Genomic DNA, 144,179 nt, shown 5'->3' with positions numbered 1-144,179 from the left:
GAAATCCAGCACCGACCAGACATTACCTACTACCCACCGGGTTACCATCATTAGATTTTTAAAACTGACAGATGGGCCCGGTCGTTCGTAGGTAAAGTGAAGGAAAATAGCTTAAATGTGTATGTAAAAATATTTTTTTCTTATCGTAAAATGTTCTCATTTTAACTTTGTAGTATTTACTTGCTTTTTACAATTAATTTTGTTCATTTAATTTCGTATAAATTACCCAAATAAAATTAATTTTTTAATGTTATTGTAGTAATGCGAATCCCAATTCCAATGAAGTTGTGTAAAACGTAAATAAAAAAAAAGAATACAATTGGCAAATCCTTTTCAACCTACAGTATATTCAGTTGATTGTGTTACAAAGATATTCAATGTTCAAACTCATCAATGTTATTTTATTTATTTTCAAATATTGCCTCATTTTGAATTTGATGCCAGCAACACTCAAAAAAGCTGGGACAGGTGCAATAAAACTGGGAATGTTGAGCAATGCTTTTTTAAATTAAATTAAATATACATGTAAAAAAAAAAAAATTAAAAAGGAAAGGAAAAAACGGTGCACAGGTGAACAAGTTAATTGAAAACAGTGAGTGTCATGATTGGGTACAAAAGAGCATCTCCTAAAGCAGACAGTCATATTCGCGAGCACGTGCGCTTCATTTATCTTTAATTGGTGGCTCGAGTGGCAAATTCGAGGCAGGACGATTTTAGCAGCTGCCTCTATTAAGTTAATTGCCTTCAATTAACTCTTTGTGTTTTCTCCTCAACAGCTGTGTATGGAGAATAAGGAGGGCATGGAGAGTGGAAGTAAAGATACACATGCCTGACCTATATAGACCCTTCTCACTGATGTCACTTTACCCAGAGTGCTTAGCAACCGGAGACCGCACAGAAGTTTACCATTGCATTTGTCGCGGATTTAGAAACTGTTTCAGCTATTTTTGACGTCTCGCTAACTGATTTCTCATTAACTCGCGTTAGCATGGGCGGCATACAAACGTGACGTCACACCGGAGTCCTGCAGGTTTTGGAGGTTTCTCACTTCCAACACAAGCTGATTCCAATCAACAGGATCGTAATCAGAGCTTGCTGATGAGCTGATCATATACTAGCTGTGTTGGAGAAGCGATACATCCAAAACCTGCAGGACCGAGTTTGCTCACCACTGGTCTTATAGTGTGCATTGTCCTTAATAAAAAATAAAAAATAAAACGTGTCAGTGCCAGCGTGACATTGACAACACGAGTACCTTGGGTCAGTTCTAAAAAGAGCTTACCATTGATGGAACACTGTGACTTGCTAAGAAGAATTTAAACATAAGAAGACTGTAAACATTTATTTATTTATTTAAAGTTGATGTACATGTTCATGAATGTAGCAAATATTGTATGTTAAAAAAAAATTTTTTAATCGATTTTGTTCAATGGGAAAAAAATTGTAATTTACCAAAATAGTTTTAAAAACAACATTTTAGAGCTGTAATTTTAATACCGTGACACAGCAATAGTTTTACCTTCAGAATATCGACACGTGCTTAGTGGCAACTTAGAACCCTATGAAAACACAGTCAACATTTTATTTTATGCTACATAAATATATAACAAACAAGATGCAAATACCCACATTGTTAGTGCCCATAGCCAATTCACATCTATGGGGTACCATTAATGCTGAAAGGTACACACAGATTTTGTTTGCTCCCATCCAAGCAACGACTTTTTCAGGGATGTCCCTGCCTATTTCAGCAAAACAATTACAACAGCAGTACAGTACAAATAGTAATAGTACAAAGCCATGTGCTAAAAAAACTGAGTTTTAGCCTAGCCTGCCAGCAGTCCAGACCTGTCTCCCATTGAAAATGTATGTGGCACATTATGAAGCGCAAAATGTGATAATGGAGCCCGCAGACTGTTGCGTAACAGAAATTGTACATGCTTATTAAATGTTTTTAAAGGGAAGGTTGATGCAACACAGAGGTAAACATGCCCCCGTTCCAGCTTTTTGGGAATGTGTTGCAAGCATCGAATTCATAATGAGTTGATATTTGCTCCTGACTCCTGTCAAATTAAAGAACCATATTTTGCCCACACATGATCTTCATTATGAGTCAAATGTTCAAATACAGTACTTAAGAGCCCATGAAAATGGAGGTATCAAATGTCTGCATTTTCAAAAAATGCTTGTGAAGCCCCTTACATGAATGATGGACATTTGCACTTTAATCACGTGTTCTTTGATTGTGACCGAATGCGACTTCTGGACCCTCAAGTGCTCCAAACAAAGTTGAGTTGAGTAAACTTGGCTAAATTCCTCCTCCATACTGAACTCTGGGTGGCAACAGAGAGTCACTTGTCTCAGCTTCAAATTCAAACACTTATTTCAAGATAACGTTAGCCTGAATTTAGCATCATTTTTCGAGTCATTTTTAACTTACTGTAACATTATCAATACATAAATATGTGCAACACAATGTGCTTGCTTCTCTTTTTATTATTATTATTATTTATTTATTTATTTTGCGTCTCAGTTACTCAATGTACCCATTTTTGGTAATTTTTTTGCGTTATTTTTTAGGTGGTAGGCTACTTGGTGTAAAAGATTTGAGAACCACTGTCTTTGAAAACCAGTTGACAGTATTGCTTTACATTCTCTTCTGTTTTATAATGTTGATATTTTTATGTATCATTATTATCAAAGAAGTTAATTCACAAATGTTCTTTACAACAATATGTTCTGATTAATATTGCCTTTGTGGAGTATGAATTGTAGCAGCAAAATCCAACCATTTTTAACAATCCCAGGGGGCGGCCATTTTGCCACTTGCTGTCAAGTGAAAATTACATCACAGTTGGTTCAGGTAACACCCAATCACAGCTTAGCTTGCATACGCCAAATTCAGAAAGCAGTTGAGTCGTGATTGGCCATTACCTGAGCTCTTAACAACCGTGATGTCATCTTCAGTTGACAGCAAGTGGCAAAATGGCCGCCCCCTGATGGATGGATGGATATATAGATAGATAGATAATTTTTGACTTGACATCCTCCTTAACTCATTCACTGCCATTGACGGCTATAGACGTCAAAAATTTATTTGCACTATTTCTATTACTTTAAAAATGTTCCCACTTTTGTTAACAAGAGTATGAATACCTATAATTTTTTAATTGTATTAGAACAGATATAAAATATGTGATTAATCGCAAGTTAACTCGTAAAGTCATGCGATTAATTCTGATTAAAAATTGTAATTGCCTGACGCCCTTAATTTTTAATAATATTTTCTTAAAAAAAAGATTATTAAAAAAATAAATAAGAAAAGTTTATTAAAAATTAGGGGCATCAGGTGATTAAAATTTGTGATCGTAATTAATCGCATGACTTCACTAGTTAACTCACGATTAATCACAAATTTTATATCTGTTCTAAATGTACAAAAAACATTCTAGGCTTTCATACTCTTGTTAACAAAAATGGGGATTTTTTTTTTAACTAATAGAAATCGTTCAAATTAATTTTTGACGTCTGGTGCTGTCAATGGCAGTGAATGAGTTAAAATCATATGAAACAAAAACTTTGTGTTTTATTTTATTTTTTTTGCGTGCTAGACGTTTGAAAATGTATTTGGGTAAATAAATCCTATTTAAGAGCTTGGTCCCTGAACCAATTCAACTGGTTGAATTCAAATGTCTCTGTATGCGCGTACTGGAGCGCAGTGATGATCATGTTTGTGGGAGATGGGAGGGAGTGGGGGGTGCTCGATAAATGCCGAAGAGTCGGCGCGCATATGAGAGCAGCTCATCCATGCATGAGCAGCCGATGGAGCCATGAGCGAAGACAGCAACCTCACCGTCTGGTCCAACAGCTCCAGTTTTATTCACCTGGACGACATCGATGTCTCCGCGGACGACAGCCCCGTCCTCAGGGTCCTCATCTGCTCGGTTTACTCCTTGGTGTGCGTCGTGGGTCTCGTGGGCAACCTTCTCGTCTTCTTCCTCCTGGGAGCCAAACACGAGCGCAAAACGTCCCGGATGAACTTTTTCGTGCTCAACTTGGCGCTGACGGACCTGCAGTTCGTGCTGACGCTGCCCTTTTGGGCCGTGGACACGGCTCTGGACTTCAGCTGGCCCTTCGGAGGCGCCATGTGCAAAGTGGTGCTGTCCGTCACGGTGATGAACATGTACGCCAGCGTCTTCTTCCTCACGGCCATGAGCGTCACCAGGTACTTGTCGCTCACGTCGGCTCTTAAGCGCACGGACGCGCAAAAACCCGCATCCGATAAGTGGACCTGCGCCGTCATTTGGATCCTCGCCACCGTGGCCACTTTACCCACGTCCATTTTCTCCACCGTCAGCCACGTGAGCGGAGAAAACTTGTGTTTGCTCAAGTTCCCCGGTGGCCAGGACTGGCTGGCGGTGTACCAGATCCATAAGATCCTCGTGGGCTTCGTGGTGCCCATTTGCGTGGTCTCCATCAGCTACATCAAGCTCCTGCGCGTCATCCACACCAGGAGCATGAAGACGAGCAACCCCAAGAGGACATCGCGTGTCACCAAATCCGTTACCATCGTCGTGCTCTCCTTCTTCATCTGCTGGATGCCCAACCACGCCGTCACCCTGTGGAGCGTTCTCGTCAAACTGAACGCGGCCAACTGGAACAGGAGCTATTACGTGGCGCACACGTATGTGTTCCCGCTCACTGTGTGTTTGGCCCACGCCAACAGCTGTCTCAACCCCGTCATCTACTGCCTCATGAGGCCCGACTTCAGGACCAAGCTGAGGCTTCTCATCCACAGGAGACACACGTCGCCGTCGGACGTTTAGCATTTTTTTCTCCTTCCTTTTTTTTGGTGTATTTACGCACGGCTTGGTCGCGTCTTTCGTTTTGGCGTGCTGTTGCGCTTATGTGAATTCAGTGACGTATTTTAGGCCCCATGTAAAAAAAAATAAAAAATGATAATAATAATAATAATGGGGAGCGTGTGAGCAATTAAACCCCCATTGGCTTTATCCATAAATGACTCCCTGCCACCGAAAGAGATAAAAGCTTCCCTCTCGTTTGCAGACGGACAAAGGGGCAAACTTTGCGCGAACTGCCACTTTGGATTTCATGTTCTTGTCTGGTGTGATGTTTGTCCACGCACTACTGACATGCGACCAGTCCAGGGTGTTACGATGGGGCTTGATCTGTCACGTCACTACTGAATGCATCATTGTGCGCACGCCAGCTCGTCAAGTTGCCCTATTCTTTTATGGCTTGTCATTGAATTTGTGTGCGTACGTGCGTGCGTGCGTGCATGTACAAAATGAAAACCGTGGCTGCAGTGGCCAAACTTAATCATTTATAAAGGTCTTTATAGTTATGATAAATGTTGTATCTCCTATTTTTGGCCATTCTTTGTATTGAATTACTATAGTGTGTTTCATTATTGACCTAATTATGTTGCCACACATGTTTGGGTTCCAGGCATGAAATAGGGTTAGTTTGACACATGGAGTGGATGACGCATACTGACAGATGCTTGCGACGAATATTGGATGTGGATGAATAAGGATGAACTCAATTACCAATCTAAGAAAGAAAAGAAATACATCTATCCCAATATAGCGATTTTCCTTAAAATTGCATCAAATTTATTTTGGAAAAAGTCATCTATTTTTCTAATTTCTAATCCCTGTTCATAAAACGATCACAAGAGGGCAGTCGATACTGATATCAGCCGCCGTTGATGCCATGAAATAAGGCCAGTGTCACCTGATACGACCAAGTAGCCCTGGATTGTTTGTTTTGAAATCAAGGATTTTAAGCATTGTAAACGGATGTATCAAACATACAAATCTAAAGTCATGTGGAAGTTGACCCCCCCCCCCCCCCCAAAAAAAAAAAGTTTAGATTTGTTTAAAATTCTAAATTTTCAAAGAATCTGAATTTTCTATCAATTATTTTATGGCTCAGGCTTTGTAGGGCTAAGCAAAAGGATGTCGCTCGCTGATACCTGTGGTTGGAATTATGCCTCGTCAAAATGACATTTTAGACGTCTTAAACTGGAGTTACGAGAGCTACGCCTCAATTGCAGATATGTTGAATTCATTAGCGGAAGTTCCTGATTTGTAGATGCAGTATGTGTAATGAGAAACACGCACAAACACACGTTTGTCTTATAGGTGAAATCAAGTTACAGATGTCTTGAATTCAATCTTGACTTTGTAAAACTGAGAAATAAATACCCATCCCTGTGTGACGTTTCCACTTCTGTACTGCACTTCAAAAATATCACCAATAAAAATTCCAACTGTTGAAAATGTGCAGTGATTGCCACTAATCAGAATGACTTTGTTGACAAAGTTCATTTGGGATCATCAAACCGTAGCTTTTCAATGTTAAATGTGTTTGCAATAGTTGTTTCCCTTCGTCTCAACCCAACCCACCGGATGAGGCAGACGTTCGCCCCACGTCGCCTGCGTTGTTCAACGTTTCTTTCTTGCTTGATTGCCAAGCGCTTGCTCGTGTGGCCGACTTGACTTGAAATTGCAGTAAACGTGCGTTGAGTTATGATATTGATTTTGTATGAAATTCATGGTTTTGTTGGCTTTGCTCTTTGAATGCAGTGATTTTGTGTGCAACAGTGATACATCGCTCATTTTTGCGCTACGGTAAAAAAAAAAAAAAGTAAACATTTTTTGGGAGGCTTTGGTGAATGCATGCATAAAACTGGGCGAGTTCATTTCCTCCAACAAGGTTAAGAACCACAGTAGCGGCTCATGAGAACAAACATGCCTGCATTCTATAAGGAGTCTCATTATGAGGCTTTATTACTGACTGTGATGGAAATGTGATTGGAATTAAATGGAACTGGCCTTTATTGTTATTGCACCTCATAAGGCATGTTCAAGATGCACAAGAATAGATGCAAGGGAACATCATGAGCTGACTATTATGTGCCAACGCTGTCTACCTTGGCCTTAAGTAGGTAATCATCCATGAAATTATGACATTTCATTCATTTATTTCCACTCATCTATTCTCTTAATTTCATGTATGTGGGTTTTAGATTATTTATTTTATTTATTTTTTTGGCATCTTTGGTGGATGATGTAATTTATTCCAATTGGTTTTTTTTTTTGTCATTTAAGATAAATATTGATTCTGTAATGCTCAATGTGTTGTGTGTGGCTCAATTGTGTGCTATAAAGTTGCATTTTTATATTTTATATGTATTGGTAGTTTTGTCACGAACACTTGTAGGCCCAGGTATCAAATGCACATGCAGCCCACATATTGATGGATTTGTATGTTCAGTTATGGGTCTCATGGTCAGTTTAAAATACAATAATAATAATAATAAGACAACAACTTCAAAGCTTTCACAAACATTAAGATTGTGATGTTTTGATTTGTAAAAAAAAATAATCAATATTCAAATATAATGTTTCATACACATTGTATATTTTGATATTATTATAAATATTTTGCATATTTTGCATACACAATATTAATATTCATAGATATAATAAATAAATAATAATTTAAAAAAAATACTTGAGTCCAGTCACGTTAGTGCTTCATATTCATAACCAATAGGGGGTGATAACATACTAGGAAGTGGGATGCACTTAATTGTTTGGGTTCAAAAAAAGAAAACTGAGAAATGCTGAAATTGATTGTCGTCAGTGGTGGTTTTGTGCAAGCAGCACCATTCATTTGCAATCTGGATACGATGGGCAGTATTTGTGATCGCTGGCTGGTCGTCTGCCACCTACACACGTCTCAGGTGCACAGAGTCATTGGAAGTGAAATTTAGAGGCTTGGTGTGAGTGCCACGAGTGAAAACGGAGTCCGTGCTGTCTTTTTTGGAGGCTCGAGCGTGCTTTCGCAATTTGTAGTCACTTGTGTAGATTTGTGGCTCTATGTCATCAATCAGGATGGAGATCAAGCAGAAGTGAACAATTCTGTTTACAAAATCAATTATTGTAATCAAGTCTCATTGTGTGTGGGAATTAATCAATACAAATGGATTCAACATATAATACATTCAACTTTGGAGAAGATACAGCATATCCAATATAAACGTGGGTGACTTATTTCTCAAAGTATGTCAAGAGATCAAAAACCTTCTCAGCTGACATCATTGGCCAAGTGTCTCTTTTCATTCAGCACCAGAGGGCGGCGCTGTCTTTGGTTAAAGTACAAGAAAGACAGAAGCTCACTGCCCTGACCTTCAAAACGTTCCTCTCAGAGTGTCGTCTTTTGATACTTTTACAAAAAGGTCGTTCCAGAATTGGAGACATTTTTACGTCCCACCCATCAAATTTTATATCATCCACATACAAAATACTCAAACATGCAGTGTCCTGAGATCAAGTCTAAAAAAGAAAAAAAGAAAAGAAAACACTAAACTAAGAGACAAGAATGTTTAAAAATAGTTTTAAAATACCAAATACGTCTTTTTTTTAAATTATTATTTGTTCCATCGCTGTCTCTTCTAACTGTGGGAACATTTGTTTTAATAAACATAATATTTCAAATAATAATAATTATTATTCACATGACAATATGCATGCAACGAAGAAGAAATCTGTGAATCAGATGATACGCTGGACTTGACATCATCAAACTGTTTTCAGAAGAATGGGTGGAGACATTTTTTTCCCCACAGTTAGCCATGATTGAATGTCTCACTCTAACTTAATCAACCCTGCTAGGCATCCTTTTGTTTTTAACTCATTCACTGCCATTGCGTCAAAAAAAATTCATTTGAACTATTAGTTTAACATTTTTCCACTTTTGTTAACAAGAGCATGAAAACCTAGAATTCTTTTTATTGTACATTTAGAACAGATATACAATTTGTGGTTAATAGTGAGTTAACTAGTGAAGTCATGCCATTAATTACGATTAAAAAATGTAATCGCCTGACGTTCCTCATTTTTAATAATCTTTTCTTTTTTCTTTTTTTTAAATCATGTCAGGCGATTTAAATTTTTGATGGTAATTAACTGCATGACTTAAATTGTTAACTCACGATTCATCACCAATTTTATATCTGTTGTAAATGAACAATAAAAAAAAATTCTAGGTTTTCATACTCTTGTTAACAAAAGTGGATTTTTTTTTTAAACTAATAGAAATAGTTCAAATGAATTTTTGACATCTATAGCCGTCAATGGCAGTGAATGAGTTAATTGTTATTATTTAATTATTTACATAAGTAAGTTTGTCCTCTTGGTCAGCATTAACAGCTCCTGAGAGAAAGCTAACATTAGTCCGGATTTGCAACCCTGTTGCTGTGATTAGAGTGACAGGATTGCACTACATTATTAACATGGTTGTAATAAAAATTCTGAGCTAATTGAGCCTTTGATAGCTTATTACATAATAGGGATGAATATGTAACAGACAATCAGAAAAATTAAGGTTTATTTTTCCGGAATTTTAAAGCCCAAATGTCTTCCAATTCAGGATTGTTCATGCCAACTATCATCATCCAGCACATAACCAGCCTCACAACAAAAATGTCAAATAATCAAAGCAAATGGAAGGAAAATATGAATAACTAACTTATTTTGTTTATACTTGTTGATCTACCACAATGCTGCAATCCAATGGCTTAAAAAACGGTCTACAATCTTGAATTATTATTTTGTTCTTATTTGTTTTCTTTTTCTTTTTTTTCACTCACACAAACATGCACACAGACAAACATGGTCTCCCAGGCAAACGGTAAATTTTGAAATATGTAAACTTGTCTGAAAATGACCAACACCCGGTCTAACATACTACCACACACTTCGCCTGATTTGTGCTGGTCACAAAAATAAATAAAAAGAGAACAGTTTTAAATCGTGGTAAAAAGCACAGGCCAAATCAGTCCTATTGTGTGTATATGCTAAAGTTGAAGGCAAAGTGTTTATTTCTTTTTTTCTGGTCTCAAATTGATTCTTTGGATAACAGCGGGGGTACAATCACTATTTCAGTAAGTGGCAGTGAAAAATATTTCAAGCCAGGATATAACAACTTTTATGGGCGAATAATCGTTCTCTCACATTCTACTGCTCTCCTCCGTAGTGGCCAAAGAACACCATGACCATAAAACTACATAACTATAAAACTCTGGTTGAGACAAAATACAGTAATTAACAGTTAAGCATTCATGCCTATTATCAGACAGGTTACATCATCTGAACCTGGATTCCTTAAGCCTGATCCTAACTGGTAAGACAATTTAGCACTCTCGTATGACTAGTGCACTCTAGTGCCACTTTCATAATGTTTGTAGTTTCGCCTCATTAGTACTTGTCTTGCTACTTGCTAGTGTACCAAAGTTCTACTACAAGTGTGCAGAAATGCCATACAATAGTGTGAAAGATAGTCTACATAAAGATAATTAAAAAAACAACAACTTTATTTTCTCTTATGTGTGGTCTAAATCCCACCCATCCAAGTTAGCAGTTTTACACAAGCCTTCAGTGTTATTGTGTCTGGGGACCTCAGTACCCCCAACCCCCCCCCCCCCCAAAAAAAAGATGTGCACCTTTCTGAATGGCCTTTTATTGTGATTGTGGGCGGCCTAAAGCACACCTACGCACTAATCCAGGTGTCTAATCAGCATCTTGATATGGCATGGATTATCTCGGCAAAGGAGAAATGCTCACTATCGCAGATTTAGACTAATTTGTGAACAATATTTGAGAGAAATTGTGATATTGTATATGTGGAAAAAGTTTTAGATCTTTGAGTTCATCTCATAAAAAACGTGAGCAAAAACGAAAGCGTTGCGTTGATATCTTTGTTGAGTGTATGTGTTGCATGTTTGCTTTTGCAGTGTGTCAAGATCAACATAAAGGAAAAGCAGATCAAGTACTTTATTCATTACAGCGGATGGAACAAAAAGTGAGCTTTCTGTGCGCAGGTCTTGCCATGGACCATTTTCAACATGGGCAGCATGACACATTACACTAACATCAGCCAACAGTCTTTTTAGTGTGTGTGCATATTACCACACTAAATAGTTTCAGATTATCAAGTCAGATTTTATATCTCACAAACACCACTAATATTGAAAAGAAAAAGTGTTCTAAATTAAAATTGTATTCATTTCAGGAAAGATTTGCTCTCCATCACTCCTCCAACATTACAAGTAAGTTGTCACATCGCGGTGAGGTTGTCTTGTCATTTCCTGTTTTATTTTGAAAATTCGGACTCCTTTCGTTTCAGGTCACTTGCTCTTCCTCATGTGGTGTCAGTGTCAAGCCTGATTCCTGATTGTGTCCACCTGTTTCCCATTACCCTCATGTGTTAAATGGTCTGCGTCTCCCCCTGTCTTGTGCCTACGTGTTTTCGTCAGAGCCACTCAGCCAGTCACAGTCCTCAGCCTTGTTGTCCTGTCTTTTGTTGTGCTGTCTTTTGTTGTGCTGTCTTTTGTTGTGCTGTCTTTTGTTGTGCTGTCTTTTGTTGTGCTGTCTTTTGTTGTGCTGTCTTTTGTTGTGCTGTCTTTTGTTGTGCTGTCTCTTGTTGTCCTGTCTCTTGTGTGAACTTTGGTTTGTAACTTTGTATAGCCACAGTATAGCTTTAGTTAAGGAGTGATATTGTTTTGTTTGTAGTTTAGACATCCTCCCTTTTGGAGTGCCTTTAGTTTAACATTTAATAGCCTTTGTTTTTTCCCTCTAAACGAAGAGTTTTTTTTTTGTTTAATAAATATCTGCTTTGGCCTCAAACTCCTATCTCTGCGTCTGAGTCCTAAATCTTCCACGTTGTGTCATAAGTAAGTCTTTAAGAAGAATGAAGTCAAGTTGACAGAAGATGAAAGTGTGGAAGAGTGTAACATTACAGTTTACAAAGATTATGACAAACTGAATATGTCTCACCGAATCACTGGGATCAACCATCATTGACACTGCATGCACACGTACTGTTTGTGGAGAGAAGTGTTGAATAATTAATGACATTAAAGACCTGAACCAAAGTCAAATTAGATTAATGTATCTTAATGATCCCATATTTAGTCTTTTATTTATTGTAAAGCGTTTATTCAACCTTGTGAACTGATTCAATATTGTAACCTATGTTTGAACTGTGTGAGTTGGAGTCGACTGCAGTCACAAGACAGGAAATGTGCCCTCATCACAAGACAAATGGCCGGAACATTTTTATGGTTGAGAAGCTTTTAATGTTAAAGAAAGTCTGCAATGTTGCCTGCATAAACGATTGTCACATTCCCCCCAAACCCCTCAGAGCAGTAATGTCCATGTGTTAGGTCAACCCAATAAAAGGAGGAGAAACGACAAAGTGTGTTGGAAAAGGCAGGAGCTTGTGATCTGTTCACAACTCTGCTTGTTTCTCCTGGCGAGTCTATATTTCTTGTCTTCCTTCCGTGTCTTTTTATTAAATGTTGTAAGTTGAATGAACCTAACACAAGTCAACACATTGCTGCAAACAGAATCTCCAAGCTGCAGGTCTTTTAGATTTAGAGATGGTCTCGTGGTGCACTCCAGCAGAAAACTAAAGCTTCTAGCCAAGATTGGACAAACAAAATGTCACATTGAAACTGTAGTTGTTTCTGCTGATATTCCTTTACTGCTAAGCAAAATGTCGTTAAAGGGAGCAGGAACTGTTTCAGACATGGAGAATGACAAAGTTGTCATGTTTAAGCAACAAGTGCCTCTTGAGTTCACAAGTTGTGTGGCTATTAGAGCTGGAAATACAAAAGTGGACCGCAAAGACGGCAAAGTTTTGCTGTCCCAACAGAGATGTTTTCTAAGGAAAAACGCAAAGTTCTCCTGAAGCTTCAAAATCAGTTTAGCCACGCCTCCGCAGACCGGCGGCAGCGGCTTATTCAAACCTCTGGCAATACTGATAAAGACTGTTTAGCCATTCTGCAAGAGATCATTCATGACTGTGAGATATGTCAGAAGTATCACAGGACCAAGCCTAAGCCTGTCGTTGGTTTGCCCTTAGCTTCTGAGTACAATGAGACAGTGGCAATGGATTTATATGAACTAGAACCTGGGATGTGGAACCTCCACATCATCGATCACTTCACAAGATTCAGCGTGAGAAACAAGAAACCCTCTGAGATTGTCAACTCATTCATTCACTTCTGGTTTGGTGCCCCCAAACGGATCTATCTACATGGGCAACAGTGGCGAGTTCAACAATGAGGAGATTAGAGACATGGCGGAAAAATTCAACATTGAGACGAAAACTACAGCGGGATACAGTCCATGGAGCAACGGACTCCTCGAAAGACACAAAATGACTCTTACGGAAATCGGAGATCCTTTTGAAGGTGAAAAAGGAAAATGGGTGTGGCTGGCAAACAACTCTTAACTGGGCACTTGTGGCCAAAAACAGTATGATCAATGTGCATGAGTATAGTCCACACCAACTTGTGTTTGGACAAAGTCCTAACCTTCCTTCTGTTTTGGTTGATAAACTACCTGCTCTGGAGAGTACTAATTTGAGTACTAGAGTAGGGGAGCATTTGGCAGTATTACTTTTCACAGAAGTTGAATGCTCAGAAAGAATAAGAAAGGCAATACGTAAACACCGAAAAACAGAGTGTGATATAACTAGTACTGTTTCTTCTACTGATGTAAAATTGAGAACAGGTCAAGTGGTCACATTTACAAACAAAGATGACGATGCTCGGCACACTGCCAGAGTTTCAGGCAGAGCAGGAAAAGCCCAAAACGGGTACAATTTGCAGTATCTTGAACCAAATGGGAGTGAAGGACAAAGAAAAGCGATGGACATGTCACAAGTTGCTAACCTTCAAACAGAATGGGAAAACATTGATGCTGATGCACTCATCACCAAAGACATCCCTTTTGATGCTGAAAAACAGCAAGAGATTGAAAACAATGATGTTTATGAAGAGATCACTAATGCATTTCTACTAGATGGGTCTGTACACTGAAAGAGACTTCTAATGGTATTGTTCCCAAAGTTCGCCTTGTGGCAAGAGGTTTTGAAGAAAATATTCCCGGGTTGCAAAAGGATTCTCCTACATGTGCATCTGAGTCACTCAGACCGCTGTTAGTTGTGATAAGTCAAAACAAACGGACAGTTCATTCTATGGATATTAAGTCTGCCTTTTTGCAGGGCATGAAACTCGAGAGAGACATTTACATTAGTCTCCCACCAGAAGCTGGCGTGGACGGTGTTCTGTGGAAACTGAAGAAATGTGTGTATGGACTGGCCGACGCTTCCCTTTATTGGTACAACAAAGTAAAACAACTCATGCTGAACACTGGAGGTAAAACGTCAAAAGTTGACCCCGCAGTATTCTATTGGCAGAATGAGCAGTCTGAGGTCATGTTGATGACTTTCTTTGGGCAGGGTCGGAGCACTTCATTTCTAACGTTATCGTTTTGTGGGTCGCCAAGCAAACAAGACCAGATATTATGTTTGACACGTGCGGCCTGTCGTCTAACATTAAAAACGCTACTGTGCAGTCCATACATGAAGTCAACAAGGTGATCTGTAAACGTAAGTCAGAGAAAGTTACACTTAAGTTTCGGTATTTGGGCAATAGTGATGATTTGAGCTTGGCTATCTTCAGTGATGCTTCTATGGGTAATCTTCCAGATGGAGGCACACAAGGAGGTGCTTTAATTACTCTCATGGGAAAAATGGGAACGTTCTCCCCTCTATTTTGGCAATCTAAAAAAAAAATCAACACTTTATTCTGAGCTCACCGCTGGAAAAGCTGATCTGAATACTCTTCCTCTCATCTGTGTAACTGACAACCATTCTCTATTTGATGCTCTTGAGTCCACAAAACAGGTCACAGAAAAGAGACTCAGGTTAGAAATAAGCAGCATTACAGAGCTCCTACAGACAAACAAAATCAAAGAGGTGCATTGGTCAGAGGCAAAATCACAACCTTGCTGACTGTTTAACTAAAAAAGGTGCTTAAGGAGGGTATATGGGTACAATGAAGTTATGTGCACTTATATTCATGTGTTCAAATGTGAATTTTTTGGTGGGTTATTAATACATTCCAATGATGTTCAGGGTCCATGTTTTTTTGTTTTAAAAAAAGAGGGAGATTGTTAACTTCCTTGTACTATAAGTATCGCGAGGTTTTACTGCACTATGTGGTGAAGTATCACGAGTTCCGGCGGAACTGGCGTAGAGAATTTTCTAGCAACGTGATGGAAATGGCAGAATAAAAGAAGCAGCCAGTTAAAACTTTTTTGCGTGGTGTCTTGGAATTTTCTCGTATAGCTGTACTTGTCACCATGGTAATCAACAAGCTATGACAATAGCTATAATTAGCAATGTTATGCCAGTAACTAGCATAATGGTATGCTAGTAACTAGCATAACGGTATGCTAGTAAGGTCAATAAACAATACCAGCATTTTTCTTTCAGCTCCATTGATCACATGCCAAATAAACTTTTCAATTTATTTGTATGTGATTAATATGAAAATGCAGCTCAGGTTTGAATTTTTTGTTAATACGCTGTAAACATTAGCTGAGAGGGGGAGAGCCTTGCACAATTGCACACGCATGCAACTTAAAGGGAACAAGGGCCCTCGTGAGTCTTGCCCTGCATTTTGGACATAGCAATTTGATGCTTAAGAGTGTTTGACGTAACATACGCTGGATACTTATGCACTTATTCCGCTCTATAATTGTCCTTGTACCTTTTGTAGTGTAGTCAATACCCGTGTATTCTCAGAAGACCCACGTCGTAGCATAAATTACATTTACATTTGGAAAATGGATGAATGGATGGATGGATGGATGGAGTGTTGTTGCACCTATACGTGATGCAATTATTATTATTATTATTATTATTATTGTTGTCATAAGAGATAACATTTGGATACAGCAGGAGTTATTTTTGTTGGAGAAAATGATAAATTTTAAAATATTTATTTAACAAATAGTTTATATATATATATATCACATTCACATCTTTATTCCAATAAATTACAGTATATTGAAAAAAGTACTCTTATCCTGCAACTCTATTTGATGTGACCTATAATGTATTTTTCTCACCATTCAGAGAATATGGCATAAACGAAGTTGTAGCTGGAGTTCGAGAGTACTTTAATGTGATGCTGACAACTCAGCTGCTCTACAAGTTCGAGAGGCCGCAGTACGCTGAGATGTTGGCCGAGCACCCAGACAAGATGATGTCCTAGGTCTATGCATCTCTTGTGCCTTTTTTTTCGTTGGGACACCACTCACACAGGAAAACACACACATGCACAACAGGCAGCGACGCCCAATAATTAAATCACTGTTTTAGACTACAGAGTAGAAATGAATTGTTTTGTGTCGAGCCTAAAGTACTCATTTGGACCTCTAATTCATATTTTCTTGTTAAGTGGTGAACTCATGGAACTTGTAAATGTGAAAATCTCCTTTTCGGAACCTGAAACTGTGAAGGTCTGAGAAACAAATGTGCATCTTGAGTACAAATCCATGTTGTTAAAACCTCAAGAGGTAGTGGCAGGGTTTTTATTATTTTTTCTTGGAGCAAGAAAAGCAATTTGGTCAAGGTCTGTCCTAAAATAGAAACAGGCCATACATGCCCCTGGAAACCTAGTGAAGTTTGAGGTGGAAAACAACATGATATGAAGTCAATGTATTTTGACTGCTTAGCTCTTTCCTCAGCCAAATGTATTGGCAAGATAGTGACATCTAAACATGCTGTACAATTCACTCCATTTAGTGATGTCAACACATTTTGAGTCGATTGCTGTATGAGGGGATGCAACTATCACACCTAACTGAGGATTCAACCTGATTATTGAAGTAATACACACATTAACTCATTAATCAGAAAAGCGCTTGTTTCTTTCTGCCTTGATTTTGACAAAATGCTGCAGCAACAAGTTATTTAACACCTGCAACACATTTGTTATCCTTCAAATTTAGTTTTACAAACAAACATAAAACATGAATAATATTAACATTTTGAGTGAGTTGATTGTTGCAGTTTTGTACTGTCCTTGAATGGCAATTTTTATTGCATTGGGGAAAAAAGCATGATATATAGTTATTTTTTTTGATTGTTCAAACCCATTGTTTTTGTTCAAGGATCAATCTTTTTATGTGTTGACAATTTAAATATATTAAGATTAGGGGTGTCAAAACTAGTGCGTTAATTTTGAGTTAATTTAAAGTTCCTTTAACGCCACAAATTTTTAAAAAATGCGCAGTTAATGACTGCCCCATACCTGGAAGTTCTGTACTGGGAAAAATTCCAGTCGCAACGCAGCAGGAACATCCACATCAAAATGTTGTAGTAATAAATGTAATAATAATGCATATATTTGTGGAGAGTGGGGTCAAGTTGTATTTTACAATTTTAAAAATGTGCAGAATTTCACAAGTTACTTCATGTTAAAGGTAAGATAGCTCTTAATATGAAAATAAAAATGCAATGAGCACAGCTGTCACCAATATCTTACAAAATGTAATTATGCCATCTAGTGGCAGAAAATGACCTCAACAAAAATCTATATCACACTCGTTTTTTACGGTACTGTACATCTTTCTAATTTCAACTCAATTTTATGAATTTTTATGAAATTTCTGTTTAAATGCTTAAAAGATGCAGACACGTTTCTATTAGTTTAAATTTTTTCCACTTTTATGTTAACAAGAGTGTGAAAACAAAAAATAATTTATTGTACATGCTATTGTACATTTAGAACAGATATAAAATTTGCGATTAATCGTGAGTTAACTATTGAAGTCATGCGGTTAAATCTGATTAAAAATTGTAATCGCCTGACACTCCTAATTAAGATTCTATGATGTACTGTACATCAGTTCAATACAGAACAGACATTACGGTATATTGTCCATATTTAAAATGACATTTTTGTTACACATTTGTTAAGGAAAAATGTTGGTCTTTGTAGCCCCTTAGCAGCGCTGATGAAAAATTGTGTCGCGTGCCATAATTTAAGTTGCTGCTCATCCCTCAGTTAACAGCTAAATATAACTGCAATGATTATTATGTGTCAGTTCAACCGTCGCTGATGTATTGAGTTCCATGTGGTGATGAAAAGTTTGTTCAATTAAGCATTATTACAACCTAGAGGGTTGGACATGAATCTTCACCAAGACAAAAATCATCATGATAAACTTGTGCATATTAAATAAATAAAAAACAAAGTGGCCAAAGGGGCCAGAAATATGACTGGATTCTGGAGGACAGAAAATGGGTCATGTGGTTTACTGAGTCCAGATTGATGCATAATAATGGTCATGTGCTAAAAAAAAAAAAAAAAAAAAAAAAAAAAGGTCAACTGAACAAAGCATTTTTCCCCCCCTCCTCGATGGCACAGATGATGATCAGATGGACTCAAATTGGGAAAGACCGATTGAGTGAGCACGATACATCGTTTTCACACATGAATTATCCAACACAGAGTCCAGACTTCATTGTGAATCTTCTTTCTTTGTATTTTCTCAGTCAAATGGTTTCCACACAGCTCTCATAATACAAGCTCAAAACTGTCACTGTGGCAAGTCACTGAGCAGCTTTCAAACTAGTCATGCTTGCATGATGTGTAGATCTTAAAATGTCATCTAAAATTGTCCCTCTGTGTCTTCCTTTGTCCCTGCTAGTTCGAATTGGAGCCATGCTGGCTTATACTCACTAGATGAGAAAAGTCTGGCTTTGCTGCTTGGTTACCTCACGGACTTCCTTAAGTAAGATTTGACACTCACTATACCAGCAGAGACTCTATTTAATGGTGGGGGGACTCTAAGCTGTCATGTTTCATTGTGATCCACATTGGTGCAGTCAGGCCTGTTTCACATTCTCCAAACATCAGGACTGATTTTGTGCAACACAATATTTATACAGTGTGCTGCTTAAACAGCACTTTAAAATATCGAATAATGTTTCCAGCAAATTTGACATGTTGAATCGTCGCCGGGGGCATTAAATCACTGTGATTGGCTGTTAGCTAGCGAATCAGCGCACGGGGCAAGAAGAGCAAGTGACAACGCGGATAAACAGTACTCAACTGAACTTTGTTTTTTCAGGACAGCACACGTGAATATTAAAGTCCTCCATAAAGAGGATATGATCATATTTCAGCATGATTTCGGCAAGAAGATTTGCATAGTCGTTTAAAAAGTCGCTATTGTATTTTGGAGGTCGGTGAATGACACAGCAAAGCACAGTGACAGTTTGGCCGAAAGAAGGTGGCTTCAAAGCTGTGACCGATGTGGTAAATAGACATCGTTGACATTTATTTATTTTTAAATAGTCGCCGTTCCTCCACCTCGGCCCGACGTCCTCGGAGCGTCCAAGTAAGCACAGCCAGGCGGTAGTAATTCAATCATAGCGGTGGACTCACCAGCGACAGTCCAGGTCTCCGTCAGGCAGAGGAAATCCCAAGTATAAATAAATCTAATCAAAATAAACGTTTTGTTTGTCAATGATCGCGCATTTAACAGCGCGATCCTTGTGGGAGCAGCAGGGGTGCATGGCCCTTCCGTCCGGCGGTCTCGAGGAAGCTCCTTTAGAAGCTGGAGGTCGGCACCGCGTCCAAAACGCGGAGGGCAATACGGCCGAAGCTTTTCGGCTGAACCAACGATCGGTAGCAGCCAGGAATCGACAGGGTCCAGGATACGCCACAACGGAGTGCCTCCATGCGTTCGGGAACAAGAAGGGGACGAAGCTTGTTCCAGCGTCCGATTTCGCTTCACTAGCTGGCTCGTTTACCCCGGCGCCACTGTCAACACCCGTATGAGTTGTTTACGTTTCTATTTTGTCCCTCCCGACCGCCAGGTGGCGATGCTGAAACAGCACGGGGGATCCCGCCCCCGTAAAGAGGTTGCCGGTTGCCTTTAGGAATAATGAACTAACGAATACACACACACTCGCATGCACGCACACACACACGCACGCACACACGCACATACACATTCTCACCCACATACAAAATAATAATAAAAATAAATAAATAAATAAAAAAGCAATGATGATGACATTACCGAATGAACAATATTGAGCTCTTAAAAATAAAAAATAAAATAAAATAAAAAGGAATAATGACTACCGCCGCCGATGGCACGGAGGGGAATTATTTCTCGCGCATGTGCTAAAGGTATGTAATAGTCTGTGTCGGTGGGGTGTGTATTTACGTCATTTTTCTACGCGACTTGCCAACGTCTGGGCCGACGCCACAGGGGGTAGGCGTCGGTCACATTTGGACGACGTCGGATTGGTGTAGCTAGGCCTTAACACATGCTTATTCAAGGTTAACCGAAACAGCATGTGAGTATGGCAAGCCCTTTGAGCATTTATTTCATATCCTTGATATCAGACAGTAGTGTTTCTCAACTAGTGCAGTCTTCATCAGAACTAGTTGTACATTCAGCCATACTAGTTCTGCGCTTTGTCGTACTACTTGTACAAATGTCACCCATTTTCTGAAATTTGTGCCACTTTAATCCAACTAGTGCTGACACAAGTCTAACTAGTAGGGCTGGGAATCTTTGACTGTCTCACGATTCGATTCCGATTTTTGGGCCTGCGATTCGATTCAGAATCGATTATTGATTCCGAATGATTTTAGATAAAAAATTATTTGATTGACAATGATTTCAGCTTCAATTTATAGATATGCAAAGAATTGTCATGATCTACTCCAGTCTGACTCGCTAATGCTAATTAGCGCGCTACTCGTGGCACTTTTATCACTCAAAAGAACAACTATTCATACAAAACGCTTCAGGAATGTATACAGAGAAGCATCTTAACATCTTACACTGCAAAAAAAAAACTACTTTTATTGGAATAACTTGATCATGACTTTTTGCTTCTATGTGGCTACAACTTAACAGTGTATCAGAACGTGCAGCACCACACTGCCCCTAAGTGGCCAAATCATGTACAACATGTACAGTGCTCCCAATAAAGGCACACACAAACAAGGGCAAGAAAGTATAAAATAAATGAAATAAAATCGATTTTGAATCATAATAAATGAGAATTGATTTTTTTGGCACACCCCTACTAACTAGTGACACATACAAGCATGCATGTAGTGCCAAACTCGCAGCTAGTCAGCTTTTCTATGCACTAGTTGCCCTTTGGAACAAACAAGTAATGTTCAAAGTCTTACTAGTTAACTAGTAAGGCACAAAAGCTCTAACATGTTTACGAGTTGACCGTGAATTATTCTAACATGTGAACTAGTTACATCTGATTTCCTGCACTAGCTAACTAGAGAGCTGAAATATCTACTTGTTAACTAATATATTTATTGCATTTTAAATTAGACTGGTAAAACGGGGGAAAAAATGGATGGATGGAAGTTTTACTTACATTTTAATCATATATTTTAGGGGTGTCAGGCGATTACAAATTTTAATCGTAATTAATCTCATAACTTCAATAGTTAACTCAATATTATTTGCAAATTTTACACCTGTTCTAAATGTAGAATAAAATATGAGTAAATAAGTTATAATATAAATATGGCTGCATCTTTTAGTTGTTGATACAGTAATTTTATAATCATTTATAAAATTGAGTTAAAATTAAAAAGATGATATTGATGTGATATTGATTTTGATGTGATATTGATTTGTGTTGGTCATTTTTCTACCACTAGATGGCATAATTGCATTGGTGACAGCTCAGTGCATTTTTCTTTTCATATTAAGAGCTATCTAATTTTTAACATGAAATAACTTCACATTTTTAAAATTGTAAAATATCACTTGACTCCAGTCTCAAAAAATATATGCATTATTATAAAATTTATAACTGCAAAATTTTGACATGGATGTGTTTGCTACACAGTAAGCAAGCACACTAACACAGGGTCAAACTATGGTGCAGACAGTCATACTAGTGCAAAAGTAAGTTATACAGTGTAAATAACAAAAGTCAAACAATGGTGCACCTTTTTTTCCCCCTGGCATTTCAATAATGTTGACACAAGTGGAAAAGATTTGTTCTCCCCGAGGCCTCTCATTTTGCTTTTGCCGCCTCCTCGCCACACAAACGGCAGTCACCCTAACAGGTTTCCTGCGGCTCCTTGAAAAGTCTTGGCAGTGAATCTTAGTCGGGGGGCTCTTATCAGATGCATGCCATTTATGTACTTAAGCAACTCTGGACAATGTGGGGCATTGAGAACATTGTGAAGTTTGATGAATCACATTGGATGTGTTTTCAGTATTTGTATCTACTTCTCCCAGAACACAAAATGAACTGCATGGCAATTTTGTCCATTTAGAAGCCGATAAGCTTCCACCTGTTTGCATAAGCAATGAAGTGTGTGCCCGTTATTGGATTTGCAACGTTTTAGTAAATCAGGGTCTGTGAAGGTGAGTTAAATAACTCAATTTGTAACATGCATAATTTAAAAAAAGTAAATGTCAATAGTCAAAATGTGTAACTAACACATAATGAGGCAGCAGTCCTAGCTACTGTTGCCACTTCCATCATATATTCTTCTTAACTAACACCCTTTGTTGATTCTTGTTCTTTGGGAAGAGGTTTTGCACAAAAAAAGCTAAAGTAAAAGCAAAACATGCGTGCAGAGAAATGATTCCTTTAGCCCATAACTCACTGAGCGGCGAAGGTTTGTGAAAGTTAATTTTCATCAGGGTTCGTTCTAGGTCGCAAACGGCCGTTTGCCCACAAATAGCCTTTATGGTGGCAAACAAATTTTCTTGTTGCAAGGAAATTTGAACGTGAAAAATTTCTTGGTGGAGAAAATGCCACTACTGAGAAATTACCAAGAGATGGACATCATTTTATAATTGAAAAGACAAGAGGAAAAGTGGTTAGGGATGCTTCCAGGAGGCCGATAGCAGCACTGAAGGTGGAACTAAGCAACATCATGCTAAGTCTATTCTTCTTCAGCTGGAACTGGGGCCTTAGTCAAGGTGGAGGGGCAGTATTAACTGTTCAAAATGAGTCTTTGTTGGCATTTTCCCTCTAAAATAATCTTCAACGAGTTGTACCGATTATGAGTCATAAATATTGAAAACAATTTTTTTTTTAATGATTTGACTTGGTTTCATATTTTATATCACAAATCCTGGCATTTGGACATGGGTGTGGAGATTTTTTATATACAATGTAGACTATATGACATGTCAAATCATTTCAGACAAATATTGCTTGGACAAGTGGAAAAGATTCTGTAGTGTTTGGGGATTCTGAAGTCTTTTTGACTTTTCAATAGGTTGTAGATAAGTAAGACTAAATGTTGAATTATGTATCTGATTTCCTCCCTGCAGGTTTCTTAAGAATGCATTCACACTCTGCATTGCAAGCGACCATGAGATGACGCCCCCAGATTTCCACCACAAGGATGTGTGAGTGCTTGCCGGACACATTCTCCCGTCTCCCAGGCCACCTACATTATTACCATTACCACCCTCCTGAGTGCACACTTGGATGACATTTTCTCTTGGACTAAGGCCTAAAGTGCTTTTCACAGTTAAGAGATACATTTTAAGGGGCCCTTTTGAAGCACACAAAAAATGATTTTACTGATTTTATAAGATGGCTTTAATGTAATGCACACTCTAAAAACAGAGTGGTCAAATTTACCCCATTGATTGGGCATACCGATACAAATTGAAGAATACAAATTCTGACCAAGATATTGGCTAATCTGTGTTAAAGGCTGACATTTTTTCAGGAATCCCGCGGGTAATAAATATAATTCCAAGTGATCTAGCTAGACTTACTTTTTATTGTAACCAATTTCATTGGTTATTTGACTAACCAATAAAACTGGTATGCCCGTAACCACCCGGAATAGTCAATGTCTGACCAATCTATTGGTTAATCAAGCCAATATGAGCTTAACCTACTAGATTGGTAGTTTTTTTTCCTATCCATTTTTATAGTTTAGTCACTCTCTGTTGTACAGTTTATGCAGTTGTGTGTATTTATTGTGTATGTATTTATTACATTGTCTTACTACTGTCCCATGAATGTGACCCATCAGCACTCCTTGTTAACAAACTGTAGTTTTAAGGAAAAAACCCAAAACATTTCTACAGGATGTTGTTTGATGTCTTAAGTATTGTTCAACTCATATATTTGCATCGCCATCAAGTCTGTAACACATACCGCCAGATTCACTTGTGTTTATTTTGTAATGTTACAGACATGACAACACTATATAGGCAATGTACACTAACACATTTCTGTAAAATTGACAGTAAAAAATTACAGCATTATCTTTTTATCTTTTATACTTTTTTGCCAGTTATTTACTGTAAATTCTGCAGTCAATTCATTACAGTGTAGATATAAGGGCTCTGGTCGGAACAACAATGTTGGGCTGATCAGTCTGTAATTTATTACGCAGTCCAAAAACGAGGGCCGTTTTACTCTGCATCCCTCTTGCTTCATTTCCATGGTAACACTAGCCTGTTGCCATGGAGTTCGCGACACATTGCAAAGCTGGCAAAATTTGGTGGCACATTGTTAAAGATCCACCACTGAGAGACGCCAATATGCATACAGTGCTTGCACATGATATTGGACATGCTTGTTTTTGTTCATTACTGTGCTTGGCAATATGTTTTTTTTGGGTCACAAAGGAGGGGGGGGGGGGTTGATTGGTTATGAAATGGAAAAAAAATACTTTGAATTGTTATTGCAGGGAATGTGTTAAAAGTCAGTTTTGAATTTATCGGAAGAGAGCACTCTGAAGGACCAGGGAGATGCACAAAAAGGGTTCATGTGACAATTTATTTTGGGCACTAGGTGGGCCAATAGCAACAATGAGGATAAAAAAATTACAATTTTGTCTTTTAAAACTAGCTAAAACCCAATAAAAATGAGCAGTTAAAATAGAAATAAAACCAAAAATAAAACAATTAAAACGTCTCAAAATGAGACGGGGTGGGAGTTAAAACCAATCTCTTCTTTTTAAAAGACGAGGGAGGGGTGACCTCCTCAGGGACGCGGCAATACAGTAGCGGTAGTACTTCTTGGCGGGGGCCCGGCCTGGATGAGTCACTTCGCAGCTCTTTGGGCGCTTCTGTGACCACGGCTAGGCAGAGCCTACAAAGAAAAAGATAACCGTCAGTACAAGGGCCAAGAATCTGTGTACTGCCGTTGTGGTCCTCGCTGGGCCACCATGTGTCATGAGAGATACTCACAGCCCAGGCCGGGCTCCTCACCGTGCCGCTGCGGTTGTGTAGCGCTGTGACACCTCCCGAGCCAGTCTCGTCCTCTCCCGTCCGCTCTGCATAAGCCTTTTTTTTTTGTTCATTCGGAAATGTCATCATCATTGCTCTTTATTTTTTTATTATTATTATTTTTAATATATATATATATATATATATATATATATATATATATATATATATATATATATATATATATATATATATATATATATATATATATATATACACATATATACATATATATATATATATATATATATATATACTTTATTTTTTTTGTATGTGGGTGAGTATGTGTATGTGCGTGCGTGCGTGCGTGCGTGCGTGCGTGTATTTGTTAGCTCACCAAAAACCTATTAGAAAAAATCCCATACCGTTCACCTAAACCGAACACCGCCGTCAGGAGACCCGAGGGGACCAAAGAAAACCAAGGAAGGTGAAATCCAGCACCGACCAGACACCACCCACCGGGCCACCCACCAAAATTCTTCCCCAACCCAAGAAACATCTAAATTCCAACAAATCCAAAAAAAATAAAAATAAATCAGGGAGACCTCAAGAGACCGAAGGAGAGACTGAGGAAAGGAAGGAAGGACAGACGAAGCAGAGTGAGAGCCACAGACACCAGCCTCCACCGATTCAATGACCTGAGGAGGAAGCAGATTGTGTCTGAGTTTCGATAGATGCTGGTGTGGTGGATCTGGCATGCATGAAAATCTCCACCAAAGAGGGGAGCCGTCGACCCCTGCCAGGACAGAGCAAGCGCAACACCTCAGGGCCCCCCAGGCCGCGGCAGCGCCAAAGGACGACCCCCGGGCCCCGTCAGGGCCACCGGCCGGAGAGCAAACCCAGGAGCAGGAGCGCCCCCCCACCCCAACACGGCCCGCGCCCCCGACCCAACGCAGCAGGACGGGGCACTGCAGGCCCGCCAGGCACCCCACCGGCCCACAACCCCCGCACCCCCCACGACCCCCCATCCACCCCCGCCATCCACCCCAACCCAGCCCCAGCCGCCCCCTGGTCCCCAACCCCCCAGACACCCCCCCGCAACCCCCCCCCCCCAACAAAGCTGCCCCGCCCCCGTTGACCCCACCCGACCAACCGGCAGCCCCCCAACCCCGACCCCCAGCCCTCGGGGACCCCCCGCACTCAGGCACCGGCGCCGAAGAGGGGCCGGACAGCGGAGCGGAGAGGGCAGCCGCGCCCACCCCACCCCCCGCCGCGTGGAGAGACGGAACACCGGGGGCAGAAGGGGAGATGGGGGCACCGGAGGACGGCCGACACCCCCGAACCCCAGGCCCAGCGGGGGAAGGCCCCGGTCGTCACCCCAGCGTTCTTTGTGAAAGTTAACCCCTGTTACTGAGTCCACCAGCTCGCCGACTGGCGAACTCTACCCCTAAACCGTGAATGTGACCCCACCCAGTGTATATACAAGTGTGTGTGTGTGTGTGGGGGGTGCATTAAAATTAGGAGCAGGTGCATAAGCCTGATAACGATCCTGTTGATTGGAATCAGCTTGTGTTTGAAGTGAGAAACCTCCAAAACCTGCAGGACTCCGGCCCTCGAGGACCGAGATTGCCCACCTCTGCCCTGGGTGCTCTCGATCCCTTCATCAGTTTCCCTGTCCGTTTCCTTCCTTCCTTTCTTTTCTTCCCTCTCCTCCCTTCGCTGATCCAATGCCAATTGACCTTTTGCACGTGACGTCACAGCCCTCATGGGAACGCCCCCTACGGGACGCTGGATGGCTAAAAAGCCACTTGCCTGTATTGCAACCATTGAATCTCGTACAGCGTAAAGTCCTTTATCTAATCGATTATCTTATAAAATGGTCATATGTTGCTGTGCCGTCGGTTGTACAGACAGACAAAGGAGTAAGACAAATGTTGCTTTTTATCGCATACCTACTAATGAAGACGAACAGCGTCGCTTGATAGCAGCAATCAACAGAAGGGACTGGCAGCCCACAAAGTATTCACGGATTTGCAGCTATCATTTTTTGCAAGATTAGTCGATAAATGTTCAAACATTTGACTAGTAAACGTACACTCTAACACAGATTGTAACAGAGGTGTCGAATTGCGTGTTTCAAATCACATTAACGAGCCAGATAGTTAGCGTCCACTCCAACTGCACGAACACACAGCTTACTTTTAAAATGCACCTTCTTCAAAACTATATTAATAATGGGGGATGTTGTCTTTGTGCTTTGCGTTTTTCACTCTGGAGCCGGAGTCATATTCATGAAATTACCGCATAGCTTGCCACGACGATAGTCATTTGTTCCATGCTAGTAAACATAGTAACATAACCTCATGACAGCGTTTTAATATAGAACGGACTATGTCAAAATAAGTCAGTTAGCATGATAAACAAGTTTTACCTTTGCATTACGAGGTATATTGTCCCCTGGTGTGAGCGTAGCATCTCGTCCCAGAGGCTCAAGCCAGCGACAAGCTTTTGAATCGGCCCCGGTGTAAGGAGAAGAGACGACATTGACTACATAATGATATAGGTCGTGCGATTTGATTAACTTGGTAAAAACAGCAGGCAACAGAAGGTAAGGGCTGTTTTCAAACTAGCGCTCTCCAACTAAAGTAAATATTGCGCTCTATGAGTCCTGACTAAATGTGCAACTTCGACTGACAGGCGAACTTCGGTTGAAGTAATAGATTCCATGGCTCAATGGGCAATAATAACTTTTAATTTGTAAAATAGCAGTCGCTAAGTCACTAAGTCGCGCCGGGTCACGTCCACTTCCATTCAACAATCATTTCCTTCCGCCGTCCGTCATAGGGCAGTCACGTGATCACGTGACGTCGGTGCAAATGGACAATACCAGTGCCGTTTGACTCCATTCGACCAATCAGACGGAGCCAGCAGGTAGTCACATGACCACAGGCAGTCTTTGTGCGGCCCCACAAAGAAGCAGTTATCAAAGTAACTTCTTTATGAAACATGGCAGAAATCTGTATTTACCTTACGGATGGTCTACACCAGAAAATGGATAGACAAGATCAACAACAGCTATGTCATGCACTCTCATCGGTGCCTAAAATATTGGCATTTCAGCCTACAAGAAGCCTACTTTGAACTTGAGATGCTGTCGCAGCCTCAGTTTGGAAAATGTAATGCTCCGTGGAATAACACCAGCAGGTCAACGATACAGCACTTGAATGTAAAATGCATTTATGCACAATCTAAAGGAGCGGTGCGAGAGAGGAATCTGCAATATATGCCCATCACTGAAGATAAAGATGTAAGTTGACACAACTTGGTGTTTTTGAGTAATCAACCATTAAGCAGATATCAGCATTGCATCATCTAATTATATAACAATCTGCCTGGTAAATATTGTGTTTCGCGTGAGTAAAATTTAATCCAGACCATTTATTATGGTTCAAATTGCCCTGGTTCATGTTATTAAAGCTGCTCAATGTAGAAATTTGCCCCAAAATATCTTTACACGACTCAAACATCTTCTAATTAGGATTCTAACACCTTTTCACAATGGGTACTCCTGCAAGCCTCTGGCCAATAGTTTTCAGACTGGATTCAGGTTCGAATATCCCGCTCTGTCTGCGGATGTGACGTCATGCACACATTGTGTATGTGAAGAAGGGAGTGTGCAGTTTCATTTTTTAACCATGCTTGGCAGTAGCGATTAAAAATTGAGCAGCTTTAAAGGGATACATGAGAAATTAATACCGTTAAAAACTCATTTTTCCACTTGCTGTGGACTCATTGGACGGAAGATGACATCAACTGTGCTGAGGAAATAGGTTTGCTGACCAAACCCAGAAAACAGGTAAGCCGTGATTGGTCGACTTGTTACTTTTTGAGTGTTAATTAGATACAAATGCGCTATATAAATCCGATGCATTATTATTATTATTATTACTTATGTCCTTCCTCAGCACAGATAATGTCATCTTCAGTCGACAGCAAGTGAAAAAAAATGTTTTTATAGGTATTAGTTGTTCATGAAAAATACCTTAATGAAGTTATGACATTAATTATAGACAAGATTTTATCTACTTACTGTTGGACTTAAAGTCGCATTGTTGAAATGTTTGAAATAGCATATTACCATTTTATGTTTTGTCTATTTGACATTCATGTACCAATAATAGAAGCTGCTCACCAGATACTAAATACTTGAGTAGTTTAGTCACTGAATACTTTGCCGAAGTAAGGTAGAAGACCTTTTTCTTTTTTTTTACATTCTAAATTAACAATAATAGTGAGGAAAATCTTGAGCTAATCTGCCCATCTCACACTTATCTGAGCTCACATGTCAGTTGTGACTACATACCAGCAGCAAAGTAAAAATTGTAATCATTAGTTTCACTTAGTGCTGAGATATCCGTATAAAACTTGTTTTTAAAAAGTTACGGTGTTTTTTTTCCATTTTATTCTGGTATTTAGGTTTCAGGTGGGTCTGACGTCACCCCGCATTGTCCCAAGATGTCTCCAACTTCTCCCATCAATACTACAAGGAAGTCCCGCCCTTTAACGCAACCGATTGGATGAAAAATAAACCAGCCCGCGAATACTCGCCTCTGATTGGCTGTAGGGGCTGCTCTCGACTGTGATCTGGCTTTGCGGGTTGGAGTCAGGTGGAACTCACGCCGTGGGAGAACAGGATAAAACTTTGTGTTGCCCTACGGGAAGTTGTTTTTTTATTTTCTTGTACTGCTGATGCTTTTATCAAAGAAAGGAGGAATTTGACAAGCCAGCAATTCGAAATGAAGAGTCTCAAGTACCGGCTGAAAAAGCATGAAGTTAACATCACTGTAAGTGGACTTTGTGTTGTTTCTGACGATTGCGACTCTTTTTTGTGATAGCTGATTTAGCTTTAGCTGTGTATTCGTGTGCGATGTTCCACCTTCTTGTGGTTTGCAGTGTAGTTTGACCTCTGCTCAGCCACACTTCGTCTCGTTCTCACTTTCCGAGGAGAATCAGCCTGTGGAGCACCTGCTGTTGTTTCAAGCCAGCCACTTGTTGTGTATGCTCAATATATACAACTAAACATGACTCGACCGGTGCGTTCTCTTCCTAAGTGGTTCCAAGCGCCTATTTAGTTTTCTTTTCACCGGGGACATGCTAGCCCGACTCGTATGGACGTTCTAAATTCTCATAATCTCATTGTTCTGACAGACAGAAAGGGTGCGTCTGTCTACTATATCAGAAATGACGAGATATGACTTGCATTACAAAATAGGGCCATACAAGTAGTACGCTGTGTGTTGATTGTTGAATGAATCCCTAACCTGACATTAAGGAACGTTGTTCGTGTATGTGGCCAAGATAACTTACTTTGTCTAAATCTTGTGATAATTCACGAGCATGTACACCAGGGGTGTCAAACTTGTTTTCATCATATGCCACGTTGGATTTATGCTCGCCCTCATCCTGCTGGTTATAATGGTGTTAACACGTGTATATAATAATCAGTTTGATACGTTGCTTTTAAAGTAATTTCACAGTGCTTACAGAGAACAAAATGCAAAACAAGCTGCTTATGTTTTTGCATACAGGAACTTTTTGCAAAAGCTTTTTGCTAGACTTTTATACTTTTTTACTTTGTAGCACTTTGAGATTGTTGAAATATAAAGTGCATCACAAATACAATGTATTATTATTATTATTATTATTACTACTAACAATTAAAATAAAACATCAATGTTTTCTTTTTAGGAAAGTGCAACAATACATCAATAACTTGGCTGCAAGGGTCAGCATCAATGGTGGTCTGAACAGCCAGTGAAAACTACTAGGGCCGACTTATTAACTCTTTGACTGCCATAAACGTTATAAAACGTTTAGCATAAACCTAGGGAAGGGCGCCGAGGACGTTAAAAGACGTCCCCTATGTTTTTTTTTTTTTTTTTCAAAAACGGGTGCAGGAAAGCCTTGGGCAGCTGTGCTGAAAGAATCAGGCTGATCTGATTAGTCAAAGACTCGTTTTGGCCCCTAGAGGGCAGCGATGACTCTCTTTGCACAAGGTTGGATGGGCCGCCCACCGTGGGCGTCAGTAGAAGACGTGAGGCGGAGCTAGAGTGTTGAGGAGACAATGGCTGATCCAAGCCACAATGGCTTGACCAAGCAACCGGTTACAAGCAGCTCAGCTTGAGCATTTTTTTCAAAGACGGAAAGCATCAATCAATACTAAAAAGCGCATTGATGTCAACGATGATGATGACAACGAGCTCTACGCCAAAGTTAGAAGCTTTGGCGTGACTGTTATGAACACGTAGTAAGCCTCACGGCTAAGCGCGGCTAGCGCGGCTAGCGCTGCTAAGGCCGGAAAACGCGCACAATAGCCGGCCGGGTACTTCTACACAATCGGACATTCGATCGGGCGATGGAGAGTTGGCATCGACCAATGCAGATTGATGATGATGATGAAGATGAAGCTCTACGCCAACGTGACTGTTATGAACACGTAGTAAGCCCCACCGGCAAAGCGCGGCTAGCGCGGCTAGCGCTGCTAAGGCCGGAAAACGCGCACAATAGCCGGCCGGGTACTTCTACACAATCGGACATTCGATCGGGCGATGGAGAGTTGGCATCGACCAATGCAGATTGATGATGATGATGAAGATGAAGCTCTACGCCAACGTGACTGTTATGAACACGTAGTAAGCCCCACCGGCAAAGCGCGGCTAGCGCGGCTAGCGCTGCTAAGGCCGGAAAACGCGGAGCTGCACAAGCGGACATTCGATCGGACAATGAAGAGTACCCCGAGTCCAATGCATATTCATCGGAGGAGCGGGTACAGTCTGATCACGGAGAAGACACTGTTTCTGGACTACGATGCCACCATGAATGGAGTGGATAAAATGGATCAGAACATCTCCTACCAACCCGGTATAGCAACTGAAGGACACGGGGAAGCGAGACGTAACACCACCGTAACGTAACCGTAGCATGATCCTGATATTAGACTTGATGACACACTGCAGTATATACTTGCTATTCCCTGGAAAAAAACGGCCGGCAAGAAAGTGGCGCACGCGAAGAGGCAATCTTGTGCAAATGCTGTTGCGTCTCCTTGCACGCAGGAGAGTGTTACAAAAAGAAAAACTGTCGTTGAAACATCCACATATTTGTAAATAGCACCACAGTTGCACACATTTGTAAATAGTTTGCCAAATTGTTGTCAAATTGTTACACTGTTGAATGTAAATAAACGTATTTTGCTATCAAAAAACACTTTTTCATTCTTGGTGGTAGTGTTTTATAGAAGTAAAGCACTATTTAGGTGTTTGTGGCATCATTCATGGACAAAAAGAAGTGTCAAATTCACTAGAATGCATGAAATAATATCGTTTCACTAAAAGCTTGATTTCTCCGTATTTTGGTCCAACACAGGCGAAATTGGGTCAAACTAACCATTTTCTATTGTTGATTACTAAAGAACGGAATAAGGTAGAAACAAACTCTTTTTTTCTGATGAAAGATGAAAGTCCAATCTTTCATTTGGTAGTACGTGTGTTTCCATAGTCCAAACAGAACATTTTCTGTGGACCTTGAAAATCAGTCAAAATGCTTAAATCGGCTGGCACTGGCGGCATCCCTTTTCTGAAAACGTCTGGCAGTCAAAGAGTTAATCAGCCAATTTGACAAATTTACTTAACTTCACACTTTCCAACTATTTACAGCAGCTGCTGCAGTCTGTAAATAGTTGCCAAAGTTGTTAATTAATAGCAATCAAATACAGCTATCAACACCGTTTATCAATTTATTTTGTTTATCAGTTAACAAACATAACCACATTTCTTCTCTTGGAATTAATGTGTAAAACTTCTACCTTGAATCAAATACTTCTGGAAATATAAATCTATGTGTTGATACAGTAGAAAAATAAAACTTTTTTTGTCGACATTGTTTTAAAAGCTAAACAGTGCCACTTGTGTCCCTCCAATATGACACAAATAAACGTCACATTTTGGCTTTAATGTAGGAACCGAGGTCTGAGCTTGTCATCCCCTCCAACTGTCTGCTGATTTTACAAGTACAAGTACTGTTGTGTAAATTGAGGTGGCTGTTTTGCCAAATTTCCTTTTAGCGTTATTTGATTGGCCAGTCCCCGGTGTAAGAAAATCGGCTATTTTACTGTGATTAGTCCGCTTCACAAAGTTCACCCTATCCTATAGATCTCCTTTCACTTTTCAATTAGTTTTGTCATTGAAAATAGGCTGTTATCAGCATTACCAGCCCACTATATACTACATTTCATAAGGATTTTATGTCGCAGACGACGCAGAGGCTGATAAGCGTCACGGACACGACGAGTGAAAGTAAGCTTGTCTTTCATACCGGTAAGTGCTTGCAAGGCGAGTCCGTCTTGGCGAAATAACGTACATGTTGCGACCTTAATGTGCACATTTGTGCTATTCACATAAGCTTGTAAATGTCTATAAGCAATCATGATAAAATATCCAATTACAGCAGGCTAAAGACGCAATATTGGAGCCGTTAAGAGCAAAACTATTGCTACCATTTGAGTTGCCAGTAATGGCAAAAATAACCACTGCCTAAACGAATGGCATGGGGCAACTTAAGCAATATACTTGCGGCTAGGTGGTATGGGTTGCCACATACTTTTTTTTTTTTTTTTTTTTTTTTTTCTTTTTTTTAACTCTTTGACTGCCAGACGTTTTCAGAAAAGGGATGCCGCCAGTGCCAGCCGATTTAAGCATTTTGACTGATTTTCAAGGTCCACAGAAAATGTTCTGTTTGGACTATGGAAACACACGTACTACCAAATGAAAGATTGGACTTTCATCTTTCATCAGAAAAAAAGAGTTTGTTTCTACCTTATTCCGTTCTTTAGTAATCAACAATAGAAAATGGTTAGTTGCATCCGATTTCGCTTGTTTTGAACTCAAATACGGAGAAATCAAGCTTTTAGTGAAACGATATTATTTCATGCATTCTAGTGAATTTGACACTTCTTTTTGTCCATGAATGATGCCACAAACACCTAAATAGTGCTTTACTTCTATAAAACACTACCACCAAGAATGAAAAAGTGTTTTTTGATAGCAAAATACGTTTATTTACATTCAACAGTGTAACAATTTGACAACAATTTGGCAAACTATTTACAAATGTGTGCAACTGTGGTGCTATTTACAAATATGTGGATGTTTCAACGACAGTTTTTCTTTGTGTAACACTCTCCTGCGTGCAAGAAGACGCAACAGCATTTGCATGATCCATTTTATCCAGTCCATTCATGGTGGCATCGTAGTCCAGAAACAGTGTCTTCTCCGTGATCAGACTGTACCCGCTCCTCCGATGAATATGCATTGGACTCGGGGTACTCTTCATTGTCCGATCGAATGTCCGCTTGTGCAGCTCCGCGTTTTCCGGCCTTAGCAGCGCTAGCCGCGCTAGCCGCGCGTAGCCGGTGAGGCTTACAACGTGATCGTAAACACGTCCAGGCTTCCAACTTTGGCGTCAAACTCGCAGTCATCATCATCATCATCATCAATCTGCATTGGTCGATGCCAACTCTCCATCGCCCGATCGAATGTCCGCTTGTGCAGAAGTACCCGGCCGGCTATTGTGCGCGTTTTCCGGCCTTAGCAGCGCTAGCCGCGCTAGCCGCGCTAGCCGCGCTAGCCGCGCTAGCCGCGCTAGCCGCGCTAGCCGCGCGTAGCCGGTGAGGCTTACAACGTGATCGTAAACACGTCCAGGCTTCCAACTTTGGCGTAGAGCTCGTTGTCATCATCATCGTTGACATCAATCTGCATTGGTCGATGCCAACTCTCCATCGCCCGATCGAATGTCCGCTTGTGCAGAAGTACCCGGCCGGCTATTGTGCGCGTTTTCCGGCCTTAGCAGCGCTAGCCGCGCGTAGCCGGTGAGGCTTACTACGTGATAGTAACAGGCCAAAGCTTCCAACTTTGGCGTAGAGCTCGTTGTCATCATCATCGTTGACATCAATGCGCTTTTTAGTATTGATTGATGCTTTCCGTCTTTGAAAAAAATGCTCAAGCTGAGCTGCTTGTAACCGGTTGCTTGGTCAAGCCATTGTGGCTTGGATCAGCCATTGTCTCCTCAACACTCTAGCTCCGCCTCACGTCTTCTACTGACGCCCACGGTGGGCGGCCCATCCAACCTTGTGCAAAGAGAGTCATCGCTGCCCTCTAGGGGCCAAAACGAGTCTTTGACTAATCAGATCAGCCTGATTCTTTCAGCACAGCTGCCCAAGGCTTTCCTGCACCCGTTTTTGAAAAAAAAAAAAAAAAACATAGGGGACGTCTTTTAACGTCCTCGGCGCCCTTCCCTAGGTTTATGCTAAACGTTTTATAACGTTTATGGCAGTCAAAGAGTTAAGAGCTCAGTATTGTTCATTCGGAAATGTCATCATCATTGCTCTTTTTTTTTTTATTTTTATTTTTATTTTTATTTTTTTTTTTAAATATATATATATATATATATATACATACATATATACATATATACATACACACATACATACATTTTTTTTTTTTGTGTGTGTGGGTGAGTATGTGTGTGTGCGTGCGTGCGTGCGTGCGTGCGTGCGTGTGTTTGTTAGCTCACCAGAAAACCTATTAGAAAAAAAAAAATCTCATACCGTTCACCTAAATCGAACACCAGGAGACCCGAGGTGACCGAAGAAAACCAAGGAAGGTGAAATCCAGCACCGACCAGACACCCCCCACCAGAACTCCTCCCCAGCCCAAGAAACATCCAGACCCCAACAAATCCAAAAAACATAAAATCAGGGAGGCCTCAAGAGACCAACGGAGAGACCGAGAAAAGGAAGGAAGGACAGACGAAGCCGCGTGAGATCCGAGACACCAGCCTCCACCGATTCAATAATCTGAGGAGGAAACAGATTGTGTCTGAGTTTCGGTAGATGCTGGTGTGGTGGATCTGGCATGCATGAAAATCTCCACCAAAGAGGGGAGCCGTCGACCCCCGCCGGAACAGAGCAAGCGCAACACCTCAGGGCCCCCCAGGCCGCGGCAGCGCCAAAGGACGACCCCCGGGCCCCACCAGGGCCACCGGCCGGAGAGCAAACCCAGGAGCAGGAGCGCCCCCCGCCCCAACACGGCCCGCGCCCCCGGCCCAACGCAGCAGGACGGGGCACTGCAGGCCCACCAGGCACCCCACCGGCCCCCAACCCCCGCCCCCCCCCGCCCCCCATCCACCCCCGCCACCCACCCCAACCCAGCCCCAGCCGCCCCCATGCCCCCAATCCCCCAGACACCCCCCACCCCCAGCACCCCCCACCCCGCAACCCCCGGGAACCACCAGGGAAAGCCCCGCAACGCAGCACCCCCCAAGAGACCCAGGGAACGGCCAAGACGCAGCCGCCACCCAGCAGCCAACAGAGGGGCAGACCCGCCCACTCCCCGCCAGGGGGGACAGCACCCACAGAATTAACCCACTGGCATGCCGTGAATCCGAATATCAACAATATCCGAATTGCCACATACCTGACTTCTCCCGTTTTCAGCAAGTGGTGAAATCGAGTCTTATTAGCGAGGTGCAACGTGTCCGCTTTCGTGATAGCTCTTATTATGCCCCTTTCTTGTCATACATGCTTCCTTGTGTTAATGACTCCTCCACGGTAACATGGTACACTGTTTTATTTTTTTTTGCAGGAGTTTGTTTGCTGTTGTTGAGTTCCTCCCATATGGAGTGTGTGAGGACACGATTAGCAAAGCTTACGCTACGGAAGCCCATGTGGGCGAAAGCCGCGGGTGCGGAACAACGAAAGGGGGAAAAAACCCTCGATATTATAATTGTTTTAATCGTCCACAACAAAACACTTGAATTAATTTAAACAATCGATTTATCGCCCAGCCCTCGCTGGACAATAATTCAATATAAGTATGTATGGTGATAGACATGCAGTGTTTCCCACACAATGTTAATAATAAAGTAAATTGGCCACCACCCAAGAAGTTTTCAAGAAAATGTATTAAATATATATTTACTTTACTTTTATTATTATACTTGTGGATTGTGAGGCTAAAGGAGATGAAGGAACAGGACTGAGACCCAACCCGCCTCCCATCCTCACCGCCGGAGTCCACCCACCCAAGTAGATTTCAAATCTGTGGGAAACACTGACATGTGGTCAATATCAGTATAAAATGCGTTGTGTAGGCAGAGGGTACAGTGTGGCGTTAGATTTGTGCCACAATTACAAACATGTAAGAGAACATTTTGTGCATGAAAGAAAGGTTCTTGAAAGTCTAGTTCACTGCCTGCTCGCCTACCGAGCCAAGGAAGTAGCCGTTGAGGCAAGTAAATCATTGACTATGGCAATAATGAGCCTGCTAAAATGATAAAGTAGTCCAAAGATGGTTGGTAAGATATGGTAGTCCAATGACGGTTGGTCAACTGTAATGCATGCACCCCAAGAGAGTATTTTTTTATTAGGTTTTTTGATATGCTACTTTAAAATTGAACATTGTGTAAAGGTTAATGTAACTGAATCAACAATTTTGCTTTGTGGTAGCGTCTTCTACCAATAAACAGGTGCACTGCTGGAGCAGTATTCATGTAAACATTACAATGTACACAAAAACTGTGTACATTCCTTGAACACATTTACTACCAGATACTTAAATTGGTATTTTCCACTTCATAGTTGTTTTATTTCATTAGATCCTTAATCATACATACAAACAGTAAGTTCTGGACTATAAGCCGCACCCTACTGTACCCGCAGGTGTTTTAATGTTATCGCACCGGGTTCCCGCGACTTTCTTTTTCATAATGAGGGCACAAATTGTCTTGCTCTCGTGCTGTCTCTCCTACTATATTTGGGCTCACTTGGTTTGTTTTGCTCTGTCTGTCGCTCCTGCGCTTCCTTTTAAAGTGTGCCCCCTTGTGATCTGATGGATAAGCCTCACCTTTATATTAGCCACAGGGTCGAATGCAAGTGAAAAAAGTAGCGGCTCATAGTCCAGAAATTACTGTAATTTAAATTTTATCTTTAGCTCGTTCACTGCTTTTGACGATTGTATTCTAAAGACAAAAAAGAAACGCCCACTGCCATTGACAAATACATTTGTCAAACCATTTTTTAACAGGGAATGCGTTGCTTACAGTCTCGGCTACTTATACTGTGACTTTCAAGTCGTCTGGATCTCTATACTGTGTATTGCAATTAATCCAGTCTTATAATTTCCCGCTCTGTGAATACAATTTAATCAAGCAATTGTATAGATGGACTACTGTCCATCTATACAATTGCATATTATAATTGCTTGGATTGGATTGATTTTGATTTTTATAGTAGGTCATTAGTAAGTAAAGGCTGAACAATACCCATTCTGGGCTAAATCCGTTCAACCATGTGTTTAGTCCATGCACTAATCATCAGTCACTACTCACAATTCTGGACAGTTCAAGATAGTGTGTTTTTCCTGCTTACTCCAATTACCATGACAAAAGGCACAAAGCTCTGTGTAGGAAGCTGGTCCTTATTTAAGGACCAAAAAAAAGAGAAGGAGGGAGGGAGTGGGGGAAGAGATGGGGAGAGAGGGGTGTGTGAGGGAGAGATTATTTGCACTGCCACTCTAAATCAGAGTACGCCTGCGCCTCTTTTTGCCAATGCATGTGCCGTCTGAAAGAGTCCTTTACTCCCGTTGACAATCTCTTCCAACCCGACACCCACGTTCTCTCCCAATTCTTTTCCTAATATTCCTGGTTCTCCTTCTTTTGTTCATCCGTTGACTTGAATTTCTTTTGTGGAGGCTCAGAAGTGACACTCCGATCGACCGCTTGAAAAACAAAAACTTACTGTGAATGGGAAAAGGGAAAGTATGGAAGGGTTCTCACGAGACTCGTCGCAAAGTCATGGTGCAGTGATAAAATGGTGTCACGAGTCTGTGTGCAGTGTATGGAATCACTTCCACTCGCGATCATTTTCAGGCCGCCATCCGGGCGAAAGGTACCATAAACTGAGTTCGCTCAACGTGATTTTTAGTGGCCGTTGGCAAACGTTAAAGCTCAACCCTGATCTGAGATGCTTAAGATGAGCAGCTAGGGCTGGACGATTATGGAAAAAATAATAATCACGATTAGTTTTGATTGAGATTGATTTCACAATTAATAAAATGATTATTCATTGATTTTAAAACTTAATATTGTTTCAAGTACAAAAAAAATGTGTATTGATTATCAATGGTTTTTGAAGAATTATTTGGGTTTATTATTATTTTTTTACCCAGCCAATGCATTTAAAGAGGCGTCAGTTACACATGGTTTTTCACTATTCACAGGCCCTCCTGGTCAAACTCAATCAATCAATCAAACTTTATTTATAAAGCACCTTTCATACATTAAAACTAGTGCTGTCAAAGTTAAAGCGTTAACGGATTAATGAATCACAAAAAAACATCGCATTAATCATGAATTAACGCAGATTAATCGCACTATTAATTTTGACCATAGATTATCCTTTAGCGTGACGAAGGATGGCTACGTTTAAGGTGTTTGAGCAATAAACATAATTACATGATCACCAGCTCAATGGCCTTGTGGGAGAGTGTCCGCCCTGAGATTGGGAGGTTGTGGGTTCAGTCCTCGGTCGGGTCATACCAAAGACTATTAAAGCTGCTTGTCATTCAGCATTAAGGGTTGGAATTGGGGGGTGAGATCACCAAGTGATTCCCAAGTGCGGCCCCTGCTGCTGCTCACCGCTCCCTAAGGGGATAGGTCAAATGCGGAGAACGAATTTCACCCCACTTAGTTGGGTGTGACAATCAGTGGTACTTTAACTTAAAGCATTTAATAAATGTTTGCATATTACATTTAGAATATTTATTCATGTCAATATATTGGGGTCATTTTTTTCCCATTTTCAATTATGCAAGTAAAAAAGTTGAAGATATCCTCATCACATTAAATGACAAAAATAATTAACACATAACCGGTGCTGTTCAAATTTGGCAGGAAAATGTTTTTGATTTAAAAAAAGGCTTTTTATCAAGCGATTAATCGTGATTAATCAAAATTCCAGGATGTGATTAATCTGATTTAAAAATGTAATCGTTTGACAGCTCTAATTAAAACGCAACTCAAGTGCTGAACAATAAAAATATCCATAGTACAATAAAAAGATAACCCACCCCTCCTGATTCGCTGGGTCGGCTGTATCATGATGTGTGTGTGTGTGTGTGTGTGTGTGTGTGTGTGTGCTGTTACAATGCAATTGAATTTTTTATAATGTTTGTGCAATATTTTTGTGCTATCCTTTTTTACCTTACGCCCTCTCAATAAATTATGTTTAAACGTGTTTGTATTGTGTGTTTAAAGAGCTTAAAAAAAAAACTTGCAGCGCCATAAGTGCTAGGAAAACACAATTGGGTGGGGATTACTGTAATTGAATATGCAGAGACAGCAAACTAATTAAACAAACAAACAGCTAACTTAATAATTGGAGGGTTTTACAGCTGATTTATGCAACAGCAAAAAATAAATAAAAAAACAGAATTCCACACCTGGTCTACAGTCCACTGTTGTTGCCTCAAGAAACTTGCACACTCAGCTGTTTTACTATTTTGTTGATTTTGAATTTTTTATGTTGAAGTTTGGTGACCAAACTCTGACTTGCCACTACATAAGCACTTCATGTGTTTGCTTCGTATTGTAACGATACAAAAATTCGGACTTCCATGTTATACCTGCATAAAGTACATCCATTGATACATCAGCAAATCCGGCCATGCTGTATCTCCCCCCAAAAAGGTGTGATCAAAACCTGTGTGGTGTGACCAACTGAAAAGTTGGTAGCACCAGGTTTTGGCCTTAATATGAAGTGCAGGTTGATTTAATGCCAAATGGGGTGTGGGGGTGGATAAATGCCTTAGTCCTTAAGTCCTATGAGTGTCTGAAGTAAGCTGGTAAAAGCCAACCAAATTAAATATGTACCACTGAGTGTGGCTCTATTTAATTTGAAGCAAGTGGTTTTATTTATTTATTTGCTTGCTTGCTTGCTTACTTTAAATAGTGATTTGTAACAAGTGTTCACCCTTGCTAGTTCATACTGGTCTTTACTTACATTTGATAAGATCGTAAACTCTCATAAAACATCCGGGCAACATCCGAGGTTTGGGATACTGTGTGCCTTGGGTATAGAATGCGTGTTAGGGTGACAGTCTGTGTTTTTAGGATTAATGTCTGGCTCCACAGGGGCTAACCATGAGGTCATCTCCGGTTTTACGCGTCTGTGTTCCCAAGTTGTGCAGGCTAGGAGTGGCATGTTTGCAGCTTTTCTACACCAACCTTTTACTGTACGTAGATGTGTGTTTTCAGATTCTACACATAATGTCACATGTGTGGATGTTTGTAAACAGTAATGAAGACTTGAGAATCCACCGCTATTATGGATTTTGGTACTGTATATGTGAGGGCTTAATGTTATTGACCCACTTTGGGTGGGCTGCGTATTATATCATCTTTGCCAGCACACACGCACGCACACTCTGATGCCCATATACTACATGTAGGCATGCTCAGCAGCAGGGATACACAGGTTCTGCTGATGAGCACCAAACTGTTGTGACTTGGCTCAGACTAAGCCTCATCAAGCTGCGCTCTGGGCGTTGTTGTTTTTCTGTCTTGATGGATTAAACACAGACAAGTGTTTGTTTTATCTTTCACCTCACATTTGTGACAAGTTTGGGCCGTGCTCATACTTGACATGGGCAAATCTGATGTGTTGCTCCGCGAAGGCAGTAGAACGATATTAAGTGGTGTATTGTAGACATTTTCTGAACAGTTTTTGTTCTATTAGTTGACAACGTGTTATTTGGTCTTGCATTTTATTTTAGATATATATATTTTTTATTTTTGCTAGGAGCGCAGTGTCCCCTAACCTAACATGTTAGGGGTGAAAGTAGATTTAGGGGCACACTGTAAATTAACTTGCAAAGTAAAATATTCATCCCACTCATTTTCACTATATAACTGATAAATGGGCTGCAGGATGGAGCAGAAGTATGACTGCAAAAAAAAAAATATATATAAAGAATATTAATAAAACATTCTGGGAACTTACTGGTTGCACTAGCGCGAATAGATGGACATTTTAGTTGCGCTTGTCTCAACATTGGCAAAATGACCCATTTAGAGGCAGTCTGGAGCCCTGTTATTGGTCAGTCCGCATGTGTGGGTGTTACTTTTTACAAATGACTGACCAATCTAACGTGTTGAAAATGGCTTGTTCTTTGATCATGCAATGTTAATAGTGCAATTTTAAACATGCAATTTTTGGGGTCTCCTAAAAGTGACTCTTTTGGAGGTAGGTAGCACCAGTGATATGTTGAACTCTGCATTAATGGGAGATAACAAACAGTGGTATCCCATGTGCAACATGAAACCTAGTTGCATTCTATTATGGCTTTTCAGGAAAAAAAAAGTGCACTAACTGTCGGAAAATTGAAACGTATAAATGGCAAATCTTACTTATCGTATCACTCATTTTCAATGACTGTTAAAATGAACCATTATTCCTTCAAACAGTTCAAGTTCCGACTGAACTTTGAACTTTGCAATTCTTGTGGGGTTCTTTTTATTGCCGGGATGTTTATTGCACCACATTGCTTCTCTAATAACTTGGCAGTGTGTATATCCTATTGCATTACGTAAAATAAGGTGGAGACTTCTCATAAATGTTATTTGTTAGTCACAGGTCCCTTGTTTTGAGTTAGGCAGGTTTGTACATGCTTGCTCTTAACTGATCTTCATCTGATGTCACAGGAATGTGGTAACATGACTTTGAGGGCTTTCCCACCTTATCTTGCATGTCTTTCCATGCAGTTTATTTTAAATGCTTAACCCCGGTATACAGGGCTTAACACTGCGACCATTTTAGCAGCAAATGTGGCCAACTTTACAGTGAGTGCTGGTAAAAACTTAATCCAGTCACACGGCGCAAGTATATGTCTTAATTAGTGGTGCAATAGCTCATCTTTGAGCCGTGATCAAATACCACGTTTCGTGTTGTACATAGTTCGCAGAGCACGTTGCAAAGGCCAACTTCAAAATAAAATCCTTCCAACTAATACTTTGACATCACTGTAATTGCCTTGGTAGACTTAGTATTTAAGTTGACACTGCGAGTGTCGTGGTGGCGTGGCAGCTCAAGGCGCCAAGCTTGACTCGTCCTCATTCAACTACCAAGATCAACACAGCGCCATCCCGAAATCATTTTCAGTCACTTATTAAAGATGCTAAGAAACCGCCAGTTTATTAGTCTGTCGTTGTATGATACAGCACAAGTCTCAAGTGGTGTTAGCAACTAGCCACTAATGGGAGTGTAAACACTGACGGCTTTTAGCGAGACGCGAGGAACATTCAAATGCAGTTGGACATTAAACGTTAATACAGTAATAGCAAATATCTAAACAATGTGGATGTTTATCAATTTATATAAGTTTGCATACATTACATTATTCTCTCTAGCATTTTTTTCAGCAGGGGGGCGAGGCCAGTCAGCCATACTTGCCAACTTTGTGTTGTGAAAAATTGGGACATTTTTTTTTACACGTCATGACCGGCGGTAGGTGCCGACGGACCTTAAGTCGTTGGGGGGAACAGACGGATCAGGGCTCTACGCTAACTTATGCACTGGTTATCACCTGTGCTATCAATTTTTTCAGTCGGTCGCACCACACATGATTTGGTCGTAACCTTTTTGGGCAGGTGTAGCATCAACATATTTGCTGATGTATAGTTGTCTGAATTTGCCTACCGAAGTTTCATATGACGCAAAGATTGACAATGACTTAAGATATTAGGGCTGGGACAAAATATCGTTTGGCAATTTATCGCGATACTTGTTCACACGATCCGCAGTATCGATCCATTAATTAATTAATCCCACTTAATTGATACCATACATTGCCGTGCAGCACGGCTGCATTAAAAGTAGCCAGCTATATGTTAATCTACCAATCCCAGAGGGGGAGCAGCATATACAGTGCTGCTCAAAAGTTTGGGAACCTCTTGAGCAATTTGTTTCAACCTGATTTTGTTGTTCAATCTGAACCATTACATTTTGTATAAAATAGCAGGTGTAGGTTTATCAAGTCAATGCAATTTTTTTTTAATCAATTGTGTAGTCAAAACTTAATTTGCAAAAGTAAGTGAACCCTGAGCTGCATTAGTAGGATCAGGTAGGACAAATTGTTAGCTTAGCTAACCACTGAAATGGAACAATGAAATGAGAGAGGTTTAGCAAAGAAATTGTGCATCACTCACTGAAACAGAGACAAAACCACGTCACTTTAGTCTTAACCAGGTGAACCCATACAGGTCAGTCATGCTGAGAGGAAGAGAAATGTCGGGATCTCAGGAAGTGGGTAGTGACAGCACATCTGTCTGGGGAAAGCTATAACGTCATCTAAAAAAAATTAGCTTCATCATTCCACTGTGAAGCAGAACACTGAAAATTACTACAATCCAGCTTAGAAGTGGATGACCTTCTAAAATATCAGCAAGAACCACAAGAAAAATGATAATTCAGGTGAAAGCCAACCTGTGCATCACATCGAGGGATTTGCAGACCTCTTTTGCTGCATCTGGGACATGTACGTGCATGCTTCAACAATCAGAAGAAAAGTCAATTGACAAGGCTTTCGTGGAAGGCTTGCTAGGTAGAAGCCTCTGCTCACAAAAAAGATCAAAGCTGCCCATCTCAACTTTGCCAGCGAGTACCTGGACAACACTGAAGCTTCTGTGGACAGATGAGCCCAAAATTTAACTGTTTTGTCACAACTAAAACATGTTTGGTGAAAAGTCAACACTGCATACCAGCAAAAGAACCTTCTCCCTACAGTGAAGCATGGGGGTGAGAATGTTAAATTCTGGGCTGGATTTTCATCCTCAGGACCTGGACAACTCCACATAATCCAGGGAATCATGAATTCAGAGGAATATTGTGAAATCCTGGAACATAACCTGAAGCCGTCCTTTGTTGGGGTGTGTTTAAAAAAATCGATGCGGCAGTACATCGTTGCGGGCCTCATTAGGAGGAGAGCCACAATGTAGGGCGAGTAGGAGAAGCCCACAGTAGACAAGGAAGTAGGTGGTAGCATGTGGAGGAGCATTAGTTTAGCGATAAGAAATTGGTCAAGACGTAGGAAGCCACCGGGTTATCGCGCATATCTTTGATTTACCCGTTCAACGGATGAAGCTTCGCGGGCAGAAGGCATCGAGCTAGCACACCACATTGATCAAAAGAAGCCCCCCGCCCCCAGTCAAGCCACCGGGTCATCGCGTATCTCCTTGACTTTCCCGTTACCCGGATGAAGCTCCGTGGGCAAACAGAAATCGAGGAAGTACGCCACGGACCCACGCAGTAAACCTTCGGGGGCAAGCTGCGTCGCCATCGAGGTGAGCACGAACTTGGTCCCATGCTAAATTTCATAACTTCAAGATGACCGCTTTCACTGTCCATCAGCCCATGTCATATGATGCCTATACTATATATTGCCTCGTTAATTATGTAAATGTGGAGTTATAGATAGCAATGCCTCTCTTCTACTGCTGATTACTCAAGAATGACAAATGCTAGAGACAAACTTTTTTTGTGATGAAAGATGAGGGTTTAAGCTTTTTCTCAGTAGGTCCCATGTTTATATACCCATAGAACACAATATTATGTAGGTCGTTAAAATCCTGTAAAATGGCTGGCACTGAGGGGATGGCAGCGCTGCATGACTGCCGATTAAATTGAAATTGCATACTAATATCACTTTCATGAATAAAAAACAAACAATGAGTTTGAGTGAAAAATGGGCCATCCTGGCAGGATGATCCCTTTAAAAAAAAAATAAAAAATACAAATAATTATATCTAATATAATTTATTATTTAAGCCCCCCCCCAAATGGCCAAAAATAAAACTGAAACAGAAGAAAAAAGTATCACAATACGTATCAGATCGCCACCAAGGTATCGGGATCCGGATTGGATCGTGACAGAAGTGCATCGTCCAAGCCCTAAAAGATATATTTGCAAAATATTTTACTAAGAACTGTCTGCATCAAGCAGTAACTAGCAAAACAAGTCAATCATTTTATATCACTTTAAAAGAAGACATTGGATAAAAAAGGCTTTTCTTTGATGTGAGCATTATTTTGTTCAACACAGAGGGTCTGCTGGCTCTTATAGTGACGGCGTCTGCAGGGCTCTACACTAACTTTTACACTAACTTTCTTTAGTTGGTCGCACCACACAGTATTTGCTCACACCCTTTTTGGGGGGAGGTGCAGCATGAACATATTGAACATATATCACGTTATCTGTTGAGTGTTACATGATCAGTTTTGATTAAAATAGACCCACCTGAAAATGTAATAATCTCCAATAATGTACTAATGATATTGCAATATCAACGAAGAATATTTTTTTTTTGCATTATTGGTTAAATTATTACATTATCGGGTTTTATTATATTTTTGAGTAAGTGCAAACTTTATTACATTTTAAGCGTTATTACATTATAACGTAATAACGCTGAGAGTTGAGCAAGCTCTGTTGGAAGTGTCGATTGATTGTCAATGTGTCTTGTAGTGTAATTAAATTGCATTAGTTCTTGCAACTAGTTTCTTCATTGGCGCATGAGCACTGAGCAGACAGATCCACTGCCAAGAGTTGAGTTAGGGCACTCACTACAGCATATATCACACAGGTCTATCTGAGAGAGTTTGTTTTGAGAGGAATTGCTAACTGATCAGTGCCCGTCTGCCTTTGCTACATGTCCAAGGAAACATGTTAATTTTAGGGGTAGCTGTGATTTTACTATTTACCACTAGAGGGTACATTAGTCTGACAAGCCAGCAGCAATGCTCTGACCAGTAAGTGGCCTTGCTAACCTCACTTTTGTGTGTACCACACTGTACTGAAAAATTTGAAGAAACTCAAAATGGAGTATGTCAAAAACTATATTAACCTCAAGCTTTGATTTATGCAGGAGATGCCCCTCCATTATTTTTTTCTAAACAGCTCGAGTTGAGGGGTAATGGGGAGCTGGAGCCTGTCCCATCTGACTTTGGGCACAAAGTAGACTACACATAGACTAGGTGCCCTAGTCTGAGCATAGTTGTTTATACGAAACTTATTTTGGGGTAAGTTTTGTGACGTTTTTATAACATTTCAGTGATATGATTCTATTTTTATATCTAGGTGACCAAGTACAGTTAAGACCCTGAATTTAGATAGTTTAACTTGCGAGCCCAAATAACTAGTATTGACCTTAAGAAAAACAAGTTTCAATTGTAAAACTTGCTGACAAACACTCTGGAATATAAATTGGTATCTCTTTTGTGTATGTTGCTGTTATAGTACATGATTTACAGCATACATACCTGGCCACCCTGGCAAACAACTACTATGACTTGCATAGTTTGTGGATGATGTAGTGACACGGTATACAGTTTTATAATGTTATTGTCAAGTCTCTGTTATAGCCAGGGATTTGAGCTCTCACCGCCTAAGTATATTGCACCAATAAATCAGCATGTCACATTGATTTTCAAGAGCATGCAGCTATGTTAATGCAATATATCATTGGTCCCAGTGATGATAGACTGTACCAACTGTTAATTAGGGTCTAATTTGGGTCTCATCACACACCAAATGGCATCATATGTGCTGAGTGGTGTAATGTGATACCTTACTGTGATACTGATACCCAAATTAGTAACTTAGTACCTATATGATTTGTTCTTTTTCTTAAATTTTCAATCCAATTTATTGTTTATTGAATGCATAATTTTTTTTTTTTAAATCATGAACAATTAGTTGTCTTCAATAAACACAAGGCAAAGACTACAATAAAGCAAAAATGTGTCTCTGTTAAAGGTGAAAACTTGTGGAATCATTTTGATAGCAAATTTACAAATGTGTGGTTCAATTATTACTAACTCAAAAGTGTATAATTAACCAAGTATAAAAATGTGACAAATTTTGTTGGCCTGACAAGGGAGATTTTTTTTTTTGCAAAACAAGTTTGTGTTTCTTTTTATGACTTGTCTTGAGATGAAAAATGTTTGATGTTGTGTTTGTGTGTTGTGGTTATTAATTATTATGTAATGTACAAAGGAAATGATAAGCTGTTGCTTCACCTTATGCCTTTTCGATTGGCTTGCTTGCTCAGAATTTTTTTTCTTCTGTTTTATCTGTATTTCTGTTGATTGAGGCTGATTGAATAAAATCAACCAACCAACCAGTAATATAGTGAAAATGAATGGGATGAATATTTACTGTATTAAATCAATTTACATTACAGTATGTGCCCCTAAATATTTAGCTCGTTCCCGTTTTAATGTGGAACCCTACAGTGTCCTGCCTACTGATATACTGCACTAAAATATTGTACTGTGATTCACTAAACATGGAGGATCTTAAAAGTCGGTGAAATGACAGAGTGGCCCTAAAAATAATAATCTGCAGATTAATTTTAAAAAAGTTGAATGCAAAAATAATGTTATTTTAAATAATTTCTTCATGCAGAGGTCAAATTCCATGTACATGTTTGTACATAACAAAAAAAGATGACATTCATTCTTCTCATCTGTCTGGTCCGTCCGTGGGCATGCTCCGTTAAAAAAAAATCAAACCAGAATCAAAGTGAAAATTGACCACTGGTTCACAAAACACAACGAAATTGCAGATGCTTTCATCTGACGTACTGCTGCGTGCTGCACTCCTCTCCCCCTCCCTTCCAGCCTTGAACAAGCGGCGGGTAAGGTTTAGGAGTGGTGTACCGCCGCTACATAAATGAATGTAGAGGAAATGCTGAATTTGTTTTCATAAATTCTTAAATCCTCCCACCAAAGTGAATGTAGTGTATTTGATTGTGATTGATTTAATATAAACAATATCTATTTGAAAAGGCATTAACAAGCTGCCTAGCTCTTTCCTATCATACTTTGACATTTCATACCGTAATGTCATCGATTATAAATAGATATATACGCTATGCATACTATGACCATTTTCAACACCATCGTCATAACCTTGTGAAACCACATCTGTAACATCAGTAGTTTGGCAGTGTCAGTTTACATATTAGCCTTCAGCTTTATGCTTGTGTCCTGGCAGGGGGCTGTTATTAGATGACTGTCTTTCTATTTGCTGCCAGTGATTTCATCCATCAGGACATGAGAGACCTGTTAGTCCAGCTCGGAGAGAGGCAGGAAACCAAAGTGTCAGGAAGAATTACAGCCTGCACTGGGGGGGGTTGATAGCATGAGTAAAGGATGACAGAGGCCTCACGCTGAAATATTTTCAGGCAAAAAAGAATGTGTGATTAGTTAAACACCTTGGATGTGTCAGGTGATGTTATGCTGCCAAGGTCACTGTGTTTAAATAGTTACTTGATATGGTGACATGCTACCTTTTGGATGCAAGGCATATATAATCTTTTCAACAAAACATGCAACAGTGTTACTTGTCCCTTCAAAAACAAAGAAGGTGAGCAGTATTTAACTATTTTGGTGATTGTTGGAAAATTAACTAAACTTTAAGTCTGAAACATCATAATATAAAAAGCTTTTCCTTCACAGTTGAGGAGGCAGTATCCTTTTATCGTGTTTTGCTCAAATGTTTTTACTCGGGATGGGCATAGCAATTGTTAAGAATTCGTATGATTGTGTCTTGTATCTTGAAGCAATACACATGTAACAGATGCAATCAACCTCTAAATTGAAATGTTTAATTGTTTGAACACATTTGAGTCTTGGTGACAGAAATTCTCAAAATGCATTATACGACTTGCACTGCTTGCACTTAAACAACCACCATAGAAAAACACATGGAATAACGTTTCTTAACTCATTCAAACCCAAAATCGTATACATATGTTTTTAATACTTTGTCCTGCACTCCCCAAAACGTAATTATACGTTTTTATGTTTTTTTTATTTATGTTAGAGCATACAGAAAGCTTTGATACAGCTTCTGACATGAAGAGATTGCTTACAGCTAATGGTAGTTATTACCAAAAAAACGGCCAACAGGTGGCAGCAGAGTATAAGAGATCAGCCAGGGCCATGGTGCAACAAGCTCTTTTCCCATTGTTTTCAACAGGTTTTTTAATAAAGATGAAACTATATGATGAAGCTATATTCTAATGCTTATTGCTGCAAAACGGAAACAGATACAAACATACTTTATTTTCCTGGTGAAATATGAGACTCGAATCTTTCTTTTGGTAGGTTCCATGTTTTTATAGCAATAGAACAGAATATTCTGTGGACCTTGCAAAATTAGTCAAAATCCAGTAAAACAACCGAGCGAAGGGGTTGCTTCAGTGAAAATGGCTGGGAGTTAATATGAGTTAACGTGTTGTTTCGCTAACCCCTCATCCGTCCCCAGTACGAGTACATTGGTTTACAAGGATGTGGGCGTGAGAAACTGCTTTGCCATCACTAGTTTGTGTGTCCATAATCCACAATGGACGGATATTATATGACAAGTTTTCGGAAAATGTGTGTTTTATTTGTCGATATTGCAGCTTAGCTCTCCTTGAAAGCAACTAGGTTATTTTTTTGCTTGCTAACAGTCCTATTATTAACTAGTACATAAACAGACTGACAAACAAATACACACACAATCAACTCGCGTGAGATATTTACGTCATATGCTCTACTGTATGTTGTGTGGCTAGGTGCCATTTTGGCACCTTTGTCTCCATGCGAGGGTGAGCAGCTTTCGTAAATTGACACCCACTTCTTCATATGTCATGTCATGAGGAGGAGGATTTTGTGCATGTTTGTGGATCTGATGGCCGCTCTGATTACACCACTTCTGAGCAGAGACCAGTAACGCGAGTCGGCTCTGACCTGAAAATTGTCAGTTAACTACCATCCTCATCTCTTTCACTCTTATTTTTACGTGACTTTTCACGTAATCAAGTGAACTCTGAACTCTGTCTGTGGTGTTATTAGTATGTAACTGAGCTGCAGTCTCAGTCAGACAGCTGGTTGTAAAAAGGTTGACTTTTAACCTTGCTACTGTGGAACTCTGATCGTGGGGCTTTGCAAAAGCACCTCTCTCTCTCGAAGGAGGGGTCAACAGCAGCCTTTGCCAACTAATGTGCTCTGAGTGTCCATGCCAGGACCCTTTTCAAATGTGCAAACCTTAATCCCCCTGTGGCATTATTTGCAGAAGAAAACAAGTAAGGGATACGGCGGGGGTTGTAATGTAAGCAGTGTCTTTTAGACGGCCTTCTTTCGTGCTGGGAGTGGAGACTCTATAGCCATTACTCACGGTGCAGTAATGTGCAGAATGTATTCTTGGCTCCTGTCTTCCAATCAGTCACTGTAGAAAGGTTTGCAAGTCAAAAAAAGAGGTAGCCAGTCTGCTTGCTGTCTGCACCACTGCTATTTACCAGGGAGGGGGTGATATTTTAAACTGGAGAGCCCACATATTTACCCCATTGAGCTTGACTGACCTTGCCATTTGCTGGGGGTTAAGGCGCATGAGACAACTGACAGTGAAAAGAAGCTGGGAACGAGAGAGGCTCTCTTAATAAGCAGCCTGCTTCCAGTGTCTGCAGGCAGTCTGAAAGCAGTCCAAAGAAGAGGAGGAAGACTGTCAAAAAGAAAACTGAGTAAGGCAACTCGTGTAAGATTTTGACAAGCGTGGCGGAAGACATTTGGTGGAGTTGAGAAGTAGCCAAGCTGAGCTGACTTTCCCCCCCGAGGAGGAGTTGCAGTTGCCGGCCAGGGCAGGTCCCAAGGCTGGCAGGGGCTGGCCCTACTGCTTCTCCACCTCCATTTCTTTTCTCCTCTCCCACTCTTCCTTATCCTCCCTTGACGAATCGACTGCTGTGCAGTGCAGAATTTACAGGTAGAGCCTGTAAGGAACCGAGGAATGCTTGAATATTCCTCAAACGAAGAACACTCCAGAGGATGAGCCTTTCATAAGAGGACCTCTGCTTCGAAGTTCTTTTTTTTTTTTTTTGCACTCACTGGTTGAGTGCATATAGGAGACTTTTATACTTTATTTTTTTTGCCCTCCATTTTTGTTTTTTTAAAACCGGAATGCTGGCAACCTTTTCGGTAACACGGTGCAAGGACCAGCTCCACTCACCCAAGATGAGCCGCTGGCTGAAATGCACCTCCATGCACTTTGTAGGTACTCCTTTCTAAAAACAACTAATAAAAGTTGCTTGTTTCATCCCTGTATAAAAAAATGCTGTGATTGACCTATTGGATGGTAAATGGCAAAATGATTCAAAATGTATGTTTTGGTGGCTTGGCAGTCAAATCTAACAATTCCGTTCTCACGCGCCGTAATTCACTTAATGTACAAAGAGTACCACAGTGTTTTATTTCACCTGGCTTTGTATGTGTTGGTCATTCCACAACATTGTTCATTTATATAAAACAACTACGCAATTACAAACAAAAAGGTTTGTAGCTCTTAAACACGGATTACGTTTGCGCTGTTAAACTATGTTCTGATCAATAATTGTCCAATACTACATCTCTGATAGTTTTGTGTTGTGTTTGTTGTTGTCAGAACACAGACTGGAACAAGTACGATGATCGGCTGATGAAGGCAGTGGAACGAGGTGAAGTGGACAAGGCGGCTGCTGTTCTAAACAAGAAGGGTATCATCCCAACCAAACTTGACGTGGAGGGACGTTCTGCGTAAGTAAACACACACGCACATTTCCATACTCAGACAAGCTCATGCCCAGTTACCGTCTGCTGACATACAGAAATAGTTCCTTTACAAAACACTTCCAATGTTCAATACCAAAACAGTAACAGCAACATGTTCTTGCTCCATCGCTTATATAGATTAGATTTTTTTTTAAACTGTTAGCTAAGCTCTGAACTGCTTACTCAGAAATAGCTTGATACCTTTGTTTATGACCTCAAGGCTTCATCTCCCTATTTGACCCCCTAAAAATTGCAATAAAATCCTCACGGTTATGTAGGTTTCACATTTCATATCTAAACCATATATATATATATATATATATATATATATATATACATATCTCCAACGTGTCCCTTTAAATGGCCATCTGCCACTGGAGGTCAGTGTTGGAGTTGGTCTAAAGAATGTTTGTGGCCTCTCGAGGCTTGACCACACTGGCCATGGGCTTTTTGGATAGTTCTCACAGGAAATGACAGCCCAAAAATTCATCTTAGATCTATTGTGGTGTTCACTACATCAAGCCAGACAGATGTTTTTGCTCAGATGAAATCTCTTACTGGAATCAGTTGACATCGCGAATGACCATATTTTACATGGTTACATTTTTGTCAGGGAGCCTCCCTGTTTTGTGCAAGCAAAGCTAGGAAAACTTAAACTCCATGTTTCATGAAATGAATGCAGTTTAACCCTCAATATATTGTGGCAATCTCTGGCCTCTTCGAGGTTCAGTGTGAAAAGACTTATAATAGAGTTATAATAATAACACTTTAGAAGCTCTGATCCTACAATCATTTCCAGTCATCTATGTAACTTGCTTTTTCGGCACTGTTGCACAAACTGGCAAAATATTAAGTGTGCTCTTCTTAAATTTCTCATAATAATGTGCTGGAATTTATCAGTACTGAGTGCTGTAACCTGGGTGCTGGATTAAAATATAAGAAAATAGATCATTATTCTGTTGCATAATCTGCCTAAAACAAAAATGAACCACAACTGCTACTCAGCAAGTCTACATTTAGTTCAGTGGACCACACAGACAAACATGTGTCTATGGCATTCTGGCTGCTGCAAAGGCCGTGAAAGAATGTTGAATGGAGACCAGTGGTTATTAAAGACTACTCTGGGGAAACTAATTACAAACTGCTAACCCATTGATTCTATTTTATTTGTGCTGGATTAGTATTGTGTAGAAGTAGTTCATTTCGGCGCCCAGCTGGGTAAACACAGTTAATGCCTGCCATGGCTTTAGTAGACTAATTCGCCACACCTGCATAAAAAGAGCAGATGTGATCGCATGCTAACAAGGAGTCAGTTGCGAAAATCAATTTGATAGCACTTGATGCCTGCTCATTCAACGCCATACCTACTTCCTTGTGCTTCTGTTTTTATTTAGGTTAGCAGTGTTTTTATTTCTTACTTTGGCAGCAATATGTGCTTGTGTCGTCAACAAGGTCAATGTTGAATTAAAGTCTTGGGGCCCCACTGTATTCTCCCATGTGTGTGTGTGTAAGTCCAGAAAATATGCTCTTCTTTTCTGGCTGAGCACATTCTCCCGTCCACTCAGGTCTGTCATTCATGCCATATTTGTAATCTGTCAAATCTGTGTAACTGTGCACATTCTCTGATGGGTTTGCGTACTTTTCCTCTCATGTGCTGTAAAGGCTAAATTGAGCTTTTTCCCGCTGGTTGGTCTATCACCATTAGCGCTCTGAAACAACTCTGCCAACCCCTCTCCTATTGTATGTCATAGCGACCCTGCTCGTGAATTGAACATTTTTTCAATTTGAGGCATGGCACTGTGTGACCGCACTCACTCACCTTGCACTTCGCCATTCGATTCGACACAGCATTTAATTGTCCTTTTTGCAGCACATACACAAATAGGTTTGCTAACAGTGTGCTGCCCTAGAAATTCCTGAGCCTGATATGTTCCATTAATATAACATTCTTCCATGCTTAAAGTGTGAACCCTAAAGCCCCTATCCCACTGAGTTGCGAGTGTTGCCGAACGTTGCGAAAATTGCGAGTTCGACAGGGTTCGGAATTGGTTGGAATATGTCGCATTTGTGTTATTCATAGTTGTCGCCATTATCGCAAGGAAATTTTGAACATGTTTCAAATTTCCTTGCAATAATGGCGACAACTACGAATCCATTGTTTCACCAACATGCACATTTGCTCGTAATTCATCGTAATTTGTCATAACTGTGTCGTCAAAGTTCTTTCCGAGGTCCCATTCATAAATTCACTCTGACGCCCATATACTACGGTGAGAGAGCGTTTGTTTTCAGGCTGAACGCGCTCTGTTTGGAGATGTGCGGCTGTGCCTGCAACTGCACACGCATTGAAATCACATTTCAGAAACGAAAAACAAAAAGCTAGTTTGGAGACATGTGTTAAACATATTTTCTAGTTTTTTTTTTTACAATTGCTCAATGTGCCCCAGCCCACCACAGGCAGCGCTGACAGTCAAGCAGGGTGATATTCCTCCAAAACGCATGCAGATTTTGCCGCGTGGGTATAGGCTATAGGCTCTATCAATGGCATCTGACTCCCTGAAAAAAGAAAAAAATGTTTAAGCCGATTAAGTGTCAAAATGATGACATACCATGTACGCTGTCATATTGGGACATTTTTGGTGCAGCGCGACATCGCTATAACGTGGTGCGTGCAGGGGAACAAAAAGCCCTGTTCGTTTTGGATTTGTTTCCTAGACTGTATTGTACTATAAAAATGCCAATGGTATCTTCAAGTATTGGCATAATTTAGATAGCTCTCATACCCACTCAGGTTTAATATATTGTTTCTTTGAGGAAAAAAAAAATTGTCACACACAGCAACCGGTCCGTTTTGGTGGCATTAAGTGAAATTAAATGAAAAGCGTGTCGCCAAAATGTATGCATACGTGTGCTAATGAAAATAAATATTATAACTAAATTTGCAGTGTTATTGTTATTGTTACTGTTATTGTTATTATTGTTCACGTCATGATGACTCCCAACCGCTATAGACACAAAACATTGCGTCAAAAAGAAAAGGAAAAAAAAAGCGACTGATTATTACCCAAAAATGTATGAGTAGGCCTACATGTGCAGACATTTGATAACCATAGTCTGAAAATATTAGAACGAAGAACTTGCAACATTTTTGATAATATTCAAAAACTTTTACTATTATTATTATTATTATTATTATTATATGAATGTACGGCAGCGCTTCCGTCCTAAACATTATCCAAATTATTGCTTCGTTCTAATATTTTTAGACAATGATTAACATATGTTTGCACATGTACTCTCATAAATTTGATGTACAATCAGTCATTGTTTTCATTCATAATACCACCGTAAGGGCTCGTTGCGCATGGCTGTGTCACATTTTACTGCAGTCGAGCCTACAAATGTCTTTTTCGCCCTTTTTATTCTCTAAGGAAGAGTATGAAAAACCTGACTGAGTGATATCTAAATTATGGCAATATACTTGACGACGCCATACTCATTTTTATAGCACAAAATTTAGACCAGGAAATAAGTCCAAAATTAACAGGGGTTGCTTGCACGCAAACACGTCACGGCGATGGCTGACTGGACAAAAATGTCCCATAATTACATCCTCTAATATAAAGGAAAAGAAAAATTATAATTTTAACCTGTTTTGTGGGTTAGTTTTACTCAAATTTGAGGTTAATTCGCACGTCTCAAATGTTGCTTTTACATCGCAAACACGTCCCACGGCGATAACGTAATATTTTTTAGCAATGTTCTCAATTCAGTGGGATAGGGCGTAACCCTAAATAAGACGTTTTGTTGAATATTTCAATACAAAATTGTTTAAACATCGATTCGGCCGCATATTAAATCGATACGAGAACCACGCGCTGTAATATCGATAGCGATATATTGCTGAATCGATTTTATTAAACACCCCTAATTGAAACCATTCCATGTTTAGAATGGCTCTGTTTCCATGTGGACATGGCTTCTATCAATAGTCTTCCACAAATTTCAGGGACGTTAATGAAAAATGTAAATAAAACCAGAATAGTCGTTTTCAACCGATACAAATCATATTTAATGTTTGAACGGATTATCACTCATTTGTTTTTGTTTTTGTTTTTGTTTTATTTTTGGGAGGGGTAGCACATATACTCTTATTCTGAGATTGCTCCCTGCAACACATTCCAAAATAGCCAGAACAGGGGTTAAGATTCCCCCCCCCAAACAAACAAACCAACAAAAACAAACTCCGTTTGGAACATTGCTCAGGTGAATCGGTTAACTGAAAACAGGTGAGTGTTATGACTCATGATTGGTTTTAAAAGGATGACCGCTGTTGTTCACAAAGTGGTGAATCTTGCCCCGTCCATGCTTGTGAACAACAGCGTTTCCCAACAGTTTAAGAACATTGTTTCTCATCATACAATTGCAAGGAATTTAGGGATCTCTTCATCTGCAGCCCTAAATATAAAAAAATTGATTATATAAAATAATAAAAGGTTCAGAAAATCGGGCGAACGTTTCAGAAAGTCAATGTTTTGAACGATAAAGTAAGGTATGTTTGAGGGGGACAATGAAGAAATTGAAATATTTCTTCATCAAAGAAGCGAACATTAGTCATTTGTTGAGTGCCAGCAGCAGAGTGTCTTGTGGCAGAGAGACGCTCTCATATGGCGTCATCTCATGGTGCATTCTCCTGCCAATATTGGCAATATGAATTATGAAGTGCAAAATATGAAAGTTTTTGGAATGTATTGCAGGCATCAAATCCATCTATCCATCCATCCATTTTCCTAACCGCTTATCCATATTGAGTGAATATTTATTGACAACTATATATTTGACAACTATAACAATCTGCCTGGTAGTGTTTGTGTGCAAGTCGCAGGCAAAAGCAATACACCTGTTTACACCTTTTAAAGGAAGCATTTGCATTGCGTTAGGCATTAGGAAAATATCAGAAATGACCAGATGTACGGAATTGTCAATTAGCTTTGGTGTCTTAAGAGAAAAAAGTGTCTTGATATTGCATACAGGAGAGCTGAAGGGTTATGTGAAGGAAATATGGGAGTTACCAAATCAAATTTAATACACAACTTTGAGACATTTTTTAAGTTAGTGTATCAGCATATGTACATATGTTATTGAAGGAGCCTCCCCATCCTCAAGAGAGGTTCAACTACAGTATTTACTCTAGTTTACCGATCTCTGTCCACAATCTAAAAATAGCCACCATATCCTGTAGACTGCTAACCATAAAACTGCCCAAATAGCATGTGGGACGACAACATGACATCACTGAATGTGCGGTCTTGAAGCCCAGAATTATGTTTAGCCTATTTACGAAGCAAGTTTGTTGGGTAGCAGCTTGCATCTATTTTAACTTTTATCTATCTTTTTATCTTCAGTTATTACATTCTTGGCAGCCATAAGGTGCCTTAGCATTCTTTGTGTGGAGTCAAATGACTTACGTCCCCCCTCAAACTAGTTTCTGCTTCTGAGGTGTTTACTTGGTGAGGTGGAGACCCTCCAGTGCTCCTCCAAGAATCAGTCTCTCTGGGCCATCATCGCTGCTTTTAATACTCATTTGGGTGTTGAGGTGACAGCCATGCTGTCGCCTTGGCAGATACCTTGGGGTGAGTGTATAAACAGATTCATGTGACTAGATGTGTTATGGACTGAGGTCAGTTTACACACCACAAATGCTTTACTGAGCAGCCAGTGGTCTCTCTTTACTGCTTTGGGTTAAGTCATTGCAGAGTCACAAATCTTTGCCGTCCAAGGTGGTCATTAAATGCATGTATGTAGGACTGACTGTTGTGCATTAGATCTCATTATCTTTTTGGAATCCTTACGACTGTATTCCTCCAGAATAATTTCATACCACAAAAAGTGAACAAATGAAAACAAATGGTAAGTTAAAATGCCTGATAACGTAAAGGAAATTATGCAAAGTGTACACACATTGAATGTGGCAGCTTTCAGGTAGTCTCCCTTGTTGCCATGGCTTCATCACGGATCATATCTTTCTGTATCTCCAAGGTTTCATCTGGCTGCAACACGAGGACACTTGGACTGTCTCAATCTCATCCTGTCACACAGTGCAGATGTCACTGCAACTGATGCCACTGGTGAGTCCCTGCACAGTGACACCGGTTTACTACTTCTGTGCAGTGTTTTACTTGACTTGCAGCTTTGAGATGTGCAGTATTTCACAGTCAAGTTCAAATGGCTCCTTATACAGTATATAACTAGACTAGGGCAATTATACCTGGTCACACCCGTAAGGGTTTTGTGGACCTTTGGCTGATGAGTATGTCAGCTTTCCAGAGGGTTAATGCGTTGAACTGTCTCCTTAATGGGTCTTTCATGACCTTAGCACATATGCAGTAGGGTTCTTTTCCACTCTCAACCTTGTCCATACATATCTGCTGCTGTAACAGAACAGTTAACAATATAACAAACAAGGAGCATAGCCTTGTTAAGTATTAAGTATAATATACACTATACAGTACTCTTACAGAGCTTCTTGTTCTTGTTTTCTTTTATATTACATATTATGCAGCCTCGAATTTATGAAGGGAACGTTTGCTCTTATTTAACATCTTAGTTTGCTTTTAAACACACAACTCCTCCAACTACTGTTCAGAAACTATTTTTTATAAATAAATAAAGGGTATTATTTTTTATCTATTCCTGACATTGGTTTAATATTTTAATTTTCTTTGTAGGTAAAAATGCTCTTCATCTGGCTTCAAGAAATGGCCATTCGCTGTGTGTGCAAAAACTCCTTCAGGTAGAGTGATTTGGTGTTATTTTAAGATTCTCATTTGTATTATGTGTTGGGAAGGTTATGGTTTTCGTCATTCCATTCCATTTCCAATTGATGTACACTCGATAGCTACTAGGGGGCCTAATGATACCAATTTTCATGATAAGAACCTCACAATACAATAATTATCACGCTCATAATTTTGTTAAAAAAAAGAAGAAAAAAAGCTAATTTAAAAAATAAAAACACAATATTGTGATTTTGTAAATAATAACAGCAGTGACAAAGAAATGTCATGTGTAAAGTATAATGGTCTATAGAATTCACACTACTGTATTCGGTCGGCTGAAGCGAGTGAGCAGTAATGTTTTTTGATGGAGATGTTGAAAAATATTTGCTGGTATGACAAAGGTTATGGGAGGGATTATAAGCATATGTCCGGTTAGAAAAATAGTTTTGTCCTTGTGAGGAATAATCAGACCAGGCTTTTTCTTTGGATTATTTAATTTGGTTGTGTGGGTGGGGTTTCTGTAAAACAAAAAAATACAAATGCAAACAAAAAATAAATATGAGCAATTGCGTGTTAATGCTAATTAGCTGAGGTCATAGTTCAAATAGTACAAATAACATTGACCTCAATGTACATACAGTAATTTTTGGACTACAAGGTGCACCTGACTAACCGGTGCTAGCTAAATTTGGGGAATACTACACATATAAGCTGCACCCGACTGTAAACCGCAGGTGTTTTTAATGTTACCGCACCTGGTTCCCGCTACTTTATTTTACTATTTTACTTTATTTACTTTACACACATTGCCTCCAGTGCCACTTACACTGGTGTATGAACGGTGCAAATGTTTGGTGGTGGTCGGAGGGACCGTAGTCATTAGTGTTGTTATTATGCATGCGATGTGTATTGTTGACTTTGAGGCCTTACCCTCAGACCATTTTTCCTTTCAACTCCTTTAAATAATTATTGCAAAAATAACTCTGGCAAGGTATGGGTACTGCCTACTGTATGCATTTACTTGTGTGTTTACAAAGAAGCTGTAATCTTGTTCCCTCATTTAAATGTACCCCCCTTCTCCTAAATATCCCTTTCCCACGTGGCAGTGATTTAACAGAGATCATGCCTGTAGATTTCCAAAGTGTTGACAAGCCTTACAGCCCTGCTGTCCATTCTGGGTGCCGTCACCGCTCCAGACATAGCAACACGATGCCAGTCTCAACCACCACAGTCTAACTTCATCATTGTCGTGTAGGATATCCCTCCTAGATGCTCAAACATCAGCTCCCCCCGCTAACCTGCTAACCCTATCTCTCCCTCCCCCATGGTCATTTGAGCATGATGCTCAATTTTGGCCCTTGTTACCAGAGAGAAGTGGATTTTTATAGTGCCTATGGGATAGGGGAGTGTCCGTGCTCACTGACAAACTACCCAGCAACATTAGGCCTCCTCCTGACCTAATAGCTGTCAAAGCAGGTCTTCTTCACCACAGTGAAACAGTATGTTTTGCGGTGATTAAATTTGTTGACTAAAATGTCTTATGCAATGTATCATAGCCCTACTTGCCCTTAGCTTGACATGCTAGCTGCCTCACATTTCACCGCTACCCCCCTAAAATAGTTACATTTGGCAAATTGTCTGCAGTAAAACTGGAACACGCTTTATTTACAATGTTAGTAGTAGGCTATATGAACTCTTAAATGTTTGTGAATGCGGGTGTATACACGCATGGTACATTTGGTTAAGAGAGACAGTCACAAGTGTTAATGGCATTATCAGTCTTTTCTGCAGTATCGTTTACGTCCCTACCATGGTGCTGTTGGAGATCAACAACTCATTTATTTAGTTTTTTCACAAATATATATATATATTTTTAATGTTTTGCCAGCACTTTATCGTGACAGGAAGATCAATTATATGGGCTGCCATTATAATGCAGAAGTTACAGTAATGCAGTCATACAGCGGAATAAGTAATGGCTAGAGGAGATCATCATTATTTCAGTATTCATACTTTGTGTGACATTTTATTTAGTTTGCTGGAGAGACGTGAGATTTTTTTTAAATGTAAAAAATGGTTTACAACCATTTCACATTTACATGTTTTAGTTAGTCTCTCACTGTTGAACAATCCCTGTTGTTCTTTGTTCGTTATTTAGCTGCTGTTTCAAAACACTGTAATGCATGGAGATAGAATGTGCCATATAATTTTTTTAATGCATTACTGCCACCTGTAGATATTGTTGGGAAATTAATACTAATACTTTATTTCTTCTTATAGTTAACAAATCAATTGTTATTTTTGTTTTATGGAATGTCATTATTTTTCATCTCTTAATTTTATGTACCAGTAAATCATTTTGTAGTGCGTTGTGTACAACCAAAAAATAGACAAGCAACATTGCACTTTCCTAAGAATGTTGTTGATCATTTTAATGGTCAATTTTTTACTAAAGCTGATCATTAATGTCACTTCACCAATGTTTTAAAGTGCACCATGAAGTGCTATTGTCGTAGTGTGTTATTATCCTTAGTAAGCTTGTGTTTTACTTTTTTAGCATAACAGTCCAGTCGGAAACGTAGACCTTCAAGGAAGAACAGCTCTACATGATGCTGGTAAGGTTATGTATGTATGTATGTATGTATGCTTTTTAGTAGCTAGTGTGTAGTTGACTGAGTGGATGGCAATTTTTTTTTCTCCACAGTCATGGCAGGTTGCTCATCCAGTGTGAAACTACTCTGCGACAGTGGCGGTTCTGTCAATGCCAGTGATTTTGTAAGAATTCCACCTCATTTGACACTATACACTGTAGGCTCAAGCCCAATTCTTCCCCTTAGCAGTTGTACCCTTTGTTTTACCCCTCCCTATTTGCGATTTGTTGGGGGGGGGGGGGGGCAAGATAAAGGGTTTAAAAATAATAATAATTGGAACACTTCAATAATTATGTCGTTGCTGACCACTTGCTGCTTGCTGGTTGTATAGTAGGCAGACACAACAATTGTTAACAATGTCGTTTTTTTGTCAAATCATTACTATTATTCATCCATCCATTATCTGAACCACTTATCATAAGGTCATTGCCTTTTTATTTAAATGTGTCTGGCAATTTAAGGGTAAAACATTTCCTAAAGGTTGAATGTTGTTTTGAATTTGTTTGTAATGAGTGTTTCCTACCACATGGTAAGGTGGCTACAGTTCTATTATTTCGTGGTGATCTAATCCAGGAACACTTTTGACAAACTGCCATTTATTGCCTAACATAGGCTAATAAAAAAACAACAACAACGGCAACAACCAGTACGACACACATAACTGAACATTTGTAAAAACGGGAAAGATCTCAAATATAGAAATGAAATTTAAAAAAACAAGCTGTTCTAACAATGTAGGAATTGTATAAAACATACTGTACATATGATGATGCGTATAACTTTAAGAACATAAACAAATAATTGCTTCTTCAAATGATCGTTGCTTGTTTATCCCCATTTCCAAATACTGCCACCAGCACAAAGCATTGCAAAAATGTACTCTTGAAATTGGGCCTTTTTTGTTTTCAAATGAAATACTGTATTTTTGCTGTCCATTTATGTAATGCTTGGTTGGGTGTGTGCGTCATGTCTATTTTTTAGGATGGCAGAACTCCTCTGGTGCTTGCAACCCAAATGTGTCATCCACGCATCTGTCAGCTACTTGTAGAGCGAGGGGCTGATATCTCTGTGCGGGACAAACAAAAAAAGTACGAGTCACAGTTGTCTGCATGAATAGACACTTTGTGTGAGAGCCTGAGCTCATACTGACATGCAAAATAATACTTGTTAAAATGTTAATGTTCTCTACTCATATTCTGTGTCAACAACACATTTCTAATGCTGATAGGAAAAAGGGTCTTGATTTGTGGGTCAGGCAACCACTTATTAACACAAACATCGTTGGTGACGTTGGGCCAAATACTTGTACCTCCAAAATCGTCACTTTTCAGGAGACCCTAAAAACCATTAACATTGCATCATCAAAGAGAGCAAACCCGTTTTCAGCACTTAAGATAGGTCAATCATTTGTTAAATGACACCCACACTGACCAATAGTCTAGATTTTTGAGAAATTATGTAATTTGCCAAATTGTGATTTATGAGGTTTTGGCCCGACACCAGCGATATTTAGGTTATTGTTACTGCCGATAGTCTATAATACAATAAGGCTGATCTATTTTGGCGGGGTTGATATGTCACTTCTCACTATAATTTGCTTGGTTTAATAGTCTACACATTTTGTAATGAAATTGTATGTGTGTTGCTTGTTTCCTTAAGGTAGTAATGGCTGAAGCTCTTTTTTTTTTCATCAACCTTAGAACAGCACTCATTCTGGGTTGCGAGTATGGCTGCAAAGATGCTGTGGAGGTGTTGTTAAAGAGTGGAGCTGATGTGAAGGACGTTGACAGCTTGGGTCATGATGCTTTCCATTACGCTCGGCTCAGCAAGAACCCAGAGCTTGTTTTGTTGGTCAAAGGCTACCTCGAGAAAGCCAGCAAAGGTGAGAATATGTGAGCGTCACTGGATGTATGCAAAAGCACAGCACAGGCGTCCATCAAGACATTCTTAGGATATTTACGGGGGAGGGGGGGGGGGGGTTGAGGATGACGAATTACGTGCCCCAATCAGGGTGTCGAAAAACATCCAGCAATTACTATTCATTGTTCATTGATAGTGGGAGTCAATGCACACAAGATCAAAATGATGTGGTTTTATAATGCTAGTATGTTTTACTGTCTAGCACTTAAATATTTTTTCTTTTTGGCTTAACAATGGTTAATTCTGAAATGTGTTTGACTCTTCACAGAAAAAGAGGCAGCAAGAGTAGAACAGTGGAGGAGACAGGTAATGTGGCGTGCAAGAATTGGCTTATAAAATCAAATACATTTCACTCATGATTCTTTTATACTACTGATAGGTACCTACCTATAATATATGTAGTGTTCACTACTGACACATTTCAAAGGCTCTTCAAGGCCTTTCTTTCCTTTTTTCCTGTCAGCCTACAAAACATTCTTTATATGATCACGCTCAATATTTTGTAATTGCTTTCTTGCAAAGCTATTCTGCTTGTATCCCTTACATCATTCTCATATTAACTCTCCCTTCATTTTTGTAGCTGTTACTTCTACATCAAAAACTGAATAATTGTTTTTTGATTTGTTGTTGTATAATTTTTTGCACATTTCTGCAATCATGTCACATTTCAAATCATCTTGAAGTGGACTTTTGAAACATTGTGTATACCTTTCCTGATTTAGTGAAGTTCGGTTTTGCTGATTAAATATAATAATAATATAATTTCCTTTCCTCAGTCGGTGGAGCACTCTGACAGTATGGAGGTCAACAGAAAAGATAATATAATATATGTAAGCACAATCTTTTCTCATTCATATTGCATTAACAGATGCAAATGAATATCTCATGTTAGTCTTGTCTATCACATTGTGGTAATTTCTCTTTATTCTTTGAACAACCAATATTTGGTTTGGTTTATGTTGTTGGAGGTGTTTATTATTTCTAGCTTTGCATTTCAGGACCTGGAGAGGCAGAACGAGTCCCTGCAGGAAACTCTCAGGAAGTACCATTTGGAGCAGAGGACGCTGTTAGATAAGGTCAATCTGTTACAACAGCAGCTCACACAGGTAAATGCTTGTCATAGGATGCACCTAAGTTTTGTAGGACAGAAAGTTCAAAACTAAATACAAAAACAAAACAAAATATGTGTATGAAATTATGAATGAATGTACAAACCTCAATTGCAGTAAAGAAATGGAATATAATGATTTGTAAATCCTTTTCAACCTATATTCAGTGGACTACACTACAAAGACAAGGTTTTTCATATGTAAATATTCACTTGTTTTGAATAACATATTCCAGAAAACTGGGGACTTTTTAAACACAGCATTCTGTGTTTGTGGAATATGATTTAAGCAGTAACATAAAAAATCATCACAGTTGCCCAAGGGCTCAGTGAATGTCACATGACCAAACCCAGAGATTAGGTGAGCCATAATTGGTCGTTGCAGGCATCAAGTTCAAAATGAGAGAATATTTACAATTAAAAAAACGACATGAATCAGTTTGAACAATAAATGTCTCAAGGTTTGAATTAATTTTTTTCTTTGCAGAGCAGTTATTTTAATGACTTAATTTGAGAAGAAAACTTCTAATTTAGAGGAGCATTTTTTGCAGGTTAATCCCATTCATTTATTAATCAATAAATATATGGCATTTAATTAATAAACAATTGTTTTTCTTTTTTATAATTAATTGTTTTGGTTTATTAAATTCACATCGAGTAGAGCAGCAAACTGTATGTTCTTGTGTAGAAACATTTTCCATGGGGCAATTTCAAACACAAATGTAAATTACAGTTTAAATTTAGTAGTTTCCATGGCTTGTATATTATTTTAGTAAAACTAAATTGATTTAACAAAAAACAAACAAAACAAAAAGTAAGATCTACTGTAATGTAATTTTGAGAATTTTTATTATGTGGGCCTCAAAAGTCTCAATCAAAACTCAGGCATTATTGAGAAAAACAAAAACAAATTACATAACTGATATTATAAATGTTTTTCAGGCTTTTTTTCCTTTCCTTTCCTTTTGTTTTTTATTTTATTTTGTCATCTGAAAAGTGAACTCGACCACCCAAATACGTGATTCTGGTCTTAAAGTGTGTGTTAATCTTAGGTTATCTTAGCAATTAGGATGACTTCTCGAATAAGAGGTGAAATGTCTTCTAAGACAAACAGAGCAGTCTTTAAAAATTATTTTTTTTTTTTACTCATTTCTTATTGCACTGTTGAAGGGAAATTGTCCACAATTTCGTTGTACATGTGTATAATGACAATAAAGGTATCCTATCCTATCCTATCCTATCCTGACCTCTTGCCAAAAGTGTTGAACTTTATTACATTCACAGTGGAAGAATGTCCCTTTTTCCTCTCCACACCTGAAACACCAGTCAGGGATGGAACTATTATACTTATTAAGCTTTTCTGGTGTCATATATGTCCTCATAAACCAATTATACTGAAGCAATTTAAGTATTGGTAGTCTTTATTTGTGCTTTAGCACATACCTTTTCCCAATCCTCTGAAGAAAAGTCCCCCTGTAAGTTTTCCCTCCAGGCATTTAGTTTCTGTACAGAGGACTTAAAAGATGCTGCTTCTAACATTCTATATAACTTGGAGATGATTCCCATTCCATAGCAATCCTTTTTCATTTCCATTTCTAAGGTGGACAACTTGGGAATCAACATGCATTGATTTTGAGCCGATGTGATAAAGTTTCTCACCTGAAGATACTTAAATAAATGATTGCAAGGAACATCATACTTGGCAATCAACTCCTTCTGGTCCCATGAGATCCCCTACTGTCTTCAAACCTTTTTCAGCCTAAATCCTGAACCCAGGATCAGCTCTGCCTGGGGGGAACAAAGAATTGCCCCATATCGGGCTAAAGCGTTATAAAGAGGACAATTCACCCATATATATTTTTTTTACCTGATACCAAATTATAATCATGTGTTTAAGTATAGGATTCTTTGTCTTAATACTCTTCAAGTGTCGAAATAGATTAGTAGGATGTGGCAACAGGATGTTTTCAAACAAAAATATAAGTTTAGGCATTATGTTTGTTTTGAGAACATTGATTCTTGTTATAAGTAATAAGGGCAAACAAATTCCGTCTAGTGAGGAAGTAATAGAATCAATCATGGGGGTATAGTTAACCATAGCTATCTCTTTTATGCATGGAACGATCTTAATGACCAAATATGAAAACCACTCTACCACTCTAAATGGGAAATAATTTTCAGCCCTCGTCCTTTCTTCTTTAAGTAACATTAGAGAATAGTTTTCTTTATTTACTTTATACCCTCATATCCTTCCAAACATGTTAATTAAATATAACAAGGCTGGGATGGATTTCTTCAGTTCCCTTAGAAAAAGAATAACATCATCAGCAAATAAAGACATTATATGTTCCTGTTGGCCTATACATAAACCAGTTAAAAATGTATGAGACCGCACTGCGATGGCAAGCGGTTCGATTGTTAAAACGAATAATAGGGGAGACAAAGGGCAACCTTGAGTTATCAACGCTCCTCTCAATAAAACAGGAAGAATTACCTTTTCATATGAATCAGAAAACATATCGAAAAGAGGGTTATGGAGTTTATTTTTAAATTTTGCATATATTTCCAACTAAATTCCGTCTGGGTCTAGAGCCTTGCCTACTTTCATATGGTCAAAATTGCTTATTTTGAACTTTTGTTTGTAGTATATTGTAGATATGAATATAGATGTGTGATAAAATGTTGTACAAACACGTTTTGCTGAGTAAGATATGGAGACGATATCTTTAAACTATTTTGAGACATTTTGATAGAGCAGTCCTTCATTTGGCTCTGACTAATTCTTTTTCTATCTCCAGGAAAAGAAGACCGTAGAAGACACCCACAAAGAGGTACAGTGTGAACAAAAATGAGCATTTGGGTATTTAGGCTTTTGTTAAACATGTTATGTTAGAATGAAATCTTAATAAGTTTCTTAAAGAGATACTTATTCATGTTTTTTTTCTTCTTTGTAGCACACTTTCATATTTTGTTTGTAATGACTTAAAAAATGTGGTTGATTTTCATTCACATTTAGTCATTTTAAAGGAGCATTGTGGACTTGGTCACTTTTTTACTTGCGATTGCCACAGGTGCAGTCTTTGTTAAAAAGTCAGGGTTTGTTGTACTCATCTGGGCATTAGAGGATGATGTAGAAAAAGCTTTAACATTAACATTTTCAACTCCACAATGCACCTTTTAAAGATAATTGTTCATTTTTTTAATTGTGCTGTGCACTCCCTTACATGTACTAATTAAGCATGTGATATGATAACCCGGATGGAGATGTCACGTGGGTGCAGCATGCCGTGTTTTCAGGCTTGAAATAAGTCGAAGTCAGGCCCCAGCAGCCACAATGATTGTTCGTACTTTGCATTACGGAAACTTGCCGCACACTTACTAACGGGCAACTTCCAAATAAAATCTTTATCAATGATGACATGGACGTCAATACTTTGTTAGGCTTTTATTTCAAAGTGTGCTCCACAGCGTGTTGGAGACATGTTGCTATAAATCTTAGTATGAACAGTTGTTGTAGTAACTGGCTTGACTTAAATCTTTTCAACTGGTATTGCTAGCTAAGACAAATAAATCAATAAATACAGTCCCAGAGTGTAACTGTGAATGTGGCCATACCATAACTTTCTTCACCTTCACCTTCATTTTCGTTAATCTTTTCTTGATTTAATTTGGTTGATTTTTGATGTAAGTAAAAAAACAAAAAAAACCTTTGCTTTTAAACTATTTTTTAAATTCAGCAAGTGACTGACATCTTTTCAGGTCAGTTCCAAAATCATTCCACAAATTAACACCTTTTACAGAGACACACCTTTGTTTAATATTTGTTCTTATTTAAAAAAATTTGTAGACACTTTTCTTATGTTATAAAGACTCTCTCTAATTTCAAACAGCTTCTGAGTACTGTGGCAGAGTAGATTGTTGTGTACTTTATACATTATTTGTGCTATTTTAAATTAAACTAAGTCGTAGAATTTCATTGTATTTGAGTTAATAAATAGAGAATGAGTTGGCTCTGTATATTTTAAACGATTTATAATTCTTATGGCTCTTTTTTGCAGTTTGAAAACAGGATCGTATTTGTTTTATATGCGTTTCCCCAGATTTCCACACATTAGTTCAGGTATGGTAAATAATAATGAACAATATAATGTGTATAATGATTTCTTATTCAGGACATCCTTAGTTTTAGAGAGTATCCCTATAATTTTTGACATTTTCCTTTTGACAATATCCATGTGTGACTTCCAACATAATTTTTTCCCCAAGAAATTTATTTTCATACACTCTTTCTATTACAATTGAATTTACCATAATTTGTACCTGTTGTGTGGCTTGTCTAGTACCAAAAACTATAAACTTGGTTTTGTTTACGTTTAATGATCATTTGTTTAAGTCCAATCAATTTTTTAATGTGTTCAATTCATTCTCCACAGTAGTCAGAAGCTGCTTCAGGTTCTCTCCTGAACAGTAGAGAGTTGTGTCATCAGCGAATACAATACTTTTGAATATTTTTGAGGCACAACAGATATCATTTATATACAATATAAATAATTTGGGGCCTAGCCACAGACCCTTGGGATTCCATGAGTAATCTTCAAGTGTTTTGATTTTATATTGTTAATCTGTAAGTGCTGATATCTATCCAAATAACTTTTCATCCATTTATATGCCAAACCTCTTATGCCATATCTTTCAAATGTATTCATTAGTATAGAATTGATAGTATCAAATGCTTTTTTTAAGTCTATAAAAATTCCAACTTTTTTTAATTATCTATGTTAGTAGATATTGCTTCTACGAGTTCCATGACTGCCATTGAGGTGGTCCGTTTTTCTCTAAACCCATATTGATTTTCACTTAAAAGCTTATGTTTTTCAATAAAATTATCAGTCTATATGAAAATAATTTTTCTAGATTTTTTGAGAACAGTGGCAGCAGTGATATTGGTCTATAATTAGTGAATATATGTCTTTCTCCATTAATAACTTTTGCTATTTTCATTTTTAATGGAAATATACCAGCTTTAAACGACAAATTACATATATATGTGAAAGATTGCACAACATATTCTATAACTTTGATGCGTGTGTGTATTTGATAAAAAGCTGATAATAACTGTTTGAAATGGACAGGCACCTAAAAGAAGATTAAGAAATGGAGTTGCACAAACATCCTGTCTGTCACCTCCATCACAGTCCACTCAGATCAACTATCAGGAATCAAACATATGCCTAAAATGACAGTTTCTTGTTCCAAGCCAGATGGGAAAGAATATGGATATTATTCCTATCAAGTTACATTCTTTGCTCTTCTTTTAATTATGACATGTCTGTTCTGATAAAAATGCAGTCAGTTCTATGGGGTTATTGTATCTTGCAGAGTCAGCATTTTTTAAGTTTAATTAATTTGCATTAACCCATGCACTGAGTTTAATTATTTTTGCATTAACCCATGCAAAAGTCAGTGCTAATCTGAAAATGGTCGCTGCTAAACTTATTTTTTATGTTTTTTTGTTCTTTTCATTGTATCAGAAGGAGCAATTAAAGGTGTTACTTAGTGCCAACGAACAAGAAGAGTCACGAGGCTTGGAGACTGTCAAGGTTCAGCTCAAAAGCATTATGGTCTGTGAATGTATACAGATCATTTGATAATATCTCCTAAAAGTAAACTGTTGAAGTTTATTCTGTTCAGATGTTCTATTATTGCGTAATATATATATTTTTTTACATACTGTTCACATATTAAAATGTATTGTTCTTTGTATTTGCAGGGGAACTACTCTGGACAGTCAGTGATCAAAGGTTGAGTTGAATTATCTTGAATTTTTTAATCTGATTAATCACATCTTAGAATTTTGATTCATCATGATTAATCGCTTTATTAAAAAGGCTTTTTTATCAACATTTTTTGCCAGCCAAATTAAAAAGCACCTGTTACATTTTTTTGACGTTTAATAATATGTCTTCAAAAAAAATTATCCAATGCACTTTTAATTTGTTAATTACTTACATAATTTAAAATGGAACAAAAATGACCCAAATAGTTTGACATGAACAAATAATCTGAATGTCGCACACAAACATTTATTAAATGCTTTACTTTAATGCATGTATATATGTTTATTGCACAAACACAACCTGTGCTACCTTTAACATTACCATCCACTGTCAGCTAAAGGATCATCTGCGGTCAAAATTAATATTGTGATTAATCTGCGTTAATACATGATTAATGCGGTAATTTTTTGTGATTAATTAATTAGTTAACGCTTTAACTTTGACAGCACTAATTATCTTTCATGCAAATAAGCCCTTATTGACATTGATATACATATAAATCTCTGAGTTAATATTCACTTGTTTTAAATTGTGTTAATTCAATGTGTGCTGTTTTACAGGAAAAGAGAACATTCTGGTCAAACAAGCGTATAGCCTGGATTTGGATCAGGTAATCCAAGTTATTTAAACAACTGTCAATGTGTCTTCAGGCTTGTGGTTGCCACTAGTGCTTAGTGAGGAGAATTAATTTTCACAAGATAATTTAAAATATGAATTAGTCTGAAAACAATTCCAAATTTGTTTCTTAGAATTGAAGTGTGTAGGTTTTGTTACCTGTCCTAAAATCAGAGATTGCCTTGTTAGTTTGACTTACTCCTTTGTCACGCGTTTATAACTTTTCCTGCCAGAAACTCCAGAATCCAGCAATGTCACGCTTACTGTCCAAACCATTAGAGAAGGGTCTCTCTGGTGAAATTGATGTCCTCCGACATGAGCTGGAGATGCTCAGAAGAAAACAACAAGCAACCGAGGAGGAGCGGGTGCGACTTCACTCAGCTCTGGGCCGAAAAAATCGAGAGTGTCAAGAACTGGTTCAGAACAGAGATCTCATCCAGAAACAGGCTGACCAGCAAGTTCAAGTACTCGAGGATGCCTTGGGAGACGTCCAGAAGAGGATGCTTGATTCCGAATGCAAGGTTAAACAGCTGCAGGCCCATGTGGTTGCTGTGAAGGAACACTTAGGAGGCCAGGCCACTGAAGAGCTTCGTGCTCAACTTCAGGATATCAAAGCCAAGTATGAAGGAGCTTCAGCTGAGGTGGGTCGGGTTCGTAATCGTCTTAAACAGAGTGAGAAGGCATTGGAGGAGTACAAGAACAGTGAAAGCCAGCTGGCAACTGAATCTGAACAGTTAAAGGAAGAGCTCGGAGTTGTGACTGCTGAGAGAGATGACCTTTCAGAAACTGTCCTTGCAATGGAAACCCAGTTGAAGGGAGCGCAGTCTAAGCAGACCAACGTGGTTCCAGCGGAGAAATTTGACAACATGAAAAACTTGCTGACCAATGCAGTCGATGAAAAGGAACGGCAGCTTGCTGAGCTGAGAGACGACTATGATCGTGTCCTCGAGGAGGTGGCGGAGCTCCATCGGAAGCTTGATAATCCGACCCAGGGAGGAGCTGGGGCAGTGCCCACTGACGAACAACAAAGGATTCAAGCTGCCCTGGAAGAGCAGAACATCTCACTGAAGAGGAAACTACATGATGTCACTGCAAAAAGCCAGGCACTTATTCATGAGATGGAGGAGAGTGAGGAAGAGCGAGAGATACTGCAAGAGAAGCTGGAGGAGATGAATAGCAGACTTGAGGCCGACTTCATCCCGATCAAGGAACACGAGGAAACTCGAATGAGAATGGTATCAGCTGTGGAGGAGCTGGAAGACAATCTAGTAGAAGCCAGCGAGCGTTTTGGGAAAGCAGAGGCACAAGTCCAACTGCTTCAAAACGAGAGGGTGATGCTTCAGGAGAATATTAACAATCTGCAAGGTACCAAAGAGAAACGGCAGAGTGAAATGGAAGCCCTGAAGACAGAGAATGCTGAAGTGGTGAAGAAATTTGAACTTTTACAGACAAGGTGTGAAGACAGAGACAAGCGGTGTGCACAGCTGACAGCACAGAGTCAGACTTTGAAACAGAGCTTAGAAGGAGACTATGTCCCGAGACAACAGTATGAGCAACTGAGGATAGAGTTAACCTCTACAATGGAGAGTGTCAAGGCTGAGAATATACATTTGGAGTCCACTGGTAAAGAATGTAGAGAGGAATTAAAGAATGTGAAAGAAGGAAACGCCAAGTTACAGGAAAAGTTGGAAAAGGTTCTGTTAGAGATGAAAAACGACTATATAAGTGTTAAGGATCACAACTGTATCACGGAAAAGATGAGTGCTGCTGCGGTGCAGGCAGACAATAGAGCTAACCAACTGTCAGCGATGCAGGAAGAAAATGTGAAGCTGACACAAGAACTGGAAGCTCAAAAGATAGAACTTGATACCATAATGGAGGCTATCCAGTTTAAGTTCGTCCCAATGACAGCCGTTGAGGAAAAAGAAAACTCCTACAATACCCAAATAAAGGAGTTGAAGGTTAAACTGTTGGAAATGGAAGAGAAGTATAACAAAGAGAGTTCTGAAAGAGAGAATAACAAAATGGAGAAAGAGAAACTGAAAGTTGAGATTGAATCTGTTCAACAAAGACTTGACACTGCACTTGTCACTGGTGAGAAGTGCAAGGGATATGAGGAAGAGTTCAAGGGCCGGTATGAGGCAACGTCTCTCAAATTAACCAATCTGGAGGAGAAGCACAGTGAGGTAAATCTACAGAAAACTCAGCTTGAAAACAAGAATGCCCTGTGCAACACTCAAATCCAGACTCTCCAGGACCGCCTAAAATCGGAGCTAACACGGATTGCAACCTATGACACTGAACTGAAGGCACTTCATGACGCTATGCAGCACGCCCAGGCAAATTGCAAGAAAGCACGAGAGGCTCAGCAGGTGGAGGCCCAGAAGGTTAGTGCTCTGCAGAAGGAAGTTCAGGAACTCCACAGAGAACAGGCATCTCTGCTGCAGGAGCACGCCAGAGCCAGTGAAACCCTGGAGACTGAAGTCACTCGGCTTCGAATGGCGCTTCGAGAAGAGGAAGAGAACAGCGGCCAGAGGACTGAGGATGTTTCAGCCTTACAATCTGAACTTCTTCAAGCCACTCAAGCTCTGGAAGAACTTCGCTTCAAGGAAGGTCATTTGAGCCAAATGAAGAAGGAAAAGCAGCATCTGGAGGAGGAAGCTACCAACTTGACAAACAAGCTGTTGAGTTTAACAGAAGAATGTAAAGCGGTCCACCGGGAGGCCACTCAGGCAAGGGAGGGTGAGAGCAAGGCCAGGAGGGAGATGGATGCCGTTCTTGAGAAGGGACAGGCCATTGAACGAGAAATTAGGGAGCTGAAGGAACGTTATGATGAGTCACTCAGCACCATTGGTGATCTTCAGAGAAGGATTCAGACATCATCTCAGCTGACTGAAGCCAAAGACAAGAAGGTAACCGTTAAATCACAATGAGCATTTCTCAACTACAGTCCTTCATGTATGCTTATATTTATGGGTGTCAAAATTATTGCGTTAATATCTCGTTAACTTAAAGTGCCTTTAACAGCACACATTTTTCGATTAACGACCGCCCCTTATTTAGAAAGCCTTAACTAAGGAGCCATTTCGACTGTGTAGCACTTCCACCCGTTCCCTGCTTTGAAAGAACGCACTCGGTTAACCGTTAGCAACGAGCTAACCGTTGCTCCAGCTCTCTCTCCAAGAGGTGGCGAGCCAAGAGCCCAATGGACGCCGTCTTGTCACTTGGAGTGACTCCAAGCCACTTGATATTTAGATGTGAAGCATGTTTTACCCAGCTACTCCACAAAATAGCTCGTAAGGGTTCAAGTGAAAGTGTCGATGTGCTCGCTTGCAGTAGAGCGGCGTCACAGCTCATCCAAGAACTTAACAATATAAAAGCATTCAACATCGTTAAAAAGAGTCACTATAACACAATTTAGCAGTAATAAATACGATTATACTGAATATATTTGTGGAGACTGGCGTCAAGTTGTATTTTACCATTTTAAAATGTGCAGAAGTTTGCGAGTTACTTCTTGTTTAATTAAATTAGATTGCTCTTAGAATGGAAAGAACACGTCGATTGTTCCTGGTTCCTTTGTAGTAAATTGTGTCATTTATTTACAATGCGTATCCGTATTAAGCTTAACAAAATAAAAGCATTCAACGTTGTGCAAAGGAGTACACTGTAACACAATTTAGCAGTAATAAATTTAATAACAATGCATATATTTGTGGGGACTGGGGGTCAAGTTGTATTTTAAAGTTTTTAAAATGTGCAAAATTTCACAAGTTACTTCATGTTAAAAATTAGTCAGCTCTTAATATGAAAAGAAAAATGCACTGAGCGCGGTCACCATTGTCTTACAAATTCAATTATGCCATGTAGTGACAGAGAAATGACCAACACAAATCAGTTTTAATTTTTTTTATTGAATTGTTATCTAATCTATTGTTATCTTTTATTGAATTGTTATCTAATTCATTGCTTTTCCCATCAGAGCAACTCCGTCATCGTTACTGTCAATGTAATGTCATGTTATGCAATAAACACGTTGCAGTATCACCATCTGCATTGTATCACATTGCGACACTATAGCAAGTGTGAAAAGAAATGATATTTAAAACTGTTGCCTTCACATAATATCAAGCAAGTAACATGGCTGGGAGGTCATTGTTTTGTTGTGCGGCCTACAGTCATGGGTTCATTACGTGAACTGCATTAAGTGAAATGCATGTACACAATCTTGTTTAACTCATTCATGGTGCAGTAGGGAACACACTTAAAGTAAAAAGCAGTGATTAAAATTACGTATTAAAATGTTTTGTCATTTTGCTTTTAATGCAAATTGATGTTGGTGACAATCGCTCCGATTAGCTGTTGGCCAGAAAACGCAATTCATTTGTTACATTTTTTTCATCCGTCCAGTAATCTCCTAACAGAGGCTCAAAAGGCCTATGTTGTCTTAATACACAAACTTCTCTCATGGGAGTGTGTGCGCATGCGCGCAGCAATGTGATTCGCTGGTTAAAATGTCAGCAACACAGACAACAGAAAAATATCAGTTACTTTGTTGAGTAACTAATTACTTTTACAAAGCAGTAACTCCATTGCTAATTGAATTACTTTTTATAATAAGTAATTTGTAACTATAACCAATTACTGTTTTAGGGTAGTGTGCCCAACACTGGTTCTGCATTGTGTTATTGTGTAATTAATCAATTTTCTTAAGACAACAGAAAAATATCAGTTACTTTAGTTACTTTGTTGAGTAACTAATTACTATTACAAAGCAGTAACTCCATTGCTAATTGAATTACTCTTTATCATAAGTCATTTGTAACTATAACTAATTACTGTTTTAGGGTAGTGTGCCCAACACTGGTTCTGCATTGTGTTATTGTGTAATTAATCAATTTTCTTAATACTTTTGGTTGTGTCAGATCACAGAGTTGCTGACGGACGTGGAGCGACTGAAACAAGCGCTGAATGGTTTGTCCCAGCTGGCGTACACAAGCAACACCCCAAATAAAAGGCAGTTGCAACACATCGACACCCTCCAAGGCCAGATCAAGAACCTACAGCAACAGCTGGCTGTGAGTGCATTCACATCACACACTTGGTGTTGGGACATATTTGAATAAGGTCATCTTTCGTATCGAAAGAGGACTTATGGAAGATGCTGTATACAATAAAGGCCCTAATGTATTGATGTGATGATTGTTGTGTTTGTTTTCTCTGTGTCTGTTTATTTAGGATGCTGAGAGGCAACACAGAGAGGTTGTTTCCATTTATCGAACACACCTTCTCAGTGCGGCGCAGGTTAGTTCACACCCAAATTCCTCTACTCAGTAGAATGTCTCCAATTAACCTAACATTCATGGTTTTGGAATGTGGGAGTGATCCAGAGTACCCAGAGAGAACCCCTGCAGGCCAGAGGAGAAATATGCAAACTCCAAGGTTCAATCCTAAGCCTTAGAATTCTGAGGCAGATATGCAGACCATTGTGTTCTTGTGCTGGCCCATTCAAATGTAATCATTCACTTTTGCAATTAATATTATCTTTAAGACAAATGATGAATTTCAGTGGCATTTGTATAGTACAAAGCTCAGCCAATGTTGAACTCCTCTTGAAATCATAATTATTTGTTTGTCAACCAGCAGTCTACCGGTTGTTCATTTTCTCGAAGTGAGGCACATCACCGTTTGTGTGACTCTTTCACTCTAACATCACTCCTTGCGTGCCTGCGAGTGTATAGTCTGTTTCTCTGCGTGATGTGCAGCAGAAATATGCGGCAGAGTGGGTTGAATTTCCACTTGAGATATAATTTTGAGTGTAAAAAGTAAGTCGTGTGTAAAATAAACAAGCTTGATGCTGCAACGCAAATCATAATCTGATAGACAGAGGCTGACTATAACAAAGGGACCCTCTTTTCCGTATTCCTGCAGAACTACTGTATCTTCCATTTGGTAGAAAACACATTTCTCCAAGAACTGTGAAACGGCTACATTATTGCTTGCTTGTCCAAATTTTCATTTACAGGCTAGTTTCAAGTTCATGGCAAATTATGAAAGATGTTCGGAACCTTTTACATTGGAAGGAAAAGGTGTGGTTCTGTTACTTTTGATGGAAAAAGTAGCTCCGAGCGGTGCAAAGAAATACACATAACCTTAAGCTAATGGTTCAAATTCACAATTAAAGACTATGCAATGTATAAGAGTGCATCCGTACTGGAATAGTGTTAGTCTCAACAAGCTCAGTCTCAAAAGTGTTTTATTTTAATTTTATTTTTTTATCTTTATAGGGCCACATGGATGAGGACGTCCAAGCTGCCTTGCTACAGATCATCCGCATGAGACAAGAGTTTGTGTGTTAAAGCGTTCTTCAGCATAATGTGACACTACTACCTGCAGACTCAAATTCAGCATTCCCACACCCCCACAACACTGTCATGCTTCACACTGCATTATGTCATCCAGATGATAGCTCTGCAAATGGACTGTTATTAAATCATCTTTCATGTGAAGTATGCTGAAAAAGAACCTTTTACACATACTTCTGACAGTTAAAAGGGGTACGCACATACCATCTTTTTTGTTTGTGATTTGAAAAGTAACCAGGAAAAAAGGCAAATGTATGCTTAATGCTCATATAGTGTGTGGTGTACTCAAGATCGCACACTCACATGCACACACGCACACACACACACACACACACACACACACACACACACACACACACACACACACACACACACACACACACACACACACACACACACACACACACACACACACACACACACACACACACACACACACCAGTATTATGACTGGCAATCGCAAATCTCAGCACCAAATCGAGACGCTGTTGTAGTACCGAGGCTGACCTGTAGAGTCGGCATGGTTCTACAGGGTGTCTAGACTGCCAGAAAATACAAAGAGTTACTTTCTAGTTATTTTTGTTGTGGCAGATGAACTTTGAGATGCGTTATACAGTAAAAACACCCAACGTTTCTCTTTTTGTGTCTGGCAACAGTATGAGCTTCAAGTTGCTTCCTGGTGTCACATTCTTATCTGTGCATTGGCCCTGTCAATCAATTGGACCTTTGCATTTTTTTTTCTCAGAAGAGAAAAAAGATCTTTGAATTAGGCCTAATTATTGGTATGTGTTTACCTTCATAATCAACTAGCATAGGACTAGTTTAAGATGGTCATCATGAAAAATTAACTAATAGATAGAATTTGATACATTTTATCTTATATTTAGTGTTTAGTTAACTCCTCAAACACATTGATCACTTCCCACATTCCTCCATAACACTCAGTCATGAGCCCTAAGACAGGATGTAAGTTGTGTGCTCTCAGTTGACATTTCAAGGATTCACAGTAGAACATTACAAATACATATATATTCAAATTATATGTGTAGCTTTGGATCCTCGTATCTCAATATCTGCTCGTTTCTCCTTGACCAGCAATGCTGAAGAGAAGCCTCAGTGACAAAATGTGGTTTTGGAATTAACTAAAAAAGAAAAAAATTAACGAGGACAAGCAAAGTGCTTCCAATCACCTCGTAGGCATTTCTTGCTGTTTCTGGTCCTTTCAGGCATAACACTAAAGTAGTCATCCAAACCTGAAAATGACTCACCATTCTGGTACATAGACTACTGGGCTCATTTAGCAATTACAGTGGTTTGTTGTTTTAGGTAATGCTGCATTTGAGTCATGGAGATGAGTGTGTGCGAGAACGAATTTCTCTTGCTGTGTAGTTATTGCGGTGGCTGGTCATCTCCTTGTTGAAACCGGAGTGCCCTCTAGTGGTCAGACTTGGCAGGCCAAGTTAATAGAATGTTGACTCCGTGTGTGGGAGGGGGACACTTGTTGCCTTCGGAAGCTGCTTTTATGGGAAAGCTTGAAAATTTGTCAATCAAATAATGCAAAAGGAAAACTTTGGCGGCTCCCCAAGACAACGGCTGCAGCGCTTTCCTCCCCCGAAGCGGCTGCGTGTGCCCCCTCTGGGTGTTGTGTGTTGTGATTGTTGAGCGAGTCTCTTGTGCCTTTTCACTGACTTTTTCATTGCTTTGTACTACTTTGATGACTGTACTAAAATGTGACAGTTGCAACGTTCAGCAGGTCTGGAAGTAGAACGGCACAACATAAACGTTGAGCGGTATGTACTGAATAATAGGATGATATTCTAATACAATAGAACAAATCCATTAAGAGATACAATAAGTTAACCTCCTAAAACGGAATTATTTGAAGCACTCCTGTCTTTTCTTGTGAGCTTGACACTCTTAACAAGTTACTCACTCTGTTTTTATACGTTGGCCTAATTTCTTCAGATTTTTAGGATGAATTTTTACTCCCTTCACCATCAACCAAGGCTATGTTAAATCTGTTAATACATCTATTTGTGTTTGTGAGTCAATCAATAAAAGTGCCTAACATAGAAACTATGTTCTTGTTTGGACTATTTTTTATTGCCATGCTAGTACCTCCAGCTGCTAACCAGTAGTTATCATGAACAGATGCCCTTAAATGCAGGTGAGAATCGCATCTGTCTATTGTTTGTCTGTTCCGTCCATCCATCTTCCATAGAAAATGGAACCTATCCCAGATTTCCAGCAAAGATACCCTGGATTGGTCGCAAGAAAATCCCACTCTAATAAATGCTGGCTCTTTTTCCCAGCCCGCTCGCAGGGTAGGTGCGGATTTTGAGCAGATTGGGTTACATTTTGCCCACGCTTGGGTTAATTATTTTGACCCAACAGATTGTGTTGAAGTTTTGGGTGGGCTAGTTGCCATTTGTGAGTTTTTTTGTACGGAAATGGATAGTGGGAGAACTCAACACCGGACGGTCTGAGGGCTGAGATTTTAACCTTTGACCTCATGATTATAAGGTTTATGTGCTCACCACAACCTGCGAGTTACCATCCCAAACTGTTCATTGTTACAGTGTTTAGTTTTTTGCACTTTTTGTTGTACTGTTCTTGTCACTAGTTTTCTTCGAATAATAAATCTCACTCAGCAGCCTTAAAGAAATTCAACTCACTTTGTTGTATCTAATGTGAGCAGTTGACTTTTTTTTGCTATCAAAAGTCAATTATTTCACTTCAAGTCTCTAAAATGACTTGTTACTTTCAGCTACATGCAGGTTCAGACGGTCACAGCCCTGTGGGAAAATGGATTTCATATGGTTTCACTTTAAATGTAATCAAGCCAGGAATGAGAGTGAGTAGCTCTCTGGCATGCGGTGCTTACTTTTTCTCTTTCGGTTCGAGTTTTATTGATTTGTCTCCTACATGCTGTCTCATCTCAAGGTTTATTTTCATCAAAGTGCTCCCATACGGGACGCTCACGTGTTCCCTGCTATTTCAACAAATTCCTATCATGCATACACGCAAAGCTGGGTTTTGTAAACTCTTTCAAACAGACCTTTGTGGCCCAACTGTTGAACAAAAAAAATCAAGATTGCCGACAGCGCCAGTACACACTCATCAGCTGGAGTGTTGTAAATCCAAGTATCTGTACACTCAACATGTGCAACATGTGTTTTTTTTTTTTTGGGGGGGGGGGGGTGCTATACTTTGCCTGATTTTGATTTACCAGTTAAGTAAAAAAAAAAAAAAAAACTAACCGAATGGATGCTGGAATTAATTATGTTCTCGCAGAATTACTCATCGTTTTCTTGTTGAATATGAACAGCGAGAGGAGTTTTCGTGCATTTTAATCTGGTAAAGATGTTCGTGCAAAGAAAAAAACAAACTCCTTTGCGCCGAGTCAATTACTTCTGAAACGTTCGCATTCGGGCCTGGTTCAAATCACCGCCAACATAGCAGGCGGTGACCGGAATTAGAATTACTTCCTGCTTTTGCATGTAAGAATCATGGGAAATGTAGTCCAACGATCCACTGCGATTACCAGTCGTCGCTGGTTAGAAAACGCAAACTGAGCTTTCAAAGCATTATATTTACAATGTTACAATGCGTGACCGGTAAACAGCACCGCCAACTTTCATTGGCTGTCAGCACCGAGCAAAAAAGTTTGGATAATGGTGAGTGCATTGACCTGATTAGGACTGTTGAGATAGCTTTTAGCATTAGCGATTGACGCACATGTCTTTACCCTACACTCTTAAAAGAGAATTGTTCAACCAACTTAAGTCTAAAAAGAGAATTGTTGACCAACTCAATTGAATTGCTTGTGGTAAAGTACGATTGAATAAATTGTTCATCCAAAATTAATATATTCAGTTAAATGAACTCAAGTGATTAAACTTAATGACCTTATAATTAATTATTATTGACTTGGATTAACTTAATTCAATCGCGTGTTACCACTTGAAGCAATTGGATTAAGTTGGTCAACAATTCTCTTTTTTTAGCGTGTATGCTGCTTGTCTCGATCTGCTTTGCTCTCGCTAGCTTTTGCTCGCTTCTCCCACTAGGCACTCTTTTTAGCCGCTCCAGTCGGGTTGTTGCTAGCTCACTTCAAATATTGATTGGTGGTGGCCTTGTGAGGTATGGTCTCTTTGAGGCACCGTACGGCACGTGTTTCAAAATTGTTGCATTTTATTAGTTCACCACTAGATGGCACGAAATAATACAAATTGCCGCTTTAACTATGGGGAACCAGTATACTAGTAGTACAGTAGTACTAGTTGCTAGGCAGGGCTCGGGAATAACTAGGGACGGTAAACAAAAAAGAAGAAAAAAAACATGTAAGTCATGTCCATTTACGCTGTCTGAAATGTAAAGCCAGGGTGAAAAGGTTGTCAGGAAAGTTGAATCACTACCCAAGTGAATTCCGATGGTCTGCTCAGTTACAAGGCCACCTGTGTCTTATTTGTTTTTCTGGTGTAACTGCAAACTGTTTTTTTTTGTCATTAACAGACGATTGCTCAGGCAGCACTTGTGGGGGCAGTAGGCATCATGCCAGCGGCCCCCTTATTTTCATTAGTCCCCAGAGGAAGTAGACCGATCTTGGACGGGCTGAGACAAGCAATGTCCCTTTAATGTTTTTGCAGGGTTCCAAAGCACTTTGTTGCTTCTATAAAGTTCCTTTTATGGGATAATAAGGCTCTGGAGGACACATGGTGCTGATTTGAGGTAAATGTCTTCAACATGGTTCCCATTTCCACAATCAGCTCCCTTGGCTTCCCTTCATCTCTTGGACTTCTGAGCTCATCTGGTTCCTTTTTCTTTCTCCACTTCCTCACCTTTTCCTTTGTTTCTTCATCGACCGTCATTTCTTGTTATTTCCAACACGCTGGTGCTGGAACTGGCTGCGCTTGCTTTGACCTGGGATGTGCACACGCGGGGAGGCGGTGCAGCAAGGGTGCGAGGTGAGGAGGAACCCTCTTTTCTCAGGGCTTTGCTTGTGTTGCTGAGGGTAGTGAGGAAAAAACAGTGAAAACCCTCAGGGTGCATGAAATCGTTAATATGACTTAAATTATCTTTTATAGTACGTTCATTTAACTGTAGATCACAAAAAACAATGGTACGCAAAGATTTTAAATGTAAAGCAACTATCACTTAAATCTTTATTGCACACTGACTGGACTTCAATGATGCATGTATTTGTATTTCAAATGATTTCAAGTCCGTTCCAATGCTTCTCTTTCCCCTCGCTAATATTTGGTCAACCACTAATACTCATTGTATCTACTGACCTTGTCTTCATCCCCTCACTGACAGACAAAACAGACAGTGCCCATTAGTTACACGTGACTGTCATCCTTCCCACCACATCTTTACCATTATCCCTCTGGCCTCAAATGGAAACGTTCCAGTTTTGTGCAGCCACAATTAAAGATGGTGTTGGCGGTTGGAAAGGAAGCTTGATGACAGCCTTGGTTGTCCTCAACCCAAACCCAATGTCCTAAACGGCTGACATTGGTTAAGGCCTGAGAGCTTGTTAGTGTGGTTGGAAAAAGGCCCGACATGTTAACCATAAAGTGCGAGAGAGTCTGACAGATTTATTTTATGCTGACATTTGATTGCCAAAGATGAATAATGTGATGACCAATAGAACCGAAATTAGAGTTTTAATTTGTATCTCCTTTTTGCAGTCATGATGGTTAAAAATATTTAAAAGTACGCTCCATGAAGTTGCACTTCCCTTACGCTACACCCGCATTTCCCAACCCGAGCTACACATACCCCTAGTGGTATGTGAGCACATTGAATCATTTATTTCCAAGATCAAAAACCTACGGCACAGCCGCACCAAAATCACAACAGTGTCAGCTCAAGTCTCATTTAGCCATTTGTCAGTAACCGCTAATACTGGCTGTCGCCGTTAATGAGCTCGTCTTTATTTGTGGAGACGTCTAAGCAGGGGATGATATGATTGGCTGGCCAGTGCTTATTAGAGTTACAGAAAGGAGCCACCTCTTTTTTTCCCCCTCCTTCTTGTTAACAAACAGGGAAAGGAAGAGTTAAGTCACACAGCCAAAAAAGGGGGGAAAAGGCCTTTTTGCTCATATATAATATCTACAATATATATAGGATATACTGTATCTCATGAGTCAGTTCCTGAATGTGGTATAAGTATCTTTCCGAGCTCCCTTCTGCTTTCTGTTTTTAATCCGTCATTGGCTGACAAATTTGAACTTCAATGAACATTACACGCTGGCACTTGGGAGCAGAAGTGTGTAAACAAGCAATGTTGTCACAACCTGTTAGACACATTCAACACAAAACGAGAAGCTGATATGCACATCTGCAAAACATCTGCATTTAATCATTGCAGTGTTTTACAACAACTGAATTGCACATAGCTAAGAAGTTGAAAGGCTAAAAGTTTTCTTTTTTTTCTAAATCAGTGTTTGTCAAAACGATTTGTGCACATACAAAATATTAGCACCATTAATTGTCCTCCTTTGGGATCATAATAAAGATCTGTTCTCAAAAAGAAGTCCATCCATCCATAATTCATTAATTTTAAATCAAATTTTCAAATGATTGACAGGTAATCCTAGGTGGCGTATGACAGTTTGGGTCTGGTTTGAGGAGACTGGGGTTTTAGGACAATGAAATGTAATAGCCTGCTGAATAAACATTTTATTAAAAATTTTCCTGAAATATTTACATAATGTAATAATTATTTTTAAAAGGATTTTTGCATTGATGCTGCTTTAAGAAATTATTCTAAAATGTTGTGTACCCCGTGGAGTGCCTTCATGTACCCCCTTGTGAGAACCACTGTTCTAAATCATACCATGGCATGATACCGCTTACACCCTACAGGACACAGTTGTCCATTTTCCAGTTCTGGACATGCTGACATGGGTTCAGTCGAAAAGCAAAATAAATGGAAATTTTACACACCAAGTACAAACAACATATGCATTTAGTTATTTTGTGTGTATATATATATATATATATATATATATATATATATATATATATATATATATATATATATATATATATATATATATATATATATATATATATATTAGGGGTGTTAGAAAAAAATTATTCGGCAATATATCGTGATATTATAGCGCACAATTCTCGAATCGACTCGATATGCGGCTGAATCGATTTTTAAGCATACATTTTTTTACGGGAATATATGAAGTCTTACTTAGGGTTAGGATTTACACATTAAGCATGGAAGAACGTTGTATTAATGGAACATTAAGCCTTAATATTTTATTTTAGTGCTATTCAAACATGAAACAGACTGCAACCTGAATTTTCAGATAAATAAAAAAAATGTCATACAAATCTTACAGTATACATGTACAAGTTTACTGATTAGTATTTTATAAATAAATTTAAAAAATCGCAATAATCAATTTATAGATTCGTATCGGATTAATTGGTATCGAATCATGACCTATGAATCATGATACGAATCGAATCGCCAGGTACTAGGCAATTCACACCCCTAATATATATATATATATATATATATATATATATATATATATATATATATATATATATATACACACACACACATATATATATCGGTTTAATGCCAGTTGTGCCATTGCTTGGGCTCGCTGCAGAAAGTAAGAGTGCTCTCTTGCCCTGGGTATGACCAAAGGGAAATATTTATAAATCATCCGCACAACAAATATTGAAGCTGACCCACAATGTGAAAGCAGTTCCACCCTTGGCAGCATTGTGTAAATATATTTGCAAGTGGGCCTGTTGGCTCACCTGAAAGTCTCTGCACCGAGCACCTCCCTGACTTGCGTTTGTTCTCACATTTTAGACCACATCTCGTCCACAGTGCTGTGACCCAAAGACGGCAACATGAGTGTGAGCTGCAGCGGATATTGTTTACGTGAGTAGCCGATAGCATGAATTCTCTGTCGGGCTTGTAAGATTTGTCTGCCTTGCATAATAGAGGTTCGACATCAGGAAGACGAGTGATTAAAATGAAAGATTTACAAATTCCGACATTCTTGTAGAAGCCTGAGGGGGGACATATTCCTCCGTCCCCAGTGCCATCTGTGTCCATGAATGGTCGTTTTCTATAGGTGTCCTGTGATCGATCGTTTGTGGTGACCAAAAGTCAACTGGGATAGGCTTCAGCTCACCTGTGACCGTGATCGGTAGCACTATAGAAAAGAGATACTGTAGATGCATGGATGGATCATCTTTTATTATTATTATTATGATGACAATCATTACATATTATCAAAATCTTACTTGCGTACAAAAAAAAGGTCTTGTGAAGCACTACATTAATGTTTGGAGATTAAAACTTCTGAATTCCAGGTATTGCATTTGGAGCCCGAGAAAGCCTGTAAGATTAAAACGCTTTGTAGAAAATCTCAAATATGTGGCTACGCTAATTATAGCAGCCTTGTGCACTAATGCTCCATGTTAATGTTGGTTGTAAAACCATGTTTGAGCTTTTTTATACATTATTAGACATGCAAATACCTCCGAGGTGTGTGTATGTGTGAGCGTTAAAGATGGCTGCTGGCCATACTGGATGTGGGAGGAATTACGTGGGGGTAGAGCAGAGTATAGAACGTGACGAGTTGTTCGATGTGTTGAGAAAATATGAGTACTTTGTTGTGTTCATATGGTCTAAATATGGTTTACGAGCATATTGCCCCTCCAAAAAAAAACTCAACACAACATCAAGCACCATTTGGATTAAGCAAATGTAATCAAATCAATCATTTTAAAATTCCTTATTTCTACCATTACATCATTAAAAACAATATTTAGACATAGGAGCAATTTCATGTACAGTTGATAATACTCTTAGTTTAAAAAGAAGCATTGAATGGTTTTATGCATTCCAATGAAGCAAATGATTAATGAGCAATTTTGACTTGAAGAGGTGGTCCTACCTCTGCTGACCATGGGGGAAAATTGCATTTAAATTGTGGAAGCACTCAGCAGCTGGCTGAGTCCTTTTTTTTTTGTCCCCCCCCAGTCTTCACTTTATGCAAACAAACTATAATTTGAAGGGTAAAATAAAAATAATATTTACCAAATAAATTGCCTCAATTTAATACATTTTATATGGCAAGAAGAACCGTTGTTATATAAAAACTTTACAAAGCAAATTTGCAAATAACCTTAAAAAAGTATATTTTAAATAAGTTCTTATTAAAGATACATCTCTAACAGCAACTGTTATTTTAAAGATTTTTTTTTGTCTTTTTTACACTTTGTGTGGCCAAAAATGGCATTGAATTACCTGACGCGGAAGTCAAATGGAACGAGACCTGAAGCAGCACAAAAGGCATGAATAAAATGAAAGATCCCTATAAACATGACTACAGTATTATTGGAGCAGTCTAACCTATTTTCCAGCAGAGGGCAGCAAATGCTCATCTAGTTAGCCTTGATTTGGACAGGCTGAGTATTCATTAAGGACTAGATTGGACTGGAATCTCGAGTATTGTCCTTACTCACGTGAAAAAAAAATGATAGAAATGAAACACGTTGGTTTAAATTTTAAATAAAATAGTGAAAATATCAAGATTTTTGTTTATTGAGAGTTTGTAGGTGGTTGAAAAAGGTGTTTTCCTTCCCCCACTTTGTGACAGGCACAGCAGGTTAAAAGAACCTGTTCGGTCATTTATTCCTCTTTGTTTTTTTTTTGAGGCGGTAGAAGTTACAGTTTAAATAAAATGAAAATGACATCGTCTTTGTACGCGATTTCAATACAATTGAAATGAAATAAAAATGAGACAAAACGGGTCAGGAGATCAATTCTGTCACTTTCTTGTCGTTTTGTAACAGGTTGCATGTAGAAAGGGACCAAAGCCTTTTTTTCTTTTCTTTTTTCCATACTCAATGCGGACAAATGGAATGGTTAGCAACAAAATGTTATTTGAACGCAAACTGTAAGAATTAACATTTCTCTGTGTGATTAACTAGCAAATGTAGGGGGGCAGTAGATAAAAATGTACCAGAGCCAACCTAGCCGAAGGAGGCCATCGCACTCAAGAATACGGTTCACCATGATGGGTCAAAGCCCTCCGTTAACCTCAGAGAAGCATGGCACACCAAATCAATCTTTGTCAGACATTGAGCTGAGGCGTTCATATATAACAAGTCTCCATTATTTAAGACGGATAAAAAGATTGCTGTGACAAGATGTTTTTTAACCTTAAAAAAGTAATAATACATTTTGATTGGGACTTTTTCTGGCTACTGTATTTATTTATTTATTTATTTTTATTTTGTGTTCATTAAAAAAATTGTATTTTATGAACAAATGGAAAACGGATCATATAAAAACGGCATAAATTTCATGCAACTTTAAGGAAAAATGCTATACTGACTACTACTGTAGGTCTTTCTTTAAAATGACCTTTCATTGGTTGAATATAAATTCTATGTATCAAAAGTACTAGTGGTATCGGTACATCGTTATCGGTGACTGTACTGGTATCGCTCTGAAAAATGGTGGTATTGAACATCTCTAAATACAGTGGTTGTTAACAGTTTGGTTGTTCTCTAGTATGCTAAAGCTAGCTTGCTAAAGAGGACACAGCGGACCTTATGCTGAATATCAAAGATTTTGAAATAAGCTTTGCACAATGTTCCATACTGTAAGTAGGACATGAATCAACTTTGATGTGTCTTGCCACAGCATCACGAAGAAGTGATTAGACAGACTCGCAGCAAGACGAACCGCTGAGAAAGTTTAGAACACGTTTCCAACCTCACCACTGCACTACTAACTGCGTCCTCAACCCTGTGAGAAACCCCCAAGTGTGTGTCAGGCTGCTTTTTGGTGAGACATCCTAAACCACTTCTTTTGCTTCTAAGGAAAAAAAAAAAGCGGTGACCTCATTCTGCTCTCATGAGAACCAACTGATTTGATTCCAGGCCTGACCATGTGGGGGCCTCGCGGATGGATAAACCAGGCTGCTGCTCCATTGCACTCGTGCACTTTCACGCTCATAAACACAGTCAAGGCTCAGTGCCGGCACACTCGTCACTGAACTCCTGCCCTTCCAATCCCTCACTGTTACTCTTCCAAATTCCTACACACACGCACACACTTTGCTCCTTCTTCCAGCTGTTAAACTGGTTGTTGTAATTAAATAATTTATTTGCCATTTGTTTCTCCTGCTCAAGGCTAATTGAGTGTTCAAGATCTTAATTAGATTAGTGCTCTCTTTTCACCTCGTTTTTTTTTCTTTCCCCTTCCCCTCCCTAGCTTTTCTCTCTCCAACGCTTGGCTTTTCATGTTTGGAGTGCAGCGTTGGAAATCTGCGAAAGCTGTGATCACTGAGCAACCTCTGCTAATCATTCGCTACGCTCTGGAAGCAGCTGTAATTAATGAAGTCCTTACAAAGTGACAGGTACGCCACATCCAAAAGTGTTTGTATAAGAACGCAGAGGGGTTTTCTTTTCTTTTTCTTTTTTTATCCTAAAAAAAAAAAAAAAGAAGTATTTTGTTTCTCCGGGTGCAAATGCTTGTGTTTCACAGACAAACAAATCCCAGCCAACTTGTTTTGCAATCTTGGTGATGTCGCAGACAGATAAAAGCTTTAAATTATTTATGGTGCGGTTGTTAGCAAAGATACTCCGGGTCCTAATAAACTCGGCACTGATTGATCTTCTCAGTACCTTTGTGCTTAAAATAGGAGAGTCAGAGCTGGATTCCGACAGAAAGCCTTTTATTTTGTGTTTGTTTGCTCTTCTGTGACTTCTATTCACCCTGTTTTTTTTATTGGAAAGTTACTGAACAAAAACTTTAGTAATTAGATACGGAACTTGAAGTGACTATTTCACAACGTATTTAAACAAGATTTGTTTTTCATTCAGGATTGTCAACTTTGTATGAGAGACAGTTTCAACAAACTGTATAAACAAGGTACTGAACTAGTCATGCTCCTTTCTAATGATTTAAACAACAGATGCATCTTAAAATAATCTTTTAGGGCTTCAACAACCCTTTACAATGGGGCTAAACATTGTATAGTACAAAGTCTTTAGTACAAACATTAGGAGTGTCAGGCGATAACAATTTTTAATCGTAATTAATCGCATGACTTTAATAGTTAACTCACCATCAATTTTATATCTGTTCTACATGTACAATAAAATGTACAATATTTTTTTTCTAAGTTTTTGTACTTTTTAAACATCAAAGTAGAAAAATGATAAACTAAAAGAAATATAGCTGCATCTTTTAGTCATTGATACAGTACTTTAATAATAATTCATAAAATTGAGTTAAAATGAAAACGATGTACTGTACTGTAAAAAGCGAGTGTGATATTGATTTGTGTGTTGAGGTCATTTTTCTGCCGCGAGATGGCATAATTGCATTTGTAAGACGTTGGTGACAGCTCAGTGCATTTTTATTTTCGTATTAAGAGCTATTTAACATGAGGTAACTTGTGAAATTCTGCACATTTTTAAAGTTGGAAAATACAAATTTACCCCAGCCTCCACAAATATATGCATTATTATTAAAATTATTACCGCTAAATTTTGACTTGGACGTGTCTGCTGCATTGCGACTGGAATTCCTCCTTTCCAAATAAGGGGCGGTCATTAATTGTGTGTTTAATTTTTTTTTAGTGGCATTACTCAAAATGAACACACTAATTTTGATTGGTTGTTACCTGAGCCCTGAGCAGCTGTGTTGTCATTTTCAGTCGACAGCATGTGGCAAAATGGCCGTCCCCCTGAAATGGATAAAAACAGGTGGATTTCGCTGCTTGATTCATATTCCACAAACGTAAAATTCATCAGAATACTGTTTCGACTAGTGGAGGCTGCTAACATGTTATTGCAAAAAAAAATTTTGACTTGACTTCTGAAATATTTGTGCTCTATGGTCATACCTGACAGTCAAAAACGGGGAAACTGTGGCCCAGACCACCACCAACTACAATCTAACCTCTCACACTGTGTGAAAAGCGATGTTAGTCTTGCAAGGCTAATATCCCAATGGGCCAGAATTCCAAAACAGCAGGTCCTTGCAGACTGCAAACACATTTGTCAGTGGAAACCGCACGCTTAGTGGAGCGGGTTATTATTATTGCCCGCCACACCACCTGCTGAGAAACTCTTTGCAGGCTGCTACACTTACGCATGTTGATGGGAAATAAGCAAGAAATGCAAATGATGGGAAATTTGAAAGAAAGAAAGAAAAGAATAGCACCATAGTTGCAATAATGAAGTTTGAATTATTGTCAACATTTGGTCAGCTCTAATATCCACTAGCTGGTAGTCTGCTTCCAACATTATGCAGTGTCGACCTTATCTTTTCCTACACTTTATTACTTAATATTTTCATTTAAATATTTTTGTAGAAACTGACAAATAGGGGAGCTTCATGTAATTTGAGGGAGTACAAGTTTGCTAAAACTATGCTGAAAGACTTCAACGAGCACTTTATGAAACTATTGAAGATACAGGTTCAGTATTTTTTAGTCGACATGCACATAATAGATCCCAATGAGTCTCGTGTGCTCTCTGCCTCTTCTGCCTATTTTGATCAATTTTAAGTTTTATTTTCAAAAGAAACAACAAATAAAGAAGCTATTCTTTTCTAATGCTATTTCTCTTTTTCTTTTTTCTTTTTACCTGGTTAAAATATTGAAGGGCAGAAAGATTTCGAAAGTTTGTCCAAGAGGATTTATGGTTAGACCACAAGAAGTGATCATGAAAGGTGGTGTGCCAGTATGAGTTTTTATTTTTAATATAATAGTGTTGCCAGCATGTAGCCAACACCAATAACTTGTTGATGTATATAGGATTTGCTGGATGTGCTTCTTTGTTGATCGCAGCAATTTCGTGTCATTGTAAAGATGTGAACTGGTACTGTAGGTGCCGCCCAATTTCTAAGGAACTAGAAATAATGGGACATTTTGTTGAGTGGCTGCTGCCTGGAACTGGTTCCCGTGTTGTGTTTATTGACAGTTGACAAAAGCAGCGGGATGCATTCTGAAGTGTTTTGGGCAGAATTATCTGATCATCTTTAGCCTAATGTTTCAGAACCCATTGGACGGCGCTTCACAGTGCAGATGGACAATGACCCAAATCATACAGGGGATTTTAAAGCAAAGAAGTGAAATGCAATTGTCACCTGACCTGAATCCGATTAAGCATGCATTTTAATTGAAGACAAAACTTGAAGGGAAACTGTCCCAAAAGCAAGCGGGAAGTGAAGATGTTGACAGTTGAGGCCTGTCAGAGAATCACCAGGGATGAAATATTTATGCGTTCCAGACTTCAGGCTATAATTGACAGCAAAAGAATTGTAGCTTGATTCATGATTGTTGATTTATATTTTAAGTTTTGGTACCACAAACTATTGTAATTCTACAGCGTTCACATGATATGGATACCAATTCTCTCAAAATCAAGCTGTCAGTCAGCAGTTAAAGCACATCTTGCTTCTTTTATTTCAAATGTAGTGTGGTTGCGTTTAGACCCAATAAGGTGAGAAGTGCGTCCATGTCCCAATATTAATTGATCTCGCTGTAATCCACTGGTGGTTGAATGATATAATATAATATAATATAATATAATATAATATAATTATGCACTGTTGAAAAAAAATCATTTATTTAAAAAAAAAACCTTTTTCAACATTTTTTCACTGAGAAATTCTAAGTAAATTGTACAAGGAGAGTTTTAAGTAAATTTTACAAGTTTATTTAAAAAAGTAAAAGCACACAAAACAAAAGAATGAACCCGCAACCTTCAGGTTGCGTGACAGCCATTCTACTACCTGAGCCATTCCGCTTCTGCTGTTAGTATATTGATGTTGTACCTCCCAGAGACTTTTTTGGTCTAATTTTGGACACACCAGCAATGCAGTATAGTGGCATGGCTCAGGTGCTAGAGTGGCCTGAAGGTCCCAATCTGAAGGTCATAAGTTCCTTCCTCAACGTTTTTTTTTTAAATAAACTTGTAAAATGTACTCGAAACTCTCCTTGTACAATTTACTTTGAATTTGTGAGTGAAAAAACGTTACAAGATTTTTTTTCAATTAAATATTACTTCTTCTTCGACTTTTTTTTTTTTTAAGCGTGTGTCCCCACAACCCATTTAACAGATGTTCACAGCACACACACTCTTCGTCACCCAAGCAGAAAAGGGGCAAATGATCTGTTTTCCACTATTTGCCGTCTTCCAAGTCTGTGTGTCTCTTGTACTGCCTCAGTGAGTCAACACAATGTTGCTGTGTTGGGACATTCATAAGGACGTCCTGAGGCTTTGTGTCTGCATGTCTGCGGCTTTCAGTGTTGTCGGTTGCTACCCGGTTGACATCTGGCTAAGACCGTTGACTTGATTTGTTGTGACCATTTGTCAGCATTACTGGTGTAGATGAACAAGGACTCCACTTGTGACTCGTCGTTGACAGGGTCTCCGGTCGGTACGTTTTGTGTTTGTTGGGAGCCTGTCGTCCAGACATGGTTGACGTAGATGTCGCTCTGTGCATGACAGAAGTTCTGTAGCTTTGTTGAAACATATATTTGGCAGTTGGAAATATGTAGGACATCTTTAACTCATTTGCTCCCAAAAACGTATAAACACGTTATATTTTAAATATTACCATGCTCCCAAAGACATATTTATACGTTAAAAAATAAATAATAATAATAATAATAATTATGCTAGAGCATACAGAAGGCTTTGATGCAGCCTCTGAACTGAAGAGGATGACCAGCAGGTGGCAGCAGAGTATAAGAGATCAGCCAGGGCCATGTTGCAACAAGCTGTTTTCCCCACGGTTTGAAACAGATTTGTGAATAATGATGAACCTTAGCTATATTCTAATTCTAATTGCTGCAAAACGGAAACAGATAGAAATAGAGACTCTAATCTTTCTTTTGATAGGTTCCATGTTTTTATAGCAATATAACACAATATTCTGTGGGCCTTGCAAAATCAATTAAAATCCAGTAAAATAGCCGGGAGCGAAGGGGGTTGCTTCAGTGAAAATGACTGGGAGTGAATCAGTTAAAGATGAATACAGAGCCATTAAAAAAGAGAGAAAAATGTGGCATGAATGTAATCCAGTTTTGAGCGTGCGTGTGATAACCTTGACAGAATTACGAATCAGCATAAAGACACTCGGACCTTTGCTCTCAGCCGCCTCTTGAGTCACTTTAGATCCAACCATTACTGAGCGGTTAAAGGTCGGGAGGTCTGGCAATAATTGTTTCTACAGGCTTTTGAATAACAATGAGCTTGAGGCCAATTATAAAATCACTGTGAGCTACCGCAGACGTGTAAAGCAGAGATGGAAGGCGACAAGGGACCCACAGGACGAGCGAAGCCGTTTCATCACTTTTGCTTCCCTTCCTCGGCAGCACGTTATTAATAACATAAATCAGTGGTGGCATCAATTTTAATAGAGGGCTGTGGGAAAACAGTCGAGGTCTCTGTAGATAGCTGCTCCTCATTTGAAAATCCATTTGCATAAAAGATTCACACAATGCAGATTTGAGTTTTTAATATAAACTGTGTATATTCATTTATTAGTAATAAAATTCTTTTTACATAGTGGGATTTATGCAGCAACGCTTTGGAATATAAATCAATGTCTTTTAAGAACAAACGTCTTTGCGGCTTTTCTTCCGATGTGTGGCGTGATCGTGTGCGCTCATGCGTGCGTGCGTATCAGCTACTGTCCGTCCCTGCCGCGGTAAAAGCAGCCGCGTGTGTGCATGTTTGCCAAGGTGCTCTAATGCGCTGTGATGTTGTGTTTTAGGTGACATGACATCAGTAGACAAGGCTGAGTGGCCACCTGGAGGCTGTCCTCCTCTGAGAAACAAAGGAACAACTGCTCCCATATTAGTGCTTTGCCAGGTGGGAGGGTGGGGGGTAGAGTGGGGTGGGGGGGCCTTGTCAGGTGGAACATGCTGTGAGGTGAGCTTCCCCTGCACTAACACTTTGCTCACAACTGACATGCTACTACTACATCAGTCCAGCAGCCTTTAGAGCTTTGTTTTTTTAACCTTTTTGGAGGTACTGAAGCCCACCAGGGTCCTATCTGCATTTCCTGAACCCTTCTTTATTGAAAAATAGTTGGCATGGCTCAATGGTAGAGTGGTTGTCTCCCATCTGTGAGGTTGTGGGTTCGATCATCACTCCTGGTGACCATGTCGAAGTGTCCTTGAGCAAGACACTCAACCCTGATTTGCTCCCAATGGACCTGGCAGCGCCCTGTGTCGGCCATTGGCGTGTGAATGTGACCATCGCCCTGTATAATAGAAAAGTAGCACTTTGCCGCCATCATGTAGCATATGTAGGCAATTGTAAATACTGGTGGGTATCAATTGTGCTCAGATTTTCACTATTTATTGCAGGACTCAGCCCTTAAACACGGCCATGTTAATTTCCACAGACCTCAGCTCTTCCTTCTAACCATTATTGCACCAAATTGGAAATATTGATCTACGCTACTGAACAAAATGTGTACAAATATCCTTGTATTGGTTTGAGCTCATGCAAGCAAAGCTCAATAATGCATACTGACAAACTTGTTCGTACAGGATATGAAAATAGTTTTGCCATAAAAGATACCATACGGGGTAGCAAAGTGAAAGATATAAGCCTTTAGGTTGCACTTATTGTTTAAATTGCATCGAAGACTTAGTGACTACCTCCTTTGTAGCTGAGTTTATTTTGTCTCTTGATGAAGCAATCAATGCAGTTTTAATTGTTTGCTGTTAGCCTTAGTGCTGCCCTAATAGAGCCGTATTTGCCTGTTTGCAGGAGGAGGCCATGGTGCTGAATAATGCATGGCCCATCGCACAGCTTTGCAGTATGAATTATGGACACATCGGAGTGAGACACGAACTTGCGCTGACTAGCTGCAGGTGAGAATAGAGAATGAGACAGCAGGAAGAAAAAAAAGTTTCATTCCTAGCTGGCTGCCTCACCTTTATTGGATTTGATGCACGAGAGGAAGCTGAGATGTCTTGGCCACTTCCATGTGATGCGGCTATGAAACCTAAATATTAAGACCAATTAAAAAAACTAGAAAAACTATAATTATGTAAGTTTCCTTTGGACCAAACAGAATTTATAACAATATATATATTTTTTAATAACATACATTGATTTATGTTGGCAAAAACGTGAAGTTCGAATTCAGCATGTGCACTGTGCAGAAGGACGTTTTTTTTTTGGTACATAACAAGAAAATGTTTAAATGTAAAAAACAAAAAATATTAAGACACATAAAATTCTTTGAAACACTATAATTATGGTAGTTCCTTTTGGATAAAACAACATTTACTAAATTTGTTATTTTAAATTTAAAAAAGATGCAAATGTATAAATATTTTTTTTTTAATTAATATTTGTTTTACGATGATGCTGATTTTGTAATTGTGGAGTGTAATACAGTAATTGAAATTGTAATTGAATTCAATTAATTGCACAGCTGAATATTACCCGTCTACATTTTTATTTTTTTTCCAGTCAAACAAGTTATACGAACACAGCACAGTGCTTAGCACTATGACATATTTTGGTTGCTCTGAGTCCCACTCTGCCTCAGTATGGTGTTCCACAGGGTTCAATTTTGGAGCCCCTGCTGTTTTCATTGTATTTGCTACTCCTGAGTTCCATTTTAAGAAAACATGGTATCCCCTTCCACAGCTTGTGCTCTATAAATAAATAAATAAAGTTGTGTTGAGTTCAGAACGCCAGCCTCGCAGTTTGAAGGTTCTGGTTTCATATATCTGCTATGGTTTTCTAGTGTGGACTTCACACATTCCAAAAACATGCAGTCATGTGCATTGAAGACCTAAATTGTTGATGGGTGTGAATGTAAGTGTGGCTGCTCATTTGTCTGCCCTGCAATTACCTCTCGCCCAAATGTCAGCTTGGATCGGCTCCATCTCATCTGAGATGATGGATGAACTTAACCACGAAACTTTAAAACAAACCTCACGTGTTACCATTTATCTTTTTTTTTTCTTTCAAGCCAAACACATTGCACTTCAAATTACAACTTGTTTTGTTCTCAACATCCGCCTGCCCTGACAAAGACAACTCCAGTGCGTGAGTTGCATCTGCATGCGCACATAAAAATAGCCCAGAGCTTGTCAAGTTGTTTCCTTTCTTCTTGTTCCTGTCTGCTCTTTGAAAGACTGTTTAGGAATCGGATGGTGTCTGATTTGTGGGAGGCGGCTGCTTTGTGTTGAAGGCTGTGACACTGGGGTGCGCTTTAGGGCAAAGAGGACTTGAAGCGGAGCGTCACCTTGGAGATGCACAGGGAGCAGATCTATCAGGAAAGAAGCTCGGGCATCTCACCCCCCTCGGGAAAATGTGCGTGTTGTCAAAGGAGGGGGGGGGGGGGACTGTCTTCTGACAACTTATTATCATATTCATAGAAAAAAAAAAGCAACAGTAACAGCACAACAAAACAGAAGCGTGTGCAGCTTTAAGGACATATTGGCCGCTTTCCATTACATCCTCAACTATGCAAATCACTCTGTGTTTGCCTTGCCTGAAAAAGCAACACTATTATTATTAGCGGCATAAAAGAAAAGTCTGACTGGGGGTTATTTTACCTCTCCCAGTGGGGAGTGTGCAAATTAACAAAAGAGAAAATTGAATGCAACGTTCCCTGCTTCTTTATTTTTCATCTCTTGCCCCCACACGAGCAAATTAATTAGCTCTGAATATGTCTTAATGATATTTATACTTTTTGGTGTCGTTGTCTAATTGTGCTTTCTTAAAGAAATGTATTCAGTGTGTTTGAGAAGAAAACTTGCTTGTAAGGGTAAATTATGAGGAAAATGTTGCGTCTTATTATGCTGTATATTTTCTCTATTGCTCACATCATTAGGCCGGCTTCTGTTATGATTATGCCGAAGCAGCCTGCTTCTGTCTCCAGTTGCCGCGTCTCTGGAGGTATCGATTCTGCGCCGAGTTGTTGGTCAATTAGTATGTGCGTGTAATTCAAAGGCTGAGGAACGACCGCAGGGAAATAAAAAGTCGCGTGCTTGTTTTTTTCTTTTTGTCCTGTGTGCTTTCAGCGCTGGTGTAAATTTGGATGTTTTGGAGAAATAGAAGCCACACTCAACCTCCGCCAAGGTCGATTCCTCCTACCTTATTTTCTAATGCAGGGGTCTGCAACCTGCTGCTCTGGAGCCACACGTGGCTCTTTAGTCCCTCTCCTGTGGATCTCTAAGAATTTTTTTTTTTAGTCATGTTTAGATAAAATATTAATAATTAAATATTTTTAATGTCAGAAAGGAGAGATGAAAGGTTAATGATAAAAGTTTTTATTTTATTTTATAAATAATCCACAAATGTCCAAAAAGTTACCATAAAATATCCAAAATTGAAGAGGTTAAGTAGAAATTTACCATAAATTGTCCATGAAATTGCCAAAAATGCCAAAGAATTGAATAAAAAAGAAAGAAAAGAAAATGTCCAAAAACAAAAGAAACTCAGAAAATTGCCATAAACTATTTTTGGACTTACCCCCCCCCCCCCCCCAAAAAAGAGTAACTATAAAATGTCCACAAAATTGCAAAAAATAGCCATAAAATGTCCAAGAGAGGAAGAAAATGACCACATGTCCATAAAATTGTCAGAAATTTGACAGAAAATCAAAAAATTTATGAAAAATTACAAATAAATGAATGCAAAAATGAGAGGTAGAAGAGAATGAATCTCAACGTATTGGATGCTGAATATTTTTGTGTTATGGTGTAGCTCTATATAGCTCTTGGCCCCTCAGTAGTAAGTACATTAGACTAACACTAACACTCCAATTCCTTCACATTTTTTTTGCAGCTCCAGACACATTTTTTGTTATCTATTTGGCCTAAAAATGCTCATTAACGTAATGTTGTAACACACAAGCTGAGGTTCTTGTACACTTCACTAACCTGCTTAAAGTCTAAACTTCCTAATTTGGACTCTTTCGTGTAACTAAATACGGTAACCAAAACATTACTCGGCTCTTGGTGTGGTGCAGTACCGTTCTACACCACTGCAAGTACAACCACAATAATAAACACAAAGTTAAATTCTTACCTCTCTCCCCGTGTCAGTCATTTATAGGCCAATTAAAGTGTGTCTGTGAATTTGGTAGACCGCAATGTGCGTCACTAGGCGTTTTTCTATTACACGTCCCCCCTGCGCATCTGCAAATTTGGTTCCAAAAAGTAGACTCGATTTTAGACTCGGTGGAAGCCGGTCTAAATGGTAGCGCAGGTGGTGTAACACAATTTTGTTGGATTTGATTGATTCACAGACAGATTCTGAGCTCCGCTGATGTTTGTGCTGGATGTCATTGTTTTTACAATTAGATGATATTCCAAAATGGTTCCGCCCTAATTATGATGTTTCTGGCCAGTGTATATAATAGGATGGTCATTAGGGTGACATATTGCCCTCCTCTAAATTCTTGGCCTTCCCTGCCAAAGCCAATTAAAAGTGCATCAGATGTCTATTTGATCAAATCAAAGCTTATTGAGTTTAATTAAGTCTTTTAATCCGCCCAGTTATTTATTTTCCACAGCGTCAATATCACCTTGATCTGCTTATTACCGACTAACGAGAGGCTTTTCAGTGCAGCAGGCAGATGCAAGTCAAACATTTGTTCAAGGTTCTAAGATAGTACTCCTCCATCATTTTTATTTGAAAAGAAATGACAGGCTTTACTTCATATTTGACCAATTTTATATATTTATTCATCATAGATTAATACCACACAGTTTTAAATTGATACCCTCATTATCTCACGCTCAATTTTCTTTCTTAAATGTGCACACCTCTAAATGCATCCCTTCTCTTCATTTCCATCTGGTTACGGAAATCGCGTCAACTCTTCATGACTCCTCAATCAAGAACGCGACAACTTTTATGAATATTTCACACTGATCATGACCAGTCCACAAATGGGAGAAGGTGCGATGATGTCTTATGGAACAGACGGAGAAAATGAGAGTGGGAAGGCAAAGGAGTGCAGACGAGGAGGGTGCTGCTGCACTGCTGAATTTTAATGAGGACCGCGGGGAATTTCTTTCTCACATTTTCCCATCTTGCGCTTTTTACATTTTCCCCTCCTGGAGATCTACATCTGTCTGCGACATGGCGTTTTTTTCCCCCCAAGCTTGTATAGCAACTGTGACACTGCACAACATGGAGCTAATAGGTGAAGCTCCATTTGTGCCAGTACACCAGCAAACAACACCCACACATACCGTCTTTCTCGCAACTAGCACATAACTAACTTCCTCGCCTCGCCATGACTGATCTGTGAATTATTCATTCTTTTCATTCAAATTTTCTAGAAATCATCATAGAAGACCAAACGGCCTGTGTTGTCGTCTCTCTTCCCACTCGAAGCCTCACTAGCCCGCCCGTGGCTCTTCCTCACTGAGAGGACTTTATTATGATTTGCTCTGACACCAAAGTACACAGATAAAAGATAATTGCCTGGCTTGACTCCTCCATTGATATGAAAATAGGATTTCAATTATTCACGTCTTTTAAAGGTTAGTTGAAGGTTGTTACTGGCAGACGGAAAGAGCAAATCAAAAAGAAAGCCAACACGTGCTCAGGGTTGGGAGGGTTACTTTTAAAATGTAACCCATTACAGTTACAAGTTACCTGCTGAAAAATTTAGTTAGTAACGTAATCCAAGTACCATAATATTAAAGTAATGTAACTGGATTACTTTTGGATTACTCCAATGTTGAGTATGCTCATGAAGACAAAATAAAAATAAATATAACCACAATATATATTCTATACAATGTGCCCCTGCTATTTGCGGGTGATAGAGACCCGGGCAGCCTACACATCAAATAGCAAAAATACTAGTGTAATTAAAAAACATGTGGGCTATTGGTTGATGGCCATATGCTGTTTTCGAACTGTTACTGAAAGCAACCACACCTCACAGATAGATAGATAGTCATCCAATGAGGATGACGATGCGTAACATCAACTGTAAAATAAACTCTTATCCCCGTCACAAGTTTAGCCGTGTATATGTTGTGTATGATGTTTAAATCGGTGGGAGGAAGATTTGTTTGGAAGGTGTAACTCACATTATGGTTGTAGGCTAGCGGGCTAGCTAGCAAGAAGCCACAGCGCGTAGCATGCCGCTGGACTCTCAGCTCAAACTTTCGCTCCGAGTAAGTTCCAGTCAATACCGGTCGCCATTTCCTCATCCCGTCCGTGAAGCTTTTTCAAACTGCCCGTGTGTGGAGGACACGACTAGTCAGTTCGTTCGTTCGTTCCCACCTCCCCGACATGTAGCAACGGTCCTCTCTCTCTCTCTTTCACGCTCTCTCTTCGTAGAAATTGTAATCCCTCGAATTAATCCCAATTTTGAATAAATTTACCTGTAATCTGATTACATATTTTTTCCTGTAACTGTAATGGAATACAGATTTTTTTTAAATTGCAATCTGATTACATAATGGCGGTACATGTATTCCGTTTCTCCCCAAGCCTGCACGTGCGGGTTGTTGGCCGGCCGCAAGGTGAGGCGGCTTTCTGAAAGGTTCATTTGCAGTCTCGGCTGCACAGACAGACAGACATCTTGTGAATAAACCACAAAAGCCTCTCAGGGGATCTCCGACATGCTAGTGGAAGTCAATTATGAAGCAGCAAATGAAAGGTGGCTTCTCCACAGAAAATTGACGTGTAAATAATACCCGTTCCTGGCTACACTCAAATCCTCCGTCATCTCCTGTCTAGCCCGGCACAGCATTTCCTGCTTCATCCAGTGTACTCCAATAATAAAGCGTGTCTTCCTGGAGCGGATGCAACGGGGCTTCGCATCGGGGTCCGTTCTACGGGCGCGCCGCCTGCTTCGAATTACTCGCTATCCCCGAGGATACGCTCCCTGATCGCAGCGGGGGATTGTGACATCAACAGCAGAGGGGAGAGGTTATCAAGAGACTTTTTCTGCTTCACTCGCATTACCTCAACAGCAGCATGTTTGTCTGAGAGGTTTTGTTATGCCTGCAGACAGGATTGGAATCTATTCACAATGTTGGTGTGCTGTCGACTCTGTGGACAAAACAATCCCGCGATCATCCACAGCTTCGAGTGCTTACGAAAACACACACCTTCCTCCTCAGTGTCGCCATATTGTCTGAGCTGGATCATTAGCTTGCTTTGTAAACCACAAATAAATGGAACAATGATTTTGCACTGTTAACGCTTTATGCTACTTTCAAGTCCAAACCAGTTTTTTTTTTAGTCACTGCTACTAATAAACAGGAGAAAAGTGGCTCCCTGCAGCGTAGTGAACAAACATACTCTTATTGCGGCACACAACATAAACATGCTGTGCCAAAATAAATGCTAATTGTTGCCATGAAAATACAATAGTGTGCTGAATTTTTACTCTGGTAAGACTTTGCATTTGGGCAATAAAGATCCCACATTTGTTATTGGGATTTTTATTCTCCACACGTACTTTTTTGCCGTGAAACAACAATTTAACGTTAAATATCACTTTTCCCTATACATTTACAATGGGACTGACATTGAACTTTTTCTAAGTGCCACTTTTCCACGCCCACTTACATACATACAACTGATCATCATTGCCAGGTGTCTGATACTGCTCGTTAGCGCACTTGGTAAAGTGCACTGTTCACTAACCAGCAGGTTGCAGGTTTGAATCCCACCTCCGACTGTACATTGCAAATATATCCATGGTGGAGAACCTGGGTTCAAACCCCGCTTGGACCACATTTTAGTACATTCGATGGTTCGATACCAACTGACTATCAGATCAGGAAATGGGTTATAATTTCACTGAAATGATTAAATGCCCGTTAGCTCTCAGCATCAGATGAGACTTTTCAAAATAAATATGCCATTAGCCATGAATTTGAACAAGTCAAGTTAGGTCAGTGCTTAGAGCAATTGCCTCCCACCACAAAGAACCTGGGTTCAAGGCCCGCTTGGACGACATTCTAGTACATTTGATGGTTTGATACTCACTGACTTATATCAGGAAATGGATAATAATTTCCCTGAAAAGATTATATCCCACCTTCGACAGATTGCAGTTCAAGTTTTATTTTTATTAATTTGTCATTTAACTACAAGTAAGATCTGTAATTTTCACATAATTTATCTTTCAATTTACTTCATAAGCAGATCCATTCTAATCTTAGCATTCAGTTTTTCAGCATTCCCATGCAATTTCTGCAGAAATGGCACTTTGTCTAGTCAGAATTATTATTATTATTACAGTTGTGCATTGAGATACTAGTTTAATTCATTCTGTGAGCATACTCATATCTCAAAACACTTGCATCTCAAATCACCTTTCACCATTAAAACAATGCCATTAATTTGTTCCAACCTTCCCAAAACTGTTTTGTAATGTGTTTTGAATGAAGGAAATAGTGCTCTATAATATTTACTTCATAAAACACATAATTAGTTGGAATGTAAGAAAACTATTGTTAAACGTCATGGCAAAAAAAGGCAAAAAAATCAACAATTAACAAAGTGAATAGATTCGAATCCATTTACAGTGTGCACCTCAAAATGTTCTGCTTGAGCCCCTACAATTTTAAATTAGGGGTGACTGTGGTCCTAGTAAAAAACAATAATAAAAAAATTGCCTTGAGCCCTGAAATGTCTGGCTCCAATTCTTCAGCCTCACACCCAGGAGGCATATTGATTCCCAGGTGTCGATATCTTGGTATCAGCAAATCAGTGGAGACAACCTAAGCTTATTCCTCGCCACCTTCTATCAATAAAGATACAACCTGAGGGCACTCACCACACGCCACACTGATCTTTTTCCAGCTATGTGCATCTTTGATTTTTCAAGCCCAACAAGGGATTCATGCACCTGCAAGGATGCTGATGTGTTCATGAAAAGCAAGACAAAAGGAGATCAAGCACGAGTCGTCTCCATATGCACAACTGCACGTATTTCAGAATGATTCAGCGTGACGTTACCCCTTAAAAAAAAAAATGCATCAATTTAAACTCTAATCTGCAGATTCTGACTAAATTCAGGCAAAAAACAACAACTCAGCATTGTAATACATACTTGAAATTAATCAGTGAGGAAGCAGACTGTGTGTCAATCCTAAATGATTACCTCACACTCTTGAAGCAGCCTTAACCATTTATCATGACTACAAGGTGTTAATCTGCCAGTGACTTGTAGCAGACTGGTCTTAATTGTGTTGTCTTAATGCTAATTCAGTCGCGTCTGGAAAGGATGAAGTTGAGGCTAAACGAAGCCACAGGACAAATATGTTGTCAATAGCGTCTCAGTGCACCAGCAGATTTCATCCTCATCCATTTCCAGTGCGTTTGTCAGCCACCCGCGGGTCTAACTCGTCTCTAATAAGGTCAGGTCAGTGCACATCTTTCTCTGTAGCAGCTTTTGTATTTCCGAAGCCCAGTTCACATATGAACAAAGATAATTGGGACGATTTGGAGCTCGAACCCACACAGCTACCCCTTCCAACCAAATTCAGCAAAGACCTGATTATCTTGAAGGCTCTTTGAGTTTATCATGATGGATTATCCTGTGGAGTGAGGTGTCTTAAATGTTAAATATTTTCTCCCAAATCTGCTCAGAAAATAATGAGGATGATAATCACACATGTTAAGCATATAATTATGAGGGGGATGAAAGTAGAAGATGAAGTTTCTTACGGTTACACTTGAAATTATACATAGGATAAATTGTTTATTATTATATATATAAAAAAACGTATTTATAGAAATACAGGCCTTCCAAACTTCTGCAATTAAATAATTAAACACCCACTATTTGTTAAAGGAGGTAAACTGTTGTAAATTATTTTTCGATCGTTTATGAATGAAATATGATGACATTGAGTCGAAGTGTATTTTGAACATGAAAACACAAAAAAACAAAAAAACAAAAAAACTACAAAACAAGCTAAATTCAACAAAGCGCACCTAACCTAAATTTTCCATGTTCAAAAGGAAGTGGGAAGAAGTCACAAGACTTACTAAATCCCCCCTTTTCCATATTTTCTTAGTTAACATATTTATTCTTCATCAATGGTGGTGAAAAATAAACCTGAAGATAACAAAAGTAACAGTGATAATAAAACCATGCAGAACCAGTCTGCATGCACCTCCATCAAATTCTCAAAAATCACCTTACATTACCTGTGCCAATTCTTAGACATGGTTCAAGCAGGCGCAAAATTTAATGACGAATTGCTGCCACCAAAATGTCAGATGTGCCTGTGAATGTCAAAGGAAATGTCCTCGTTATGCCGAAGCAAAATTCCCAAACTCTAAATAATGCTTGCACCGGCACAAAAACCAAATCAAGATGCGGCAATTTTTACCCTTCAGTGCATCTACGCTGTCTGCCAATATAGAACCCTAAATTACATTTGACATTCATACCATTGCGAGCTGCATTTCACTGGCGTCGGGCGGAAACTTTTGTCCAAACTGTTGATCATGGCCATTTGGTCTGTTCATTTTTACAAAATTATTGAGCAATCTGTTGTAAATGGCTCTTTGACGATTTGACTCAACAAACATGACCTTTTTTTGTGTGGTGTCCTTGAAAGTGATGGTTTCGGAGGGAGGAGGAACCTGAATTCTACCATATTCTCGTGGGAACTAACCCGCCATAAACAGCAATGAATTTTTTTCCCCAGCAGATGTGATGTGTTGAAAATATTGCTGAAAACCTGTGTGTGAAGATGTATGTGTGCATATGTGCGTGCGTGGCGGGTGCAGTGAGGCCAGCCCAGTCTGAGATCTGAGAAAGCCTGCGGGAATGTTCCCTGCCTTTGAAGAGTCTGCTATGTGCGCTCAACAAATATCAAGTCCAGAATGAAGAGAATGTGGCTTCATCCCAGTCCTGTTTTATTAAGGGATCCCCTTCTCTTTTTCATCCCGCTGCCTGTGTTGTTGTTGGGGATGAAGAGGGCACATCCATACTGATGAGGAGAGTCGGACTGGAGCTCACAGAGCTCTTCCTCTTCAGTCACAAGCCACAAAGTAGGCTGACGGAATTCACGATGCATGCTTGATAGCTGGAATGCTTTGGAATATGCCCAGTGTTTCCCACACCATGTTAATACTTGGGCGCGCTACCTAAGTAAACTGGCCACTACCCAAGTAGATTTCAAGAACTTTTTTTTTTTTTTTTTGAACGTGTCGCGACCAGATATACCGCATGTAATCTTAGTTTGCCGTCACTCACTTGTAGATCATGAGGTTAGAGGAGACGCAAGTAGCAGGACTGGGAACACCTTAACCATCAACCACTCACCCCCACCCACCCACCGTCCGGAGTCCACCCGCCCGAATCTAAATTTTTTCTCAAATTTAAAATCTGTGGGAAACACTGACGCCGATACAGTATCTTGCAAAAGTATATGTTTGTAAATATTTTATCATATCTTTTCATGTGACACTGAAGGAAAATGTAGAGCGCTTGTAATATTAACAAAATAAATCAACACAAAACCATTCATGTCTAAACCAGAGGCAACAAAAATGATAATTGGGAGTATTATTTGGCGCTATATCAATGAAAAGGTTCATGTCAAAATATCCATCCATCCATTATCTGCCGCTTATCCAGGGTAGCCCAGACTTCTCTCTCCCCAGCCACTTCAACCAGCTCCTCCGGGGGGAATTGCAAGGCGTTCCCAGGCCAGCTGAGGGACATAGTCTCTCCAGGGTATCCTGGGTGGTCCCCGGGGCCTCCCACCGGTAGAACATGCCCGGAACACCTCTCCAGGGAGGCGTCCAGGAGGCATTCGTACTAGATGCGCAAGCCACCTCAACTGGCTCCTTTTCTAAATATTATCATATCATACATAAAGCACTCTTATAAGTGACATTATTTTTGTAAAACATTGTTTGTTAAATATTTTATTTTAATTCTACTAAAAAAATATTTTTTAATGAATTTAGCGCTATTATGCTAGGTTATATCAGGTAGCGGCAAAAGAGTTGGTTGAGTTATTACTTTGGCTATTGCTAAATGCTATCTTAGAGTGACCAAACGTCCTGCTTTAGCAAGGACAATCAAATTTTGGGAATTTTGCCAACCTCATTATTATGCAGGTTCCATCCCAGTGTCTCGATTTTTTGCCATTTGCATGTCAATCACAGTCAATCATCATTGCAATTAATACGATAAACTTATTAAAAGGGAATTTAACTGTTATATTTACTTCCAAATTCACATTTGCGTTCTCATTCCCATCCGCATCCTGTCGGTAGCGGCCAGGCAATTAGCATTGAACCACTCGCTTTCACATCTAAATCATGCTAAATGTAATCGACTATTCACTGTGGTCACCACTCGCCGTCAACGCGGGCTGAACTTTCTAGCAGTAATGTTCTAATACGTGACCGGCGTGAGGCACAGCACAGCCAGCTTCCAATAGCTGTCGGGACAGAACAAATAAGGTTGGACGGTGAATACTTTGACTTGTTAGCGCTGTTAAACTGTCGACCAATATAGCATTTAGCGTTAGCGCTTCTACCCTTGTGTTTGCATGTTAGGATGTAAATAAAGAAATTAAGCGATTAACGTGATTTAATGACAACAAGATCCTTTGACCTCTATGAAATGTAATAATCACTCCTTTGTTTAATCCCATTAAGCGGAAGAAGGGAGCATGTTTGGTCAGAGGAATTTATCTGTAGGTTAAATGTTGTTCGTCCGCATGTAGCGTACCATTATTTTCTGTCACTCATCTTGCCATCGTTTTTTTTCATCTCTTTATTATTTACTCCTCTCTCATGACTCAGCTTCTTACCAGCCCGGACATCAATATTGAGTGTTTTTTTTTTAATAGTAGCCACAATTTTTCATTGTATGAAACAATATAGCCTCACTCTTGTTATTGATTTTAGTGGATTGTGCTCCACTAAGCACTCTTTCAAGCACCAGCTGCTATATTAAGCAGTCGTTTCCCACAATGGATGATACACTTTGCCTGCCTTCCGCTGCAATTTGGTCGGCTCTAATGGGCCTGGCATTACTCAGACGCCACATTGATTGCACAGTAGTGGATTTTAAAAGGAGCGGTTGAGTGTGGTTGTCACAAAAGAGCCTGGTTTTTGATTTACATGGACATTTTCATCTGGATTGGTTCAGTCTGATAGTTGAAGATACTTCTGCCACTGAATGATATTCAACCCTGCTGTGACGGAGGCCTGAAGATTTTGCGGACTGAAACTCAATATTGCACTTCCAAATGGTGGACTCCTTTTTGAGATGAGCAACAATGATGTTCCACGATTGATTCCTGGGGTCACGCATTTATTTTGCTGCCTTTTGTTCTGATGTGATGTGACTACATTTCATTTGGAGGCGCTGCATGCTTTGGTAGGGCCAGTACAAATGATTCCATAGGCTGGGCTGCTTTTCCCATCAGTTGTGGTGCACCACATTCCCGCTACACTATCTATGATCGGCTTCTTCCCATGTCAGCTCGTGTCAATAAATGAATATGCGCTACAGGCAGACCACAGAACATGGGGAGAATAACATGCCATGATATGATTAACTTAGTGATGTCATTTAATTGGTTGCACAAGATGTCAAATGGTGTCTGTTGGGTGTTCTTTTTTTTTTATATCCTAGAATTTAAAAACAAATATGACTGCCACATAGCTCGCAGAGCTAATTTTTTGGGGGACTTTTTAGAAACACTCATTCTGAAAGAATATACACTGGAAGTTTGCGGAAGTACTTGTTAAAAGTATCAAAACTTCACTGTCATGTACATCATAAATTATTTGTAAAGTACACAGTGACGTGTTTTACATTTTTAGAGCAACTACTTTTTCCCACAGTTGTGTCATATGTGAGACTTTTAAAATAGTTAATGAAGGTGTCGGTTGTGCATTCCTTGTGATAGGCTGGTGATCTATCCAGGGTGTACCCCGCCTCTCACCTTAAGTCAGCTGTAAAAAGGTCCAGCATACTCGTGCCCCTAGTAAATAATCACAGCCGTTCAACAACACCGGTTATTTCCGCTGACGTGATGCGCAAAATGAGCCATGCGGCATAGTTCATAGCGCTTCTGTTTCCACTCGGCCCATTAAGCGGGTGCACAACACAGGGCTCAGCTTTGAATGCCGCCTGGGGAGAGTTACGTACCCCTCGCCGGCTGCGGTCCAGCCTGGACCAGGTTGAGTGGACGTGGAGAAAGGTTAGGTGGCGGCGGCGGCGGCGGCGGCGGCGAGGGGGTGAGGCGAAGGCCCCATGGGTCGCGACGGCCGCTGGGAACCACCGGCACACCGCTCCGTCGCCACCGACTGGACGCCTTCCGACCCCAGAGCTCCCGCAGGCCCCCCATCCACGACCGCCCGCTGGAGAAGCCATAGTCCGAGACTTTTGAAGCCGTGGGGCCGCCATCTTGGGACTCCCAAGAAACTTATCTCAGCATACGCATTTCGCTGCAAAATGCCTACATGTGTAGCAGTAAACATCACAAATCGCCAGTTTAAAGGCTGTGGACAAACATTTCATCTGTAAGTATGGTTGAAATGGAAAGAAATTGAAAGATTTTTTTTTAAGATGAAAAAAAAAGAGGATACATACAGTCCACTTGTTATACATAGTGCTCAGGCCCTTAAGGCCTTTAAGAGCCTACGGGTCATCGTGTTTTAATAGGCAGCAACTTAAAAATATATTCAGTTATTTATTATTGAAAAAATAAACCTTTTCAAACAATGCTGATGTGATTTTTAAAAATGTCTACAAGAATAATCCTGAAAACTGTAAAACTGTGTTTTTTTTTCTCAGACTATAATTGTACACCAAAATCTGGAACCGTTGCACCCCTAGCCCCTAATAAAGATCAGTAGTATAGAAGTGGATGGGTGATGACTGTTGCACAATCTGTGACAGGACTCATCATGGCACAAAGGGACCACAAGCACAGTGGAAGAAAAAATGTAATAAATCCAAATTAAATTCCTCAATTAATCTAGTAAATATAAATGAACACAGGCTTGAGTGTCAAGCGAAACAGGTTCAAAAGAAGAAGGTTGAAAGATATTTCTGGAGTAAATATTAGCAACAATTTCAGTTGAGTGCATTTTTGTTTTTTAATTTAAGAACATTCGTTTGTGTCTTAGTGAGTCATGGTTAAGAGTTACAAGTTAGTGTGTGGAGGGATCGTGACGTTATTGTGTATGCATCCACGGAAGGAGGTTATCGTTGCCCACACAGCTGTCTGTCAAACGCAAGGGGACAACTGTCCAATTAAAAGCCTCCAATGCATGTCAATAGATCACAATCTGCCTCCTGGCTTCAATTATGCCGCCTCTCGTCCTCCAAGCTCCCCTTGGCGTGGAGAGGAGAATTAGCTGTGAGCCTCATCATGTATTCCGAGATGTAATGGCTTCTGTGTGCCTGCGCTGCATAGATTAGCACCAAAGACCAAAAGGGAAGCTACATGTTGGATCAGGCTTCATGAGCAGCGCCTTGATGGATGTCGAGCCCAAGTGTCATTAGCAATGTTGTGCACTGAATTGTGCTGTAGATTGCCAAAACAAACCTGGCTTGGTTTCTAATCGTGTAGCCACGGGGCATGAAGACGTGTGTAGTAAAAAAAAAACGATGGAAAAGGACGTCTTATTTTGTGAATATGGTCAGCATGTGATGCTAACACGTACGTGACAAGCTAGCTCCCTAGTTTACCTCTACTAGCCCCGAGCTCAAGTGTCAATGCGACAGAAGGTTAGGGGGGAGCATTTGAGCACCCCATAAATTGTCATGAAGGCCGCCTGCGACATTCATTCCCCCGGCAGGCTGGCATATAAGCTCCGTGCCAGCCCGACACACTGCCATTGGCCCATCCCAACACTTTTGACGGTGAAGCGCAATTAATGGCATAGATCACTCACATGGTGGCAAAGCTCATTTTCATAATGTTTCCTTTATTATCTGAGGCGGATATTAAGCCAGGAATATATTTACGTACCAGCTGCCAATGTTAACAGCTTGCTAATTGCCTGTTCGATGATTAATAAGCTTACAGCAGATGCTAATGAAGCGAGCAGTCATAGTTTCAAAGGTGCCCATGTGGCAGGGATTGTATTTTTTGCAGCTTAATTACAGCCATAATTATGCACTTGTTGCATCTGCTTTGGTGCAAATACAATTAATTGATGGAGATGATATATCTCAGCTAATGGATGTCTAATTGTGGTGGAGTGCTGTCACTTGTCAAGTAATCAGCATCGATTTCATCAAGGATACTTTTTTGAAGATGTAAATATTAATGCAGATTGATGAAGTGTCACTGAACACACCATTTTGTGCATCATTTAGAGATGGTTTAACTGCTACACACTTCCCCGATGACTGTTACAATGCATATACAAGTACTGTATGTCATCCCGTTTCCCTTCCTGAGTCTGACTTTGTATTTTATGTCAACCGGATCTCATGCTGTCAAAGACAAAATAACTGCCTTTTTGTCTTGCCATCCCCAAGACTGGTAGCTTCCAAGGTGACCATGCCGTGCCCCATCTCTGGAATGCAGACCCCTTCCACAGACCAGGAGGTCAAAGATAACAGGGGTGAAAAACAACTTTTTTACCAGAACTCGTTTATCTCTTTAACCGCCAAAAACGTCTATTGACGCTAAGGACACACCCACTTTATACCGCCAATAACGTCAATTACGTTTTTTTTCACAATGGGCAGTGTCTTGTGCAGCGTTGCTTTGTAAATGGGGTTGAAAAATCCCAACACACCCACTAACTATGGCCAGCAGATGGCAGCGTTGTATCTCTTTTCAATGAGCTCCCGGTAGTATCAAATTACATGAAAACATGGCGGATCTTAGGAAATAGAAAGTTTTTAAGGATGACGTGAATGATCAAAGCGTTTGTCACATTAAATCAAATCCACAGAACGTCACTAAACAAAAAATTGTGTCAAAGTCACTGTTATGCAGAAAATGTATCTTTTCTCCTTTTCTATTTTCTCTAGATGTCGCTCAAATTACCTATTTTCAGATGGTGATTACTAAATAACGGAATAATTTTTTGGGAGGGGGGGGGGGGGGTTGTGTGACCCAACACGCTCCTTCACGGCCCCAACCATCACAATGCGACAGGCAAGCGTAGACTAGACAACGCTTTCTCATCTCTGCCAGGCTTAAAGGCGACCGGAAAGGCCGACTTGAAAAACAGCAGATCAGACTCCGGAAGGATTGCAAACTGCTATCGCGAAGGGCCGCTAGGACAATTTTTTGTTTTGATGAACTCTCTCCCTGCTGAACTGTTTTTTCTCCTTCCATCTCTTCTTCATTTGGCCTGCTTGCCTGCGAGCCTCAAATCAGGGCAAGCCTCCCAGGGTCTCGGATGCCAAACCAAACCAGTTGTATATGCAACTTTGCAGACATTAACCAGATTGTACACATTGGTGCTTAGTGTTGAGTAGTAAGGTCAACTTTACCAGTTTGCCTGATTAGAGACATTCAAACTCATAAGCTATTAAAATGTAGCATCCTTCATGACTTGAATGTCTGATTTACTGAGGTTATCATCTGTTATCCTGATAAAACTATCTAAAAACTGATGTGGTGCTCCAAAAACCGAGCTTGAGTTTAATTGAAATATTACACTTGAGTGTCCTCTATTTAATTAATCAATCAATCAATTATTTAGTTTAAGAATTAATTGACCCGATTTACACTACATCATCATGCATCTACCTGTATTTATAATGCCATTGAAGAACGAATGCTGGATTACTTTTACCGCTCTGATGCAGTAATTGCGAAGGATTTATTTGTAGCTTGGGGAGTAACGGAATACATGTACTGTCGTTACGTAATCAGATGTAAAAAAAAAAAAAAAAAAGTAACTGTATTCCGTTACAGTTAAAGGAAAAAAACATGTAATCAGATTACAGGTACATTTATTAAAAATGGGGATTACTTCGATGAGCGAGGCTGAGGGAGAGACAGAGAGAGAGAGAGAGAGAGAGAGAGAGAGACAGAGAGACCGTTGCTACATGTCGTGGAGGTGGGGACGAATGAACTGACTAGTCGTGTCCTCCACACACGGGCAGTTTGAAAAAGCTTCACGGACGGGAGGAGGAAATGGCGACCGGTATTTACTGGAACGTACTCGTCTTGCTGAACGAGCGAAAGTTTGAGCTGAGAGTCCAGCGGCATGCTACGTGCTGTAGCTTCTTGCTAGCTAGCCCGCTAGCCTACAACCATAATGTGAGTTACACCTTCCAAACAAATCTTCCTCCCACCAATTCACTATTTAAACATCACGCACAACATATACACGGCTAAACTTGTGACGGGGATAAAAGTTCATTTTGCAGTTGATGTCACGCATCGTCATTGTCATTGGATGACTATCTATCTATCTATCTATCTATCCATCTATCTATCTGTCTGTCTGAACTGTGAGGCGTGGTTGCTTTCAGTGGCAGTTCGAAAACAGCCTATGCCCTTCAATCAATCAATCAAACAACCAATCAAACAACCAATCAAACAACCAATCAAACAACCAATCAAACAACCAATCAATTAACCAATCAATCAATCTATAGGCTACATGCTTTTTAATTACACAAGGATTTTTGCTATTTGTAGGCTTCCCGGCCCCTATGCACCCCGCAAATAGTAGGGGCACATTGTATAGAATATATATTGTGGTGATATTTATTTTTATTTTGTCTTCGTGAGCATACTCAATATTGGAGTAATCCAAAAGTAATCAAGTTACATTACTTTAACTCTTTGACTGCCAGACATTTTCAGAAAAGGGATGCCGTCAGTGCCAGCCGATTTAAGCATTTTGACTGATCTTTCAAGGTCCACAGAAAATGTTCTGTTTGGACTATGGAAACACACATACTACCAAATGAAAGATTGGACTTTCATCTTTCATCAGAAAAATAAAGTTTGTTTCTACCTTATTCCGTTCTTTAGTAATCAACAATAGAAAATGGTTATTTCCCTCCGATTTTGCTTGTTTTGGACTCAAATACGGAGAAATCAAGCTTTTAGTGAAACGATATTATTTCATGCATTCTAGCGAATTTTACACTTCTTTTTGTCCATGAATGATGCCACAAACACCTAAATAGTGCTTTACTTCTATAAAACACTACCACCAAGAATGAAAAAGTGTTTTTTGATAGCAAAATACGTTTATTTACATTCAACAGTGTAACAATTTGACAACAATTTGGCAAACTATTTACAAATGTGTGCAACTGTGGTGCTATTTACAAATATGTGGATGTTTCAACGACAGTTTTTCTTTTTGTTTTTTCTCCCCTGCGTGCAAGGAGACGCAACAGCATTTGCACAACAGATTGCCTCTTCGCGTGCAAAAGCTCCACTTTCTTGCAGGCCGTTTTTTCCGGGGAATAGCAAGTATATACTGCAGTGTGTGTTGCCATCAAGCCTAATATCAGGATCATGCTACGGTTACGTTACGGTGGTGTTACGTCTGGCTTCCTCATGTCCTTCAGTTGCTATACAGGGTGGTAAGAGATGTTCTGATCCATTTTATCCACTCCATTCATGGTGGCATCGTAGTCCAGAACCAGTATCTTCTCCGTGATCAGACTGTACCCGCTCCTCCGATGAATATGCATTGGACTCGGGGTACTCTTCATTGTCCGATCGAATGTCCGCTTGTGCAGCTCCGGCGTTAGCAGCGCTAGCCGGTGAGGCTTTATGACGTGAGAATAAAGGCCGCGTCCAACTGTGGCGTCCAACTGTGGCGTCAACCTCAGGATTCACCATCATCATCATCATCATCATCATCAATGCATTGGTCGATGCTTTTCGACAACTCTCGAATGTCCGATTGTGTAGAAGTACCCGGTCGGTTATTGTGCGCGTTTTCCGGCATTAGCAGCGCTAGCCGCGCTTAGCCGGTGAGGCTTACTATGTGATCATAACGGTCGCGTCAAGGCTTCCAACTTTGGCGTCAAGCTCGGAGTCATCATCATCGTCGACATCAATGCGCTTTTTAGTATTGATCGATGCTTTCCGTCTTTAAAAAAAAATGCTCAAGCGTGAGCTGCTTGCAACCGGTTGCCATTGTGGCTTCATCAGCCATTGTCCCCTCAACACTCTAGCTCCGCCTCACGTCTTCAACTGACGCCCACGGTGGGCGGCCCATCCAACCTTGTGCAAAGAGAGTCATCGCTGCCATCTAGGGGCCAAAACGAGTCCTTATACTAACCAGATCTGCCTGATACTTTCAGCACAGCTGCCCAAGGCTTTCCTCCACCCGTTTCAAAAAAAACAAAAAAAAAACATAGTGAACGTCTTTTAACGTCCTCGGCGCCCTTCCGTAGGTTTATGCTAAACGTTTTATAACGTTTATGGCGGTCAAAGAGTTAATATTATGGTACTTGGATTACGTTACTAACTACATTTTTTAGCAGGTAACTTGTAACTGTAATGGATTACATTTTAAAAGTAACCCTCCCAACCTTGTGTATAACTAAACAACCAATGAAAAGAAGTGTAATTGGAAGCATTTACTACATATTACCATATTGCCGTTGGATGCCAGAAGTGTCTATCAAACCTTGTATCTACTGCAGTAAGTCTAATCTTCAAGAATTGAGCGAAAAACATAATGGTTATTGACCACCATAAAACAAGCGTTCCAACATCTATTCGTCCATTTTCTGCACTTGTCCTCACAAAAAAGTATTATTTCTGTTTCACAGCCAATAATGTCTATAAAGGGGGCAATTGAGTCTTTCTGCCTGACCTTTCAAAGTGAGCAATTTGTACTTGCGAAGATCAGTCCCCTTTGGAAAAATCCTTGGTTGATGTTTGCATGGAATGCACTGACGTGCCGCTGAAGTTTTGAAGCCTTAAAACACTCTAAGGATGTCCAACATATAGGCTAAGGCAGAATGGCTTGCCATTACGTTCAGCAACGTTAACATCCTGTGGTCCTCTTCATATCTGTATTTTGGTCTTAGTTTTCGAGAGTGAACCTGTTAGGCCAAAACTCCTGAACAGCTTGAACGCGCTTGACGAATGGAATCTATTCCATTGCTGTGCCCACATAAGCACTTGCGTGCGTGAGCCACGTGACAGTGTGCCCATATTTGGAAGTGCTGACATAGCAGCCTACCAGGAAGTAAAATGTGAGGCTTTTTCCACTGGATTTGACCAAAAGTAGACTGCACCTCGACAATGTGTATCCATTGTTGCAATAGAAAGTCTCATCTTTGCTCATTAAGAAGGAGTAGGACACAAAATGGATTTTTCATTGTTGATAATTGTACTATATGAAGGCTGCCTCCATTGTCCTCATGCGTTACCTGTAAGTCAGCCAAGATAGCAGTATAGTTTATGATATTATTATTATATATAGTGCTGCACTGCACAGCAACACTCCAATCCATGGTCCCAGCTCCTCACCACTTCCACAATGAATGGGGTTGACTATGCACTAAGCCCTACTAAGTTCAGTGTGAAAAGGGCTTTAAAGCATACACCATTTATTAAAAACTAACCAGCTATTCCGTGAAATAGTTAACTCTTCCCTGAAAAATATGTCCATTTATGTTGAGCAATTGTGATTTTATAGTACTTTGTACGGATATTTTTATATGGCTCAGGAGCCTCGCGTTGGTCAGGCTTGTGGAGTGTCACAAAATTTGGAGGCAGATTGTAGTGGCCAGCCGAGAATCTCATGGTTCTTGCCTCGCAACCGCCCCCCCCCCCATTTTGCCACATTCTGGCACGGTTCTCCCAACAAGCTCGGGAAGCAACATATTGGCTTCTGTGGTAGACCAGGGTCCGAAGCGTAGTGCACCTATGAGACTGCAAAACCCTTCTCCCCACGGCCCATCACAGATACAGTGATAGACCGTGAGAAAACTTTGCAAGACTTAAAATACAGAGAGAAAAAATGGTCAAAATCCTAAAATGCGCTATATTTCGGTCAACCAGGGCTGCTGTGGCCCCCGTAATGTAAACCTCGCATCAACAGTACATTCCGATGAAGCAACCACAAAAGCCAAAGATGCTTGCCAAGAGTTACTTCCAGCAGTACCACAAATCTTACGTGTCACTCTGAGAACACCTTTCTGGTGTCTGTGACACTTTTTTATTTTATTTTTATCAAGCAGTGGTTTACTTTTCTCAACACATGACAGTTGAGAATGATAGGAAGGTAAAATGGTCGGAAAATTGACCAAGTTGGAAGCCAACCAGCATTGTAGTGTTCAACATGTTCTTATTGTTACAAAGTGAGAGAAATAACATGTACCCAAGATTTTCTTTCTGCAAATGCTCATATAGCACGTTTAAATCTTCAGAGAAACAGACCAAAATGGCGCTCTTGCATCAATGTGTGTATGATTAGTATGACTGTATGATTAAACGCTATCTCGTCTTTGGCACAGACAGACGAGCTGTGGTTTAAAAAATGGAGGCAGACCCACCGGTCGTGATGCAAAGCAGAATAAATCCTTCTCCAAATCCGATGTTTTGCCTCAGTTATTATTTCAAATATCCCTCATGTTGTTTCTGGAATCTTACAAATGCACCCACTCAATCTCATCACAGCGAAGCATACTCCGAGCTCGTAACACTCATTAACGGAAAACAATGCGTTGTCTCTGTCTTCTCACAGGCTTTTAGTTTAAAGTTAATAAACGGCTTTGAAGTAATTGTATGGCTACATAGCGCGATTAGCTCAACAATGTCTGCTGAAGCCTCTTTCTGCTCTTTATTTAATTGTCCCTATGATGCTGCAGCTGTGCTCTATTTATTTTGCTGCTTAACTAAAACAAAAGGCCGGGTTCAACTTGAGCGGAGGCTCATGCAATATTGAGCAGAGTGGAAGACTGAGCTGCACTCCAGAGACGTCGCTCCCAAGCTTGCTGCACAAAGACGAGCAAGTGTGGGAGCTTGTGTGTGTGTTTTTGCTCGCGTTGGTTCCGTGTTAGTGCCATGCCTGTGAAGAACACAGCTTTGAGGCTATGAATAATTTCCTGTGTTTATGCTTTCCATGCCCCCAAAGTTGCTATTTCCCCCCCCCCGCTGGAATTATTCCATTCCTCCATCCCACAGATTGACTCCTGCTTACCTTCAGGATCAGTTGTAATCATTACTGAAACATCTAAATAGATTATATCCAAAACAGAATAGGTTTTCTTGCATCAAATGATTAATAACACGTGGTCACTATTAGATATTCAATAGCCTACATGATTAGACATTATCTACTATCTATTAGAGAGGATTTTACTACAAATTAAGTTGTCTGATTCACTTAAAAATCATTTTTATCAACTTGTAACAGACCTGTACTTATGGTTAACAAAAAAATATATATTCAAAAACTGTGGGCATGGCGGGGAATGTTAGATTCTAGCCAATCAATAACGAAGGTGCTTTGTTATTGATTGTCTTCTGGCTTGTCAATTACACTTCTTGTGTATGTGCCCCGAGTACGTAGCTTGCGTAGGTCTCTAGCGTAACAGTGTTTACCAGTGCGGCGGCGGGCGGCGTAGCTTCTTCCTACTGTAGCTAGCTCCTCGCGTGTGTCTTCAAAGTTAACCAACAATGGCAGAGAAGGATACAGGACGACCGAGCCGTAAAAGAAAGACTGTTTTTCAGGTTGCTGAAGGGAGGAGACAAGGACTATTTGCTTCAATTTATAGATGTGCAATGATTTGTAATGATATACTCCAGTCTGACTTGCTAATGCTAATTAGCGCGCTACTCGCGGCACTTTTATCACTCAAAAGAACGGCTCTACGCTGAAAAAAACCCCAAGCCTTTATTGGATTGATCGTGACTTTTTTCCTCTAATCTCTAATGCGGCTACAATTTAACTGTGTATTAGACCGCGTGGAACCACATTGCCCCTAAGTGGCCAAATCTGGTACAACATGAACAGCGCTCCAAATAAAAGCACACACAGACAAAGGCAAGACAGTATAAAATAATTTAAATTAAATCGATTTTGGGACATTTAAAATCGATTCTGAATCGTACTAAATGAGAATCGCGATTCTTATGAGAATACATTTTTCGGGCACACCCCTAGATTTTGTGTTTCAGATCTCAAACATTTACACTGCAAGCATACCAATATACTTTTTGTCTCAGGTTGATATCTACGAGGTGGTAGAGACTAATATAGTTACAGTTGTTGTACACAAAAAGCCAGTGTTACCTAGGCAACCACATTTCAGCTCATTAATTGACTAAAACTGGCTAGTCTGTAATCTCTCACTCATAATAGAGTATATTTATATCAACAAATGTTCAAGGGATGTGTAGTAAAAAGTAATACAGGGACCAATTAGACAGAGTGCGGCGCCTGAGGGGGTTTTTACACTTTATACTATTCAGAGAAAATCAGCATTTTATGATAACAATTTCTTAACATATTTTACAAAGAATACTACCAGGAATGCTGCTCACTAATAAATTGCGTGTACTTCACATGCTTTATTGAGGTAATTAATGTATGTGTGATCTTTAACTTGTAAATTATTCATGTATTGAGTCAAGTAACTATTTATTCATTTCCCCATATTTCACCATTAATGGGAAGTAAGCATGCTGTAGTGCACCACAAATCTGCATAAATTATAGATGATTAAAAGGATATTTCAAAGGCTGAGTTGCTTGATTACAATGTGATAGTGTGTATTGGCTTTCACTTTGTTGGTGTCTAAGAGTTGTTTACACCTGTGCTACAGTATTGTATTGCCAAGGGGTACACTACCAGTGTTGGGAACGTTACTTTAAAAAAGTAATTAGTTATATTTTGCTTAAAAAAGGTAAGTAGTAGTTAGTAGTTTAATTACTTCATAATAAAAGTAACTTGTTAACAGGCAAAGTAATTATTTTCACTACTTAAAAAGTTGTATAACAAATAATGTGGACTTTTAATTATTATTATTATTATTATTATTATTATTATTATTATTATTATTATTATTATCATACAAGGAATTCAAATTATGTCCAGGCTATATAGGGTGTTTTCATTTATTTTTGTGAATATTTATATCACACAAATGCCTCACTCCTTATGAGCGATAAAGATAGTTTTAGTAACTGATAACCAATTGACTCCATAATGTCAGAGCCCGGCTAGACTATATCAATGTTTATCTGTTTTATTCAATGTACCAATGATAGCATATACAAACATAAAAGCTTTAGGCGAAAAAGTACAAGTTTCTAATTGTTCTGCTGGATGGGTATTTTACAGAAATTTAGCGATCACAATATTTTCAGAGTACACTTAGATTTAATACATAAATCATCACAAATGTTTTATGCAGTAACTGAGGTTGTTGAAATGAAAGCAGTGGAAAAACAGATTTGGAAACTTGAGTTTGGTGTTCCTTAATGTGTTATTTTGTAAAAACAAAAAAAACAAAAAACTGTTACTCAGTACTTGAGTATTCTTTTTTACTTGTACTTGAGTGATTTTTTTCATTGACTACTTTTTACTTTTACTTGAGTAATATTATTTTGAAATAACACTACTCTTACTTGAGTACAATCTTTGGCTATTCTGGCCACCTCTGCACATGACAACTCAGCTTGTGTTAATTTGCCAACTGCTCTGATAGTGTGTGATCGAAGACATAAAACAAGCTAGGCTAACTGTTAGCTTATCTCATTACTACATTGCAGTTGCAAAACTCTTCTCTTTGTCATTTATGTTGTGGTGAATGACTTGTTAAACAAAAACTGGGAACTGCTCGCTCGAAGTTTAGCAGGTATAACATTTATGATGCCCATTTTCCATACAGATCGGTAAAGGAAAATCATTCTTAACGCATCTCTTGCTATTAATCGTCGAGGATAACGTTTCCAGTGACTTTGATGAAAAATGGCTAAATTTAGCCTGATTTAGAAGCATGTATTGGGGATGTGTGAGGAAAGCATGACTTAACCATTCGGAAAACAATTACTGAAACAGCATTTACTGTCATCACGTGTGCCAGGCTTCTTGGGTACATTTAAATTACGTGTACTGTATTGTTAATGGTTAGGGTTATTTAAACTTTATTTAGCCATGCAAAACAGATTAAGAACAAACATTTTATTTACAACTGCAAGAGGCAAAAAAATCAACAACAACTCTTCAGGGAGGGGAAAATTGGGGGTGGGGGGAACAACATTGCAACATTAAAGCCACTGAATGCAGAAAATTGTATTTCGAATTGCTACTGCCACCTGTGGCCATAAAATGAAACTGCACATTTCCTTCTTGACGTACATAATGCTCACATGACGTCACATCCGCAGAAAGAGGGCAGGGAATTTGTAAGTTTAAATGGTTACATAAAACTTCACCTGTACAGTTAATAAAGGTTGTATGATGGTACATTATTGTGCGTAAAATTAAATCAACTTGGAAGTCAACTCGTATCACGGAGTGGATTGTGTTATAATCATTTACAGTCCTAACCCTTGAACTCTCATACGGAATGCCTAAACAACAAACATTCCTAAAGTACAACTAAATGACCAGCTGCAAAATGTTAGTGCATGAGTAGCATTTGAGTTTCCTGTGAAAATGAGCAAAAGAGCAGAAAATCCCAAAGCCATCTTTAAATAATCATTTTCAAAAAGAAGAAGAAAAAAAACTAACATACCATCGTCATCCTTTCAAGTTGTGCTCTCGTATTCCACGATGTTCTATGTGGGAAAAACTTTTGATGATGCAGTGCGATATTTGCCTTTTAATCCCAACCACTTGTCATCGTGGATTATGCTTAAATGGTGCTCAGTAGTATAAAATAAAGCGTCTGATAAAACAAAACAAAAACAACATCATCAGAAATGCATTTGCCCCCTCTGTGAAACCTCTTCAAATGTTTGTCTGCTTCAATCAATTGCTTTGAGCAAACTCTGGCTTTATTCTCCATGGAAACTGTGTTCTAATTAGACATATTACTTTAACGAGAGTGTTCATTATTTTTAGCGTGTTTTACTCATATCTGATAAAGTGCTTTGCATATGAAGCTAATGGAGGAGTTGCGTGTATTGTGATGTGTCATGGTCGGAGGCCGGTTGTTTTCTTATTACCTTAAGGAATGTACACAAATCTGTGCAGATGCGACGCTGCGGAAGTGATACAATTAGATACGATCATATACAATATATAAGATGGCGAGTGGAACAGGCTAAGGACGAAGGTGCAAGTCAAACGTAGACCCTCTCGACTGTTAACCGGACGTGGTAACTCATTGTCCATCCTTATAAATCAAATCTCAGATTAAATTCATAGCACAAACTCAATCACTCATTTGAACTAATAGACATGATTGCATTATCTTCTTGATGTCAGCCTTCAACTATTGTCTGCACTTTGGAGGTTTCAACGTAGCTTCTTTCCTAATTATGTTCCCACCGGGGACTAATTATGGACTGTGGAAAGGAACATTTTCCACATCTGTGACAGTTTAGAAGATGTCGATATGGAGACTATTTTTCTAATATTTCCAGAGTTCATAGACAGTTGAAGCCATGTTTTTTATTAACTTTTGGGAGGCTATGATGGTTTCATGTCAGCTTCAATATTTGAATATGTAAAAATAATCTGTCATCCACGCTTGCGATCATATTTACCTCTGGAACTACATACATCATCCTTTTTGTTAGCACTGAACACTATCTGTTCAAGTTTTAAAACATATAAACAGCATTTTGTGTGCAGGAAGCCATATTGGTCAAGGCCCAAAACAAACCTACTTTTCATTGCCGTTTTCACTTATTAGCTTGAAAACTTGAAAGACGAAAACAAAAAGATGACAAGTGATCATTGTTTTACTGCAATTAACTTGCAACAATAAAGAGGGTGTCATCATTAATGTTAATGGGTTGTGGGGTATGGAGGAATAAAACTCACCTAATAAAATTAATTAATAAATAAATAACAGTGAAAATAAAAGCAGAAAAATATAAGTCAGAAATTAAATAAGGACCACACCCACATTTGAGTAACTTAACTTAAACACTGCAAAAACAATAATTTCTTAAATTGAACCTAAATTTGCTTATTTTGATTTGACAAGTTATTTTGACTTAAAATGAAATTGTCAGGCAAGATCATTGTGCTTATTTTAAGATACTTATTACTTAATTATCTTATTTGATCAAGCAGTCTTGGCATTGAGTGTTAACAGCCAGTTTTAAGTACTGTGAGGATTAAAACAAGCATTTCCCACATTTTAAGATGACAACTAACCAACATCAAAGGCCCTGAACTGGGGTTTCATGAGTTTTATTATTTGAAGATTTTGCATAATTTAGTAATAAGATAAATGAAAAAAAATACAAGTATGAAAAGAGACGAGTGCAATATGGTTCATTTCGTTATATTTACTAAGATCATTTTTCCTTCTTTCAGTACCAGCTCAGTGGTCTAGTGGTGGAGTGCTTACCCTCAGACTTAAAGGTTGTGGGTTCAATTCCTGGCTAGGTCATGACAAAGAAAATGGGACCTGTTACCTCCCTGCTTGACGTTCAGGCTAAGTTATCCAAACGTAAAACAAAAAAAACACTCATGCATTTTAAGAAAATAGTTCTATTTGTTACAGCTTGAAAAACATTTTTTGTTTTTAGTCTGAAAATACTATTTTCAAGACCGCAGTGGTTGGTATGGGCCTAGTATTATTTTCTTATTTTTCACATTTTTCTTGTTCTGTTGGCAGATAATTGTGCTTATTTGAAATAATATTTTTCTAATTTTACAATATTTTTTTTCTTACATTTTCTACAGTCCTTTTTGCAGTGAAGAAAAAGCCATGCGTCAACGTGCGTGTCTCCTGCAAATGTCAACGTGCATGTTAGCTGGCAATGCTCCAGGCCCTTCTGCCCTTGCTGGATGACAAACTCAGGAAGGTGGTCGCTAATAGCTTTCCTGCACCTGCTTATTCATCCCAAATCCTTCACTTAAAGGACGAATGAGATTAAGTTCTGCTCAGGCATCCCTCTACTCCTAAACCCACTGACCCGTGCTGATTGAGTCATCAATACTGAGCCAACTTGAAGCTTTTGAAGTTCAACTATCTTACACAGCATAACCAAGAGGCTCAGCTTTTAAAATGAAGACACATGCTGGCAAGCTGCCAGTTTAAAGGATGTTTCCTCTCTTTTAATCACTCTCAAAACACAGATGTCACTGTTTGTATGTAAAAGATGAGTCATAAGTGGTTGCAAACATACGGTGAGCGAATGGTGTCAGAACCTTTCTTGTTCTTTAGCAGCTAGCAGTTTACATGCCTATATAAGAAGATGCATGCACTTTTTTTTTTTTATCTCTCTCACTATCTGACATGCTTGAGATAATTAGAGACACACACCTTAGGAAGTATTTAAAGGGATGCTTGACTCATTGTGCCATTTTCAGCAGTAAAAAGTTAATATTTTGTCCAGAATGAATTTGATAACTTAGTTATTTTTCTTGTACAATTAATAACTTTAAAATGTATTTTTTCCACTTGTTGTCGACTGAAGATTACATCACCTGTGCCAAGGAAGTAGCTAACGACCAATCAAACCCGTTTTCAGTCGACAGCAAGTGAAAAAAAAAGAGTATTTTTAAGGTATTAATTGTACATGAAAATAATAAAGTTACCAAATTCATTCTGGTCAAAATATTAACTTTTTGCTGCTGAAAATGGCTCAATGAGTCAAATATCCTTTTCTCTGTGTAACATCATGGGAAAGTCCAATGTGGCCATTTCCTACAAATTTTCTCCTGAAAAGTTGGCATATGAGGTGTATATACAAGGAAGCACCAGAGAGCACAACGATGACAGCTTGGGAGTCCGCTAACAAAATATTACTAAAAATATGCAACCAAGCTATAAATAAACAAGCAGCAATATCCTCTGTTATGAATATATAATTTCTGTCCTTAATAACTATTGTGGCCCAAGGGATGGTCTGCAAACAGCACAGCGAGCACGATATTCAAATAGAACTTATATTGAATTATTAAGGCACGCGCACACTGCTCTATTTCCTGTCAGGTGATTGGCTCTTCTGCCTACCGACACCTGTTTGGGAGCCGGAGGTTGAATTCAAATCATCAGCACGGACGAAATGAACACCAAGGACGAGGTGCAACCACCGCAAATTTATTTCCCAGATTCCAGGCAATAGAATGGAACGCGATCGTCAAACCCGACCCGTCAGGGGAAATAATTGATTTCTGGAATGACATGAAACTGGATTCTTGCCATCTCAAAATGAAAAAATAAAAATAAACACACACATGCACACAGTATCTGGACAAACTACTAGGACACTTCTGTTTCTATTCACAGTCATTACAGCTTACACATTTTCTAGACTGACAATAGTCAGTAATGTTTTTAGAGTGCATTTGGGTTGTTGTTTTTGTTCCCTCAATATGCATTTGTATAGGTGAGAGGCCAGAAGTCTCATTTTGTACTATTAAAAAAAGAGCTCTAAAACGGCAACATCACCAAGCAATTTTTTCCATTTTTATTTTTGAAGTCAAAAAGTGTTTGATGGGTGCTTGAGTCGACTGATTTGCTATTTAGGCCAGCTGGTGGATTTTCTGCATCGATCTATTCAGCTTTTCTTTGCCGGTGCATTCTACAAGTATACTTGCTTTGTGCGCTATCAGGTCACAGCTTGTGTTGGTGGATAATTTGCTGTCTTTATCTTCTTTTCCTCATTGAAGGTTTGTGTTATGGAAAGTTGGACGAAGTCTGATTTAAGAAGTTTCACAAACTACTGCATTTTCCATTTCCAATTAGGAATCAATCAGTCATGTCAATCAATTATATTTATCCATAGAATGCAGGGCTATTGTCAAGAGTAATTAAAGCACAACTTTCCAGTAACTGCCTGATGTCTCGAACCCAATTGACCTCCGTCTCTGATTCAAGGTTCCTGATTCCTCGTTCTTTTATCACACCTTGGTAGTTTAGTTCAAGTAATTTCTAATCCAATTATTTAACTGTTAATGGTGTATGAAACTAAAATCATTAAAACACTAGCATTATTTAAACATTTATAGAGTTGGAGTCCAACTTACAAGAATCAACATATTGTTAATTAGTGACTGAATACATTTTGTGCCAAATAAAACATGACTGTGCTTTTATTTTAATGTACAATTATAAAACATGCAATATTTCTTGCTGCGTGGCTTGTTGTTGCCATATGTGAATTTGACCAACTGTCATCATTTTTGACCATTCTTGACAGGATGAACTACTGCAACAACTAGCATGGGTAAATTTGAAACCTGCCTTGTCAACTCACCTGAGAGTCATATGTGCAAGCATGATATTCTGTATGAAGACACATGAGGTCGTTTTTCAAATATTGTCACAAATCATGCTCAACAAAAAAAAGTACAACAGCAGATGCTAAAGTTAAAACAAACAAAATGTGAAAATTACAAAAGAAAGACTATATATATATATATATATATTTCTTTTTTTACATCACTTTTCAAAATGACAGTGTTAGACTCACTTTACACTCTGATCCTCATATTTATAAAGGATCACAATCAAAGAGAAATAACTCGGGTTTCAAAGAGAAATACATCTTCTCACAAAGGAGATCACGACAAGTTAGCCATTAGCATACTGCTTGTTTTCCTGCAAGTGGGTCACTTCATGTAATGAATTGCCACATTATCAGGAGTGCTTTCTTGTCAAGACGGAAACAGTAATAATGATAAGTAAAGAGAAACAACATTAAGTTGTGAGTTTCCCCGAGGCCAATAGCAGTCTCTCTCTCTCTCTCTGTCTCTCTCTCTCTCCCAGCTGATAATCAGGCGATTATTCCATAAACAATGCTGGAACCGACTTGGGATTTGCCTAACAATGTCTCATTACTAGTGTATGAGCATCTTCTTTTCCTTGAGATAATGCAATTCGTCAAGGAGAACGGCTGAGGGTGGGGTGTGAGAGCGCGGGGGTGGACCTGGGGGGAGGAGGACAAAACATTTATTAATTTGCACGAAATGGAATTAGCAGCGGGGAGTTAGAGGCAACGGAGTTTCTAATTTTACTCTTGCCCCCGTGCGCCGATGGTAAATGGAGATTTGTCACACTCCGCTTGGCTGGCTCCCCAGCTTGATGAGCTGTCTCCCTCGCCTAAATCTCTCGCACTGGCCACAATGCCAGCGCTCACATCACTGCCACAGCCCCGCTGAGACGTCATGGCAGTGGGAGGAAGTGTCACCAGATGTCACATTTCACTGGTGACGCTGGATTGAAAAAGTCGGTGTGAGAGCAGGCATTATTTTCAGCTCCCTTGGATGGAGACGCTGACGACAAAAGTAGTGAATATCCTCCATTGGGCAGTTTGGGGAAGGCCCTCTTTCTTTCCAGTTTGGATTATGTACAAAGCAAGGACCATAAAGGCACGGGGTCCTACTTTCTTACTACCCTAACCCACTGCAAGCCTTACTGTGTTCATAGGTGGAGTTGCCTTTCTTTTGTTTGTTTTTTGGGTTGATGGGCCGATTGTCGTTCCCTTTAAATTCAATGCAGGAGATGTGTGTGGGATAAATTCTCCATCCATCCAACCATTTTCTTAACCGCTTATTTCACAAAAGGATCTTGGGGGTGCTGGAGCCTATCCCAGCTGGCATTTATATAGTGCTTTTCCACCTTACAAGGACCCTCAAGTAGCCCTCAAAGTGCTACTCATTCACCTACTGATGATGCACATCAGGAGCAACTGGGGGTTCAGTATATTGCTCAACGATACTTCAGCGTGGTCTCAATGGCGTGGGATCGACCCCAAAACCTCTGGGTTGCAGGACGGCCACTCTACCACTGATCCACACCGCCCCGTAAGCGGGCTACATCCTGAACTGGTTGCCAGCCAATTGCAGTGGAGTACATTTCTAAACAGAGTCTATTTGGTCCAACTCTAAACAGAGTAAAATTTACACTTGGAAGAGAGTAAAATATTCAGAATAATTTCTACTGAAAGTATTTTTAGAGTGTGCAAGAGAATTTGCCTATCCCATGAAAAAAAAACTATTAAAGATTTTTCACTCAGAATTTTTTTTTTAATTTGCAAGGAGAGACTTTGACCAAATTTTACTAGTCTATTCAAAAAAAAGTGACATAAGGGATAAGGAGCAAACTCACAACCTTCAGCTCGGGAGACTGCCACTCCACCACCTGAGCTATGCCACTCTTACTTTGTTTTTAGTTTTACAGAAAAAAAGAATAATCCATACCTAGAGTTGTCCTTAAAATCCAGGGGAAAACGTAGCTGCCGTCGCAGAAAAGAGCCCGGATGCAAAAGCTATTTCAGCCTGGAGTCAATGAGTTTGACTCGCTGAAATAACACCACCCGTAGAGCTTTTTCTTTACTGTGAGTGTTCAAATAACACCCAAATCAACACCCAGTAACTCAAAATAATGAACACTAGATTTTTAACTCAATTTAACACTACATCATTTGAGAGTTTAATGCATGCTATCATGTTTATGAATGAAATACGATGGCATCCACCACATACGTCAGAGTCTGTCTGCCTGCACCTTGATCAAGTCCACCAAAGTCACATTAAACTCACCTGCGCCACAATTTAGACCTACTTTTAGCTGGTCTAAAGATTAGTCTACTTTCTGCCACCTAATTGTCAGGTCCCTGGAACGCCCAACATGGTCTGGCAAATTCCCAAACATGCTAAGAGTGCGCTGTCCACAAAAATAGTTATTCTCCTCATGTCGGTATGGCAGCATTACATGTTTGTCCTAAAACTACTTTCCTTTTTTGTATCATTCTAAACACAAATGGAGGAGCAATGGCTGGTTTATATGCCACATTCCTTGCAATCAAAACAAGTCGAGTTGTTCCAGTTCCTCCTGGAGCACACTGATCATCAATATGTATGATGATGTGCACAACTGTTGGCAATAGACAATAAAACAAAATTAGAGCTGTTGTGTCTCTTCAAATCTCTCCTGCCATCCTGAGCAAAGCCGCAGCTGAAATGTGTTCATTGATTTTGTTGTACTTGTAGATAATTGCACACGTATACATTCTCACCCACGCACAAACAAAGGAGTGTGAGAAAGAGTGAATGACATAAACAACCTTGTCATACAGCCCTTAAATCAAAAGCTAGAGGAAGACCTTTTTCCCTGTCAATGTATTTGTTGTTATGTCTGCAGATTGTTTATCCATTTGCTTGAGTCCCGCTCACAGATTTGTCAGGTCATTCAGTCCGCAAGGCCACACAGTGATTAAAGGGAAGCCACTGAGTCACACACAAACACACTTTTGCCTGGCGATAAGGATCCCGATGTGTCTGACAGCGAGGTTGACTGCCGAGTGTGAGGGAATTAGAGGGATTAGGGGGTCACAGAGTAGCGTGATAGCCTCCGGGATGACGGAGGGATTAGCTCGATTATCTCCCCTTCTCCCACTTCCAGCCAGGCAGGCCTCGTCTGGAGCTGCCAGATGTGGCACCTTAAGAGCGGAAGAAGCGACCAAAACAAGAACGGAGGAGGAGGAGGGACCTTACAGAGAACAAAATACGGGAGAGAAGGAAAAGCAACGTGAGTCAGGGATGCTTTTTACAGACAGCCGGGAAGAGAAGAGAAATATCGAGGAGGAAATTGTGTGGGAAGAGATAAGCAGGGTAATAATAGCGTCGAAAAAGGGATGAGACAGGAGGCACAGCTTCACCCTCCTTCCCTCCTTCCCTCCTTCCCTCCTTCCCTCCTTCCCTCCTTCCCTCCTTCCCTCCAGTGCACATTGACTTCTTGCTCACCTTAATGTGGGATTTCATTAAGATGGTGCTTTGAGCAGCTTTACATTTTAATTTGCACATTTCTCTCCATACCACTCATTCTGGGCCACGTTGCATACTTGAGTGACAGTTGTATACGCAAAAAGTGGTCACTAGTTGTTAATGTTGTCATGACATAGGAAGAGACCATTTTTATTTTTAGTGCTGTATTTTATATAACTGACCTTCATTTAGATGAAGTGGGCGTGGTTCCCAGTCAGTCAGTATCCCTTTTCTATTGCATGGTACAGGTATACATCTTAACACAGCTCTACTGCTGTTGCCACAGAAGACACTCCAGAAGACTGGCCAGCTCCAATATTAACTTCTCTTTAACTCATTTGCTCCCAAAATTGTGTAAATACGTTCTATTTTAAATGTTTTAAGAGTCCCAAAGACATATTTATACTTTATTTGTTTTGTTTTTTTTATGCTGGAGCACACAGAAAGCTTTGATGCAGCCTTTCAACTGCAGAGAACTGAGGAAATGGTAGTTATTAGAAAAACGGCCAGCAGGTGGCAGCAGAGCAAAAGAGATCAACCAGGGCCATGTTGAAAAAAGCTAATTTACCCACAGTTCTAAACAGATGTGTGAATAATGATGAAACTTAGCTATATTCTAATGCTAATTGTTGCAAAACGGAAACAAATATATATATATATTTTTTTTTTGCAGTTTATTTGCTGAGCTACATGATCAAAAAGCTATTTTCCCCAGTGTTTTAAACAGATTTGTGAATAATGATTGATGATAACTTAGCTATATTCTAATGCTAATTGCTGCAAAACAGATACAAATATAATTTTTTTCCTGATGAAAGAAGAGACTCTAATCTTTCTTTTGGTCAGTTCCATGTTTTTATAGCAATAGAATACAATATTCTGTGGGCCTTGCAAAATCAATTAAAATCCAGTAAAACAGCCGGGAGCGAAGGGGGTTGCTTTAGTGAAAATGGCTAGGAGTGAATGAGTTAAAGATTAACTCAAGAATTTAAAAAAAGTATTTATAATAATATGTTCTATGTACCCACTAGTCGAAACACAGTATTGATATTAATATTGCATTTGTGGAATACAAATTAATCAGAAAATCCATCCGTTTTTTTATCCATCTCAGCGAGCAACCATTTTGCCTTGTACTTTAAAAAAAATGCTTTTATTAACACAATTCAACACAACTTTACATTCTAGAACATACACACGTGTCTTGCATGTCACAAGAAAACAGGTCAACAATCTTTGGATATTACACAAATGAAGCCATTTTGCCTTGTACTGCTACTTGTTGTTGACCAAAAATAACATCACGGTGCCTAGTTGGCTCGGCTATCGACCATCACATCTCACCTGTTTGATGGGTAGGGTCATGTGACGTTCATAAGCTGTCATTTTCAGTCAACAAGTGGCAGAATGGCTGCCCCCTGAGATGGATATAAACGGTGGATTTTTCTCCCTAATTTATATTCCATGAACACAATATTAATCAGAATGCTGTTTTTAGACTAGTAGAAAATAAAATATAGAACATAATTATTGTAAAGAAAAGCTCTGACTTGGCTACTCTTTAACGAAATATGTTTCATTACCATGGCCAACAATCACAAACTTGTTCCAAGTGGCAAATTCAGTGAGACATGTTTTTTTTTTTGTGTCTGTTTCCACCTTCTGTTATTCGAGCTTGTGTGGAATCATTTGATAACCTCCAAAATAACAAAGTCACAAACATAAAGTGTCAACTACGGTGGGCCGTAGGTAGTGCTGACAATTTGCCCTCATCAATACAAAAGGATGTGGATATTTTGCAGAAGTGTTGCTAACCTCAGCAGGGGGTGCTCACATTGGTTAAATAACGTTCATATTCTCATGTTGCACTGTTTATTACTTTAGTTACAATGTGGCAGGAAAGTCAAGTTATTATGTGACTTTTTAGTTCACAATTCAGTAAAGTGAAGTTTTCCCTTGGTTCTTTATATCTCTCCTGTCTCTGCGATTCATGTGCCACATCTTACTGTCGATTTTTTTCCTCATTTTGCGAAATGTATACTTAAAGTTAAATTTCGAACTTCTTTCATCACATCAATGCAGTTGTCGCTGCAAAGCCAGTCAACCAGACTATTTTAAAATGACTTTTGTTGTGTGTGTTTTTTTTTTTTAAGTTCTCTGTGTCACTGTCTCACACCCGAGTGGTGGCTCACACAACCTAAATATGTTGCTGACAAGGAAACTGAACCGTTACATCTTATGCGAGAGCCCGCAAGCCACAAAACCACAAGCGGAACCCAGCGCTCTCCTCCCTTGCGCACTAAAACCGTTTAGTCTTTGAACACAGACCCAGTAGAATCATTCTGAAAGTCTGCACTTTGCGCCCTCTTCTCAACATTTTATGGCTGCTTTCATGAAAGTGTTAAATCAAGTGTTTTATCTGCTTTTTTTTATCTGCCGTTTTGAAGAGATTGTTTAGTTCCGGATGTCTGACGCAACAAGTCATAGCACCACATGGAGTTGCGGGTTATTGTACACGCCATTGGCTCACAACTACACAGGATGTCGCGGCTGAGCAGCTCGACAGTTCTGTCGCGGTGAAGCACGTAGACTGTTTCCATGCACTTAGGTCCATGTTTGTGTGCGTGTGTCTATGAACAAGTCTGTGTCGAGAGTGTAAACAAGATTTGGTTTTGGCCTCAAACTGTGGCCAACATGGCGCTCTTGTGAGCACAGTCAGCACACACTTTTTCCCGCAGGTTATCAGGTTAAGGAGCGTTTGCATGGCAACGTTTGTTTCCTGTTTATTTGCAATAGTGGAATAAGCACAATGCAAATTGACAAATGCCTTCTGGCTTGACTACAGTTTTTGTCAAGGGCAAATCTATGTCTTATTATTTGTGATTTTCATTTTGACTATTGAATACATTACGCTGTACTCGGGGTGTCAGGCAATTAAAATTATTAATCGTAATTAATGACTTGAATAGTTAACTCACAATTAATCGCAAATTTTATATCTGTTCTAAATGTACAATAAAATGTACAATAAAATTTTTTCTAAGTTTTCATACCCTTGTTAACATAACAGTGGAAACAAATGTTACACTAATAGAAATAAGGCTGCATCTTTTAGTCATTGATACAGTAATTTCATAATAATTTATAAAATTTAGTTAAAATTAAAAAGATGTAGGCTACTGTACTGTAAAACAAAACTAGTGTCACTAGATTTGTGTTGAGGTCATTTTCTGCCACTAGATGGCATAATTGCATTTGCAAATTATTTGCATTTTTCTTTTCATCTTAAGAGCTATCTAATCTTTAACATGAAGTAACTTGTGAAATTCTGCAAAATTTTAAAATTGTAAAATACAACTTGACCCCAGCTTGCATTATTATTACATTTATTACTACTAAATTTTGACCTGGATGTGTCTGCTGCTTTGCAACTGGAATTCCCTCAGTGCAGGCTTTCCAAATAAGGTCATTAATCGCGCGCAAAAAAATAAATAAAAAATAGTGGCGTTAAAAGGAACTTTAAATTAACTCAAAATAATGCACTCATTTTGACGCCCCTATACCTTTCATTCTACTTTGAGGTTTCTACAAAGATATCCATTATCAAAGGTAAGGAACCTCAATTGTACATGAAACAACCATACCCATGTACACACCAAAGCCTGGATGCTCGTCATCATGATGTTTTCACCCAGTGTGCTAGTGTTGGTCACAGAAAATAGTGTCCAGTCTACTAAAAACACTCGTTCTTAGTTCCAGATTTGGCTGCATTTTGCTGCAGTTTGCTGCAGTTTGCCACAACAACAATAAAAGGCACTGGACAGAAGACAGACTGGCCACATAATTCCTGCTTGCGCTGCTCTTGTAAGAGATAAACAGACTTACTAATGCAGATTAAAGCATGTGTCATTGTGGCGGCCATCTTGGCAGTGGTGAACTTCCCATTAGAGGATGCATGGACATTCATGTTAGCAGGGGCGACTGTCCCATTAAAGGTAATGGAAAACACGAGCGGTAGCTTAGCATCGCTGTAATGATGCAACTCAAAGGATCAATTTTTGATACAGTCAACAGGTGTTTTGTAAAGTCTTTATCCATGGCATTTAATTGTAATAAAGGTGAGAAGAAGCACTAAACATTGTTTAAAAATTGTCTTAAAATTGCTTTGCCTACTGTATATATTCTGCGTGCACAGATGTTTCTTATCTAAAATTTCTCGTCAGAATAATTCTAAAGAAAAAAAAAAGCTACTATGAAAGAAATTTGGAAAATAGGTTATCACCACACAATTGCTTAACTTTGACCTTTAATACACTCCAACCAGTATATATGAAAGTGCGCTGGAAAGTTTGGTTGTGTGTCTGTGTGGTTTTGGAAATGTGCACAGTGTGCAAGATGACACATATCAAAATATAGCATTGGAAGTGTTTTGTAAGACTGACAGCACACTTCTTGTTTTATGCTGCTCACACACGCACCTTTTTTTTCCCACAACAATAATATTTTGAATTATTACTTGACATCAATGCACGCTGACCATAGCAGCAAATAGTGAGCACCTTTAAAAAGAAATCTGCATGAAAAGGGAATATATTCTGTTGTGGCCCTGCATCACCACAGTGAAAATAAATTACAATAATAATACTTTCCTTTTAGCAGGGCAGGAATCTTTATTATTATGCCATCAAAACGCATTGTTTACCGGCAGAAGTTTAGAAATCATATTACCTGAAATAGCGCATATGAGGTTTAAGTCTCCCTGGATACTTTTTTTCATGCTCATTTCACTACTTGGCTTAAGCGTGAGTATCGCAGTTCATTTCAACCTCAAAATCTGGCTCCAAAAGGCCGTCTACTTCAACAATCATGTCATTTGCTATCTGTGGATTTCTTTCACGCATGCTTTATTTGTGCAGATGTGCTTGTGTCCGTGTGGAGCGAGTGAACAAATTGAGCATCAAATTTAAACGTGACATCAGAAGACAAAATTGCAGTGCAGGCAAGACCACCCATCAACATTCCGGCTTCCTTGTGAACTGAATTAGATGCTGTCTCAAACACTTGACCACAGATCTCTGAGAAGCAGCATAAAAAACAGATGCATCACGTGGTCTTTTGACTCCATCGAGAAGTTCTGTTGAGCTTTAGTTTTAAGAAGAAGAAAAAAGTTAAAATCAAAGACAACAGTGTGCATTTCAGCATAAACGGCACTTTGTTGCCCGATTATGTGTGACACGCGGGAATAGATTTGGAAGTGGAGTTCTGGGCTTGAACTTCTTCTGCTGCCAAACTGGGTCTGTTTCTTGATGAAAAAGTGAAGACAGAGAGTGTTTTTTAACTATGCCAAGAATAAGCATCGATCACATGCCCCAAGTTTCATCGCAATCTGAATGAGGACACAATCATTTTCTTTATCCATTGCCTTTGGGAGAATCAAACTGTCCTTGATCCTACGTTTGAAATAACGTTCCTTAAGGTTTGCCCATGATTTGACTCTCATTGAAGAAGTCTCCATTGGTCATTACTCACAACCAATCCTCAAAGTTCAATTGGCTTGAAAAACAAAACACTTTTGATCTCGAATGATAATGATGACCCAACATGGGCAGGACCAGTCCAGTACAGTCCTTCCTGCCCTTTTCAAAAAAATATGCAAAATTCAAAGATATATATATATATTTTTTATATACAACAAAACGAAAACCTAAGGCAAGAAATAAGATGAATCAGGTTTGTAAATGTTCAACCTGAACACAATTTGCAATAAAGAAAATGTATAGATGGGAAATGGATTGATGGCTGGATGAAAGTGGGAAAATATTCAAGCATATTAGAAATTGAAATAGTGTACATTAATGTCCACAATTGTGACCAACTGTACGTGCGTGAAGTTGGCACCACGCAGAATTTGAGGGAAATCATCTGTTCCGTTTGTGCTACTACTGTTTTGCAGTTTCTTAATTTTTAGATCATCCAGAGTTCAACCCAGCCCCACATCTCCTGCGAAATTGACCTAACACGATATCATTCGTTTGTGCTGCTACGGTTTTATAGATATTAAACATTTTAGCTTCTAGTGATTATGTCACCCAGCCACCCCATCGACTGCGAAATGGACCCAAAATCACACCATTTGTTTGTGCTGCAAAAGTTTCTGCTATTGTTTTATAGATATTCAAATTGTATTTCTGATAACGTCGGCACAATTTGCTCACAAATGTACTCTGAAAAAAAAAATCTGGGCTTGTTTAATTGAACACAAATCTGATATACTCGCCACAAGCCATGACCTATTCTGTTGTTATAGTATGTACATATAACATTTAATTGTTCTGCCTGTCACTATACTGATATAAATTTGTGTCTAATGAATGATAATTCTCATACAAATTAGATCATTTCCCACGACACCCCTGACACCCTTCCATGGCACTCGAGGGTGCAACACTGATTGGGAGCCACTAGTTATATAGTAAGCAAGTTAAGTATATAGTAAGCAACAATGTGTCATATTTTTGTTCTTGCTCTTTCCTGCATGTCATTCAATCTGTCTCCTGCTTCCTTTCTTTATCAGCTTTCCTGTCCCTTTCTGAAAAAAGCCCAAAATAAATAAATATATAACATAAAAATGTATTGATTAATTTAAAAAAACTTCTGGACCATTGCCACAGCAATACCCCATTAACCTATTTTTGGGGTTACGGTTATTTGACATTTGTTTAAAGACATGAGAAAATGTTCATGGGACAGATTGTTGTTCAATTATTTGTAGCCGATGACAGGCTATATATAGCCTACATAACTTAATTCATCTCTGTCACTTGCCTACTATATTTGTGAATTACATTATACTGTGAAATAATAAATAATGAAAGATGATCAAAAATGCGATATCAAGAAGGATCAGTAGTCTCCTCATATTGAAACTCAATCCAGTATATTGCCAATATACTGTACGTACAGTATACAGCACATATATTTCACATGATTCTTAAATCTCGTTTCCATTAATAGAATGAAAGATATTGCTACACTTTACAGGTCTAGCCTCTTCTTTTTGAATAGTGGGCAAGCAGCAGTAACAAGGTTTGTGACACCATTATTGATTTTAATGGATGTGGTCACTGCAATTGTTGTCCTGCTTGGACTATTTTTATGAGTAGGCATAAAATAACAGTGGGGATGTTATTGCCTGGATGATTTCCATGTATTGCAATCAGAATTTACAGTATGTAGTGCCCCATTAGCCAGCTTTCCACTGGTTACTCTTGCAACATTAGCAATTATTTTCACATGGGTTGCCCTCATAAAACCAATAATCTAGTGATTTAAAGCCTTGGCAGGGCTGTAGGAGAGAGGCCTTCCCCTTTTAGATTTGAGGCTGCTATTAAAGGAGCTTCCCAAGAGCAAATTACTTGTGGGTTTGGCGAAAGAAAAGAACGGAGGGGCCATACCAGCACAAGTGTGGGCGGCTGAAGCAGTTGAAGCTATAGAAGAAGCATGTGCCTGGCGTAAAATCGTTTCTTGTGACTGCCTTTTGTGTATCCATTCAGTGTAGGAGTATGTCTTAAATGTGTTCATGGAGATGAATGGCTTCAGAAAGTGGTGGGAGTAGACAGTGCTTAAAGACATGCACCCATCAACCTTTTACTGCTACATGTAGAGGAGAATACACAGATGAAAAAAAGGGATGCTGAAGGAACGAGAAAAAATGAACAACTGGTGTGATCAATAGAGATCCGGACGCTGACGTTACGCATCCCAAAATGGGCGTTTGGCAGCATAGAAAACGTGTCTGCCACTTTGAGTAAACGGCAAACGCCACACTTTAACAATAATTGACAGCTGTTGTAGACCAGCTGCCACAATGAGAAGAGGCAAAAAAAAGGATTGAGCATTCTCCAGGCTAACAAAAGATGCGTAGCCAATGGATCACAGCAGCCATAAAAAAGGGTGAACAACAAGACGGAGGATTTGGGATCCTCCTCATTGCTTTTGTAGCGATCACTTCATAGCAGGCGAGTCGATTACTGAATCAGTTAGTTGTGTAGATGTAGCTCAGTTGCATAGTTATTAAATGAAGGCGACAGACGTGATTGGGCACTTTGTAGCCTACATGGTGGCTAAATCAGCAGATGCTACGAGGCTAGCTTTAGGCAAGTTACCACACGCCAAATTTGGGGGAAATCTGTTTCATTCATTTGCGCTGCTACAGTGTAATAGATACGTTTTTACGGCATAAATGGTGGTGGCGGACGAATTAGCAGATGCTACGTTGCTAACGTACCTAAATAACACTGCAAGACTTGCGTGAAACTGCTAACTTCGATGGCATTTTGAATTGTACAAACTTGTAAATCTTTGTATGATGACATTCACAAGCACTCACCAGTGTGAGAGAGGGGGTAATTCCACGTAGTAGTGTCGCCGAGTTTAATTAAAAAGCACTCCTGATACTTCATCGGCAATGGTAATATCTTCCAACCTATCCACCTCGCGCATAAATATCAGGTCCATCCTTTTCATTAAAGTTTGTGTCAATGCTTTTTGGCGGAAAGTGGACGGATAAACACTAGTTTTATCCCTCCTTGTCATTGTAGTCCATTAATGCGGCACCGCTACTTTCCTGCCACAGGGGGCAAAGTTCAGAGAAATAGTCACGTGACGTCCGGATCTCTATTGGAGGGAAATGAGAAAGACGCCCAAAGGCCAATGTTCAATGAAAGAAATTGACTCTAACGAAGATGATTAAAGTAATGATGACATATTGACGGTTACAGTTTGGTTTATCTTGAAATGATAGATTGACAATGCCGGACAGGTGTCCCTGCAATTGATGAATGACAGTCAAAACTCATTGACACGCCCACCTCAGATAACAGGTCTGAGCTGGCATGTGAGAAAATGGCTCAAATAGGACTGGTCAGATGGAATTGCATTCTAGATTTTGCCTCCACTGAAGGTTGAGCTTTCTGTCGAGAAGTTCAGCGATGTTCCGTGAACTACATGAAAGGGCCACTCAAGAAAGTTGAGTCTTTTTCTGGTTCATGAAAGACATGAACGCAGTGGTTGCGTAAAGATAACTTCTATTTTCGAAACCTGGGGTCCATCTGAAAGAGTCTGGTGTTTTTTAGTTGTGGGGACTTACCAGTCTAGGGACTTTTTTCCCCCTCTTGTAATTCGGCTTTTAATGTGGGGAGCGGGCTCAAACCAAACCAAAACACGCATATGTTCACATTAAACATGTAATCTGAGGGAACAGACGCACGCAAAGAAATTAAGACTCACCCGAGCAATTACGAATATACTAACTCACAGACATCTCTACAAAAATGGCAGTCAACACACAGACGCGCATATGCATGCGCACAGTGTGGTCCGATATTTGGCTCTGAAGTCTGTAATGAAGCTTCTGTCAAGGTCTACCAAGGAGGCCCAAGCAGTAAGCCAAGAAGGCATGCGGTCTCATTCAGACAACCATCGAGCCCAAGTGGGTTGGCCCGGCCTCAATGAGCAGTCAGTGGGTGGGATGCTCCGCTGATCTAATCCGGCACGGAGGAGAGTGGAGGTTTGAGGAAGACTTGGTCAGATGTGGGGATTGTGGGACACCATGAAGGCCCTTCATTTATTTGCTGCCAAAAAAGGGAACTCTTGCGTTCCCTGGCCTCGTCTTCATCTTTTGGCTTGATGAGAGAAGACAATAAGAATATCGGGGAAACGTCACCAATCCTCTTCCACAATAACAGACACTGAGATGCTCTTTCAAAAATTGTAACTCAAGACTATTTAAACATCTCACTTTCCACCGGCACACCACAAATTCAAACACAGACTCACTGAAGTACAACATGGAAGCTTCCGTCATGAACACAATGTGAATGCCAGGACTGATGTAGGAATTGCGGTCTTGAAGTCTGTCGAGTCATTTGACAGCTTCAGAGGCGGAACATCGCCAGATGCCATCACAGTGCAAAATATAACACCCGAGACTCACTGTTCACACCGGCAGGCAGGAGGTCAAAATAGTTGGGGCAAATGAAACGATCGCTCCTCCATGTCGTCATTTGAAAGAAGCCGGGTTCACATGGAGACTTTTTAGTCATTGCGATTGAAATCATTCCGAATGAAGATCTCTGGTGTGATGTGATCCGTTCCGATCTGCCGTTTATATGCTCCCCCGTTTAATCAGATCAGCCCCGTGGCAGACGCACGGACATCGAGCACGTGATTTATAAAGATGGAGTTCATTCGTCATTTAGCACAGTAGTTAACACTTTTATGGAAGCAACATCTTGATAAAAAAACAAGTTTCAAGTACTTAAAAACAAGTTCTCCCCTCGCAGACAAGCTCTGGGGAGATTTTAGTGGGCGGAAACGTTGACGTCAAGACGCATTTACGTCAAGACAAAGCGTGCTCATGCCGGACGAAGCCTCGCCATTCCGAATGAAGTGTATACATGACGTTCGTTCGGGATTGACGAAAGGAATACACCACCCCTGTGATTCCGAATGAAATTCCATTCGGATTCAGCCTTGTCATTCCGATTGAGGTGTTTAAATGGAGCGTTTTCATTCCGTTTGGCCGTTCTGATTCATTCTAATCGGAATACATGACCGCATGTAAACCAGGCTAGAGATGACGTCACTTCATTGACGTGCAACACAAATCAACTGTCTGCGTGGCTGAATTATTACGATCACCACAAATGTCCTTTTTATGATTTATGTGTCAAGTGGGATTAGATTTAAACTAAACACAACAGCTTCACATCTTTTTAGCCCGTATCCAATTGAGGGATAAATGGTTGCGATGCTAGCGAATGTTCATTCCACGTCAGGGTTCGTTCAAGGTGGCAGTGTTTCCTAAACATCAGTCCTAAAATGGTTTTCGAAACAGTCTTAATGGTCACGAAGAATTGTTCAACACATAGGATACCCACACATCAGTAGTGGCAGATAAAAATGTGATGCAAAGAAGTTTTGAACCGAACATGCTCAAAACTTCCTTGCAACAAGAAATTTACAACTGATTACAGAACCATTAAAGGGGAAGTCAACCTTAAACATTTCTTGACAATAATATGTTATATGTGACTTCACTAGTCTAAACATGACATTCTGATTAATATAGCATGTGTGGAATCTAAATTATGAAGCAAAATCCAGCCATTTTTATCCACTTCAGGGGACGGCCATTTTGCCACTTTGACCAATCACAGCTTAAATATTTTCTGAAGCTGAGTTGTGATTAGATGTTACCTGACGCCTGAGCAACTATGATGTCATTTTCACTTGACAGCATGTGTCAAAATGGCCGCCTTCTGATATTGATAAAAACTGCTGGATTTTGCTGTTCCACTAACGCAATATTAAACATAAAATTGTTTAGACCAGTGAAGTCACACAGTGTTTCCCACACCATGTTAATACTTGGGCGGGCTACCCAAGTAAATTGGCCACCACCCAAGAGGTTTTCAAGAAAAATATATTTAAAAAGAAAAAAAAAGTTTTGCAACAGGATATACAGCATGTAACGTTAGTTTGCCGTCACTCACTTGTGGATCGTGAGGCGAGAGGAGACGTAGTAACAGGACCAGGACTGGACTGGCGCAAATAATCGGCCCTGGCATTTTGACTTAGGCCTGCTGGCCCAGCCCGATTCCTGACCACCCTTGGCTACCATGTAGCTCCACCACTGATATTGATTGGTTCAGTTTGCTCTATATATTGTAAATTGATTAATTGGCTGCTCCGTCTAAATTGTGGACTGGTCTCTTGGGGTAAAATGAAGTAAAATAATAATTGAATAGCACCACATGGGCCCCATAAGACACCGGCCCACCGGGCATCTGCCCTGTATGCCAGATGGCCATTCCAGCCCTGAACAGGACTGAGACCCACCTCCCGTCCGGACCCCCCTCCCCCCCCCCCCCCAATCCTCACCAAAGTAGATTTAAAATCTGTGGGAAACACTGTCACATATAACATATTATTGTCAAGATTTTTGGGGGGAGGTTGACTTCCCCTTTAAGACTGTATAGAGAATATTTAGGAAAAGCTGCGACCTTGAACGAACCCTGACGAGAAATCAACATTCGTTCGCATCACAAATGTTTGCCCCTCCGTGGCAAACAGGCTGCAGATGCAAAGACTATCACGATTGGTTCATTCAAGGAGCGAAGAGTCACGATTAAGAGATTTGAGATGAGCCCTAAGATTGTCGAAGTGGCCCTTGTGCGTTGATGTAGCCCGCTAAGGAGATAGCATGCGGATATTGGGTCATTGAAGAACCATTTAGGTACCAGTACATTTGTTTGAACTTTGTTAGGTAACAATTGATTGTATTGCTTATTATGGCATGAATGGAACAGTCGCTTTTTAAGTGTGGCATTGGTGAATACATTTAGTGGTAAACAACAAATGTATCCATCCATTTTCTATGCTGTCCTCATTAGGGTCAAAGAAACAGGAGCCCAGCTGACCTTGGTGACATTGATAATCACAGCATTTTGCCAAATAGACCTCTTATGTACATTATGTGATTTCTTTGATCGCAGCAATTTCAAGTTGTCCATGTCTTGTTGAAGTAACTCGCATGTCTTACCTTCCTTTCCACTCAATTGCTCCACCGTACCAGCCGAGATGACATTTTGGCCCAGCTTACATTGTCAATTACGCCTGTCACACAGTAAATGGTTACCAAGCCAATTTCCTCTTCGTGCCATTTCTCACTTTCCTGGAATTGCTTTGTCTGTCTTTTGACTCTGATGGCTTTCTGCCCTGGTTTTCTCCTCTTCTGTTCGAGCTGATGGCTAAAATGACATGGCTGTCGTTTTTATGAGACTATAATTGCATATTTGAAAATGACTTGAAGCAGACACAGACAAAGATGAAGAGCGAGGAATAAGAGGGAGAGCAGCAGGGAGCGGAGGTTGCGTCCCCAGTGTTCTCTCCAGCGGAATTGATGACAACCTCAAGTGAAGTCTAAAACCTCGGAGCGCTTGTCAACATTTCATGCAAGTTGGACAGCATGAGTTCACTTCGATTGGAATTATATTTCAGTGTAAGCTATGTTTTGGAGGCACGGCTGTTTTGTCCATGTGGTAATCTGCAGGAGGCAAATTTGAAGATACCAATTGTAAACATAGCACTTAAAGCCCATGTGGCAGTTTGCTGTGTTACTGATCTCAGTGCCATTTTTAATAAATATAATTTAACACTTGTGTGTGGAGATTTTTTTAGAAAGCAAAAGTCCACGAAGGAGAGGTGTCGTCAAAAGTAAAAACAAACAATGCCTGTTATGGAAGGAAAAAGTTTTCTTGGAGTGACTGTTGTCTAATTCACTCTCTGGAGTCTGGCAAGAGCAGCTCCATGTTAAGTGGCTTCTTGAGTTTATCCAGTGAGGTCAGAGAGAAAATAAAAACATCACGCAAGGCCTACAATTACAGCCCTCGAACATGACAAGCGTCTGTTTTTGCGCTTTTGACTGAGGGCCCGCTTTTAATGGTGGGTTCAGCTGCAAGACAAACAAACAGTCATGGGTTAGTGTAACCTCTGTCTACGACTGCAAGTCAGGCCCTGCCAGTGAAGACAGCCAGGGAAGCTTAGCTCTGCTGCAGAAGTAGCTGTGGTTTTGGTGGAAGGCTAAATTACAGCATAGAGCAAAGTTGTGGTTAGCATGCAACCTACTCACACACTCGCTTTAGTGTCTCTTCTCAAACACACGCACACTCACGCAGTCAAGCGGCTGTATACAGGACTGCTTTGTGAGAACTTGAGAAAACTCTTCATCAGGCGTACTAAATGAAAGAAATTTAAGAGCTGTATTAAAAATACCACTGTTATTTTTTTACATTTTTTTTAAAGCTACGTTTTTAATTTAGCAGCCGCTACTAATAATTATTTGGACCAATTAATAATTTTGTGAGCAACACCAGCAAACTTTAAGATTCCGTTAATCATGGCAACACTATAAGGACAAAAGCAGTCATGTTTTGCTTGTAGGAAGACCACATTTCCCATGAGGAGCAGCACATAGCGTTACTTTTGAGCTCACAACAGCGAGGAAAAGCCGGGCTAATGTTGATCCGGGTAGCCTCCCTTTTTCTATTCTTTCTTTTCCTTTTGTTTTCTCAGATAAAAGTTTTCGCTTGTTTAGCAGCTTCTGCCTTGACAGCCACAATAATGTGAAGACGTTCGAGACA

At 39.5% G+C, this 144,179-nt stretch overlaps 2 protein-coding genes and 2 long non-coding RNA genes across 7 annotated transcripts; 3 read left to right on the top strand and 1 right to left on the bottom strand.

The window, feature by feature from the left end:
- Positions 1-3,768: 3,768 nt before the first annotated feature.
- Positions 3,769-5,863, top strand: rxfp3.3a1 (relaxin family peptide receptor 3.3a1). The gene has a single exon (XM_086070775.1). It carries the CDS (start codon positions 3,831-3,833, stop codon positions 4,824-4,826), a length of 996 nt encoding a protein of 331 aa, XP_085926901.1. The 5' UTR covers positions 3,769-3,830; the 3' UTR covers positions 4,827-5,863.
- A 19,033-nt stretch (positions 5,864-24,896) lies between these two features.
- On the bottom strand, positions 24,897-27,914 carry LOC147177469 (uncharacterized). Its single transcript, XR_015094312.1, has 3 exons — positions 27,544-27,914; positions 25,134-25,229; positions 24,897-25,035 (listed from the first exon to the last, which is right to left on the bottom strand). It is a non-coding gene; the product is annotated as an uncharacterized LOC147177469 (long non-coding RNA).
- Positions 27,915-51,672: 23,758 nt separating this feature from the next.
- uacab (uveal autoantigen with coiled-coil domains and ankyrin repeats b) lies at positions 51,673-80,202 on the top strand. Its single transcript, XM_086071804.1, has 19 exons — positions 51,673-52,311; positions 52,703-52,833; positions 58,888-58,976; positions 59,577-59,641; positions 62,185-62,242; positions 62,332-62,402; positions 63,260-63,366; positions 63,979-64,160; positions 64,467-64,504; positions 64,975-65,028; positions 65,197-65,304; positions 68,105-68,137; positions 70,838-70,927; positions 71,077-71,107; positions 71,704-71,753; positions 71,992-74,670; positions 76,684-76,836; positions 76,997-77,062; positions 78,046-80,202. The coding sequence occupies exons 1-19, from the start codon at positions 52,222-52,224 to the stop codon at positions 78,115-78,117; spliced, it is 4,167 nt and encodes a 1,388-aa protein (XP_085927930.1). The 5' UTR covers positions 51,673-52,221; the 3' UTR covers positions 78,118-80,202.
- Positions 80,203-81,656: 1,454 nt separating this feature from the next.
- On the top strand, positions 81,657-124,725 carry LOC147177467 (uncharacterized). 4 transcript variants are annotated; one of them, XR_015094303.1, is made up of 6 exons: positions 81,657-81,800; positions 85,979-86,050; positions 88,832-88,975; positions 89,071-89,549; positions 95,935-96,038; positions 123,943-124,725. It is a non-coding gene; the product is annotated as an uncharacterized LOC147177467 (long non-coding RNA). The 4 variants fall into 4 exon arrangements; XR_015094302.1 differs by lacking the exon at positions 123,943-124,725 and adding an exon at positions 101,899-102,364; XR_015094304.1 differs by lacking the exons at positions 95,935-96,038; positions 123,943-124,725 and adding an exon at positions 94,928-95,024 and having other exon boundaries at positions 89,405-89,549.
- The last annotated feature ends 19,454 nt before the right edge of the window (positions 124,726-144,179 follow it).

This window comes from Leptonotus elevatus, chromosome 3 (assembly GCF_054856555.1).
Source record: "Leptonotus elevatus isolate MCC_2025b chromosome 3, RoL_Lele_1.0, whole genome shotgun sequence".
Taxonomy (NCBI): domain Eukaryota; kingdom Metazoa; phylum Chordata; class Actinopteri; order Syngnathiformes; family Syngnathidae; genus Leptonotus; species Leptonotus elevatus.
The sequence above is the reverse complement of the archived record's forward strand: the minus strand, read 5'-3'. Positions and strand labels throughout refer to the sequence as shown.

Bases quoted from the DNA above. Each gene is read 5' to 3' on its own strand.
- uacab (XM_086071804.1), top strand. From the start codon at position 52,222: ATGCTGGCAACCTTTTCGGTAACACGGTGCAAGGACCAGCTCCACTCA. The intron at 65,029-65,196 runs GTAAGCACAATC...TTTGCATTTCAG, and splicing joins GAAAAGATAATATAATATAT to GACCTGGAGAGGCAGAACGA. The intron at 76,837-76,996 runs GTGAGTGCATTC...CTGTTTATTTAG, and splicing joins ACCTACAGCAACAGCTGGCT to GATGCTGAGAGGCAACACAG.
- rxfp3.3a1 (XM_086070775.1), top strand. From the start codon at position 3,831: ATGAGCGAAGACAGCAACCTCACCGTCTGGTCCAACAGCTCCAGTTTT.